At 40.1% G+C, this 118,308-nt stretch overlaps 1 protein-coding gene and 1 pseudogene across 2 annotated transcripts; one reads left to right on the top strand and one right to left on the bottom strand.

Annotated features, from left to right (window-relative positions):
• Positions 1-29,096: 29,096 nt before the first annotated feature.
• LOC111526493 lies at positions 29,097-29,954 on the top strand (annotated as a pseudogene). The gene has a single exon (XR_002726377.1). The product of XR_002726377.1 is annotated as a polypyrimidine tract-binding protein 1 pseudogene (transcript).
• Positions 29,955-50,345: 20,391 nt separating this feature from the next.
• Positions 50,346-98,451, bottom strand: KDR (kinase insert domain receptor). Its single transcript, XM_023192242.2, has 30 exons — positions 98,091-98,451; positions 93,923-94,016; positions 91,419-91,615; positions 88,109-88,239; positions 87,702-87,870; positions 86,588-86,727; positions 85,774-85,951; positions 82,821-82,935; positions 82,570-82,733; positions 79,899-80,055; positions 78,850-78,973; positions 78,008-78,116; positions 76,822-77,163; positions 74,503-74,649; positions 74,037-74,168; positions 70,564-70,670; positions 70,005-70,140; positions 69,530-69,634; positions 68,097-68,210; positions 67,421-67,509; positions 66,652-66,805; positions 64,462-64,559; positions 61,780-61,902; positions 61,515-61,626; positions 61,199-61,298; positions 60,692-60,797; positions 59,427-59,578; positions 54,368-54,467; positions 53,788-53,873; positions 50,346-52,043 (listed from the first exon to the last, which is right to left on the bottom strand). The coding sequence occupies exons 1-30, from the start codon at positions 98,155-98,157 to the stop codon at positions 51,821-51,823; spliced, it is 4,071 nt and encodes a 1,356-aa protein (XP_023048010.1). The 5' UTR covers positions 98,158-98,451; the 3' UTR covers positions 50,346-51,820.
• Between the last annotated feature and the right edge of the window lie 19,857 nt (positions 98,452-118,308).

Genomic DNA, 118,308 nt, shown 5'->3' with positions numbered 1-118,308 from the left:
TGGGTGCAGCACACCAACATGGCACATGTATACATATGTAACAAACCTGCACGTTACGCACATGTACCCTAGAACTTAAAGTATAATAAAAAAAAAAAGTCCACTGAATATTCATTATAATGAATGAATATATAAATGAAGACCCCACCACATTGCATTATTGCAAACATCAAAACACCAAGTTATGCTTAATGCTATATCCCCAATGACAATAACAAATACTGAGCTTTTTGTGAAGTGTATCATTTTAATATACAGGATCAGGAATTATAATGACATGGGATTTCTCGCAGAGACCCAGCTTCTGTTGATCCTTTCCTTGTAGTAAGATGGTTTAAAGAAACAAACAAAACAAGTAAGATGTAGCTATTTTAATCTCTGGTTGGAGAAAAGTATGTTCATTGCAGCACTATTCACAATAACAAAGGCATGGAATCAACCTAAATTCCCATCAATGATAGACTGGATAACCAAATGTGGTACATATATACCATGGAATACTATGCAGCCATAAACAGTATGAGATCATGTCCTTTGCAAGGACATGGATGGATTGGAAGGCTGTTATCCTCAGCAAACTAATGCAGGAGTAGAAGTCCAAATATCGCATTATCTCACTTACAAATGGGAAATGAATGACGAGTTCACATGGACACATGATGGGATACAGCACACAGTGGGGCCTGTGGGAGGGTGGTGAGGGAGGAGCATCAGGAGGGAGAGTATCAGGAAAAATAGCTAATGGACGCTGGGCTTAATATCGGGGTGATAGGATGATCTGTGCAGCAAACCATCATGGCACACATTTACCTATGCAACAAACTTACACATCTTGCACATGTACTCCCTGAACATGAAAAAAAAAATTTAAAAAAGGAAAAAGAAAATTATTGCTATGATCTATAAGGCTATATGTTACAGTAAATTTTTGAAATCATAAAAACCACATGCAATAAAAACATTAAAAATGTTAAAAAAAGATATGACATAAATGTTGAATTTATCTGACAAAGATTTTAAAGCAGCTATCATAAAAATATTTTAATGTGTAATTACAAGCATACTTAAATGAAAAAAACAGAAAGTCTGAGCAAAGAAATAAAAGATACAACAAAGAATCAAATTGAAATCTGAACTAAAAACCACAATAACTGAAATAAAATATTCATTGGATGGGTTCAACAACACAAGAAGAGGCCAGAGGGAAGAATCAATGAACATGAAAGTGTTCATTAGAAATTACCCAAATTTACCAAAGAACAATAGAAATTACCCAATCTGAAGAACAAAGAGAAAATAAACTGAAAACATAAAATCACATACTTAAGCCCTAACATTATTAATTACATTATCATAAATGATCTGAATGCACCAATTAAAAGGCAGAGGTTGGCAGAACAGTTTTTTTTTGTTTTTTTTTTTTTTTTTTTTTTAATGACTCAACTCAGTGCTCAAGGGCATTTTTGTCAGTGAAAAAAGCCAACCTCAAAAACTCATATACCAGCCAGGCACAATGTCTCATACCCATAATTCCAGTGCTTTGGGAGACTGAGGTAGGAAGATTACTTCAGGCCAGGAGTTCAAGAACAGCCTGAGCAACATAGTGAGATTCCTGTCTCTACAAATTAAAAAAAAAAAAAAAAAAAAAATAGCTGGGTGTGGTGGTGTGTGCATATATAGTCCCAGCTAGAGGCTGAGGTGAGAGGATCACTTAAGCCCAGAAGGTCAAGGCTGCAGTGAGCCATGATCATGCACTGGGTGCATGCTTGGGTGACAGAATGAGACCCTGTATCAAAAATAAAAAAGAAGTCATATACCATATAATTCCATTGGCATTACATTGTCAAAATGACAAAATTACGGAAGTGGAAAGCGGAGTAGTGGCTGCCAGGGGCTAGGGATGATGGGGGAGGGGGCTGGATATGATTACAAAGGGATAGCCTAAGGAAGATATTTGTGGTGATGGAACAGTTCTGTGTCTTGACTTCAGTGATGCTTATGTGAATCTACATACAGATAAAACAGTATGAACTATGCACAGGCATTGTACCAATGGTAGATTCCTGGTTTTAATATTGCTTTATAGTTGTATAACCTATAATCATTGAGAGAAACTGAGCGAAATGTAAATGGAACCTCTCTGTATTATTTTTACAACTTTCTGTGAATTTATAGTTATTTCAAAATGAAAAGATTTTTAAAAACTTATAAAGCACATCTTTTTTCCAAGTCTTAGGCATACAGAGATGAATAAAACAGAGTTACTGCCTTCAAAGTCCTGCCATCTGGTTAACTATAAAATCCTTTTGGGAGAATGGGTAAAACCCAAAGATACAGAAGATAGAAATAGCCATTTTAAAAGGAGTTGTAGCTATATGAGTGGTGCTTGGATTATAAAGTCTAAAGATGCCAAGACTCCAAGCACTGGGTCTTTTAATAACAATTTAAAATTCAAAGTGTTTGCTGGGCTTAGTTGCTCACGCCTGTATTCCCAGTACTTTGGAAGGCTGAGGCAGGAGGATTGCTTGAGGCCAGGAGTTCGAGAATAATTTATTATGAAACAGTCTGTGCCTACAACAGAATATGTACAAAAGTATGAACTCACTCTGACCCGCCAACCGACTAAAGAAGTCCCACATTAACCATACAATTGAAGCTCACCCAACTCCCATCCTCCTCCCCTCAGACATAACTGCCACCCTGAATTTTGTGTTCATCATACCCTTGCTTTTAAAAATTAGTTAACTACAATGTAGGTATTCCCTGACAGCATTTGTTTAGCTTTGCTTGCGTGTTTGTTAATACACTTTTTTTCTTTTTTCCTTTTTTTTTTTTTTTTGAGATAGAGTCTTGCTCTGTCACCCAGGCTCAAGTGCAGTGGTGCGATCTTGGCTCACTGCAACCTCTGCCTCCCAGGTTCAAGCAGTTCTCCTGCCTCAGGCTCCTGAGTAGCTGGGAGTAGAGGCAAGCGCCATGACCATGACGCCCGGCTAATTTTTGTAGCTAATACACTCCCATTAACAGTCTTATACATATCTCCTGGTGCACATGTGCAAGAGTTTCTCTAGGGTACATACCTAGGAGTGAAATTGCTGGGTCATAGGAATGTCATCTTTACCTGTGATTGATAATGCCAAACTGTTTTCCAAAGAAAATGTACTGATTTACAGTCTCAACAGCAGTACATAAGATTCTGTTTTTCCACATCCTCATTAATATTTAATATTGTCAGACTTCATAATTTTTTGTACATCTAGTGGGTATAAAATGATATCTTATTATAATTTTAATTTGCAAATCTGCATTTCTCTGCTTACTAATGAAGTTGAGGGACTTTAAATATGCTGAATAGTCATTTATATTTCTTTTGTGAATTACCTAATCATATTTTGGGCGCATCTTTCAATGGGTTATAGTCATTCTTTATATATTCCAGGTCCTAGTCCCTTCTTTGTCAGTTAGATGTAGTGTAAAGGTTTTCTTGCACTTTGAGGCTGACCATTTTACTCTCCTTGTGGTATTTTTGGTAAACAGAAGTTCTGTATTTTAATGACATGAAATTTATTAATCTCTTCCTCTTGGTTTGTGCTCTTTGTGTCTTTTAATTCCATAGAGAAGGAAGAATTTTACTTTAGAAAAAAATACAGGGGAATATCTTTATGACCTCTGGAGAGGGAAGGATTTCTCAAACAAGATCCCAAAAGTACTCATCATAAACCTTTGCTATTTAACAACCACTTCTAAGGATTGTGAGGATGAATCAGGAGCTCTGGCCACCTTTGTTTTCATTATTTCCTTGGAGAAGTAGGTTCCCCTGTGTGCTGTTGAATGGGGTGGGCTCACAACAAAAGACTGTTAGCACAGCCAAGGCAACTGCCCATGCCCTAGTTGCATCCATCCGGCCTGCGTGGCTACCACCTTTTCAGGAGAGAGGCAGAGGGACCCACCACAGTTCGTTCACCTTTAGTTCTTCTTTGTTACTAGCTTCGATGGGGGTCTGTTTCCGCTAATCTTAACTGTGGCAAAAATGCTCCAGGATGTCTATTCTTCTAGTTATATATGGAATTTCCTGGACTTCATTTGATTGCTTGGGATGGGGGCTGAGTAGATGCAGCTATTTCCAGGCATCCTTGCCTTTTCTTTCCTGAAAACTCATTGTGTTAGCAACATAGTTCTAGGTGGGGCAACACTATTCACATACATTTTGTTTTTTACTATATCATTTCAAACCAAGTTTTCTTTTTAGAAATATGCATATACACTTGCAGCTAATGCTAGTTTCAACAGTCCTCTTTGTAATACTATTTGTATGTTTCTTTTAGTTGTTTTTATCATTTTAAGGCTCATTTTTTTCCAGTGAAACTTCAGGAGGCTTCCTCCCCCTCCCCCATCACCCCCTTCCCCTTTCCCATATATCTGTTTATGGGTCATTATCCTCTTCTCCATCAACATCTTCTCAGCATAACTGAATGCCCTAGGGAGATTGGGTTGGTGAGGCTCTGCCATGATGAATGGATTTCTTTTCACTCTTCGGTAATTGGCTGGCTTCCAGTAAGGGCAGCTAATGTCTCTGTAGCTAGTTGGATTAAGTAGATTAGGTTACCAGTATTGCTGCTTATCTCATTCTAGAATCAATGATCCAACTCACACGTTCACCACCTATAAATCTGGGGAAACTATTACACAGAAGCCCTAGTAATTGATTAGTGGGTATTTCCTGAAATGAATCATTTATAAGGTGATGCCTTGGTTCTCAGCCTATTTCTGAGGCAATTAGGACCTACTGAGTTGCTTATTTGTTTACAGTTTGATGACGGCCATTTATTTCTGGTCTAATGTCTGAATCTCACACCCAGTTTCTTAATGTTCTGGCCACCAGCTCTTTCTCATTTCTTTGTTTGTGCTTCTTTCTGAAACCTTTTCAGCCAGTTGCCCAGTTTGTGACACAGCTGATCCCCAGTATCTATCTGTCTGTTGATTTTGATAGCGCTGAAATAGGGTCATTTTGATCCTTGGAGCAAACTGTAGCCAGGACCCACCTCCTTCTGCCTTTGACTTCCCAGGGCTCACTGGCCATGCCAGAGGAAAAGCCTGGAGGGGATGTGTAGGTAGAGGACACTTGCAGAGTTCTCTGACTCTCCTCCCAAGACCTTTATGTCAACGGAGCCTGCCAACAGAAAACAGCTGTTCTTCAACATGAGAGTCTGCCTCAGGCTGGAATCCTTTTTTACAATTTATTACTTCAAATACGCCAGGCACTAAATTACAGACTGTACCTTAAAATCCAGGTGGGGTGGGAAGTCAGGTAATAATTGCTGCCACACACTGAGCACTTCTATGAGCAAGGTGGTTTGTGCTAAGAGTTTTTCCTACAGCATTTCATTTAACCTTATAGCCATCATGTGTCCTGGGTGTTATCATCTCATGCAAGAAACCTAAAACTGATGGAGGTTATGTACATTTTCTGGGTCATTCAATTAATAAGTGAAGAAATTCAATCAAGCATTGACTTAGCTAACTCAAAATGGTGCTTTCGACCAGTACAGTGTCCTGCCTCCCTCTTGAAAACATAAATGATTGGTCAGAATTACATGGCATTAACTAAAAGGAGGTCACAGAAAGGAAAGTTCATGTAGGCTGGATAGCCCTGGGCTATAGAGTAGAAGGAAAGGAGTCCTAGAAAGCATATAATCCCGTAGTTCTCAAACTTTTTTTTCTTATTCTGGTTAAGAAAAACATAACATAAAACAAAAGATGGGATGCTTCACAAGTTTGTGAAGACACAGCAAGACAACTGGGCATCTTTGCACAGGGGCCATGGAATCTTCCCTATATTGTTGCAGTTTTAGGATATATGCTGCCAAAATGAGTGCTCCCAAACTTCTTAACTTGCAACTCACAACATGAAACAGATTTTACATCATGACTCCACAGACACATCCATCTATAACCGAAATGAAATTCTACTTTATAATCCTTGCACTTCTTCCATGCAGTACACTACATTTTTCTATTACATTTTCTATTAAAAAAAAAAAATCTGGCCATAGCCTATTAAGTGGACTTTACAACTTGCAAATACTGATCTCTAAACATCAGTGGATGGGGAAATGGAGGCTCCAGGATGTGTTGGATACCTGGAGCAGTGCCTGGCAAATAACAATCCTGAGTGTCTTTGCTTTATCTCCCTGTGTGACACAGCAAGCCTGTGTAGTACCTCACTGGCAGAGCTGGGATGGAATCCAGGTTTCCCAATTCCCAATTTAGGGTTTCTCAATCAAGGAAAGTTTGCCAAAGAGGAGGGATTCTCTCGTGGAAGAGTTTCTTTACAGGGGTGGGCAGAAGTGGGAAGAAACAGTGACGTTGTGGAAGACTCACAGTGCCCACCATGGGCCTTGCCCAAGGGCACAGGATACTACCACAGAACTGTCTAATTCCAAAGCCCACACTCTTTTTGTAGTTGTCTACCCTGGTTGCTCCATAAAACCACCTAGGAACTCATCAACAATACCAATGCCTGAGCTACATTCATCAATTTAATTGGATTATTTAGAGGTGGAGTGTTTTCTAAGGATCCCCAGCTGATTTTAAAGCAGAGCTACCATCTCAGTGCAGTGTAGAAGACACCTCATAAAACTGTTCTCACCAAACTTTCAAGCCTCAGTTGCAATGCTGCCCTCTGGACCCCAGGGAGTCCTGAGTTAAAGCAACAGACAAAAGTAACTGTCCTTCTCTTGTATTTCTCCAGCATTCACAGGTCCCTTTATCTGGTGCTTATCTCCCCTGCTACATGATGCCGGGCTTATGCCTTACTCACTGTTGTATCTAAGTGAGGAATAAATATTTACAGTATGCCCTTTGCTCAGGTGGCTCTTCTTTTCCAAGTCATTCAGGCTTTTCAACTCTCCTATGATTTAGCTGTAACTCCTAAAGAGGGTGATTCAATTCTCCCTATCGAAGTACTATCTCGGGTAGATTTTTTAAAAATTCTCCCCAGGATCAGTTCCACAGAGGACAAAAGGAGCTCTCACTTCACAGTTACAAAATCTTGACCAGTCAGGACCAGTCACTGAAGGCAGTGAGACTGCAGTGTACCTTCCCACGTGGCTGGGTTTTCTCTCCCAGTCTCTCCCCATCCAGTCATCTCCTCTAGGTTTTCAAATCCTCCAGGGTTTCTGACAAGGCAGTGTTCCCAGGGTGCAGCGCTCTGGACAGGAAGTAGGGAAGATGGACTTCCTGTCCAGGTCATGACCATCAGTGTGTCACACCTTGAGGCCTCATTTTCTGTTTTGTTAGCTGGGAGCGAAAACATTCCTAACTCAATTGTCACCCTCCGCTCTTTTCCCCTCGGGGATTATATAAGAACCCTTATACATGAAAACAAGCTTTGTTCAGGTCCTTGAGCTTTTCTGAGGACAGCTTTGTATAAATATAAGATACCTTTTGTTATTGTGTGTGGCCCAAGGGATTTCCAAAAAGAAGTCAGGAGCCAGCAATGCTCATTTTTGTAAGCAGAAAATAGCTGTTGGAAAAACAACCTGATGTGTGGAGCACAATGTTCTTATCGAGTAGACAGAATTATCTTTCCCAGGCAGCCATGAAGACGAAACACCTGGTGCACACGTTTCCTGCCCCTTCACATATTTTGAAAGAAAGAGACCTTTACCCTGCCCTGTCAAGCAATGATCTTCATGAACTTCTGTCCACAGACTCTGACTGTTATCTTGGCTTGCTTCTGTGGATTTAAATGGTAAACATAGCTGATCCTCACTAATAGGGCATCTTCTTCTCCAGATATCACACAGACCTTATCAGATCCACACATGCATTTCTTCTTCCTTAAAATGAAGCCACTGGACAGGGCTCACCTCACTGATGTCAGGGGCTAACAGCCAGGGGCTTCCTGCTTTCAGCCCAACACAGTATTGGGTGCTGGTAAGGAGATCAGGGCCTTGAAGACTTGACCCTGACCCGGCAATGACTGAAAAATCTTTTGGGAAAGAAACAAAATAAAGCCACTGAAAACATTTAGAGAACTATACAAACCTGTAATGAAATTTACTGTCTACCTCGAAGGCTTGAAAGTGTTTAAAGAGTGTAGAAATCAGTGTAGGAAATGTCCATACAAAAGCACCAATACACGTAGAACATTCTCAATAATATTAGTTAAGTCAATGAAGGAAACCTGAAGTGGATGAAAAGTATTTGAAATGGTGGAGGAAGGAGCCAGCAGCTGCAGAAGGCATGGAGCACAGTAGTTTAAGTGTTGATTGTGAAACAAGACAGATTGGCCTGAGTGTGCCACTCACCAACTGTGTGATTCTGAGCAAGCTGTGTTACCTCTCCAAGCTTCACTTTCCTCTTTCATAATAAATAACTAACAACAATAACTCCATCATAGGCTCGGGGGATAATTGAGTGAGATAAATACAGGCAAAGCTCTTAGCAGAATGCAAAGCATGGAGTAACTGTTCAAACAATGTTGAATATTATTGTTGTTTATATTATTATTAGGGAAAACATGAACAAAGGCAGGAATTACTTAGTCTGTGCATGGGAAAATCTATTTTCCTACAATAATAAAATAACCAAAATACTTGGTACTATTATTTAAAACCCCATCTCCTAGGCTAGATGAGATGCTATAAGCCATGATGCCACAGGTCATTAGGGCTCATAGGAACTGTTGCAGGGAACATGACATGGAATTTGAGCAGAAAGAGCCTGCCCACTGCAGTATTGTGAAGGAAAGGATGTGTATATTGATGACCTCCTTCCAGCTCTGATTTCTTGCCTCTTGCCTTCTTTCCACACTCTTCCCCATCCCCACTACTTCCGTTTCCCCATGGTGCCACAGTGACCTCACATTGTCTCTTCTCAGCTCTCCCCTCCCCACTCCCTTTCTACCCTTCCACCCAAAGTTAAAATCTCATCTCCCAGGCTGGATTGACAGCCTGGTGAGTCAGGGGAAACAGGACTGCCATGGAGGCCTCTCAGGCAATGGTGATAGCGTATGGGGTCAAGAGCAGAGATTCCCTTGGTTATTTCTTGATCTATGGGTAGTTGCTCACCTCTTACAGATGGAGCACTCAGCAGGAAAACTTCCAGTTCCCTTACAAATCAAATTTTCAAGTGAGAACTTAAGGAATTCTTCATTTTCCTGATAGAAGAAAACAAATGTCATAAGTAAGCCATGATATCACAGGCCATTAGGGCTGTTACATACTGTTGCATTGTTTGTGCACTGCACACAAAGGCCTGATGTAGACATCTGCTTGTCAAGCTGTGCACTGATGGGGCTATGGGCATCCACCTTGCTTGATTCCCAATTTGTTCTATGGGTGACAGTCATGGTCCCACTGAAATGATCTTGCCCACATTTTTAGTTTCATAAGGCTATCTTGGCTCCAAGTTACCTACAGGATAAAACCCCAATTTTCTAGCCTGGCAGAGAAAGCTCTTCATATCCATTCCTGCCTTCCTCTCCTCATCTCCTGCAGTGATAAACTCCTCCTCAGTTCCAGTCCCCCTGCCGAACACTATATCTTTTCAAAACATTGTCCTTCAATCTGAACACTATCTGTAACATTCTTCACTGATAAACTCCTCCTCCTCTACTAGAACCTCCTCTGGTATCATTTCCAAAGTAAAAGTTTTCATGTCTTCCCCAGCCTTTGGATTCTGCAGTTTATACCTCAAATGTTTAGCACATAATGGATGCTTAGAAATACTTCTTAAATGAGCAAGTTCTAACTTCAATAATAGCATTTATCAAGAGGTATGGGAATTGTCCTATTTTCTTACTGGTTTCCTCATCAGACTGTGAGGTTCTCAAAAGGGTGAGGGGAGGGGAGATTGTGTCTGTTCTTTTTGTTTCCTCAGAACTAGTACAGTGACTCATATCATAGACTTTAAAGCAAAATTTGACAAATGAATGAAATTCTAAGATATCTTTTGCAAAATGATTTTTTTCCCATTCTACATTCTTTCATGACTAGGCTTCTCTTGTCTCTCAATGCTGAGTTGGAGGAGAGGGAGGAGACTAGGGATTTTTTGTTATCTTACCTCTCCAGAATATAGGTGAAAATATAAAACACAGGGCAGGGACAGGAAGTCTCCTGTCTTAGGTTAAGATCCCTAACATCAGACGCTGCAATGGCAGAGTTGGGGGTCTTCTGCAAGCACAAGCAAGTGCTTGTAAGGCAGTGAGGGAAGCAAGAGAGGGCAGGGAAGAAGCAAAGTGAGGATATGTGTTGAGCTGCAGTTCAGTCTCTGTCTGGTGCCACATATAGCACTGGAACAAGGACGGCTTCACAGAATTGTCCCAACTTGAGGCAAGGGGGCTGGGGCTTTATACCCCTGTATTAGTGATTGACTGCAAGCCATATCCAGAGGTTAGGGAACAACCTCTCAGGTATTTCTGGGTGGATCAGCTCCTGTAGGCTAAGGGCAAGGCTTCAGTGAAAGGTGCAGCTGCAAGCCACTGATCACCAACACCCACAGAGTTGAGTGACAAGAGAGCTCATCTGGTAAACAGATATGAGCAGCACTGCAACAGCCCCTATCAACCCCTAAAACTAAGGAAGATGATAGAAAGTGTTTACTCCAGAAGGGTCATCCAGCCTTTATTTAAAACCTGTCTGCTCCTGCTTGATCAACAAGTCTAACCAACCTGAGTTGGTTATCTGAGCTGGTTCCTCACTTTTTAACAAATTCGAACCAACAAGATAGAAGAGGGAGCAGAAATTCTTAAAGGTAAATTCACCAATAGAAGCAACTAAGAAACAGGAACTCCAAAAAGCACAGCAGACTGGAACCTTGTAGTGTAGAGCTCCAGAGGGTTGTGAATTAAGAAAAGACTAAAAAAATTGAGATTTACAATGATGCACTAAGAAGAAAATGTTAAATAAGCTAGATTTGGCATTCTATGCTTAAGAATACAAGGTGATGTGCAACATAATTTTAAATGATGTCATTTAAAAGTCAGAAGCTTTAGCCAGGCTCAGTGACTCATGTTTGTAATTCCAGCACTGTGGGAGGCCAAGGCTGGAGGTTTGCTTGAGGACAGGAGTTCAAGACCAGCTTGAACAACATAGTGAGACTCTGTCTCCACAAAAAATAAAAAAATAAAAATAAAAACTTTGGAAGTTTTAGGTATATGAACAGTCACATAAACATGTTATTGTTGCAGTATATCGCCTTCTCTGCCAGGCTGGATAAGTGAGGCATTACTGATCTATATCTTTGAGAACTTCTGAAACCCAGGATCCCACTGAAGCCTTTTTTTTTTTTTTTTTTTTTTAGTACTTTTAAGTTCTAGGGTACATGTGCACAACATGCAGGTTTGTTACATATGTATACATGTGCCATGTTGGTGTGCTGCACCCATTAACTCGTCATTTACATTAGGTATATCTCCTAATGCCATCCCTCCCCCCTGCCACAATAGGACCTGGTGTGTGATGATCCCCTTCCTGTGTCCAAGTGAATTCATTGTTCAATACCCACCTATGAGTAAGAACATGTGGTATTTGGTTTTCTGTTCTTGCAATAGTTTGCTGAGAATGATGGTTTCCAGCTACATCCATGTCCCTACAAAGGACACAAACTCATCCTTTTTTATGGCCGCATAGTATTCCATGGTGTATATGTGCCACATTTTCTTCATCCAGTCTGTCATTGATGGCCATTTGGGTTGATTCCAAGTCTTTGCTATTGTGAATAGTGCCACAATAAATATACATGTGCATGTGTCTTTATAGCAGCATGACTTATAATCCTTTGGGTATATACCCTGTAATGGGATGGCTGGGTCAAATAGTATTTCTAGTTCTAGATCCTTGAGGAATCGCCACACTGTTTTCCACAATGGTTGAACTAGTTTACAGTCCCACCAACAGTGTAAAAGTGTTCCTATTTCTCTACATCCTCTCCAGCACCTGTTGTTTCCTGATTTTTTAATGATTGCCATGCTAACTGGTGTGAGATGGTATCTCATTGTGGTTTTGATTTTCATATCTCTGATGGCCAGTGATGATGAGCATTTTTTCATGTGTCTGTTGGCTGTATGAATGTCTTCTTTTGAGAAAAGTCTGTTCATATCTTTTGCCCACTTTTTGATGGGGTTGTTTGTTTTTTTCTTGTAAATTTGATTGAGTTCTTTGTAGGTTCTGGATATTAGCCCTTTGTCAGATGAGTAGATTGCAAAAATTTTCTCCCATTCTGTAGGTTGCCTGTTCACTCTGATGGTAGTTTCTTTTGCTGTGCAGAAGCTCTTTAGTTTAATTAGATCCCATTTGTCAATTTTGGCTTTTGTTGCTGTTGCTTTTGGTGTTTTAGACATGAAGTCCTTTCCCATGCCTATGTCCTGAATGGTACTACCTAGATTTTCTTCTAGGGTTTTTATGGTTTTAGGTCTAACATTAAAGTCTCTAATCTATCTTGAATTAATTTTCATATAAGGAGTAAGGAAAGGATCCAGTTTCAGCTTTCTACTTATGGCTAGCCAATTTTCCCAGCACCATTTATTAAATAGGGAATCCTTTCCCCATTTCTTGTTTTTGTCAGGTTTGTCAAAGATCAGATGGCTGTAGATGTGTGATATTATTTCTGAGGGCTCTGTTCTGTTTCATTGGTCTATATCTCTGTTTTGGTACAAGTACCATGCTGTTTTGGTTACTGTAGCCTTGTAGTATAGTCTGAAGTCAGGTAGCTTGATGCCTCCAGCTTTGTTCTTTTGGCTTAGGATTGTCTTGGCAATGTGGGCTCTTTTTTGGTTCCATATGAACTTTAAAGCAGTTTTTTCCAATTCTGTGCAGAAAGTCATTGGTAACTTAATGGGGATGGCATTGAATCTATAAATTACCTTGGGCAGTATGGCCATTTTCACAACATTGATTCTTTCTATCCATGAGCATGGTATGTTCTTCCATTTGTTTGTGTCCTCTTTTATTTCACTGAGCAGTGGTTTGTAGTTTTCCTTGAAGAGGTCCTTTACATCCCTTGTAAGGTGGATTCCTAGATATTTTATTCTCTTTGAAGCTATTGTGAATGGGAGTTCATTCATGATCTGGCTCTCTGTCTGTTACTGGTATATAAGAATGCTTGTGATTTTTGCACATTGATTTTGTATCCTGAGACTTTGCTGAAGTTACTTATCAGCTTAAGGAGATTTGGGGCTGAGACAATGGGGTTTTCTAAATATACAATCATGTCATCTGCAAACAGAGACAATTTGACTTCTTCTTTTCCTAACTGAATACCCCTTATTTCTTTCCCTTGCCTGACTGCCCCAGCCAGAACTTCCAACACTATGTTGAATAGGAGTGGTGAGAGAGGGCATCCCTGTCTTGTGCCAGTTTTCAAAGTGAATGCTTCCAGTTTTTGCCCATTCAGTATGATATTAGCTGTGGGTTTGTCATAAATAGCTCTTACTATTTTGAGATACGTTCCATCAATACCGAATTTATTGAGAGTTTTTAGCATGAAGGGCTGTTGAATTTTGTCAAAGGCCTTTCTATATCTATTGAGATAATCAAGTGGTTATTGTCTTTGGTTCTGTTTATATGCTGGATTACATTTATTGATTTGCATATGTTGAACCAGCTTTGCATCCCAGGGATGAAGCCCACTTGACACTTGATCATGGTGGATAAGTTTTTTGATGTGCTGCTAGATTTGGTTTGCCAGTATTTTATTGAGGATTTTTGTGTCGATGTTCATCAGGGATATTGGTCCAGGGAATTTTAGAAAATTCTCTTTTTTTGCTGTGTCTCTGTCAGGCTTAGGTATCAGGATGATGTTGGCCTCATAAAATGAGTTATGGAGGATTCCCTCTTTTTCTATTGATTGGAATAGTTTCAGAAGGAATGGTACCAACTCCTCCTTGTACCTGTGGTAGAATTCAGCTGTGAATCTGTCTGGTCCTGGACTTTTTTTGGTTGGTAAGCTATTAATTATTGCCTCAATTTCAGAGCCTGCTATTGGTCTATTCAGGGATTCAACTTCTTCCTGGTTTAGTCTTGGGAGAGTGTAAGTGTCCAGGAAATTATCCACGTCTTCTAAGTTTTCTAGTTTATTTGCATAAAGGTGTTTATAGTATTCTCTGATGGTAGTTTGTATTTCTGTGGGGTTGGTGGTGATATCCCCTTTATCAATTTTTATTGTGTCTATTTTATTCTTCTTTCTTTCATTCTTTGTTAGTCTTGCTAGCAGTCTATCAGTTTTGTTGCTCTTTTCAGAAACCACGCTCCTGGGTTCATTGATTTTTTGGAGGGTTTTTTATGCCCCTATCTCCTTCAGTTCTAATCTGATCTTAGTTATTTCTTGCCTTCTGCTAGCTTTTGAATGTGTTTACTCTTGCTTCTCTAGTTCTTTTAATTGTGATGTTAGGGTGTCAATTTGAGATCTTTCCTGCTTTCTCTTGTGGACATTTAGTGCTATAAATTTCCCTCTACAAACTGCATTAAGTGTGTCCCAGAGATTCTGATATGTTGTGTCTTTGTTCTCATTGGTTTCAAAGAACATCTTTCTTTCTGCCTTCATTTCATTACGTACCCAGTAGTCATTCAGGAGCAGATTGTTCAGTTTCCATGTATTTGAGCCGTTTTGATTGAGTTTCTTCATCCTGAGTTCTAGTTTTATTGCACTGCGCTCTGAGAGATAGTTTGTTATAATTTCTGTTCTTTTACATTTGCTGAGGTGTGCTTTACTTTCAACTATGTGGTCAATTTTGGAATAAGTGCGATGTGGTGCTGAGAAGAATGTATATTCTGTTGATTTGGGGTGGAGAGTTCCGTAGATGTCTATTAGACATCTGGAAGAAGAAGATCTGGAAGTCTATGTTTCGATAATCTTTGTATCTCTTACAACCCGAAGCACATATGCCTTGCAAAGGAGAGGAACTCTTAAATAAAGAAAGCAATCCAAGTATTATTTTGGACGTATCAGGCTGTTTTATATTCCACACATTGCTAACATGTAAGTATCTCTGTTTCTGGAACAAAATAGAGTTATCAGACACAAAGCAAAACACAATTTCAAAATCAAGATAAAATTATTTACTTGAAAGTGAATTTAGGTGGGTTAATGTGCTGTAACAACAGTGTATAGGTAATGTCTTTTGTTCTCTATTAACTTAAAAGAAGTCTGAATGTCCTAAGCACCTTACAGCATCAGGGACAGCTATTCAAGTAACACACAATGAAGTGAAGATCTAGCAATCAGTAGGCTGATTTCACAAGTGAGGATTATGAGAGATTATAATTCAAGCTAGGACAATTCTTCAAAAATCATCAATGAAGACACTTTTGGTTATGCTGAGTCATGTGTTGATTCTTCAACTGACAACAACAAGAAATGATGGATAAACTTAAAAAATATGTCTTTGAAGGTATCTGTGAGTTATCAAAGCAGGGAGTGGTTGTGGGGCTGAAATCCTGGAGAAATGAGAAGCACAAAAATGAACCGAATTGTTTTTGCCATTTTCTCTCTAGAGGCATTGGGTGATTGACAAATGGAGAATAAAATATGAAAAAGTTGAATAGAAAGTGGTGTCTGAGAGGTTTAAAATCTAAGTTTACTTTTTACTAATATTCTATAGCTGAAGGAACATATTGGAATTTAGGGTCTACCAAGAAGGAGGGATTCTGGAAAACATCTTGGGCTTTCATTTGGGATCTGCAAAATACTGCATTTTAGGAGCAAAGATGAAACACATGTAGATAGCCCTTACCATAAAATAGTCTTTTTTTCATGCCAGCTCCACCGTTGATTGGATTAAGGTGATCTGTTTACTCAATACTTGCCAGAAGCAAAAGTAAATCATCTCGGAAGGACTACAGCATTATGCAGAGCCTCAAGTAATTTCCATAGCTTTTTATCCTCAGTTTATGGTATGTGATAAAAATGTACTGGACATACCAGCAAACAAAACCAGTGATCAAAACTCAAGAAAAAACAAATAGATACAGACTAATGTTCAAGAGATTACATGGCAAGGCGGATAATTTGAGCAGAGAACTGAACACTATGAAAGAAAGCTAAATAGTAATTTTAAAATTTCTGTTCTTTTACATTTCCTGAGGAGTGCTTTACTTCCAACTATGTGGTCAATTTTGGAATAAGTGCGAAGTGGTGCTGACAAGAATGTGTATTCTGTTGATTTGGGGTGGAGAGTTCTGTAGATGTCTATTAGGTCTGCTTGGTGCAGAGTTGAGTTCAATTCCTGGATATCCTTGTTAACTTTCTGTCTCGTTGATCTGTCTAATGTTGACAGTGGGGGTGTTAAAGTCTACCATTATTATTATGTGGGAGTCTAAGTCTCTTTGTAAGTCTCTAAGGACTTGCTTTATGAATCTGGGTACTCCTGTCTTGGGTGCATATATATTTAGGATAGTTAGCTCTTCCTGATGAATTGATCCCTTTACCATGATGTAATGGCCTTCTTTGTCTCTTTTGATCTTTGTTGGTTTAAAGTCTGTTTTATCAGAGACTAGGATTGCAGTGCCTGCTTTTTTTTTGCTTTCCATTTGCTTGGTAGCTCTTTCTTCCTCACTTTATTTTGAGCCTATGTGTGTCTGTGCATGTGAGATGGGTCTCCTGAATACAGCAAACTGATGGGTCTTGACTCTTTATCCAATTTGCCAGTCTGTGTCTTTTAATTGGACCATTTAGTCCATTTACATTTAAGGTTAATCTTGTTATGTGTGAACTTGATCCTGTCATTATGATATTAGCTGGTTATTTTGCTCACTAATTGATACAGTTTCTTCCTAGCATCGATGGACTTTACATTTTGACATGGTTGTGCAATGGCTGATACCTGTTGTTCCTTTCCATGTTTAGTGCTTCCTTCAGGATCTCTTGTAGGGAAGGCCTGGTGGTGACAAAATCTCTAAGCATTTGCTTGTCTGTAAAGGATTTTATTTCTCCTTCACTTATGAAGCTTGGTTTGGCTGCATCTGAAATTCTGGGTTGAAAATTCTTTTCTTTAAGAATGTTGAATATTGGCCCCCACTCTCTTCTGGCTTGGAGAGTTTCTGCCAAGAGATCTGCTGTTAGTCTGATGGGCTTCCCTTTGTGTGTAACCCGACCTTTCTCTCTGGCTGCCCTTAACATTTTTTCCTTCATTTCAACTTTGGTGAATCTGACAATTACGTGTCTTGGAGTTGCTCTTCTCAAGGAGTACCTTTGTGGCGTTCTCTGTATTTCCTGAACTTGAATGTTGACCTGCCTTACTAGGTTGAGGAAGTTCTCCTGGATGGTATCCTGCAGAGTGTTTTCCAACTTGGTTCCATTTTCCCTGTCACTTTCAGGCACACCAATCAGACGTAGATTTGGTCTTTTCACATAATCCCATATTTCTTGGAGGCTTTGTTCATTTCTTTTCACTCTTTTTTCTCTACACTTCTCTTCTCACTTCATTTCATTCATTTGATCTTCAATCGCTGATACTCTTTCTTCCAGTTGATCGAGTTGATTACTGAAGCTTGTGCATTTGTCACATAGTTCTCGTGTTATGGTTTTCATCTCTATCAGTTCTTTTAAGGTCTTCTCTGCATTGATTATTCTAGTTATCCATTCATCCATTCTTTTTTCAAGGTTTTTAGTTTCTTTGAGCTGGGTACGTAATTCCTCCTTTGGCTCTGAGAAGTTTGATCGACTGATGCCTTCTTCTCTCAACTCTTCAAAGTCATTCTCTGTCCAGCTTTGTTCCATTGCTGGCCTTGAGCTGCATTCCTTTGGAGGGGGAGATGCGCCCTGATTTTTTGAATTTCCAGCTTTTTGCACTGCTTTTCCCCCATCTTTGTGGTTTTATCTACTTTTGATCTTTGATGATGGTGACGTACTGGTGCAGTTTTGGTGTGGGTGTCCTTTCTGTTTGTTAGTTTTCCTTCTAAGAGCCAGGACCCTTAGCTGTAGGTCTGTTGGAGTTTGCTTGAGCTCCACTCCAGACCCTATTTGCCTGGGTATCAGCAGCGGAGGCTGCAGAAGATAGAATATTGCTGCACAGCGAGTGTTGCTGTCTGATTCTTGCTCTGGAAGCTTCATCTCAGGGGTATACCCTGCCATGTGAGGTGTGAGGTGTTGGTCTACACCTAGTGGGGGATATCTCCCAGTTAGGCTACTCAGGGGTCAGGGACCCACTGAGCAGGCAGTCTGTCCGTTGTCAGATCTCAACCTCTGTGCTGGGAGATCCACTGCTCTCTTCAAAGCTGTCAGACAGGGGCATTTACCTCTGCTGATGTTTCTGCTGCTTTTTGTTTAGCTATGCCCTGTCCCCAGAGGAGCAGTCTACAGAGGCAGGCCAGCCTCCTTGAGCTGTGGTGGGATCCACCCAATTCAAGTTTCCGGGCAGCTTTCTTTACCTACTTAAGCCTCAGCAATGGTGGGTGCCCCTCCCCAAGCCTCGCTGCCGCCTTGCAGTTAGATCTCAGACTGCTGTGCTAGCAATGAGGGAGGCTCCATGGGTGTGGGACCCTCTGGGTCAGGTGTGGGATATGTGCTGTTTGCTAAGACCCTTGGTAAAGCACAGTATTAGGGTGGGAGTTACCTTATTTTCCAGGTGTTGTGTGTCTCAATTTCCTTTGGCTAGGAAAAGGAATTCCCTTCCCCTTTGCGCTTCCCAGGTGAGGCAATGCCTCGCTCTGCTTCAACTCTCACTGGTCAGGCTGCACCTGCGGACCAGCGTCAACTGTCCGACATGCCCCAGTGAGATGAACCCAGTACCTCAGTTGAAAATGCAGAAAGCACCCATCTTCTGTGTCACTCACGCTGGGAGCTGGAGGCTGGCGCTCTTCCTATTCGGCCAATTTGGGCATGACCCCCTGAAGCTTCTTAAGAGTAGCATAATTTCCACCTTGTTTGAAAGTTTTGGTAATTTGTAATCCACCTAATGTGATTAAATAATCAGGACTGATAGAAACCCTCTTGAATCACCACATACACCCACACATGCATCAGTCTGATATGGAGAGAGCTTTAGACTAGAATCAGATAGACTTCAAGTTCCTCTCCTGTCATTAACACATGTGTTACCCTAACCAAATCACTTATTTTCCCCAAGTTTCAGTGTCTTCATCTGTAGACAGAAAATAAATATTAATATTTATTATATTATTAACATTTATTGTGTTATCTTACATATACTATATATCACATATATTTACATATATGTAGTCACATGTATAATTACATATTAATATATTATTTTATATAATATATTAAATACTTACAATTCTTAATACACAATAATCATATGTTACATTATTGATTTATTATATTCACAATATTAGTGTGTCTCATCAGTCTCTTGTGATGAGCAAATGAGATAATGTTTATGAAGTTGCTTTGTAAGGGGCAAAATATAATCTAAATGAAAGTGAAGTATTTTGTCCCTTTCTTCCTTCCAATGAACTCTTTGACAGTTATTCTACATCCATAAAACTGGTGAGACACACATGGATGCCATTTCCTATAGATTTGGTCTGACCCAGTCCACTACCACTTGGCCTCTTATTCTGCCATCCCAGGGGGTGGCCTGGACCCCCATTTCTAGCTCTTGTTTCAGAATGACTGCCTTTGGAGAATGGGGTTTCTCAGGAAGGACATTGCACAATCAGAAAAAGGCTGATCTGCCAAGTCTGTAACATTTTTTTCCTGGAGCACTTTCAGGAATGTGTCACAGGAGGTGGGGGAGATGGGCAATGGAACAGAGAGTACTAGACACCAGCAACCAGGTAATAAAATGTTCAAGCATTCCTTTTCAAAATCTAATGAAGACATCAGTCTTCATTAAGTCAAAGGGTCTGGGGTCCACAGTGGTGAGATGTACTGAGCTGCTTCAAAAAGCTGGAGAAACAATGACCAAAATGAAGGCCATAGAGCAACAGGCAGGGGATTCTAGAACTCGATGATGTCTATTTTCAACAAGTGTTGAATTTGCCAATAGCTATTGGCCCTAAACACAATCCTGCAGCTCGGCGTGCTGGAGTCAGCTTGCACTGGCTCAAGAGAACTGACTCTTCATGGCTGTTTCCAGCCATGCTCAGTGATGTCATGGTGGAGCTTGTAATTGGCCATGGTGGCACTATTTGCATCATGAAACTCAGCAAGTGCCACAAATTTTCCCCCAAAGGACCCTCTTACCAGCACACTACTGCTTAACTGTGTATCCAAATGCCAATAAGATGCATGGAACCCTGAAATCACTTTCAGGAGAACAATGTCGTTCTTGAATTTTCGTGTGACCCACTGAAAAAAATGTATATGTGTGTGTGTATATATATATATATAACTTATGTGTGTGTGTGTGTATATATATATAACTTATGTGTGTGTATGTGTATATATATAACTTCTTTGCATTTATATTCCAAATTCACCTTCCTCACATAGCCTCTCTTTTAGGCTGAATATGGAAAGTGACTGCTACTGACCTGAGAAAATATCTGAGGCACTGTTACGTCCTTGACATTGTCAACTTCTTTGCTTTTTCCATGTTTCCCAGGCTCTACTCTCCACCAGTATAGAGGACACCTCCAGAAAGCAGTTTTCTTTCACAAGGAGTATACTTTGAAGTGTCCTATAGATTAGTGTGAGCAAGATGCTGTTCTTGCTTGCAGGAATTTTGCAAAGCATATTGGATCCAGCTGAAAGAAACCAACCTTACTACAACATAGTTTTCTTCTTTCTTTTAATATCAAGTTTGTTACATACATGTAATTACAGTCTTAGAAGGGAAAGAGAGAGGGAGAATCAGGCAAAAACAATGCTTCAAGAAATAATGACTAGAACTTTACGAATTGGATGAAAACATGAACACATGGCTCTAAGAAGTTCAACAAGTCTCATGCAAGATAAATAACAGAGAAAGCCACTCCTAGACAAATGACAGCCAAACTGATTAAACATAAACAGAAAGAGAACATCTTAAAAGCAGCCAAAAAAATAAAAACATATATAGCAGGAACAATGATATGAATGATGGCTAATTTCCTTCTTTCTTTCTTTCTCTCTTTCTTTCTTTCTTTCTTTCTTTCTTTCTTTCTTTCTTTCTTTCTTTCTTTCTTTCATGAGGTGGAGTCCCACTCTGTCACCCAGGCTGGAGTGCAATGGTGCAATCACAGGTTCAAGTCATTCTCTTGCTAAACCTCCACAGTAGCTGAGATTACAGTCCTGCACCACCACACCCCACTAATTTTTTGTATTTTTAGTAGAGATGGGGTTTCACCATGTTGGTCAGGCTGGTCTCAAGCTCCTGACTTCAAATGACCCACCCGCCTCGGCCTCCCGAAGTGCTGAGATTATAGGCATGAGCCACTACTCCCAGTCCAGTGATGGCTAATTTCTTATTAGAATCTATGCAAGACAGAAAGCATATCAGAAGACAATGGAATAGTATTTAAAGGAAATAAAACTGTTGCCATAAAATTCTATATCCACCTAAGAAAAATTCTTCAAAAATCGAGGTAAAATAAAAACATTTTCAAATGAAAGGCTGAGAGAATTTACTACGAACCAACCTACACTGCCACAAATGTTTAAGAAAAATGTTTAGACTAAAGATAAATAATACCAGATAGAAACTTGGGCATGCAGAAAGAAAAAAAAAAAAGAGAGAAAAATGACTAATGAACTTCCAGTTTCCTGTGAATTATGTGAGGAACTTTGAAGTCACCATTCTGTCCTAACAGGTAAAAAGCTGGACAAACTGTTAAGTAAACAACCTTTCTTAGATCCATCAGAGAAGTGAGGTCACAAGGCAACACAATGCCCTCAAAATTGAAGAGACAGGCAAATACAGAGAACCACAGCTACTAAAGCAAAAATTCATGAGCAGAAACTACCTTGGGTACAAGTACTGAAGTAGAAAAACCTAAACTGTTATTGATCAATTGCTGGAAACTCAGTGCAAAAAAACTGTGAGAGTTAAAAGTTCTGGGGGAAACAAGTCACAGGAAGGCTCCCACACTTTTATGAGTTTGATCTCCAGCAGATCTACCTGAATAGAGAGGGGATCTACTCCTCCTGAGTAGATCTCCTGGAAGTCAAACTCATACAAGTGAATACTGAATATTGGGGAAAAACAATGAATATTGGGGAAAAAAATCCCCTATGCTCTGGCAGCATGGAGGGGGAAAGGAGTTATTTTGTAATATGTCAGAACATTCTATTCTTCGTAACAAGGCTTGCCCTCAGGAGAAATTATTTTACCAGAGACTAACTTGCTGAGGTTTTATCATTACCGTAATACCAAAACCAGACAAAGACATTACAAGAAAAAAAAACCCTGCAGACCAGTATTACTCATGAACATAAATGCAAAAATCCTCAACAAAATATTAGCAAGTCAAATCCAATCAGGTATAAAAAGAAGTATACATCACGATCAAGTGGGATTTGTCCCAGGAATGCAAGGCTGGCTCAACATTTGAAAGTTAATTAATGTAATCCATCACATCAACCAGCCAAAGAAGAAAAGTTGCACGATTGATCATATAAATAGATACAGAAAAAAAGCATTTGAAAAATCCAATTTCCATTCATGATAAAGCATTCTCAGCAAACCAATAACGGAGGAAAATTTTCTTTTCTTAACTTGATAAAGAACATCTAAAAAAACCTACAGCTAACATTATACTTAATGGTAAGAAACTTGTAGCTTTCTTGCTAAGATCAAGAACAAGCCAAGGATGTCCTCTCCCCTCCATCTCTGCTTTTCAACATTGTGCTAGAACTCCTAGCTAATGCAATAAAACAAGAAAAGAAAAGAAAACTTATATAGCATGGGAAGGAAGAAATAAAATTGTCTTTACTCACAAATGACATGATTGTATATATAGAAAATCCAGAAGAATCAGCAAAATCTTAGAATTAGTAGGCAATTAGAAGAAGTTGTAGGATACAAAGCTAATATACAAAAATTCAATATATATCAGCAATAAACATGTGGAATTTGAAATTAAGAACATATCACCATTTACATTATCATTAAAAAATATACAAAAGAATATATTATAAAATGTGTTCAACATTTATATAAGGAAAACTCTAATGAAATATATCAAAAAACTAAATAAATGAAGAGCTATTCCATGCAAATGAATAGGAATACTCAATATTACCACGATGTCAGTTATTTCCAACTTGATCTGTAAATCAAATATAGTCACAATCAAAATCTCAGCAAGTTATTTTGTAGATATTGACAAAGTGATTGTAATGTGTATGTGGAGGAGCAGAAGACCCAGAAAAACCAAGTCAATATTACAGGAGAAAACTATGTTGGAGGACTGACATTACCTGACATCAAGATTTACTATAAAGCTACAATAGTCAAGGTGGTGTGCTATCGGTGAAAGAATAGACAAGTAGAGCAATGGAACAGAATAGAAAGCTCATGAAGAGATCCACATAAATATAGTCAACTGATCTTTGACAAAAGAGCAAAGGCAAATGGAGCAAAGATAACCTTTATCATAAAAAAATTCAAAATGGATCACAGACTTAAATATAAAATGCAAAACTATAAAACTCCTAGAAGATTACACAAGAGAAAATCTGTATGTCCTTGGGTACAGTGATGACTTTTTAAATTCAACACCAAAGACATTATCTATGAAAGAAATAATTGATAAGTTGGACTTCTATAAAATGTAAAGCTTTTGTTCTACAAAAGATACTGTTAAGAAAGTGAACAGACAATCCATAAAATGGAAGAAAATCTTTGCAAAAGACACATTGGATAAAGGATTGTTATCCAAAATACACAAAGAACTCTTAAGACTTAACAAAAAGAAAAAGAAACCTATTTTAAAATGGGCAAAAGGCCCGAACAAACACCTCACCAAAGAAGATATACAGATGGCAAGAAGGCAAAGAAAAAGATGTTCAACATCATATGTCACTAGGGACACCAATGAGATATTATTACATACCTATGAGTCTGGCCAAAATCTACTAACACCACCAAATACTAATGAGAATGTAGAGCAACAGGAACTCTCATTTATTGCTGGTGGAAATGTAAAATGGTACAGACACTTTGGAAGACAGTTTGGCACTTTCTTACATAGGTAAACATACTCTAACCATATGATCCAGCAATTGTATTTCTTTGTATTTATCCAAATGCATTGAAATTTTATATCCACACAAAAGTCTGCACACAGATATTTACCTAATTTTTTTCAGAATGCCAAAACTTGGAAGCAACCATGTAGCAAAGAGCAGCCATTGCCACTGTGCCCTGTCTGAATTCCTGATCTATTCCTGATACACCATTAGCCTTTGGAATAATTTTTTATGAAGAAATAGATAACCAGAACACTAACCATATCAATAATTATATTAAACATAAATTAAATAACCCTTCAAATAAAGGCAGAGACTATCAGATGGATTTAAATTAGGCCCAACTATATACTCTTTACAAGAGAAACTCTTTGAATAAAATAATATTCATAAGTTAATGAAAAAGAAAAATGTATAAACATTAATCATAAAGATAGTGTGAACATATTAATATGAGGCAAAGTACACTTCAAGATAAGGAGTATTATTAGATGTAAAGAAAGATACTTCATAACAGTAAAATGGTCACTCCATCAAGAAGACAAGAGAAATTTTAAATGCCTATGTGTCTAGTAATAGTTTTACAGTTATACACCAAAAATTGGTAAAATTAAAGGAAGAAATAAAATCACAATTGTAAGTGGAAATTTTAACAGTTATTCCTTAGTACTTGATAGAACAAGTCAATATAAGTAAAGTTACAGGATATTTGACTAACATTATCAACCAAGAAGAAAACGGAGAAACAAACTGTGGCATATTTGTAAGGTAGAATACTACTCAGTAATAAAAACAAATAAATTATTGACATACAGTACAGATGAATCTTAAAAACATTATGCTGAGTTTTTTAAAGCCTCACATACAAACAGTATATGCTATATGGTTTCATTTATACACAGTTCAAAAACTGGGAAAGCTAATATAAGGTAGAAAAAAATCAGAACTGTGGTTGCTTTGGTGAGGGAGGGAGTTGGCAGTGACTGATTGTGAAGGGCATAAAATAACTTGCTGGTCTTGCTGGTACTATCTTATATTCTTAAAGTGGATTGAGTTATAAGGCTGAATGAGTTGTCAAAATCAGCAAATATCCACTTAAGATTTATGCATTTTCTTGTTACTAAATTTTACATTAAAAGAAGAAATTACAGTAAATACAAAACTCTACTTAATGTTATGCATGCTGAAATATTTAAAGGAAAGCATATTGATGTCTGCAATTTACTTTGCAATACAATAAAGAAAAGATGAATTAATAGAGGGATAAATAGATGGATAGATTAATGATAAAGCAAATATAGTTCAATGTTAGTAGACTTGAGGGGGAGGGTATACAGATGTTTACAATTCTTTCACCTATGCTGTAGCTTCATCTTTTTCATAGTAAAATGCTAAAAAGTTAAAAAAAAAAAAAAAAAAGCCAAAAGGTATTTAGGAAAGGAGTAGAGGACAGACAGGGGGTGAGTAGCTAGGGAGTTGCTCCTTTTTCTTGGCTGTGACTCTTGCTTTATAGATAGAAGAACATGCTTCTATAAAAACTGAGTAAACAAAGAACCCAGTAGAGTGGAATTTTACAGGATATCTATATTAAGTGGTTTTCAAATCCTTCCAGAACATGTCGGAAATGCCCAGGTTCCTGAAGTTGTAGGAGATTTCCTTGCCTGAATTTGCCATGGTGTGTTCATGGCCTGTGGTCTGTTTGGGATTAACTAGAATTCCCAAATGCAACAAGCATTTACTTCCAAAAACACTCAGATAGAGAGACCTGTTTGGAGTATAAGGTCTATAAATGGACATCTCAAAGGATATTGTTGTTCTAATATAATCCAAAGAATGTTTCCTATATAGCCCTAAAAAGGATACAAGATGTGGGGTGAGGGAAGTCTCCTGTAATATAAACTCCATGAAGGCAGAAACATATCTACCTTGCTCACCATTTTATCCCCATACTTAGTACAGTGTCTAGCACAAAGAAAACTATTAAATATTTGCCAAAAAAATAAATGAATGATGATCCCTCCTGTTGGAAATCGTGTGGAAACTTTTAAAATAAGTGATCACATTTCAACTGTTCTCTACTCTGAACCAGTAGAAACAACTTCCCAGCCAGCAGGGTCTTGATCAAATACAGAATTTTATATCTTTATCTAAATGGTTAGTATGTCTTCCCAATGAGAGAACAACCAAAACAACAATTCTTACTGCTATTACCATTTATTGAGCAAGTACTCTAAAACTAGTAACTGTGTTAAGCCGCTTACCTTGTTGCCAGTTCTTACAATAATGCTGAAAGGTATATATGAGATGAGAAAAGCAGCACTTAGCCAAGATACTAATTCGCCGAAGGATATACTGCTAGTAATACTCAAAGCATTCAAATATAAGCTGCCTATCTCAAAATCTTATTTGCTACAAACATCTAGCATAGCATATGGTATGCATGTTCTGTACAATATAATACATAAATAAATGTAGAAAGGCTACTATATCTACATTGCTTTTCCCCATGTGCATATGTGGACAGTTCACTCTTGGCAAACACCTACTGTAGACCATGGTGTGTGTGTGTGTGTGGTAACTGCCTAAACAATTAGAAGGAGGAAGGAAGCACATCCTCCCTGGCCTTTAGCCTCTCTCTTCCTCACTCCCTGGTCAACACAAGCCCATCTAAACCAGAAAGCTCTTTCTGCCTGTAGTAGAATTAGTGGCTCCAGAGTTATTATTCTCCACCCAGCACAGTTGTGTATTTTTTGGATACTTGTTCTCAGAAGAGGACTCCTCCTGGGGTTTGTTGTTTCTCCGTGCCCTTAGTGGACACCCCAGAACACAGTTCCCCTTCTCACAGAAACTCTTTCTAAGCACTGAATGTGTATGAATGCTCCTGTCCTGATCATGACCATTCCTAAACAAGAGCACAAGAATAGCACCCATGCGGGGACAAGAGACCATAGACCTGGGGAAGAAGCTCATCCTGCACAGAATTGAGAAGTACTTAAAATATGTCTTCAGTGCAATCTACCACTCTTTCATTAGTGCCCCTTTTCTCCATCTTGAAAACTTTCCTATCCAGCTAGAGTCCATTAATACATGGGCCTGAATTAGGACAAGCATTACGAGGCCACTGTCAAAATGCCAAGCTATTACAAGTAGACACTCTTGGTTCATTTTATTTTATTTTATTTTTATCTTATCCAGCCTGGGTGACAAAGCAAGACTCTATCTCAAAAAAAAGAACTATATATTAAAGCCTTAACCTCCAGTGTGGCTGTACTTGGAGTAAGGAAGCAATTGAGGTTAAATGAGGTCATAAGAATGGGATTCTGGGCCGGGCGCGGTGGCTCAAGCCTGTAATCCCAGCACTTTGGGAGGCCGAGACGGGCGGATCATGAGGTCAGGAGATCGAGACCATCCTGGCTAACACGGTGAAACCCCGTCTCTACTAAAAATACAAAAAACTAGCCAGGCGAGGTGGCGGGCGCCTGTAGTCCCAGCTACTCCGGAGGCTGAGGCAGGAGAATGGCGTAAACCCGGGAGGCAGAGCTTGCAGTGAGCTGAGATCCGGCCACTGTACTCCAGCCCCGGTGACAGAGCAAGACTCCATCTCAAAAAAAAAAAAAAAAAGAATGGGATTCTGATTCAATGGGACTAGTGTCCTTGTAAGAAGAGACATCAGAGAGCTCTCTCTCTCTCTCTCTCTCCATCTTTGCTCATGAATGCAATGAGGAAATTCTGTGTGAAGATACAAGAAGACAGACATCTACAAGCTAAGAAGAGAGCCCTCACAAGCAATTGAAGTGTCCAGAACCTTAATCTTGGACTTCTATCCTCCAGAGTAGTGAAAATAATAAATTTCTGTTATGGTGGCCCAAGCAGACTATACAATGCCTAAGTTTGCCTCCCTGAACCTATCAAACCACATGTGTCAGTTCCTTAACACATTTTGCTCAGGATGATAACTTCTTCCTTTGATGCTTTGCCACTGGTAAAAGAGAAATAATACCTTTACTTAATCTTCTCTTAGTATGAAGGTGTTTGAATTCACTGTTGTGATCATGCATAGAAACAATCAAAGTTGTACATCTCACAGACAAGGCCATGCATTCTCATCTCTGTTGACTGCATTAATTTAATGCCAATAGACTTATCAATAGTTATTTCATTTCCACTCTCAGGAAGCCATCAAGAGGTTTGGAGATTGACTGGATACACCTCACCTGAAACCTGTCACAGGTATTTCAGTTTCAGTCTTTTCCATAGTGAAAAATATGTAATCTTAAAACAATCCTTTCTATTCAACATTCAAGTTTCCCTCAAAGATGGAAACATTTTTCTGCAATAAGACACAGTTGTAGGTCAATGTAATATGCCACACAGATATAGGTAGCCTCCTCCACCTCTCAAACACATGGAAATGATGAGTTAGAAAATATGGGATCCACAGAAGATATCTCAAAGAAAGCAAGAAAACCTTTAGGTGCCAGTACCCTGACAAGTAACTAAAGCTTAATAGATAACAAGTATTTCTAACCTGAAGGTCTTTAGAGCCTGGAATGTGAATGCCTAACAAGGATAGGAGATAAAGTACTCACATGTCAAGGAGGAAGACCTGGGCTCCCTCATGAAGTCAGGGGACAGGAAAGGTTATCTTGGTGCTTGGGAACACCAATAGAGTAAGCTGGTCATCTGGTTATGAGTGAAAAGGAATGAAAAGAAAGAAATCACTTGTGAGAAATTAGAACCTAAATCTGCTATGAGTACTAGAGGAATTTCAAGCTAAGAAACTGATAAAAAATGGTCCTGGTCTAGAATATCTATAAAAAGCTGTCAGAGGCATATGTGAAACCATCATATTAGACTCCTCTACAGCAATCTTAGACTTGAACAAAAACCACAAGACAAACAAACCACTAGCGAAGATAAGTTTACAGAAAATAAAATTACTTATACAAGAATAATTCAGCAAATGGAGCAAATGGGAGAAATCACACCTAAATCAGACCTGCCCTCTGGGGACAGCCAGCCCTCGCTGGACCTGACCATGGCCGCGGCCTTGGGTGCACCTGGTATAATCTCAGCGTCTCCGTATGCAGGAGCTGGTTTCCCTCCCACCTTTGCCATTCCTCAAGCTGCAGGCCTTTCCATTCCCAACGTCCACGGAGCCCTGGCCCCCCGGCTATCCCCTGGGCGGCGGCAGCAGCTGCAGCGGCAGGCCGGATCGCCATCCCGGGCCTGGCGGGGGCAGGAAATTCTGTATTGCTGGTCAGCAACCTCAACCCAGAGAGAGTCACACCCCAAAGCCTCTTTATTCTTTTCGGCCTCTACGGCGACGTACAGCGCGTGAAGATCCTGTTCAATAAGAAGGAGAACGCCCTGGTGCAGATGGCTGACGGCAACCAGGCCCAGCTGGCCATGAGCCACCTGAATGAGCACAAACTGCACGGGAAGCCCATCCGCATCACACTCTCGAAGCACCAGAACCTGCAGCTGCCCCGCGAGGGCCAGGAGGACCAGGGCCTGACCAAGGACTATGGCAACTCACCCCTGCACCTCTTCAACAAGCCGGGCTCCAAGAACTTCCGGAACATATTCCCGCCCTCAGCCGCGCTGCACTTCTTCCAACATCCCACCCTCCGTCTCCGAGGAGGATCTCAAGGTTCTGTTCTCCAGCAATGGGGGCGTGGTCAAAGGATTCAAATTTTTCCAGAAGGATCGCAAGATGGCGCTGATCCAGATGGGCTCTGTGGAGGAGGCGGTCCAGGCCCTCATTGACCTGCACAACCATGACCTCGGGGAGAACCACCACCTGCGGGTCTCCTTTTCCAAGTCCACCATCTAGGGGCACAGGCCCTCATGGCCGGGCCCGCTGGCCATAAATTCCATCATTCCAGAAAAAAGCCACTTTAAAAAGCAGCTGAAGTGACCTTAACAGACCAGAGATTTTATTTTTTTAAAGATAAATCAGTTTACCTGTTTTTTAAAAAATTAAATCTAGTTCACCTTGCTAACCCTGCGGTGACGGGGATAGCTCAGGCTCTTGGTGACTGTGGCAGCGGGAGTTCCCAGCCCTCCATACCCGGGGCCAGACCCTGGGGGCCGTGCCTTGGTGGGGCCTGCAGGTGGGTGCCCCGACCACAACTCGGCTTCCTTGTGCCTTAAAAACCCTGCCTTCCTGCAGCCACACACACCCCCGGGGTGTCCTGGGGACCCAAGGGGCAGGGGTCACACCAGAGAAAGGCAGGGGGCCTGGTCGGCTCCTGCAGGATCATGTACCTGGGGCTCGCCGGCCGTGGCTTCGACTCCCCAACCCCAGCGCTCTAATCAAGTCATGTGATTACCCCACCCTGGCCCCTGGGCCTTCCCTGCTGCCCCTGGGCGGGCTCCCCACTGCTCCAGCTGCGGAGCTGGTCGTCATAATCTCTGTATTGTATACTTGCAGTTGCAGACGTCTGTGCCTAGCAATATTTCCAGTTGACCAAATATTCTAATCTTTTTTTCATTTATATGCAAAAGAAATCGTTTTAAGTAACTTTTTATAGCAAGATGATACAATGGTATGAGTGTAATCAAAACTTCCTTGTGGTATTACCTTGTATGCTGTTACTTTTATTTTATTCCTTGTAATTAAGTCACAGGCAGGACCCAGTTTCCAGAGAGCAGGCAGGTCAGGCACAGGGAGCCCGGGTCCGATCTTAGAGCCGCCGAGCTTCAGGGAAGGGGCGGGCACGTCGCCGCCTCTGGCATCGCCTCCGGTTGCCTTACACCACACCTTCACCTGCAATCGCCTAGAAAACTTGCTCTCAAACTTCTTCAGGGTTTTTTCCTTCAAATTTTGGACCACAGTCTCATTTCTGTGTTTTGCTTGCCTCTGATGCTGGGACCCGGAAGGCCAGCCGCTCCTGTCTTCGCTGTGCTTTCTCCCGCCCCGGCGTCCTGTCCGGGGGGTCTCCTAGGATCCCCTTTCCATGAAGAGTGTAACAAGGGAGTAAATATTTATAATTTTTTATACCTGTTGTGAGACCCGAGGGGCGGCGGCGTGGTTTTTTATGGTGACACAGATGTATATTTTGCTAACAGCAATTCCAGGCTCAGTATTGACCACGGAGCCACAGGGACCCCATGCACATTCCGTTGCCTTACCCGATGGCTTGTGAGGCAGAGAGAACCGATTAAAACCGTTTGATAAACTCCTCCCTTGTCTAGCCCTGTGTTCGCTGTAGACGCTGTAGAGGCAGGTTGGCCAGTCTGTACCTGGACTTTGAATAAATCTTCTGTATCCTCAAAAAAAAAAAAAAAAAAAAAAGAGACTGCCACAGTCTGATGTGATCCCCCCAAATTCATATGTTGAAATCCTAACCCCTAAGGTGATGACATTAGGAAGTGGGGCCTTTGGAAGGTAATTCGGTCATGGGGTGGAGACCTCATGAATAGTTTTAGTGCCCTTATAAAAGAGGCCAATGAGAAAGTGCCATCTCTGAATCAAGAAGAGAGCCCTTGCCAGACACTGAATCTGCTCATCTCGATCTTGAACTTCCCAGCCGCTGTAACTGTAAGAAATAAAGTTTTGTTGTTTGTAAGCCACACAGTCTATAGTAGTTATAGCAGCCCAAACAGACTAAGACAGCGACCCCTTCCAAAATAAATACATTGATATCTACTTATCTATATTATACAACAAGATAAGTATAAGGAGACTGCTAAGGAAAAATAACAGGGATTTGAATAGGAATGAGATAGGAATTCTAGAAACAGTCAAAAGCTTAATGATTGGGTTAGGTAGCAATCAGCTGAAGACAGAATTTATGATTTAGAAGACATATCAAAGTAGAATGTAATAGCATTAGAATTACTACTAATAAGAATATTAATAACTAGCTTTTTGGAAGATTCAGTCATTATTCTAAGTGATTTATGTACAACCATTCATGTATTAGTTACCTATTGCTGCATAAAAAAATCACCTCATAACTTAAATACTTAAAGCAACAACTATTATTATCCCACAGTTTCTTTGAGTCAGAAATTCAGTGTGGCTTACCTGGGTGCCTCTGCTTCAAGTCTCTCACAAGTCTACAATTAAGATGTTGGCTGGGGCTGCAGTCTCATCTAAAGGCTCAATTGGGAAAGAATACATTTCCAGGCTCACTCATGGTTATTGGCAGATTCAGTCTCTTGTGGGCTATTGGACTGAGAGCCTCAGTATCTTGCTAGATATTGGCCAGAGGATTTTCTCAGTTCCTTAACACATTTTGGGCCCATCCATAGGGCAGCTCACAACATAACAGCAGGCCTCCCTCAGAGCAAGTAAGCAAGAGAATTAAGGACAGCAAGCAAAATGGAAATCACAGTCAATTTGTAACCTAATTTAGGAAGTGACATCCCATCCCTCCTATCATATTCTATTTATTAGAAGCAAGTCACTAGGTCCAGACCACACTCAAGGGAAGGGGATTACACAAGGGTATGAACACCAAGAGGTAGGTTACTGGAGGCCATCTTACAGGCTGCCTACCACAACCCATTTAACTTTTCCATAAACCCTTGGTATGTGAGAACTATTTGATCTACAAGTCACAGATGAAGAAATTAAATCAAGAAAACCTCAAAAATAGAATGAAAATCTCCAGCATCCCATACATCTAATAGAAATTCCAGAGAGAATAGAAGAGAGGCAATATTCAAAGAGATTACAGGCAAAATTATTTCTGAAAATAAAGAAATAAGACCTCAGGTTGAAGGAGGAGAACACTATGTCCTAAATAACATAAATAAAAACAAATTTACAACTAGGTTCATTGCAGTAGAATTATAAGTATTCAACTCAAAAAGAAAAATCATGAAGTTGCAGTTAACAGTTAAAGGAAAATCAACTACCTCCAAAGAAATAGCAATTAGATAGGCAGCAAACTCTTCGTTAGCAATAATAGGTACCAGAAGACAATGGAATGATAGTTTACATTATGGAAGAAAATTTTTAACAAAGAATTGTGTAACAGGCTAAACTATCACTTAAGAGTAAAGGTGAAATAAAAACATTGTAGATTAACAAAAGTTAAGGAATTTTTTTAATGTGTAAATCCTCATAGAAAAGAATGTATCCAAAAAGAAATTGAAACCAGAAGAAATGGAATGTATAAGTAATGGGGAACAAAGAAAATATGGTAAATGTTATTAAGTTTAAATAAAAATTAATTTTTCAAAAAAAAACTAATTTTAGATTTTTTTTTTTTTTTTTTTTTTTTTTTTGAGACAGAATCTCACTCTGTTGCCCAGTCTGGAGGGCACTGGCTTGATCTTGGCTCACTGAAACCTCTGCCTTTCAGGTTCAAGTAATTCTCCTGCCACAACCTTCTGAGTAGCTGGGACTGCAGGCACATGCCACCACACCCAGCTAATTTTTGTATTTTTAGTAGACCTGGGGTTTCACAATGTTGGCCTGGCTGATCTCAAACTCCTGACCTCAAGTGATCCACCCACCTTTGCCTCCCAAAGTGCTGTGATTACAAGCATGAGCCACCATGCCCAGCCTAGATAATTTAAATTCTATTTAACAGGGGGATATGGTTTGGCTGTGTTTTGTAGTTCCCGTAATTCTCACATGTCATGGGAGGGACCTGGTGGGGAATAATTGAATCATGGGGTTGGTTACCCTCATGCTGTTCTCGTGATAATAGTAAGTTCTCATGACATCTGATGGTTTTATAAAGGGCTTTTCCCCGTTTTGCTTGGCATTTCTCCTTCCTGCCCCCATGTGAAGAAAGACAGGTTTGCTTCCCCTTCCGCTATGATCATAAGTTTCCTGAGGCCTCCTCAGCCATGCTGAGCTGTGAGTCAATTAAACCTTTTTCCTTTATAAATTACCCAGTCTTGGGTATGTCTTTACTGGCAGTGTGAGAATGGACTAACATGGAAAATGGATAAGGAGATAGTTCAGTGTTAACTTATTCTGGGGCCAGGCACAGTGGCTCATATCTGTAACCCCCGTACTTTGGGAGGCCAAGGAGGGAGAATTGCTTGAGGCCAGGAGTTCAAGGCCAGCCTGGGCAACACAGCAAGACCCCATGTCTACAAAATGTAATTTAAAAATCAGCCAAGCATGGTGGCATGCACCTGTGGTCCCAGTTACTTAGAAGCCTGAGGCAGGAGGGCAGGAGGGTTGCTTGATCCCAGGAGTTTGAGGCTACAGGCAGCTATGATAATGCCACTGTACTCCAGCCTGGGTGACAGAGCAGGACCCTGCCTCAAAAAAAAAAAAAAGAAAGAAAGAAAAGAGAGAGAGAAATACATTTAGATTATTTCCAAAAGTTTACTATTTTAATAATGCTACTAATAAAATTTTCATACAGATAGCCTTCTCCCTACTTTTGTTTAATTCAGTTTAATTCCTCAGTATAAATTCCTAGGAATAGGAATTCGTACACATAAATATTTTTAAGGTTTTCAATACAGCTGGACAAATCCATGCTCTACCTAAGGGGCTTTCCTAAGGTATTGTACCACTTGTTGATAAATTAGCAATAGTTGTTAAGGATTTAGAAATGTTCTTAACCTTAATTCTGCCTCCAGGAATAGATCTCCAAAAGAAAATAAATTGACACAGTGAATGTTTATCAAATCACTATTTATAATAAAGAAAATATAGACAAGAAATAAATGTCAAGCAACAAAAGACAGGTTATTACTGCACATTTCACAATGGAATACTGTGTGACCATTGCACAGTGGCATGTGCCTGTAGTCCCAGCTACTGGTGAGGCAGAGTTGAGCTGGGAGGGTTACTTGAGCCCAGGAGCTCTGGGCTGTAATACACTGTATGATCATCTATCTGCACCAAATTCAGCATTAATATGGAGCAGGGACCACCAGGTTGCCTAAGAAGGAGTGAACCAACCCAGGTCAAAAACCAAGCAGGTCAAAATTCTCATGCTGATCAGTAGTAGGATCACACCTGTGAATAGCCACTGCACTCCAGCCTGGGCAGCATAGTGAGACCCCCATCTCTTTAAAAAAAATCAGAATTTAGAAGAGTATTTAATGTTTACATTGTATCTTTAGTGAGAAAGTAGATTTATAAAACATCATATATATTATTATCTCATAATATTTATACATATGTGTGTATATATGTATGTATGTATATATATGTATATCTGTGTGTATTTAAAGATATATAATCATATGTAAACATATAAATATTAAATAGCTATATGTATAGTATAATAATATATATGGTTAGATGCCAAATATTAATCATGTTATCTCAAGGTAAAAAGTAGTAAGCGATTAGGCCGGGCGTGGTGGCTCAAGCCTGTAATCCCAGCACTTTGGGAGGCCGAGACGGGCGGATCACGAGGTCAGGAGATCGAGACCATCCTGGCTAACACGGTGAAACCTCGTCTCTACTTAAAATACAAAAACTAGCCGGGCGACTTGGCGGGCGTCTGTAGTCTCAGCTACTCGGGAGGCTGAGGCAGGAGAATGGCGTAAATCCGGGAGGCGGAGCTTGCAGTGAGCTGAGATCCGGCCACTGCATTCCAGCCCGGGCGACAGAGCGAGACTCCGTCTCAAAAAAAAAAAAAAAAAAAAAAAAAGGAGGTCAGCAAAATAATATCTCGAATTTTTTTTTTTTCACAAAGAACATATAGTACTTTTGTGGTCCGAAAACAAAGCAGTGAAAAGAAAAATGAAGCCAAACATTTCACTCTAGTTTAACTCATCCTCATAGAAATGATATCCTGGTGAGCATTGGGCTACCTAGTCTCATCTGTACTTCCTTTTCCTTCACAAGGAACCCCAATTTGTTTAGGCACACAGTCAAGGGCTTCATGGTGAAGCTTTAGGCTTTGGCCATCCCACCCCAAGTTCCAAGAGAAACCCTGATTGGTCTAAGGATAATCCCATTCTCCTTGCTAGTAGCAGAGTTAGCAATGGACCACCTCTGACCAGTGAACTGTGAGGTGAGGTCTGAGGTAGGGGTGAGAGCTGCTGGGGATCATTTGCTTGCTTCTGAGAGAAAGCACAGGATGAGATGGTATCTCTACTTCCTCCAAATGTATGTGTTTTGACCAAATGCAGCCATTTTGCTCCCTGTGTGATGCTGAAACTGCCACTGAAGGCAGAAAAACAAGAGATCAGAAAGCCTGGGTCCTTGAAAGTTTCACTGAGCTGCTGATTTCACTAAGACTGAAGCCCGCTCTACCTCCAGACTTCCTGCTTTGTGAGGTGATAAGTTTTCTTATTGTTAAAACCAGTGTTTCCCAACTTTTGCTATGACTCAGAATCCCTACGGGGATTTAAATAACACTGATCCCCAAGTTTTCCTAATGTAAAGTCAGGGTCTTCAGAGGCCAAGCACTCTGAATCAGGGTTTTCTGTTAGTGACATCAGAAAGCATCTTGACTGATATAGACACCTTTGAGGATATCTCCACCATTTTTGTTGTTGTTATTATTGTTGTTTTGGGTTTTTTTTTTTTTTTTTTTTAAACCTTCAAAGCAGAGATTTGCTTTGAGATTTTCACACCTAGGTTCCTCCTGGAACTGAGACTTTGGCTTCTAAAGTGCAGCATTATTGATTTCTTCTGTTTCCCGCGCCTTTATAACAAAACCCATCCAAAGCCAATTCCAGGTGACTTTGGATATTTGTAACACATTAAGAATTAAAGATGTGAAAGAACCTGCTCAGTCATTTAATAAAAGTATATATTTTATGTTTTCCAGAAATACTTTGTAAAGAGTTACCTTTTTACTGTATTTTTAGCAAATACTGAGTTTGGGTAGGACTGTCAAATGAATACAGTATTTAAATATCTCATGGTTTTGGTTGGTACATTGTGGAAAGTACAGGCCTTTACAATCTTCATACCTTGGGTTTCTATAAATTTTCCAACAGGCTTCAAAAAGTTTTTTTTATGCAAGTACATCCTTAAAATCATGTTTAGCAGAAGGCTATTATAAATAGTACCTGTTTAAAAGAGGGTTCAACAAGCTCTCGGATATCTACTGCAGCATCAGTTCTTATTACACACCATTGAAAGTACCATATCTAAACAGTTGGTAGGTGCAACGGCGTAACAAAGCTGTCTCTTGAGATAAATAGTGAAAAAAAGCAGAGAATCCCAAATGAGAATGACAACTCCAAACTGGCCCACCACTCTATCTGCCCTGGCCCTGGGAGTACACTTGCCTGAGGAGACAACCATGTACCTTTCAGGCACTAACACTTCCCAGTCACGGCTGTACCATCAGCACAAGCTGTGTGCTACCAATAAAACATAATAAGCCAGATCCAAAAACCTCACGATTACTGTGGGAACCCGGTCAAGCCCACCACACTACGGATGGTTTTTGTGCCATTAAACAGCAAGTAAGTTAATAATTGCAGCAATTTATCTCAATGCTCCCTGTTGCTTTTAGTGCTTAACTCAAATGTAACGTTCACCAGCTTCTACCAGTAGGCAAGAGGGAGAGCTTTATCAGAAAAAGTAAAGATTGCTTTGTGATTATTATTTTGCCTTAGGGCAAAGTTCTCCTTAAGTGTCCCCACACAGCTCCTGGTGGGACGTTATCTCGTGAAGGCTCTGGAAATGAGCACCATGGCATTTAGAAGATTTCCATCCATGCCTGCCCCACCCCACCCCCAACACACTTTTAAAAAATTGAATACAGTGCTGTCTTAAATCACAGAAAATGGCAATTGATAAGATATAGAGTAAGCTATATTTTCTTCCCAGCATAGCCTGGCTGACCTGGGCACTCCCTGCTCCAGACCTACCTGGTCCTTGCTTAGCTGCAAAGGCCACTTACTGTCTTGCCATCCTATGTCTATGCTCACCTGGTGTGTAAAATGTTCAGGACTGTCATACTGTCTCCACGTATGGACTCAGTGTTTTACAATACAGAGCTTAGTTCTTGCAGACTAAGAACCCAGCAGGTTGTAGAGGCCAGGAGTAGCCTGGGACTAACTTTTAATTGAGTGTCTGGTGGGAGAATCTTTTGTTGTTTAAGAGATATCACTTAAACTTCCACTTAAAGTGGTTCTGCCCCTAGGCATTTTTTTTTTCATCACATGTCAGTGGATTGAAAATTCAGATAGCATCTTAAAGAAAGCTGTGACATCACAGTTTGCCTCTCGTGAATGTAAATTGTATTTGCAAAGCAGATATTTTCAGTAGTCAAATATTTCTGAATGAAAGATGCATGGAGAAGACCAGAAGAGAAAGAGAATGTCAACTTGCGAAAAGGTCGTATCTGTGTAACAACCATCTCCCCCGAAGCAACTGCTGCTGCCCAGGCTCCCACACTCTCCAGAGAGCCTTCTACTGGAGGGCTAACTGGCCAATTCAAAGGAAAGAACCTTTCTCAAGATTTTACTTCTTTTTTCTTTTTCTTTCTGTCTTTTCTTTTTTCTGAGATGGAATTTCACTCTTGTCGCCCAGGCTGGAGTACAATATCATGATCTTGGCTCACTGCAACCTCTGCCTCCCAGCTGCAAGTGATTCCCCTGCCTCAGCCTCCTGAGCAGCTGGGATTACAGGCGCCCACCACCATAACTGGCTAATATTTGTATCAGTAGAGATGGGGTTTCATGATGTTGGCCAGGCTGGTCTCAAACTACTGACCTCACGTGATCTGCCCACCTCAGCCTCCCAAAGTGCTGGGATTACAGGTGTGAGCCACTGTTCCCAGCCAGATTTTACTTTAAAATCCTAAATTTTAATTTGTGATAATCTCCCCAGCATCCCATCCCAACTGTTGGTTATTTGTTTGAGAAGTCTCATTTCTATAAAATATTGAAGAAATCCAAAGATATGATAGCAAGTGCTTTTCACGACTGCTCTGTGCTTTCACCATCTCAAAGTTTCCCAAACAATGTAAAGTTAATTATGACATAAAAGCCCCAGTGAATTTCCAAAGACCAGGCTAGACCAGGCAAAGAGAGAATATATAAAAGAACATATTGTTATAAGCTCTGTCAATACATCTTTGTCACTTATTTTTGGTTAGTCTTGATATCAATTGGAATCTGAAGAATGGCAGATTTTTCCACAAGGCACTGAGAAATGTTACTAATGAGCCCCAAATTATTTGTTACCATCATAAATTCTGAAATCAGTTTCTAGAGTTAAAACCCAGATCTACTACTTACTAACTATATAACTTCGGACACATTAAGTTAACGTGTCTAAACCTCAGTTTCTTCATCTGAAAAGTGGTAATAACATCAGTGACTAGCTCATAGGGTTGTTGTGAGAAATATATTAGATAACAGATATGTAACTGTGTATTACTCTGCCTAGTGGAATTAGCTCTTAATAATCTTAGGTTATTATCATTTTTGTTATTATTATTAATATTAAATCAGTGGAAAGGACATTGGCTCATGAAGTGAAAGCCATTTAGTAACTGCTTGGCTAGAAATGAGACGTAGAGCCTCCAGACTGTTAACCCCATGCAAAGCTACAGCTTTAATGGGCTTGCCTGGCATCCATTGGCTGTTCTGCAGGGGAAGCAACCTTCACCAGGATCCCCTAGCACTTCCATGCAACCTAACATCACAGTGCCAAACACTGGAATAGCAGAAAACACTGAGTGGCTGCCATACCATGACCTCTTCAAAGCTGACTTTATTATGGAAATAAAAGGCCCAAGGGCCCTTGGTCATTCATGTCTGTGGCTCCTCCATGTCCTGTTTCCTTAGGACCCCGTAAGTTCACCCTCCTGATCCATCACTAGTTGTCATTCTAACGATCTATCAGGAAAAGATACCTGCCATTGATTCGGGTTTCCCTGGGGTGTTCTCACAGTAATTTATGAACCAGCCAGAGTGCCCTCTCCTGACGGACTTAATATGCTTAACAGCTAATTACATCTGTGTAGGGATTACACTTTACATTGTCCAGCTTTATGAAAACAAACCCTGGGCTTCCTCAGATTCCCTTAAATAGTTCCTTATCTCTAAGGCTATGATCCTTATCAGTGCCATATGTTTGAGGGCCTGTGCAGTTTCCAAATGACCCCAGGAACGTCTTCTGGGGTCTAATTAGTCTACAGGCCGAAGGACAGGCCTGAACAGGGTCCTATCCTGAACTAGAAACCAGCAGGCCAAAGTCAAGGGGGAAGATTCCTTCCTGCCTTCTATCCTCCATAAACCAGTCAAAGGTCGAGGGTCCAGGCCCAGATGACCACACGTCAGTTCTACTCACAAGGTGACCAGCACGTCCGACGTCAACCTTCATGCAATGTGGAGCTTGGGTGCTCAAGTCCAAGGGGATCATGGGATATCTTTAGCCAAAGTCAAAGTGAAGTATTTGTCTTTCCCAAAAATGCTGTGGGAGGACTATTATAATAGTAACACGTGTGTTTAAAGGATAAAAGTCTTTGGCTTTTTAACACAAGCTAGCTAAACCCTTCCAACCCCCAAGGAAACAAGTCAATCCTGCTGGCTTCCTTTTGCCATCATGGCAAGGGAGGTCTCCACAGGGAAGCCAATTTGCCTCCCATACTATTTTCTCAAGGCTTGGGAGATTCCCAGGCTTGGCAGACACTAAAAACACTCCTTCCCTTGGCTTATAACAATTCAGCTAAAGACCTTGTCTTAAGAAACTCATGCAGGGAGTTGATGCGGAGTGCAAAGGGCAGGAAATGTCTCCCTGTGTGAAGAGCCTGGAGCAGAGAGGCAGGCTGTAGCTTTCCAGCCTGTGACTCACAGAGTCACTTCCCTGCTTCCCCCATCCTGGACTCGGCTCCTCGGCCACTGTGTCTCAGCTCCTCTTCCTGTCTCCATTCCGCCCAGACCCCTGAACAAAGCAGAAGTCTGGAGTCCACAGCAAAGACTGAAGTGTTGTGTATATATTTGGGCGTCATCTGTGGAAGCAGCTATTTTGAAAACAAAAAATAACTTTCCTGCCCTCAGAAGAATTTGGTGAGCTCTTAGAATTGTTTCATTTAACCATTTGAGACAGAAATGTTGGTTATTACTCATTGGAAAAAGAGAGGTAGACACACTGCATTCATTTTCATTGATCTGTAATAATAGGGAAGGCGGCCTCTCGAGTTGGCCTGGTAGATAATTGCTCCACTCTAGAGCCAAATGGCCCTGGATTTGATTCCCCAGTTGTGTGCCCTATTTCTCTCATCAGCAAAGTGGAGAAAACACATTTTCCTCATAGAATTATAGCGGAATTGACATCTTCACCACAGTGATTTTGGCTGGGCACTGTGGCTCACACCTATAATCCCAGCACTTTGAGAGGCCAAGGAGGATCACTTGAGGCCTGGGCAACATAGCAAGATCCCATCTCCACAAAAAAAAAAAAAAAAAGGTAAGGCATTTATTGCTTGTTGTGTGCCAGACACTGTCCTAAGTGCTTTACATATAGTATTTTATTGAATCCTCACAACAACCTTATAAGGTGTGTACTATTATTATCTCCACTTTATTAATGAGGAAACTGACGCTCTGAGAGGTTGAGTAAGTTGCACCTGACCACACAGCCACTAAATGGTGGATTCAAACACAGGTCTGTCTCACTTGAGAGCCCAGTTGCTTGGTGTCCAATATGCTAATGTAAAAGGGAACTTGAACTTGGAGGCCCCCTGGTCCAAATGCCTCCCTGACTCCTTAACTCCTGGCAACTTCTTAACTCCTTTCCAGCAGCCTTACAGAGCAACCTCCTCTTATTCCAGGAGGGGAAGAACCTGAGAGACATAAAGTAAAGGGCATGTGATTAGGAATCACATGATCCAGGGCCTACCATTCTCATGGTTTCTATCCATTGTCTAACTTTGCCCTTTGGGAAGACAAAAAAAGCCAGAATGCTTTCCTTGAAAACCTCTTCATATATTGAAAGAGAGCCCTTGCCCTCAAATCTTCTCCTTTCTACTTCCAGCTTCCCAACCATTCTTTCTGTAAGACCACTCCGGTCAACCTCTACCAGGTATGCTGCAGCTTGTCAAGTTAACTTCTTAAATGTGAGCACAAGCATTGAGTGTCAGAATCCAAGGGGGTCTGACCAGCTTGTAGACAATAGGATAATTCACTTTCTTGTCTCTACTTGTTTATTTAGTTATACAGTTGAAAATTTCCTTTGCTTCTTTGGAAACCCAATCATATTCTGAAAACACATTCACCAAAAGTCCATAAGTATTTTTGTTCTTGCTGGTGTCAAGGAGAGCAGCTTAAAGGTACTAAAAATCAATTTGCTAAGAGTCAACTAGCTAAAATTCAATTCACCAAATGACCAATTTTATCATTGCATTCCACAGCTATTTATTGAGGGCCTACTATTGTTAGGAACTGTTCTAGGTCCTGGGCATAAAGCAGTCAACACAATAGACAAAAACTTTCTAGAATTTCTCTAGCCACTTTGGAGTTTTTCTGACTTCTTTGGAATATCATTTTAAATTTGTTCAATATTTGCACATTTTTACCATTCTTTCAATGATGCCTCAGTTGGTAAATAAGACTTAATTTTGCATCTCTACCTATTGGTGAGAAAAAGTCAGCATTCAATTGATGTGATCAGTTTGAGTCCTTCTATGGAATTTTCATATTAATGGAAAATATGTAACGTAATTTTATATGAAAATTGATAAATTTGAATAAGTTATTGAAAATGATAAAATATATTTATGAAAGGTTTAAGCCTGCATTCCTCAACTTTTGGAAAATTGAAACTTCCATAAATCCTGCTATGAAGGCAGAGTGAAAATCAGTCCATAAAAACTTCATAGAAATCTTCAAGTTGCTATAAACTTTATAAATAATTCTGAAGAATTTTGGCTTATTGATCAGTTTAATTTGTTGAGTTAGTCATTAGGCAAATTGTTCATTTGACAACCTGATCTTCAGTAAATTGATCACTGGCTAATTGATTTTTGGCAAACTGACATAACTAATTAGCAAACTAACCAACTTAAATCTGTTTCTAACCCTTGTGTCCCAGTCCAAAATTGGTGCAGAAATATCAAATAAATTTATCTGATGCAGCCTTTGAATCCTGACTAGTGAGCTCTTTCTGAGTCTTGACTATTATACTTCGGCCTCCCCTGGCACCTGTCACCCAGAAATTTGTTCTTCATGCTATGAAAGTCTTTGTGCAAGTCTTTTAACCAAAGGAAGCAAGAAGAGCAGTATATTTCTTTGAAGGCCTCCACGCAGTTTGTTGAGGGCAGGTTAACTGACAATCTTTGAAAACTGTTGTTCAACAGGATATGTCTACCACACTTCGCTACTGCTAGCATCATCACAAGAATATAAAAGTAGCTAAGCTTTCTTGAATGCTTGCCACATATGAAGTAGTGTGCTACCTGCTTTACACGCATCTCATTTAATCTTCATCCAGATGAGGAACATAAGGCACACATAGGTTAAGTAACTTGCCCAAGACCACACAGCTAGTGAGTAACACACTTTTTCCTCTAGAAGTTAGATGTTTATTACAACGCTGAGCTTTTGTGTTCAGTCACTGTTTAGTGGAATTATCTCATAGGTAAAGCTACCCTAAAGATGGGAGTGTTGAAGCCAAGACATATTGACTAAGACAATTGAAGGTCCAGGTCACCTTAATATGTACCTGTCATTTGGCTGCTTGATTTATTACAGGATGTGTCTGCTCACTGCATGCCATCAAGAGAGATCTCATCCCGGCTTTTATCTCAAGTAAGAACATGTGCCCCATGTCTTCAGTAGACTGGATTCAATCCTGGTATGTGTGACCTTTCATACTGAGGCTTCAAGCCTTAACTGCCCATCTTCACTTGTAACATGGTGATAACGGCACCTAATGCAAGGGCCTTTGCAAGGATTTAATGAGATAATATATGAGGCTCAATGCTTAGCATGTGGCAAATCATCAATAGCAGTTCTCCACCCTTCCAGCTGCTCACGCCTGAGTGACTGCAGAGCTACTTAGATGCCTATCACCATGAAATAGAGAAAAATAATGCAAATTAAGTTCATTATATATATTTGTTTTTAAATTCTATTATGCTGTGATTAAACTTGCTCCAGCATATCTGTTGTCCAAAATTAATGCTCACTGGTATTTTTTTAAGTGAGCATTATTAACTAATTAACTAATTTTGTAAGAGCCAACTTAGGAATGGATTCTGGCATAACATCTTGCTCCTCTGTCAAAGAAGCAATAAGCCTTCCTCCAGTACAAAAGGTCACAGGAAAAAAAGCTGGACCAAACTCTGAAATTCACTGATGAATAAGATGATAAGAGAAGAATGAGGATGCTTTTTTCTCTCTTCATGACAGATCCTCAAGGTAATTTGCCAACCATATTAGACAGAGGAACAGGGGAATGGCACAGCAATACATCATGATCTATCCACAATGATTGAATTGAGGGAACATTCATTTCTGTTGACCCAAGTACAGGCTGTTGAAAAGATTCTGAAGGTGATTTATACAGGAGTACAATTTGCTTGGTGAAACAGGTGTATTTGTGAAGTGTTGTGTGTTACTTGATAATGTTTTTGAAATCCGCAGGAAAAAAATCATTATATGAAACAATCCCTACTGAATAATTCCTAGTAAAACTAATGAGATGATAGAATGTATTCTTTCTGTACTCTGTATGTTCATCCATTAGAAAAGTAAAATGCAGGCACGGTGGCTTAAGTCAGTAATCCCAGCACTTTGGAGGGCAAGGCGGACAGATCACTAGAGGTCAGGAGTTCAAGACCAGCCTGGCCAAATTGGCGAAACCCTGCTTCTACTAAAAATACAAAAATTAGCTGAGTGTAGTGGCACACACCTATAATCCCAACTACTTAGGAGGCTGAGGCAGGAGAATTGCTTGAACCTGGGGGGCGGAGGTTGCAGTGAGCTGAGATCACACCGCTGCACTCCAGCCCAGGTAACACAGTGAGACCCTGTCTCAGAGAAAAATAGAAGTAAATTAAAATGCAGAACAGTTGTATAAAGGACAATACAGCACTACTTAACGATTACACCAAAGATTCCTTCCATGTTGCCATTCAGTCCCTGCTAACACGGAGTTCTTCCAGAGCAACAACACAATCTCATCTTGCTTTACAAGTGAAATGCAAATTTTGCAACATGAGGTGAACCAGGCAATAAACTTAATTTCCTCAGCCTTCTGTAAGAGGGTTCTTACCTGGGTTTTTCCCATGAGCTCCCCGACTCTAAAGTCAGCTTAGGTGCCTCCATGGTAAATCCATACATTCCAATACCTAAAGAGATTCCTGAACTCAGATCTTTACATAAGAATGACTAAATAAAGAATAACTGAGCCAATAGTGAGAACTATGCTCAATTCATCAAAGTAAGACCATAAAGATATATAGACTGTTCTGGAATAAGAGTGGCCTTCCTCCTCTCTGTGGTTTTGCTGATAACCCTTAACCCATGAACCTAAGGAAATAAGTTTGACCACTGCCTAATAGGTTGTCTGGCATATAGTAAATCCTTAACAAACACTTGTGGAAACCATTGAGACTCTTTTTGTGCATCCTACTCTGGCCTACCCACCTGGTCTGCACTGTGATACCTACATCTTGCTTAGGGTCTCAATTACTTAAATGAGTTCATATTAACCAGTTTTGTAAAAGAATGTCTGGCACATTTAAACCAGTTATAGATGCAATAAATATAAGCAAATAAATATATATACATTAAATATTACTCACTTAAAGTTTAGTATTAAGGGCTGAATCTGGACGTGACACTTGGTTTCTATGGAAGGCCTTGCTTTTCCCCACTATGCATTTTGGGATGTCTGCCAGTTTTCTTGTTAACCTGGGGAGTGACCGTGAGATATTGCTGTTCACTTCTGTCTAGCTTGAGTTCTCTGCCTCCTTTCTGGGTTTTCATTCCAGTTATGTTCTCTCTGTGGCAATGAATGGAATGTTTTCAATCCCCTTTGTCAGGATAAGTTATTTCAGCTTAAAGAGATCTCCCATGCAAAGCACCAGAATCTTGTTAAACTTCTCCTGGTAACGTTTGTTCGGAGGGCTCCTGGTGAGTCATTACATGTCTGGATCCTGTGAGCTGCACATAGACCCAGAGTCAGACATTGTGAAAGTATCTTTAACTGGAAGAACTCAACCCACAAAATGATCTTTCTACAAATACATGTGTTTTCTAACTAAAATCTGAAATCATGAAAAATGTAGGAAACAAGCTAGTTTGGCATTATTGCAAGTGTTGGTCTTACATCATGTGATTAAGAAAGGATAATTTTATGAGTCAGTGAGGCTTGATGGCAAACATTTCTTTGTTCTTTTTGTGCTAAAGGAAAATAATGGGTTGATTTCCAGAGATATAGCTAAAAGGAAATGTGGCCACAAGTGTCTAGCTGTTCATGTCCCTGCCCATTAATTTTCCTTAGAGATAATCAAAGCTCTTGTATACGTTTACACTGAAAAGTAAATATATAATGAAATTTTTTTTGAATCGCTGTCTTTCCTGAATTTATTCCCTCAAAATATTATTTTGTGAAGAAAGGAAAAGATAAACAGAGCAAAAAAGGAAATAAAGTTAGAGCAAAAATCATTTTCTTATTGTTTTTCTACTGCAATGTCTAAAAGTTGAGGGCTTCAAACAATTAAGGTATGAGGGTCCGCCATCACCAGTTTTTGGTAAGTACACTGATTATATGTTCTAAAGTGCTTGGCATGAACAACAGGTGAGTATAAAGTAAAGAATCAAACTACATATTTTCTTTTCATTTTTTTTATTTTTAAACAAAAAAATTCAATAAAGTGCTGAATTTAACATCTTGGAGGCATTAAGTAATTACAGGAAAGTCATATGTTGTGTTAGAAAGCAAATAAAATCTACGGTGCAATTTGATGTCTTCTCTGTAACATTCACTTGATATCAACCAGTTTACTGTAAACCTTGTCTTATCAGTAGTCTTCATTAGAATACTTTTTCCTAACTCAGATAATTCCCTCCTTATCTCTGAGTTAGACCTCTCCTGGGGCCAGTGTGTTCTACTACCAGAACTTCAGGTCAACTTGACTGTTAATTTCTCTCTGGGTTACTCCTCCCAGATTCTGCCACTTTTCTCCATTTTAATCAAAAGACAGAGTAAACTGTATTTTACCATTTTAATTTCTTTAACACCTAAGAGCAGTCTGTAACTTTTCCAAGAGTTAAACTTAAATTTGCTTTGACAAAAACACTACAGATTTTTACTTATGCCTAAACCCTTAAATGGAAGAGATTCATTTAGGAAATGCAATCTTATAAAAATGTGCTAGAACCCCCTCTGAGCTGTGTTCACTGAATACCCAAGAATACATGGACTTGCCCAGTGCCCTTAAGGGAAAGGCTCATGCAAATGAGGAAAGATGTTATGAACAACTATTTTTTTCAAAGATTTCAGCTTTCTGGGTTTGCCTGCATTTTATCATCTGCTGATAAATAGCTGAGTCAAAGGTAGAAAGAAAGACATGCTGGGGGTACAGGAAAATTGGGTTAAGTCAGCAACTAGAAAGTTGTGGGTTGTGGTTTTTTGCTTTTCTTCCTTCCTTTTACTGAAGAGGGCAAAGGAATGTTCATTGATAGGAAAACCTAATCTGGGGTAATGAACTGAAACCCTCCCATAGCTCTCACCTCTCCTGCTGGGGCTGGGAGTGCAGAGAAGAAGGTGAGTGGAGAGAGAAATGGAAGGTGAGGAGACAAGAGGGTTTGAAGGGAGGGAGAAGGACAGAAGTGGATCAAGAGAGCGAAGGAGAGAGGGCAGGAGCCAGAGGGAGAAACAGTAGCCTCACCTAAAACACATCAAAAGCCTCCAAGGAAAGCTTTGAAAATAAGAACCTGCAGGAAGCACTTTTAGAAACCACAGATTTTTTCAATACAGGGGTAAATGAGGAGAAAAAAATGCTAAGAACAAGAGGCGTGGAAGACAGAAAAGAGAGGAAGAAGGCCAAACCTCACCTCCTAATCATTCTGCCTGAGGTGCTGAAAGCATTTCTTAATAAAGTGTGAAGTTTCAGCTGAATCCAAATTTCTGGCATTGGAAGCAATGCCAGGAGCCACTTATGAAGAAGAAAATCTTCTCTTTTTCTTAAAGTGAAGAAAATCCTGTGTTTTCGTACAAGATCTTCTCCATCCCAAATAACCTAGACTCTTCCACTCATTTACTGAAAGAGACTGTAACAACAGTAACAGATGAGGAACTCTCTGCAAGGACAGCCTGACCCACAGTTTACCGATGTCCTTCAGGAGACCCTAATGTTCTCATCCTCGATCTGGAAGTGCCATCCCCAAGAACACACAACAGCAACAGCCCCACCCTTCATAACACAGCTGTGCATCTCAGTAACATGATAGTTTTGAACCATAATACAATAGGGTTGTTGCCAACCACGGGGAAAACAGGGATATTTAATAAACGGTGCTGCCATGATTGATAATCTGCTTGAAAAAAAGAATAAAGTTAGACTGCTATTTCCCTTTGCTACATATATGAAAATAATCCCAAATGGATTTAAATGCAATAAAGGAAGAAAATTTAGAATTGGAGGTTATTTTAGAATTGGGAAGACCTTCCTTAATAAAATTTTTTAAAACCTAGGAGCCATTTTTTAAAAAGAGAGAGAGAGGCATATTTGATTAGACACACATTTCAAAATCTTGTATTAAAAAAATCACAGAAATTCGGCCAGGCACGGTGGCTCACACCTGTAATCCCAGCACTTTGAGAGGCCAAGGCGGACGGATCACGAGGTCAGGAGATCGAGACCATCCTGGCCAATATGGGGAAACCCCGTCTCTACTAAAAATACAAAAAATTAGCCGGGCACGGTGGCAAACGCCTGTAGTCCCAGCTACTCCAGAGGCTGAGGCAGGAGAATGGCGTGAATCGGGAGGTGGAGCTTGCAATGAGCCGCGATAGCGCCACTGCACTCCAGCCTGGGTGACAGAGTGAGACTCCATCTAAAAAAAAAAAAAAAAATCACAAAAATAAGATCACGTATTTGGGCCAATAATTTATTAAATAACTCCCCCTACTGAATTCGGGTAATAGTCATCATTCAAAATGGCAATAATGGATCTTATGTGCTAACTCTGTAAGTGTAGCATAGAATATTGTTAGAGACTGTAAATCTGGTCCATGCCTCCCTGCACTGCCATGGGTCTGATCACCTGTCGCTGGGTCTTTCACCCTGAGTTTCATGACTGGCTATTCTAACAGATGTGGAGTTCACTGGAGGGCCAAGGAATCACATATCTCTGTTTTAACAATCTCAAAAGTGCTGAGAATATAAAATGAAAAAGTGTGGGAGTGTGTGTGTGTAGGGGTGTGTGTGGGAGTGTGGGTGTGCGGGTCTGTGGGGATGGTGTGTGTGTGGGGGGGTGGAGTGTGGTGGATGTGTGTGGGAATGTCTGTGGGGTGTATGTGTGGGAATACGTATGGGGGCGTGTGACTGTGGGAGGGTGGATTGCGTGTGGGTGTGTGTGTGGGGTGTGGGGTGTGGGTGTGAGTGTGGGGGGGTGGATGTGTGGGTGTATGTATGCAGGGTGTGGGTGGGTGGGTATGTGGGGGGGTATGTAGGGGGTGAGCATATGTGGGTGGGTGTGGGTGTGTGTTGGGTGTGTGTGGGTATGTGTGTGGAGGGTGTATGTGGGTGGGTGTGTGGGGGTGGTGTGTGTGTTGGTGTGTGTGGGTGGGTCTGTGTGTGGGTATGTGTGTGTTGGGTGTATAGGTGTGTGGGGGTGGGGGTGAGTGTGAGGGGGGTGTGGGTGTGAGTATGGGGGGTTAGATGTGTGGGTGTGTGGGGGTCCTGGGGAGAGGTGTGGGTGTTGGGGGGTGTATGCTTGGGCGGTGGGTGTGTCTGTGTGTGTGTGCATGTGTGTGTGAATTATTTGTGATGAAGACGCGGGAAGGAGCAGTTAAACTTTAAACCAGACATACTTATCCTCAAAATAGTTGTGGTGATATTATACCCTCAAACTTTGTACTACAGATACATTTACTGGTTTGTAAAATATATAACCAGGTTATGAAAATATCCCTTATAAGAAGAGTAAGAAAACCAGTAAAAATGTAAAACCACCACATGGAAAATATGTCTGATTGCTTCTTCTCCATTTTATTTTATTTTTACCTTTTTTCTTTAAAATGGAATCTGACCATGTTGACCAGACTGGTCTTGAACTCCTGGGCTCAAGCGATCCTCCCATCTTGGCCTCCCAAAGTGCTGGGTTTTTAGGTGTGAGCCGCTGTGCCCGGCCACCCCTCCTCCAGTTGAGAAATGATGGGCAATGCAATCTTACAAAGGGATTCCTTCAAGTTCTTCAATGTTTTTTAATAAAATGACATCGATTGCTGAAAGCATTACGACCTTTGTTATGCTACATAATACTGATACAAAATGTGAATAGTACAAAGTTCATTATATATAATATAAGGCTTTAATATATTACATTTGTTTCTACATAAACAGACTATAAATATATGTGCCATAGCATGTCTTATAGTCATTGTTCCCAGCATTTCACACTATGGTACCAAACAAAAAACACATTTTCTTTTTTGAAAAAAAGGACAGAAGAAGGGCAAAAATCAGTAGAAATAGCTCTATATGTTAAAAGTCTAAACAATACAATAGATGTTATAATTTGGGCTATAAAGTAATTTTGAAGTCTGGCTAATAATCATTCAGAGAGTGAACAAACTCTCTGGAGTTTGTTTACTGGAGTGTAGAGGTTTACTGGAGTGTAGAGGCCAAAAAACTAAAATACTGATGGGCTGTGGGGTGAGAGTGGGTTGGGGACAGGGGGAAGAACAAAAGGGTAAAATCCTTCCTGAAGCTTTGACACTACACACAGCTTGACATTGAACCTCCCGCATTTGGTCTCAGACATATCACATCAGGACACATATGAGGGTATTCATCCAGAAGAAACCAGAAGCTGGTTTGTGCAGTCAGAACTCTTCAACACGGCAGGGAGCCTTGAGCTGAATGTCCTTACTTTGTGGTGTTCTGAATAAAGGATCAGCCTGAGAGACAAGGAGCCAGAGCTGCATAATTTCCTTCCTGGGGCTTGGCCAGGAGACACGTAAGGGTCTGGAAGGAACTCTCATTAGGAGTCGGAAACAGCACAAGGAACTCTCCTTCAGCCCAACTGCGAAGAACACGCAATCTTCTAAAACCAGAAACCCCATCTGAAGCCTTTACATTTCAGAACCTCCACCGGAGCCCACACAATGCATTTGCAGGCTCCAGTACTCTCTCAAAGCAAGCTAATGTTAGTCTTCCTTTCTGTCAATCTGAATTCCACACTTAAGGCTTGGCTTGGGACCGACGTCCTAAACAAAGCCTCTTGGATAGACTGAGCCCTGCGAATCCTTCCCATCTGCAACACCCCAAACACTTACATTGCCTGGTTTATCTTCTAGTTTTACAGAAGTGTCAACTCCCCAGGTATTGCTACTTCTTTGAGGATGGGGCCATTTCTTGAACGTCTTTGTTCTAACCCATGGTGAGACCCGCAGTAGGCAGCATGATAAATGCTTTTTAAATGAATGAAAAAGAGGATCAGGTTAACACTGGGAGAATACACAGACACATTCTTGGGTCACAAGCCTCTTCCAGGATATGCCTAGAAGACTAGCTCCCTGCAGTCCGAGGTCTTTTTTTTTGTTGTTGAAATGAAAATCAAATGCGGCTACTTCCTGCTGGTGGAAAGAACAACACTTGAAAATCTGAGCAGCACCTCTTATGTGATGTCCAGGAGTTGGGGGCGTGGGTGCTTCCTTTTAAACAGGAGGAGAGCTCAATGTGGTCCCCGAGTCAGGCTGGAGAATCTGGGCTGTGCTGCCGGTTTGCACTCCGATCTCTATCAGCTTTAAAAGTTCTGCTTCCTCACTGGAGTACACAGTGGTGTCTGTGTCGTCGGAGTGATATCCGGACTGGTAGCCACTTGTCTGGTTTGAGCCCTCAGATGCCACAGACTCCCTGCTTTTGCTGGGCACCATTCCACTGTGGAAAAAATGGCAAACAAATGAGTTGGCGGAGAGAAGACAGTTCTTTTGCTGACCCCAGCCCCCATCTCTCCCAGTTGTTAATCAGCATATCAGGTTTACAGGGACAAGGTCTATTTTCAGGTACTCGCATGAATTAGTAGTTGCAGATAAGTCCTCTTATTCAGGTCCAAGTCTTTCAAGCCTCAAATGAGATGAAAGGCAGTTCTCCCGAGTTATGCAAAGGCCCCAACCAATGGAACATGTTTATGGCCTTGCAGATTGACAAGTTTGTATAGAGTGACAGGCGCAAAGGGCCACTTGCATGATATTCAAGGAAACTGGGATGTTCTGAAATTTCACTTGTGCTTTTCCCATTGTGGCAATTTGGGAACTACGGGGCATGTGTATGGTGGTAATAAAGTTCCGGAGCAACTTTAAACTTTAATAACTTGAAGCGTGTGTGCAGTCAAGCCAGATATGTCAAATGCTGCTTTTTACTCATCAAAACCACATTCCTTGGAAGGACTGAGGACCCCAGTCACTCAGCAGCAACTAGAAAATGTTTTCCATGGCATGGAATCCTGACAGATGGTAATCATGTCAAAGCCTAGAAATGTAGGCTGTGTTGATCTAAAATTTCAGGATTTACATTTTCACAAACGATTCTAAGGTGTTTTTTCCCGGTAATAGGTGTTTTACCCAATTTCTTCATGTTAAAGCTGCAAAAAGGAATTTTAGTAACTCGTGTTCATACATAGTTTAAAAGTTACTTCAAATAATGAGAAATACAATTTTTTCTTTCAATTCAACCCCAACAAAACTAATGTAGGTGTCTTAAGCAATGGCATGGCGCACTGCACATGATAACTTGCCGAATAAACATTTTTTGAATTAATGAATGAAACATACCATTGACTTTCACAACTTTTTACCTTGGGCCTTAAAGAAAACAGTAAAATAGCACAATGGCACCTTTTAATGTGGTGGGGGTTTTTTTGTTTGTTTTCTTTTTGGTATGAGCATTATTCAAAAACCCATGAGTATTCCCATTTTATACAAAAGTTAGATTATAAGCAGATCAAAACCTCCTCTATTCTTACCTTTAGGTAAGAATACTCTAGCAAATAAACCCCAGCAAATACATAACTACACTTATCCTATTATTCTCATAAATATAGATTTTCATTTATTTGTTATGTTAAGAGAATATACACGTATTCAAGACAACTACAAATTCCTACTGAAGCACAGAGTGGAGATTACATTTAAAACTAATTTTAATACTTTTCTCACAATGAAATACTTACGAATTCAGACAATAATATTCAAATGTCTCAAATAAATAGACATTGGCTTATTTATATACCATACTTCTTAAGCACAGAGGCACCCATTTGCATACAGACTTAAAAATTCTTCAGAGTCCACAAAGATTGCAATCATATTGACAGCTTTAGGGATCACATCCAATCACTTTTCATTTAGCCATTACTGACTACAGTAACTATACTCAGAAATTCCCTAGTATTCATGAATTCTCATAAAAATTGACCAAATTCTCTAATTTATTTCAGATTATTTTTAGATTTGTCACTTAATTTTATCATGTGGTTTGTTTCCTTCTTTATTTGTTAAATTGATGTTAATTTCTCCAAACAACAAAGACCCCATACGGAAAATTCTGCACTTGCATTGAAAGTCCTAAATTGCTTCCAAAAATTCCTATTGAAATTTGTCTTTTTAATGTGGCTGAGTCTTACCTAAAAGATGGAGCTAATTTGGTTCTGTCTTCCAAAGTTTTCAGCTCTTCTGAGGCAAGAACCATACCACTGTCCGTCTGGTTGTCCTTTTTCAGAGACAATGAGATGGCACAGTTAATTGAGTGTATAAAGTGACCAACTATTTAATTGAGCTGATTTCTCAACCCATCTATCATGACTATCAAATAAGGTCCTGTGGAAGAACATAAAGGTATAATATCCACAAATTGTCCAAGCTACAAAAGGAAGCAACTGCTTCCTATGAGTAGACACAGGCCAGGGAGAAGAGAAAATTTTCACATCAGCAGCTGAGAATGCCTGTTACCATCGCTTTCTTCACCATGACACTACTTGCACTTTAGTGAAATTGGTCAGAAAGCTACATTATCTTGAACCTTGGACCAAGGACTTGACTTATGTAAAAAACAGAGTTCCATCTCCATAATGACCCCATGGTACACACACTCGAGGGCAGCCTTCTAATGAGGCTCCAAGACTTTAATGCTTAGGCTAATATTTATCTAACTAGTGTTTCATCCTTTGTATTATTTCTAAGACTATTTTTAAAAGATGTACTTACATCTGGGATTACTTTTACTTCTGGTTCTTCTAATGGGATGTCTTCAAATGTTTTTACACTCACAGGCCGGCTCTTTCGCTTACTGTTCTGCAGATACTGACTGCAAAAGAACAAATATTTATATTTTAGTGGTGGTATATTTGACTGCAGATACCACAAGTGATACCTAAGTTCATTATCTTCCAACCACAAACTTAATAGCAACCTTCAAAACATCCTTTAGAAAAACAAAACAAAATAAAAATCTTTCTCTGCTAGCACACATGGAAGGCTTAATTTCCTGAGAAAGTCCATTTAAAAGTATAATATAACTGAGGAGTCTCGATGAGCCTGTTCTTTTGAACCCTACTTCTGAGGTCCAGTCCTGGACTAAAGACAACAATAGCAGAGGGAGTTATCAAGTGCCTTCTACTTGGCTTTCTGATTGCATAGGATTCCTCCATCGAGCTCTGGATATACTACCAAGTGTTTCACACCTGTCTGGCCATCTCCTGGGAAAATTTTTCTGGATAATGCTCACAGAGCAACCATTCAATGAAAGATAGGCAGAGAAAACATCTGAAAGTCTCCTTAAAGGATACTGAACCCAGCAGTGGTTTGAAGACAACCTCTCCCTCTTCTGTGTAACAGAGGCTTAGTGTGCAAAGGGAAGGTGGGCTGAGTCTCACTGTCCCCTCACTTTTGCCCCCAGAGTTGCTGTCTCAGGAAAGAGCAGTGGTTTGAGAGTAACAAGATATTTTGCCTATTTCAGAATCTACCACTGACTGCAGAAACTTGAGAAAGTCATGAATAATTCTGTGACCCTCTTGTCCCATCTATAAGATGTGTTGGCAGTAGCACTCCCTCCCTAGCTCACGGAGATGTTGGAAAAATGAATGATATGGAGAATGTTGGGCTTACTGTTCTTAGGAAGAATAATGCTCTCTCAAACAAAGCTCATTTTTCTCCTTTGACTTCCAAAGCTTCCTTCAGGAGTCCAAATAATAAGACTTTTTGAACAACAGATCCTCTCCTTCTTGGGAAGGCTCCTTCCCGGCCATATGGCTTTGGGTGAGTCTAGTTGATGCTATCAAAATCACTTACAGCCCAAGTGAGGGAAGGGAAGTCCTACTCACTGGGAGGACCCAACGAGACAGAAAATACACTCTTCATTCCTATACCAGCCTACTTCCCACTACAAGCAGCCTTCTGGAACATGCTGCATAGACCTTGGGCCACAGGAGAAGAATGGAAATTAAATCTCTCTCCCCTACCCTAAGAGGCTGGTTCCTCCCTGTACAGAGAGGAGAGAATGAGATTTACAGGTGATACCCTCACTCAGGAAACTCCACAAGTTAGAGGATATGATACACAGGGTGCGATCGAAGTCTACTTTCTCGTAAGTCCAACCCCTAAAAGTAATGGTTGTCAAAAACTACTGGTACCATAGTCAATCATTCCTGCATTCGCTTGTTCAGGAAGCCCTCACTGATAATCTGCCACATGCCTGACACTATGCCAGATGCTGTCTAAGCAGCATCTCATGATGTGTTCACCACGGTACCTCTCTAGGGGTGAGTATTACTATTCCCGCTTTTCAGATGAGGAAACCAAGGCATAGAAAGGTTGAGGAACTTATCCAAAATCACATAACTGGAATGTCTGGATTATTATTTTGAGGGCAATGAGAAGCCACTGAAGGATTTTAAGCATGGGATTGACAAGATCAGATATGCCCTTTAGAGAATTGACTGTGGATTGAAAAGAATAAGACTAGAGGCATAAGACCCATGAGAAAAATACTGCACTTCTTCAGGAGAAAGAAAGGCAGCTTGGCTAGAAAAATGGAATGCCCATGAGATTTGGAGACATGGGTTCATTCTAGAGATATCTAGGGAATAGAATCAACTAGGGTTGGCAAGTTTGGAAAATAATTTAGCTGTTTTAGAAAGGACAGCTCCTTAAATTCTTAATCCAGTAATTTTTTAAATGGCGTGATCCTTTCATGATTGACAAAGCATTTCCACAGACCATGGTGCATATGTTCCTCCTAAAATGGAGAAATAGGTCTTTTAACTATTTCCCCTTTAGAGATGAGGGAGCCAAGGATTAGGGAGAAAATGGCTAATAAAGGGTAGAACTGGGACTCAAACTTAGGCCTTCAGACACCAAAGCCCATGTGAAGTTTTTGTTTTTGTTTTACTCTACTCCATACAGACTCCCTTGGAAGCGTATCAGGAGGGAAAAGAAAGAAGAAAACAGCAGACACAATTGTTCAAGCCGTTATTAAGCACCCAGTATGTGAACAGTGCTGTTCTCTTGTCATGCATGCACTGATCACGCAGTAGCAGGGTCAGGGGTGTAAGTATGGGATGTGAAACAGACAAAAAGTGCAGAAAGGACAGTCCCACTTCAAGCAGTCTAATGGTAGAGCCAAATTCAGGAATACCTAGCTAGCAGGCTATCCCAAGCATCAATCTACAAGGGCCATTTAATCATCACTAACAATTAACCAAAATGAAGAAAATGGTATGCACCAAAACCTTTCTCTAAGAAAGTACTACAAAGAAATTTTTGATAAGCTGCTTGATGTGGGAGGTGAAACTCCCAGAGAAAATGACAGCAATTGCAGATGGTCCCCAAACTGCCCTCAAAGAAAGATGAGCCCAGTGAGTATGTGCTTTCTTGCAGGAAGCATGCAAACTTGAGGCCAGAACTGATCCACAGGGGAAATTAGAGGCAAAGCTAAGTCTAGACATGAGTGGTCCCTATCTAAATAAATGCTAAGTAAATATTTTTCAAATGCTTTAAAGGGGCCACAAATCATGAGGCTAGCTCCCACAGTGATGTCTCTGTCCAGCTCTATTTATAATGCAATAGAATTGAAAATTAGAAGGAGAAAGACTGCTCAGCTTTTGTACTTGGCCAGAAACCCATAAGAGGATGCAACAAGCCCCCTGAGAAGTACCCCAGCCTCAACTCATTCTCCCCAGAGAAACAGAACCCCAGGAGAGCAACAGAATGAAGCATACCATGTGCAAATGCCTCTATCTGCTTTTCTTCAAAACCAGATGACTAAAATGTGACCACGAGTTTTATTTTATAAAAAGGAAAAAAGGTGGAGGAGGTTGAGAAGAGATGCAGACAAAAGACTCCAATTTTCATTTTATTTTTTAAATTATGGCAGGATAAAAGAGAAACTGGACTGGAAAAAACAATTCAAAAATCACAGACAGAAAATAGGAGCCAGGCCTGTGCTGGGAGAGTGGTGTCACATTTGTCCACGCTTCTGGGGATAAATGTTAGCAGCCCTTTTATATATCCAACATCGTATTTGGTGCTTCCATTACACAAACATGATTTCTTCTCCTTCTCAGCACCACATGCAAAGCACCCGGCGAGCCAGGAGGCTGCTAACTCGGATCATCACTCTACTTGGTCACAGAAAACACATGGAATATCGTTCATGATCAAATGGCTTTCCGATAAAGGGGGAGGCAATAATGGTGTGTGGGGAACCATTGTCACACTAAAAGGCCGGCTGAACTTGAACTGGAAATGTGTAAACACAGGAGTGGAACTGTAGTCTCATTTCATGACTGTTTCTCTCTGAGGGCCCTCCTTGGCATGGGAGGAAACAACATGGACTCAGGTGTCAGAGGAACTGGATTCATCTCAAGGATGTGATTTTAAGCAGCTCACTTAATAGGTATCTTTTACTGAGTGCTTTCAAGGGTCAGGTGCTTGGAAATAGATTATATCTTACAACTCTCAAAACAGCCATTTTCCAACAGCACCACTGACCTTATCTCATTTCACAGATAAAGAAACTGAGGCAGAAGGTAGATGATTTGCCCCAAGTTTCACAGTTGCTACAAGGCAGACTTGGGGGTCCTACTCAGTTTTATCTGACTCTAATACCTGATCTTTAACCACAAGTTTGTACTGCCCTCGGGTAATAGAACTGAGCCTTGCATTCAATAATACATCAAAAAAAAGATCATTGTTTCTACTTTGCCTGACTCTGAGTGTTATGATGTTGGCAACATCTGATAATACATGGCAAAGTTCTTTAAAAATATGCCTAACACTTTTGACTTCGGTGGAATGGTCAGCTCACTCGCTGGCTTCTAAGCTTTCTTCCTTCCAATCAGTGTTTCTGCTGCCCTGCATGACTCTAAGAGGCAAACTGTCCACAAGTTTCTCCTTAGCATCCCTGCCATGTGGCAACCTGGCCATGCTCTGGACATGAGAGAGCTCCCTGGCCCTCCCTGCAGCCCGGGCACACTCTGGCTGGCAGGCTGGACCCATGCTGTCAGGGATTCCATTAAAGCAGGAAAACATCCAAAGGGGTTGGGAAGGAAACAAAGCAAAGTGAAATAGTCCCAGCCTTAGTAAAGGGCAATTTTAATATCATATTGTAGAAAACCACACCAACTCTTTCCTTATGCACAGGTGCTGGGAGAGAGAAAAAAGAAAGCTGCCTTCAGAACCCCTCTACAAACCAGGAAAGGACTGCAGTGCATGTGTTTTAAATATGCACTTCCAGACTTCCCACTATGCAAATAAAATACTGAAAATCAGACGTGGGAGGGGCTCCTGAGATGCAGCATGCAGTCTAATTCAGGACACAGACCCATGGCATTCTGTATCCTTGCCAGAGAGCCATAAGTGTGTTCTCATGCATGCACAGAACTCTTCCTTTCTGAATCTCTCCTAAGCCATTTAATTCACATTAATAAAAGCATACATGGGGATAATTTAAATGCAGATGTCTTTGTAAAACTGGTCTCTTTATTCCGGAGATTAGCAAACTGTGGCATTCCAGCTATTGCAGCTGCAGGGCTTGGAATTCTTAAAGGCAATGCTGTGGCAGCAGCGTGGGCTACAGATGGGAGGAAGCACACCTACCCAGGCCCTCTTCCAGGAGCATTCCCCATGATGTTAACCTCAGGGCTAAGGTTATGTGGAAGTAGGATGCAGCAGCCTTAGACATGGACTTCCTTCCACTTCCAATCCCCCTCCCTGAGATGGCCTTGAAGTTACCCTCCCCCAGGGGATGTCAGGCCATATACTGTACCTGATTCCTGCTGTGTTGTCATAATGGAATTTGGGGTCACATACTTCCTCCTCCTCCATACAGGAAACAGGTGAGGTAGGCAGAGAGAGTCCAGAATCCTCTTCCATGCTCAAAGTCTCTGATATCGGAAGAACAATATAGTCTTTGCCATCCTGAAACAATAAACACAGAAGACTGTTGTTATGGCTTCAGTTCTTCAAGTGCCTTTTCATTAAAAACAAAGGGCACAGGGGCTTCTTGGCTACATAGGGCATGTGGCTTTCATATGTGAACACAGAACTTTAAGACAACATTACAAATCATGTATCAGAAACAGAAAGCTGTTGAAATGGAAGGTATATTAAAGGAGAGAACTAAAAATGAGATGGGTGAGGAGCCCACAGGGAAGTGCAGTTACAAAGAAGAGAAAGCAGGCTGTGGTCAGAGAGGTAACAACAGAACACACGGAGCTACACAGAACAAAACATCACTCCTTCACAAAGCCCTAACCACACGAGCCAAGCCCTTCAAAGGGCATGGTATCCAGTTTTAGCTACCACATTTCAAGGCAATGGAAAAACGGATGACAGTCTAAAGAAAAGCAATAAATGGATACGAAAATGGGTCTTTTGAGAAAAGGTTGCACAACTTAATATTATTGCATCAAGAAAAAGAAATAAATGACTATTTGATATCTGTAAATGTTTGGAAGGTTTATTGATAAAAATAGAGCTGACCTATTGTCCCCCAGCTGTTCAAAAGAAAAGAAAGAGGAAATTCGCTTCCATTATAGTAAGAGGCATTGACTGGAGATTAAATAACATTCCAATAGTAAAGACTACAACTTTAAAATCTTCCAGTGGAAGTTATAAGAACCTGGGATGATACCAAGACAGAAACCATCTCTTTTGCATAGCTTAGATGTATTTTTGCCTGCAGAATTTATTAAAAATTTCTTGAAATTTCTTCCATTGTTGATCTTCTGTGGATCAACCAGATTTTTTGTTTGTTTGTTTTAGCTTTAGAAGAGCATTTGAAGATATAACAAAAAGATAAGTAGGTAGAAATCAGAGTGGTCTGCTCCCAGGTCATAAATTAGAATCCTATCTGCCTAAAAGGGTAATTGCAGCTTTTAGAAAAGCAATACTGCTCAGATGTAGAAGAATACAGTAGATTATTCAATGGCTGAGAGGATGGCATGGTAGCCATGAGACAGTTCAGGCAGTAGGGACGTCCTTGACATCTAAGTACTCTTTGTAGGCGCTTCTTGGATGGAGGTGACAAACCTGCTGAGCATTAGCTTGCAACAGATTTCCCAAATGTTCCACCAACTCTGAAAACGTGGGTCTCTGACTGGGCTCCCCGTGCCAGCAGTCCAGCATGGTCTGGTACCTAGAGAAGCAAAACACTGATTTCATTAAATGCCTCTTTCTTCCTGAATGATGAAAATAAGCACTAAAATGAGTACACATTTATAAAGAGCCCACGAGTCGAGATGCTAAATAGGGATACAAAACTGTGTAAGACACAGAGTCCCATACTCCAGAGGCTCAATGTGTATAAAAAACAAAACATCTAAAGCAACATCTAATAAAAACTAACTGGTTGCTTTGAATAATAAAGCACTATATTTTCAAAAAGTGGTAACTCCATGCTTGAAATTATCAAGAAAGGCCCCAAAGTAAAAGCAGGACACTGGGCAATGAAGAAAGTCTATATAATGGAAAGTCTTCCAGGCAAGGAGAATTTGCGAGCAAAGAAAGAGAACAGAGGAACACTTCTTAAAGTCTTACATTTCTGGTGTAGTATAATCAGGGGCCCTCATTCTAGTTCCTTCTTTCAATCGCCTACAAAATTCTTCATCAATCTTTACCCCAGGATATGGAGAAGCACCTAGAATAAAACAGGGAGGAGACATTCTTTGATTTGATTTTCTCTTATAGAAAACCCCGCGCCTGAATCTTACAAATCCTCATCACGTACATGTCTTTTTTTTTTTCAAAGCTTCCTAGAAGTTTCGTCTGATAGACATGAAGTACAAGAGAGGAAAAGACAACTTTTGTCTTCCTCTTTGGAGTCTGGATGGAAGCACAAAGAGAAATGACTTACCCAAGGAAAATATTTCCCACAGCAACACACCAAAAGACCAGACGTCACTCTGGATTGTGTACACTCTGTCAAAAATTGTTTCTGGGGCCATCCATTTCAAAGGGAGGCGAGCCTACATGTGTAGAAGACAAGGATTCAGAACCCAAATTAGCAAATATCTGAAGAAAAAAACTTCCTTTGTTCCTGAACACAGGTCCTGAAGCTCTCTATGAGGAGTTTTAATTCTGTTACTTAACCAAGCACTGGATTCATGTTTGAAACTTACATCTCCTTTTCTGACATAATCTGGATCTTTATAAATATCCCGGGCCAAGCCAAAGTCACAGATTTTAACCACGTTCTTCTCCGATAAGAGGATATTTCGTGCCGCCAGGTCCCTGTGGATACACTGCAAAGAGAATCGTGTGTGCATTAGGTCTCGGCACAGCTGATCTCTTTCACATCTGTTGTGACCTCATGCATCAAAAAAAATCCCACATCAGAAAGCCAACTGATTAACAAGGACTGGGTTAGTATCTTTTAACAACACTTCAGGAAAAATATCTGTGAGCTTTGCTGAGACACACATCTGCTCATTCCATAAACAGCCCCAGCCTTTAGAGTTAAATAATTAAGTTATAATATGATGACGGAATCATAAATAGGCTCCTCTAGGACACAATTAAAACTGTGTTTCTGGTCACATCCACACATCCCTTTTGCCTGGCCCCATATTTGGTTAAAAACGTGTTATTCTAAGGAGGTCCCAGAATGGGATTTGTTTTTTGAATGAATGCACGGAAGTCAGAAACAAGGGGCTCTCATTGGTTTAGTGCTCTTTGTTGGTTCCCCCTTCCGTATGAGGCTGAAGTCAGACTGGCTCTGATAAACAATTCCCAGTGGGGCTTCCCCTGATTTCAAAGTGCTGAGCTATCATAAATGTCTATTAAGGCAATTTCAGCCTATCACAAGTCAGGTTAGTTCTCTAGTGCATTAATAATATAATGAGATTAATCTTGACTTTCTTTCTCTTCCTTGTAGCTTCTCAGTTTCTCCTTTCTCTGTATCCTCCAAACTTCACCTAACCTCCTACTACTTGGCAGCTTTAGCTCCATGTGATATTTTGTGAGAAAATGAGTCTTGGGGAGCACAAGAAATGAATCAATGGCTTAGAAGAAAACTTTTTTTCTTTTTTTTTTTTTTTTTGAGAAGGAATCTCGCTCTGTCACCTAGACTGGAGTGCGGTGGTGCAATCTCAGCTCACAGCAACCTCCACCTCCCAGGTTCAAGTGATTCTCCTGCCTCTGCCTTCCAAGTAGCTGGGACCACAGGTGTGCCACCACACCCAGCTAATTTTTGTTTTTTTAGTAGAGAAAGGGTTTCACCATGGTGTCCAGGCTGGTCTCAAACTTCTGACCTCAGGTGATTCACCCTCCTTGGCCTCCCAAAGTGCTGGAATTACAGGCATGAGCCAACATTCCCGGCCAAGGGGAGAATTCTTAACTCACTGGAGGGGTGATCGTGTAAGCCAGGCATTGCTGACCTTCCCACACCTCAAATCTGTATGGCACTCTCCTCTGAACAAGGCATATTCAGAAGCACATTGTCAACACAATTGAGCAACACTGGGAATTCCGAAAAACAGACAGTATTTTTGACTTTTCCCCCCAAACAAAAAGTTTCCTTTTTTAACCCAACAACCAAGTGGATTCAAGAAATCATCTGGTAGATATAAAACAACTTAAAGGATTCCCACATTCAAGTCCGTTCTCTTCCTAGTCCCCAAAAGGAACCCTGAGTAAGTGGCAAATTCCAGCCATAAAAAAATAGTAATAATGAATCATAATCTCCAAGCAGTGTAAAGGGCCTTTCTCTTTGGGAAAACCCTGTAAGGCCCCAGTTCTCCTCCTTCCCCTTGAGAGAGAGAACACAAGAGCTACCGAGCAGAAACATCAAAGAGCCTGAGGCCTTGAGTGCTATGAGAAGCTTTAAACCTCAGGGGAAAGCATGGGTGGAAGATTTCATTCTAATTTAGGAAGTACAAAATATATATATACACAACTTAAGTCTTTCTTTCTTCATTAGGCTGCACGAATATATTCTGTCAACCGATAGTTCTTCCTGATCTTTAATTTGAAGTACTGCTACTTAATAAAAAATTGCACATTTTACCCTTTCCAGGAGAGTCACTGTCACCAGCCTTGCTCCCCACTTGGTGTTTACAACCTTTGGAATAGTTGTAACTTGTCACGTCCCCACCTCAGCCTTTGTTTGGCCTACTTTTCTAATTTTAGCTCTTTAATCGCTCTCATCTGAAGCCTGTCCTTCCTCGTTTCTAATTATACTCCTAACAAATACTTTTTGATGGATGTTGATGAATGTAAAATAAATTAAAAATGATTCTCATGCCAAGATATCTGTAGGGCTCAGCCCCTCCCCTTTCCAGGTCATTGCTCAAATGTCAAGTTCTTAGTAAAGCCTTCCTCGTCTACCTTGTTTAAAATGGATGTACACACACAGAGAGAAGCATAAACATACGTAAGTGCATTGCTCCTGTATATTCTATAACCCTTTCTTGCTTTATTTCCCCATAACATTTACTCCCATCTAACCTACAACATGTTTTACTTGTTTATATTGCTTATTGTTTGCTCTACCCACTAGAACTATAAACTTCATGAAGGTGAAGAGCTTTGCCTGATTGTTCACCCCAGTATCCTCAGTGCTCAGAAGACTACCTCACACTTAGTAGATGCTTGACAAGCCTTTATTATACAGCTTAATTTCATGAACTCCTTAACCACTCTTACTTAGCAGAAATAGAGCCTCCCCAGTAGAGGTCTTCTAAAAGACGCAGAAGTGGTGAATGAATTACAATCCCAAATAAGCACCAATGACTGACACTGGACATCTTATTTCCAAATCTGTGATCTGAAAAGATAACTGATTTCCCCTCAACCTGTCTTACCTTTCGTGATGCCAAGAACTCCATGCCCTTAGCCACTTGGAAGCTGTAACAGATGAGATGCTCCAAGGTCAGGAAGTCCTTATACAGGTCTTCAGGAGCTGTCCGAAGAGGCAGGAGGATGGAGATCAGTATTTTCATGAATTGGTGTGATTTGTTTCTAAGTTTGCTAGAGTAATAATCTTTTTAAGACTTGGGAGTTAAATTTTCAGGAAATAGAAACAGAGAGTCAATGTAAATGAGTCAATGTATCTTCTGTAAATCTCCTGAATCCCAATATCATTAGCCTCCATCACATCCCTTAGGAACAATACTGGTTTTTCCATTTTAGCCAAATTGAACCAGTAAATCCAGGAGGTAGAATAAGGTAATATTGACCTAGATAATCTGGGAAAGAAAGAGGACATTTCCAAATTTGCCACTTACACTGTTTTTTGTCATGTACCCAGAGGGATAAACAATAGTTTCATATCAAGAACTCTAAAAATAAGACAACAATATTCGGGGTCATTGAATCTCTTCTCTCCAGGATTTGTCCTGGGACAAAAGCCAAAAGTCAAACTATAATCTGCAATAGATAACTAAAAATACTAGAAATATATTTAATTCATTTTCAAACTTTAAAAGTGCTGTAAATACATTAAATCTGGCCTGGGAGGATGTTTTTTCCTGAGAGATAACAGAAACATGGAAAGACACATTTACGTAAATTGGTGTATTTACTTCAGTGCAACTGGTACAAATAAACACTAAGATATTAAATGGGTGTTTCAAAATCATCTCTTTGGTCAGATAAGACTTATGGCTTCTTTCCTGGAGACAAAGACCAGAGTAAACAAAAACTCAGTTGTAGTAATAACCTCATAAGTATTTAAAAGGCTGTGAGCCTTTTTCTCAACAACTCAACCTCTTAGGTTTCTGGCTCACTGGCCACTGTTTCTTGAAAGAGAAAGAGCAGGGTAGAGGCAGCACCACTCAGTGGGGGCCCAGCTAAATGAAGCCTAGACCGCCTCCACATGTGCTTCTAGACCAAGTCCCAGCCTCACACTACCTTCTCAGCTACTAAGGACAAGGAGTTAAATGCAAATTCTCTCTGTAGCCTCATGTCAAGGGAAACAGAGTGGGCTTCTTTCACTATTCCTCTAGACTTATGCCTCTAGGGGAGCCAGCCTGTCACCCATCTCTACATCCACAACGCTATCTCTGCTCCTTCTGAAGGAGGTAGAAATACAGTGTGTCCTGGAGCCGGCTGGAGTCCTGGAAGTTAGGCTTAGGACCACAGCTCCACCCATAAAGAGCACTAAAATATCACTGAGGCCGGGCGCGGTGGCTCACACCTATAATCCCAGCACTTTGGTGGGCTGAGGCAGGCAGATCATCTGAGGTCAGGAGTTCGAGACTAGCCTGGCCAACAAGGTAAAGCTCCATCTCTACTAAAAATATTTTTTAAAAAAATTAGCTGGGTGTGGTGGCAGGCACCTGTAATCCCAGCTACTCAGAAGGCTGGGGCACAAGAATCACTTGAACCCAAAAGGCGAAGGTTGCAGTAAGCCAAGATCGCACCATTGCACTCCAGCCTGGGCAACAGCATGATACTCCACCTCAAAAATATAAAAATAAAAGCAAATAAATAAAATATCACTGGAAACATAACTGAAAGGCCAGGATATTTATCAAGACTCCCCTGAGGAATAATGGTTGGAAGGAAGACTTGATAAGCCACTTGGCGTAGGGTAGAAACAACAGATGGCTCCTAAACTGCCTTTGGGATGGTTAGGTATAATGAAGAGAAAGACTTTTGCACAGGTAAAGCATGCAACATGGGGCTGAACCACTCTGGGGCTCTCCAGTGCAATGGAGAGGCTACTCAACTACCAGAAAACTTGTAGCCTCTCCCACTAATAAATGCCGAACCAGTATTTTAGGAACACTGCTGTGGTTGTAACTGACTGCTTATCCCACTTGGACCACGTAGATTTCTCAGGCTAGCTCTGCTTCACCTCCTGGTCTAGGGCTTCCACACTTCACTTTTGGGGAGGCAGAATGGAGGCAGTCTGTTATAGAAATTCAGGTCTCTTTCAAATTATGAGGTAGTATTGGACTTTTCCCATGATCAAATTCCTTGTGACACCCTATCACCCTGTCTGCTCCGACAAGAGTATGCCATAGCCTGCAGGAAGCACTGGCTAGTACCTTCCTCTTCTTCTACATCACTGAGGGACTTCTCCTCCACAAATCCAGAGCTGGCTGAGCTCTGGCTACTGGTGATGCTGTCCAAGCGCCGTTTCAGATCCACGGGGATTGCTCCAACATAGTCTTTCCCTTGACGGAATCGTGCCCCTTTGGTCTATAAAAAAGCAAAGGAAAAAACAAACTCCTTGAACACAAAATGAGTCTTTAAAAGTTTACAACCTTTAAAATGTGATAAATGGTGGAGATAACAGAAACTACTAAAAAGCAGGCGAGGACATAAATTTCAGGATTATGCCATCTCTGAGCTGAAATTTGGGGCAAGTTTTGTGCATGATAGCATTTCTTCCACAAAGCCTAGCTCCTTCTTTAGCTTAAAGACACAAATGCCACTTCGAGTTGCATTCAGACACACTCTCAGCATTAGGGTGCTCTTCACAGAGGGATTTACACTCCAGGGGCCAAATATGGCTAGGGGAGAGACAGAATAACCCAGAATTGTCCTACCCTCCGCCCTCCCCTTTCCCCGATCATACCTGCCTTCTCTCCCATGTCCACACTCTATAATGGGTCAGCAGATTAAAATCACAAAAATAGAACAGAAACATATGGCCCCCAGAAGGTAAAAGAGGAAGTTATAACAGCCAATAGGTAATATGAGAAGACTCCTCACAAGTTCTTCACAAAATTTCAACTAAAAAATTAACTTGTACCATTTTTAGTTTCCCTTCATTTTATAATGTGGCCAGAGCAGGATTAGGAAATGACATACCTTGTAGGGGACAAATTCATTTCTCTTGCTCCTCAGGTAAGTGGATAGGTTTCCAAACTTGCAGAATTCCACAATCACCATGAGTGGCCCTGCAGGCAGCATGTCCAGGAAGGAAAATGGGTATTCACTCGTGTTCCTCACTAAGTGTTTAATATAGTGATGAACCCAAAAACACCTTAGAAGAAGGCTACAACCTTTCATTGGGACAGGAGTGTAGAAATCAGCTGGTCCCAATCCCCTTATATAAACTTTTTTATATTATATATAGCTTTTCTTTTTTCCAGAAGACATTTTCACAAGATTAACCAAAATTTCAAAAGAAAACCCACCCATCTACTTGCTTTTCAATGCAATTACTTGATATGATTCCATTTTGGGGGTAACTACCCTTAAGCTTTCCAGTTTTAGGGAAGTTTACTCTTCTCACCTGGACATCTGTTACACAAGTAGCAAATTGAATCATAGTGGCATGACATTTCTTAATTCAGAGAAAGTTTTATAATAATTTAATTCTAGTACCAATTAAACCACCATGAAATATATTTATTCCTAGGAATCCACAAAGTATTCTAAGCTAAGAAAATCAAGTCCATGGGAGTTGATTGCTTTCCCTCTCCCTTAACTATCAGAGAGGCATGTTAAAATTGGGTGACCAAAACCATCCACAGTTACTCACCTCCTGGCTTGGTACAGGCACCTAGAAGGTTGACCACATTGAGATGGTGACCAATATGAATGAGGATCTTGAGTTCAGACATGAGGGCTCGATGCTCACTGTGTGTTGCTCCTTCTACAAATACAGTACAAGGAGGGAAATCTTAGGTGTGGACATTTCCTTCGGATAATTGGGGTCCCTCCTTCCCTGCATGCCACTATACAACTTACCCTCCAGGGGTAACACAGCTGTGACCTAGTTTACAGACCACATGCATTTCCCCAAAAGTCAAGTGTAAATTCTATTTTCTAATTTGAAATAAAATTCATATTTTAATTGAGCCAGAATGTTTGATATTTAAAGGAATCCATTGTGAAATCTTTTGCAAAGTGGAGAATACATCTGCAATGGAATAATGCCCAGATTCTCTTCTTTTACAAAACTATATTTTTGCATTTCAGGTTCACTACGATTCTGAGGGTCTGAAAGCATTTCAGTGCTTCCTCATAAGGAAGCGACACCATGTATTAAATATCTTCATGTGTTAGGGGCTATACCGAATGTTCCAGCCAATCTGTGCCGATCTGTGCAGGCAAATTAAGGCCAGCTGGAAAGACCAGTTGACACATGAGGCTGATGGCACTAAGACCATGTGTTTGATCCCGTTTGGACTGCTACACTTCCCTCTAACTCACAGGCATAGTCCACATCTAAGGCCCTGATGAGCCACCTCAAAATTACATACTCCCTTGGCCACAAGAGAAAAAAGGCAAATGGAGAAAGATAGCTTTGAAACGCACAAAACCTATTGGCAAAGGGTCAATGGCACTGCCTTCATCAATGAAAGAACATCACAATTGGAGAAAGAAGCTTTATTGTCGAACCTCTTGAAATGAAAATGGCCAGACCAGAATTCCATTACTATTAGAATTAACAATTATTTATAAAGCTTTTCATTTAAAAAATATAACCCATTCTATGTTATTCTAACACAACCATTCTTGTTTTGCAAATTATCTTTTACATATGAACATCTTTTACATATTCCAATTCTAGAGAACATGCTATTTTTGCATTCCACTATTTTCCTTTCGATGTCTGTAGATGGTCTATAATTATCTGATTCCACAATATATTAAGAAACAATTTTAATATAACCACAGTCCTTTTTTCCTGTAACCAGAACCACTAAGTACAACTGTGTTGGCTGAGCCCTGCACAAGGATAACCAGGCAAGAAGGTGAAACCCATCCCCAACTTTGCTTGCCAGACCGTGCACCCTGGCATAAAGCTACAAAGGAGGATCCTTTTTCCAGATTGCACAAGGGCATTATTTAGGCTGGCTGCATGTGTGGCTAGTAGGCCCACCTAAGCATAAACCTACTGATACAAGCCTTGCAACATGTTTAAAAACTAGATAAAACAGAAAGATCACCACATAATTTTGCTTTTACCTTTCAACATTTTGACTGCCACGGTCCTGCAAGTTGCTGTCTTGTCAATTCCAAAGGCATCTGCTTCAATCACTTGGCCAAAGGCACCACGGCCAAGGGGCTTACCTAGAGTCAACAACAATAGCAACAAGAAAACGGACTTGGATTACTATACAACCAACGTGATATGCAGAGATGTCAACTAGATAGGGTGACCACACATCCCAATTTAACATGGATAGTCCAGTTTACTCCTTTGTCCTGGCTTACTTATTTAATAAGTCCCCCTTCACTCTCCAAATGTCCTGCTTTGGATGACTACATAGGGACCCTACCTCTAAGTGGCTAAATGAATGACTATCCAAATTCAAGAGATGGAATTAATATTTCTAAACCAGAATCCAACATCTGAATACACCACATTTGTCATCGTTCTAATGGAGGAAGAGACGGCCTGGTAAACACAATATCAAATTAATAGCAATTGAAAATGCACCTAGCTTCAGCCGGTCTCTGGGGAATTCCCATTTGCTGGCATCATAAGGCAGTCGTTCACAGTGTTCGTCCAATGGGAGTTCATCAGGATCCATGACAATGGACAAGTAGCCTGTCTTCAGTTCCCCTCCATTGGCCTAGAAAGCATCAATCCTTCCAGTCACATACACACTGTCGTTTGGCTGTTGTTTCGTGTGCTTGTTATTGCTGTTTATTGGAACCTCTTTCCTGTCTCATTTTCCAACAAAACTCATGGAGTTTGAGAGTAGTCCTATTATAACCCTGCTTCTAGTTTCCCTTGTCCCCCAAAGGAGCTCAGAATTAAGATTTTAAAGCTTAATTACACTAGACAGTTCAAGCCCCTTTCCTCTCTAGTGGCTTCTATCAATTAAATCCCTGAGATCCAGCCAAAAGAAAGTGGGCAAGAATGTTATTGTATTGAAATAAAATGTGCCCATTGAGCCAATAACAATGGGAAGAAACAACTCAAAGAACCCCAATCAGTTTTCATTAATCATGAAAACCAATGTGCATGGGCAGAAGGGAAATTATTTTGTTACCCGCTTAACGGTCCGTAGGATGATGACAAGAAGTAGCCAGAAGAACATGGCAATCACTGCCGTGCCTACTAGAATAATGATTTCCAAGTTTGTCTTTTCCTGAGCACCTGGAAAGACACAATTAAATGGTATCAACAGTTGGAAACTTATATTTTTGTAAGATGACAAATTTTAGCACTAAAGCGAGATCCCAAGCTTACCAACTTGGAAAAATCCTACAGGACAGTAGTCACACACCCCTAACTTGAATGGAGTCTACAGAATTCTTTTTTTTAACTTAATTTTTATTTATTTATTTATTTTTAGAGACAGGGTTTCTTTCTGTGCTCCAGGCTGGAGTCCCATGACACAATCATAGCTCCTTGCAGCCTCCAACTCCTAGGCTCAAGCAATTCTCCCACCTCAGCCTCCCAAGTAGCTGGGACTACAGGTGCATACCACCAAGCCCAGCTAATGTTTCTTTTATTTTCTGTAGAGACAGGGTCTCATTATATTGCCCAGGCTAGTCTCGAACTCCTGGCCTCAAGCCATCCCCCGGCCTTGGCCTCCCACAGTGCAGGGATTACAGGCATAAGCCACCATACCTGGCCTACAGAATTGTTAATGGAAAATGTAAAGCTTGCAAAACACTGCTCATGTAAACTTCCAACAATAAAATTCTAAAGTAATTAAGCATAGAAATAGTAATGCCTTAAAAGTCAAACATAAAAAGTGTTTAAAGGAAGAGCAGTCTTCAGTGGAAAGAAAACAGATCATTCTCTACAGAGAAAAAAAAATTTCTATTTGAGGAAAACAAAAGTCTTCTTTTAAACTGATAGTCAATATATTTATCTGTGCAGAGTTTGCAAAAGGATCATATAAGAAACCAAGTAGGGAAATAAAGTTTTTTGACCTGAGAGCTACTAATGACCACGTATCTACTATGCAGTTATCACTTTAAACATGCCATTCCACTTAATCTCCTCAACAACTCTCAGTTTTCAAATGAAGAAACAGATGATCAGAGAGCTTAAGCTACTTGACTGAGGGCACATAGCTAGTCAGTGGTTCAGTCAAGAGATAAAGAGGCCTGTCCAACATGAACTAACCATTACATACACTACCCCGTCCCTTGTGGCAGGAGCCTGAGTGAGGAGAAAAGGAAGAATCAAGATGAGCACATCATGCATGGTCTGGTAATGGGAGTTTCAAACCACTCAGGAGAGGAAAGAGAAGCGGAAACTAGAGGTCCACAAGCAAAGCTGCAGATGACCAGGGCTTCAGAGGACAGCTCTGAGTGGAAGAAACAAAATGCAGAAGCAGGCTTTCCACTAAGAGTGATTAGCAAAGAGATGATAAGGAAGTAGTCATCACTTGGGGCCTCCCATCAGAAGAGTGCAAGGAGAATCAAACGGGCCACAAGCTGTGCGGATGGCCCATTACAGCCTCAAGAGAGCAGAAGACAAGTAATAAACTGGTTTGCAAACTAAGTAATACATTGGTTTGCAAACTAGAAGTTAAGTTAACCATTGAGAGACAAGCACAATTATGCTTGGAGTAAATTTTGTTTCTCTGGTGGTCCTAGGGAAGTAATTCTCTATTTATACACACAGATTTAAAAGTCCAGTTGTACATAGAAGATAAAAAGTTCAAAGAGTCTATTTTCTATGTGTTTTTATATTAATATTCTCACATAACATTTGGGAACCTAGCAGGAGTATTAAATATCTAGCTCTGCCTTTCTTAGCATTCACTCCAGGTAAGAACTATAATCTCTATGCCAGTGTTACCTAGTTAGGCATCTGTAACCAGCTGCGGGCCACCAACAAGAGGTAATGCAGAGCACCGGAGACAATCTAGAAGTCATTCTGTGGATTTGCCCTAAAACATGAATCACTTTGGAAATGACAAAACTGCCATGGTCTTTGAAGTCTTTATTTGCAAGTGTAGCTTATGAAACACTAATAAGCTTATACATTTGAAAACATGTCAACCTATCTCGATGCAACACTTGGCATCATAGATTTGACAGAGTAAAGGGACGAAAATCTAGACTTTGAGAGACAAGTTAGGATGAGTTCATAGAAATCCATCGATCCCGGCCGGGCGCGGTGGCTCAAGCCTGTAGTCCCAGCACTTTGGGAGGCCGAGACGGGCGGATCACAAGGTCAGGAGATCGAGACCATCCTGGCTAACACGGTGAAACCCCGTCTCTACAAAAAAAAATACAAAAAACTAGCCGGGCGAGGTGGCGGGTGCCTGTAGTCCCAGCTACTCAGGAGGCTGAGGCAGGAGAATGGCGTAAACCCGGGAGGCGGAGCTTGCAGTGAGCTGAGATCCGGCCACTGCACTCCAGCCTGGGCGACAGAGCGAGACTCTGTCTCAAAAAAAAAAAAAAGAAATCCATCGATCCCTTCTATCACCATACTTCTTTCTTACCCTTGCATACCGTACTTTTACCCACACAACACAGTTTTATTCTTCCCCTGTGGGCTACAAAAAAAGTCATAGGGATGTACTTCTTAAGATAAAATATTCTGCCACAAATTACTTTTCCTAGCTAAGAAAATGACAGATTTCACATCACTCCTGCATACACACATATTGAGATAAAAACCAAAAATTTTCCATTTCAGAACAGTAATGGTCTATTGTTCAGAAGGGAATCTTAATTATTTCTAGTCCAATTAAAACTCGGAATCCTTGTGACTATCTGGATAGCATTGACTGCCATGATTAGGCAGCAATTCTAAAGTTTTTCCAAATAAATATAAAGGCATCATTTCTATAAGTTAATCAAGCCATTCAAACAAAGACAGAATCAGGGAAAGGAGGCTATTCATCCTGCCTGGTTAAGAATTTTTCCACAATAAGAACTTCAGGAACAGGAAATGTGATGCAAGCAGAATTATAACAACATTAATTATGTTCGCTGTTTAAAAGAATACATACTTACTGAGAAAATTTACAAAGTTCAAAGAATATTAAAAATCATCTGTAGTTGCCCTACTCAAAGTGAATGTGTGTCTCTAAGATACAATCTAATCTTTTAAAAAACCACAGAATGTATCTATGACATCCCACTGACCTTCTTTTTCTCTTTTAAGTTCCGGGATATATGTGCAAAATGCTCAGGTTTGTTACACAGGTAAACATGTGCCATGGTGATTTGCTGCACCTATTAATCCATCTCCTAGGTATTAAGCCCAGCATGCATTAGCTATTTTTCCTGATGCTCTCCCTCTCCCCACCCTACAATAGGCCCCAGTGTGTGTTATTCCCTTTCCTGTGTCTATGTGTTCACACTGTTCAGCTCCCACTTATAAGTGAGAATGTGTGGTGTTTGGTTTTCTGTTCCTGTGTTAGTTTGCTGAGGATAATGGCTTCCAGCTCCATCCATGCAGCTGCAAAGGACATGATCAGATTCCTTTTTACAGCTGCATAGCATTCCATGGTGTATATGCACCACATTTTTTTTTTTTTATCCCACTGACCTTCTATTATGAAAAATGCCTCCACTTTTGCACAGCCAAGAACACTGCATGCCTGGCAGGTGTAGAGGCCTTCGTCCTCCTTCCTCACTCTGCGGATAGTGAGGTTCCGGTTCCCATCCTTCAATACAATGCCTAAGAAAGGAAGAAAATGATCATTCTCATTTATGATGACGTGGTCTGTGAAGCTTTTTAGGGAAATTTAGAAACTATAAATGCTGCCCTTCATCTTGTTCTATTGTCTAACTTCGTAGGGTCACATGGGATCTACTGCTGACTAATCTCCTATATGGCTTTCATGAAAATTCAGCAGGGCCCCATACTCCAATTCCAAGTCTATGAAATGAGCCAGGCCATGGAAACCAATACTGCTTTTTTTCTACATTATATCAAGAAATAACATAGCTTTTTTATGTCATATCCCTGGGTAAGTTCTGCAACCGAAGAGTAATAGCCAAGTTCTATTTACCTGAGTCTTCTACAAGGGTCTCATTATCTTTAAACCACATGATCTGTGGAGGGGGATTCCCAGATGCCGTGCATGAGACTTCAATGGTTTCCCCAATACTCGTGGTCTGATTCTCTAGGTTTCCTGTGATCATGGGTGCCACGCGCTCTAGACACACAAAAAGAAAATCACAGAACATGGAATTGTAACTTTTGAAGTGGCTCTAGTATCACCAAACTTTTAAACAGTTTAAATTTAGTGAAAAGGAACTTGTTGATTTATTAGGTTGAACATACACAGAAGTTAATAACAGCACCATTGGTCACCAGGTAAAGTTAAATGAAACAAGTCAGTCAGGACACTGAAAACAAATTAACGGCTTTTAACATTCATATTAGTGGCACTAGCTGGTAATCCCATCGCAAAAGAAAGGTTCAGGGTCACCTTTATGGATTTTTCCTGTAATCAGGCACAGCCTCCCCAGCTGAAAACTTCCCTCCTGTGAAGGTTCTAGTCAATGACACCCTAGAATCCCTTCAAATTTCTCTTGGAAGTGCCAAATTTTAGTATCATTCAACACATAATGCCTTACATTTATTTGGCAATTCTTATAAACTTTGTTTATACAATTTGCGTTCCTCACTATTGATCTTACGTAATGAGCAGAATAGGACTGCTAGCGTTATCTCACAGATGAAATAAATGATGTTCAGTGACATTAAACTACTTGTCCATGTCCCTACAACTAAGTAAACAGTTGAACTGTTTACTGAATCTGGTGAGGCTAAAAAATCAGTTCAGTGCTATTTCCACTAAAACACAAGCAAAACAACAACACCCTAAGGGAAGTCATGGATTTAAAGAAAATGAAGCCCATGAGTATTTATTTAAATGTATAAGAAAACTTTAGATTTATTCTTTCTTCAGATCATCAAAGTGCTGCGGAAATATCTTGTCCCAACGAACTGAACAGCAAAAGGAATCATGCTGAAAAAAATCCACTTCAACGCTTAGCAAAATGAGATTACCTCAACAGCGTACTACATTGAAGTCTAAGCAAATGTACTGGATTCTAGCCTATTTCTAAGACTAGATTTTAGGAAAACAAGTTAGGAGTCCTTAAGGAAGCAAACCAGCTAACTGTGAGCACATATTTTTCTGGGCAAAGCTAGGCCAGGAGCCTACTTCACATCTCTTTCTCAATTCTTCCATAACCTTGAAGCCAGACCAGCCAACAGAAAATCCATGGTGAACTATGTGGTGTGACTTGAAGGGTCCTGGCTTGACCCCAAAGTATCTCTTCTTATGACACCTGAGTCTTAAAACTAGCGAACTTTATGCTAGTGTCTGTCAGAAGCTGCCTCTTCAAATACACCAAGGCCTCTGATGAAGACATTACCCTCAAACTGTGGTATAGATGAATTTACTTGGGCAATTTCCTTTCTAACAGTAAAAAAAAAAAAAAAAAAAAAAACAGAGGGCACATATATCCTAGGAATTGAAAGGGACACCAAAAGAAGAGAAAATGGAGAGAAGTGGTGCAAAGAGATGCTCCCCAAATTTGCCTAATTTTCCCACAGACAGAGCCATGGCTGCCCAGTTTTTGCACAAGGCATGAGGTTAGACAAGGGGTAGAGAGTGCCCCTATGGAGGAATTTACAGAGCTATCTGCTCACTGAAGTGATCGTCCCATTGACCTTGGACTATGCTGGACCATGTGGGTTGCCCCAGAGGTACAGACTGACCCAGAGGTACAGACAGAATGTAGCTTTCTTCCCATGGAATCTTCTAGGTCTTAAACTCAGCCCATCATCCCACTCTTCATGAAGCAGGTGCCTTTTTGAGCACTTAGTGTATGCTGCTATGCTGTATGACTAGAGCTACAGCAGGGAGCAAAACAGAGAACAATTTCTGTCCTCATGGACACAGAGACCTCACTGTGCTGTGACTTCCCAGTGGTTCCCTATGTTCCCCTCCTTTCTTTCATGTTTACCACTGTGAATTTCTGACACTCTCCTAGCTCATAGCAGGCATTCCACAAATATGCGTCTGTTTAAATAAATGGATACCCAAGATAAGGCAGAAGTTTCCCTGGTTCAAGCTAATCCCTTGCATATACTAGCGAATTACTCCATCATCAGGTTTTGTTATTTTCTCTTTTCAATACATCATTTCATTATTAGTAGCTTCTTTCTGCCTCAGGGACTTTCGGTGAAGAAGTGTGCACCAGTTTACAACATAATCTCCTAGAGGACAGTACTCTTTGCATAGCACCTGAATTGCACTACATTTAAGGCATTCCAACTGCCCCTGCACAATGATCCAGAATTGTCTCCCTACCGAGGACTGTGAGCTGCCTGACCACACAATGTCTTTTCTTGGTCTTCCTGTCTTGAGCAAGGCAGACATAGTCTCCTTGGTCCTGCAAGGATGCATTCTTAAGCTCCATGATCAAAATGTCATTTGTGCTATTAGAGAATATAGTGGCATTCAATTTCCAAAGAGTATCCAAGTTCTTGCAAACAGGTGTGGGCAACTCTCCCACGTGGACTGGCAGAGGCTGTGGACCAAGCTTGTACCATGTGAGGTTCTCAAACGTAGATTTGTCTGCAGTACACCACAAAGACACGCTCTCCTGCTCAGTGGGCTGCAAGTCAGGTTGCAAAGTAATTTCAGGACCCCCTAAAATGTAAAGACCACAGTTACTGAATGGTGATTTAACTTGGTACAGCTCACTATCATCTTGCTGCTTTCAGACTACTACAAAGTACCAAAAGAAGTGAAGCTCTATCAGTTCCAGGTGATGTACTACAACTTGACAAACAAACTAGACAATTCAGGTTCCTAAATATCTTATTTGGCTAAAACATATTACTTGAAAATGTAAATGAATTCCTCAGATATTTACCACATCTCCACTGTGAACTCTACGCAATGTTTAATATTTTAAAAATCCAAAGCAAAATCTCTAATCCTAACAGAATTTTAAAAATTAGGTCTTCATTAACACTAACACTCAATGATATGAAAGCTACATTTATGCCAATGAATTAGCCCTGACTATAATATTCCATTCAGCACAATCAGCTGAAGCTTATCCATCAAACTAAGATGCACAGGCAGAATCAGCAGCATTGGGAAGGCACTGCTCCTATGTCATTCTGATTGCCTCCAGAAAGCCCACCCTTATCAACTGCTCCACAGCAAGCCCACCAATATGTACTGAAGCTCAATAAGCCATGCACTGTGCCAGACTCTGAAGACGGAGATGTAAATAACGACACAGAGCTTGCGGTTTAAAGCATCTGTGAAACCATTCTCTCTGCAGTGAAGTTAGAAGCACTGACTTAAGCCCAGGAGATATCTGAGGAGTTTTAATTTATGAATGAAAGCATCAATGATCAATCCAAATCCTCTTTCCTAAATGCCATGCCACTCACATGAATGGCAAAAACAACAGGAATTACACAGCTTAGTACCCACTGTGTGAGTGATCCAACCCAACCCTCCAGAGAAGAGTACTTACTGGTCACGTGGAAGGAGATCACCCTCTCTCCTCTCCCGACTTTGTTGACCGCTTCACATTTGTACAAAGCTGACACATTTGCCGCTTGGATAACAAGGGTACTTACAGTCTGTGGGGGAAAAACAACTCTCAGGCCATAAACAATGCAGCTTTTTTGTGCACAAGTACTCAGTCCAGCAGTCTCCACAATCACTCCAACCTGCCTATGCCATTCCCACTTCCGCAGTGATTGGACACTTTCGAATTTATGCAATTACAGGTTGAGTATCCCTTATTCAAAATGCTTGGGACCAAAAGTATTTTGGATTTTGGATTTTTCTGGATTTTGGAATATTTGCATTGTATACTTACCAGTTGAGCATCTCTAATCTGAAAATCCAAAATGCTCCAACAAGCATTTCCTTTGAGCATCAGGTCGGCACTCAAAAAGTTCAGAATTTGAAGCATTTTGGATTTGGGGTTTTCAGGTTTGGGATACTTACTCAATTTGTATAATTATGCTGCTGTGGAGCTTACACATTATACAAAAAGGGCTTTGGAAACCATGAAACTATTGATGTGTTTCAATATATGATACACATTTTTTCATTCTCATGTTTATAAAATCAAAATCACCCTACACAGATGCATAGATTTAATGTCATAGACCTTTGATTTTTCTCTAATAAGCTATTAATAAGTTAATGGTATGGCTAAAAGTCTAAAGTATTTTCAAAGTGACTTAATATGCTATTATTTTATCACCTAGACTATTTGATTATTAATCTCCAATATGCCTCACATATTATTGTAGCATCCTTCCGTTAAAGACAGATTTTCAAATTTTAAAACTTCAAACTCACTTTGTTTTTTCCTTCAATTAGAGCAAATTGATTTTTATTGACTTCCATTTTATTTCCTCCCTGGAAGTCCTCCACACTTCTCCATTCTTCACAAGGGTATGGGTTTGTCACTGAGACAGCTTGGCTATAAGAAAGAGATAACAGAGCATATTATGATTTAATTTTTCTTTAATTCTAGTCAAGAGTAAGGAAAAGATTCAGACTTTGGTTATTCTGTTCTTAGAAATAACTTCCAATGCAGCCTACCATGGTACAAGACTTGGCGCCAATTAAAAATAGGCATTGACTATGAAGGAAAAGGTTCTAGGTAGATTCATTCAGGATACGGGAGGGAAGCAGCTATTCTGGGAACAAACCTTCATTCATAAATTGCATCGACAAGACAATTCAAGTTAATTTAGTTCAAAGGAAGGCAAGGAAACTTAGAAACCACTGGGCTCCTTAAAGTAATTTCTCTGGGACCATGGTCTCTGTGAAGGAAATGATCAGCAGCTGAGGAAGAAGCTCGTAGTGGCCATTTCAAAAACAACAACAGGAAGTGGACTGCTTAGGGTGGTAGTGGGTTGGCTGCTGCTGTTATGTTTTTCCCTAAGGATGTCTGGACTTGTGTCAGAGCATGATAAGCTGGGCCTGAGACCCTGAGGACTGGGGCTGGGTCTATCACTGCCTCTCATCTATCAGCATTTCCTCTGAGAGATGGATCTTCACACAGACAAGAAGGAGCGATGTGATATTCACCAGTTGATTGGTATTGGGAAAAAAAACAAAGACTGGCAATTAGCAAACTGAGCAAATAGCCTGTGTTTGGAGAAGTGTACCTCAGGGATAACCTAACAAGGCTGAGCTTAGCTAATCCCAAAGTAGATACTCCAAGCAAAGACATCCCTTAAAATGTAAGACACAGAGAAAGATGGATGGAGATTCAGGCTACCTCTTGAGAGAAAACTTTCTTCTGTTTAGGCTTCTCCATTTAGGATGGAGTCATATCATAGCTCAGCTGTAAGAAATGCAAGACGGCAGGAAAGCAAAGAGCGTGTGGCCTTCCTCACCTGGGCTCGTTGGGGCACTCTTCCTCCAACTGCCAATACCAGTGGATGTGACGCGGGGGAGGAATGGCATAGACCGTACACGTCAGCGTTTGAGTGGTGCCGTACTGGTAGGAATCCACAGGAGAGATCAGAGATTTCTCACCAATCTGAGGTGGGACTGAAGATAGGAGAAACCACTTTTGAATTGTCAGTCAGCTTTGAAGAATGGGAAATAGAGGATTTCAGCAACTAAAGCTGACTTTCTTTAAGCATATGATTTTGCTTCCACTTTCTTTTTTGAAGAACACTTAGATGTGGAAACAAGAGACCTGAGTTCTAGTGATACTCATAAAAATAACAACTAGCCAGGCATGGGGGCTCATGCCTGTAATCTCAGTATTTTGGGAGGCCAAGGTATGTGGATCACTTAAGCCCAGGAGATCAAGACCAGCCTAGGCCACATGGTGAGACCCCATCTCTACCAAAAAAAAAAAAAAAAAAAGAAATTGAATAAAATAACAAAATAAAATAAAAATGGCAATAAGCTAATAAACTAACAAGTTGAATGACTTTATGCAAGTGTTGAAATCCTGTGCCTCTCATCTGCATTACAGAGATAGTTCTCTCTGTCATCTCAGGTTCACGAGATCAAGGAAAGGCTACAGAAAATAGCTGAAATAGCACAGTAAATACATTTATTATGTGCCAAGCATTGTTTGAAGTGCTTTGCATGAATTCATTCACTTAATCCTCACAACCACTATTACTATCCTCAGCTTTATACACGAGAAAAAATGAAACACAGAAGAAAATGACTTGCCCAAGGTCACTCAGTTAACGAACGGCAAAACCTGGAACAAACCTAGACGCTCTGACTTCTGAACCCAAACACGTAAACCGCCTCATGTTAAAGGAAGGCGTAAATCTTTAGAGAATGCATTACTGCCACCACCATCTGAGTCTGTCATTCCCTCTCCCTCTTCCTTCCTCCCTCCCTCTCCACTCCCTTTCCCTCTTCCCCTTTCTTCCTTCTCCCTTCTCCCACTTCCTTCTTTCTTCTCTCCCTTTTTCCTTTCTTTCTTTTTTGACTCCAAAGTCAAAACTATTTCCTTATTACTGTCAACTTAAAGCCTCAGGTTATGCTTTCAATACTTGACTTCTTTTTTATGTTTATTTCACATAGCAGAGTATATGCTAAAGTGAATAAAATATTTAGTGGCTTCATGAACTGATGAAACGGGCTATTTGCCGTCCATGTTTTGTTTTTATTTCCCATTCATTTTCTCCTCCCATCCTACTTATACACTTTCCAGTTTCTCCTCTCCCCAGTCTCCTACACCTATGCTGCTTCTGAACAACCTCTGTGGAACCTGTTATCTTGTTTGTTTGTTTTTTTTGAAACGGAGTTTTGCTCTTGTCGCCCAGGCTGGAGTATAATCTCGGCTCACTGCAACCTCCACCTCCTGGGTTCAAGTGATTCTCCTGCCTCAGCCTCCCAAGTAGCTGGGATTACAGGCGCCCACCATCACGCCTGGCTAATTTTTGCATTTTTAGTAGAGATGGGATTTCATCATGTTGGCCAGGCTGATCTTGAACTTCTGACCTCAGGTGATCCATCCACCGTGGCCTCCCAAAGTGCTGGGATTACGAATGTGAACCACCGCGCCCAACCTATCTTTAAAATATTCCCTGAAAAAAAAAAATAATGTCAAGTTCAGCAGCTTACAGAAGAGTATCAGGACACATAGGGAAGCACCTTAATGTTATGGGAAAATATCCTGAAGTTTTAATATGCCATATCAGAAGGGGGAACAAAGAATTACAACAGAGAAGCATTTCTCAAACTGTTTGGAGTGAGAGATTAATGAATTTGTTCAGGGGAAAAACAATGCTCCGGTCAAATAGGTTTGTTAAACCTTAAATACTCGATGTCTCTCCCCCTGGAGAATACCAATATACATTAGTATATAAAAGGTTCTGAGAAGTCCCTGCAATAAAGAAACCTGTTACACATCTACACATCACCTTAGCACCTCTCACACTCACTTGACCATGGCACCCTTCTCACCACTCCATTCCAAATACTTATTTGTACCTTTCAGTTTCAGAAAACAAAGTTCAAATCATCTTTAAATCAAAAACGTACTATTTTTCCTTTACAGACTCAAAATCAGATCCTGAACTCCTGTCAAAAAGGAAAAATAAAGCTCCCAATCAAGCCAACAATGTCAACTTCAAAAGCCTTCAGAGTTGGAATCTGCCTGTACCTCACTGATACATCAACTGCAATATCAAACTAGAAGCTTTGCACAAAATCTAAGGAGAAGGGTCTTACACATCTGTGTGCCAGGTGGGCAATTCCATGAGAGGGGAACATTGTAGTATAACTTAACTTGACAACGGTCCCTGTGGGCATTATTTTTTCACAACATTTAAACTATCGAGGGTATCACTACTTTAATCTTGCATTTGACCACCACGAAGCTCATTTACATGGCCTCTTAAACAAACATGGCCAGAGCACACAGTCCTACATTTCACTTCAGCTTCACCACCCCAGATGACTTTTGCACATAGGCCCAGTCATGATGTGAGTGAAGCAGCTGGAGGCAGAAGAATGGTGGCTTGGCTGATTAGGAAGACAACGTATCATAATAAATCTTGGGCAGAGAGGAAAATTGAATGGACTCACCATACACAACCAGAGAGACCACGTGACTCTGCTTCTCCTTTGAAATGGGATTGGTAAGGATGACAGTGTAATTTCCTGTGTCTCTTTCGCTCACTTCCATAATCGTCAGTACATGCCCCACTTTAACTGTGTGATTGGACTCAAGGGGTATTCCATTTTTATACCTATGAAAAAGAATTCTCAGGAATTAGTACAGTCGAAGGATTTGCTCTCACATGAAATGATGCTTTGTGTTTATTTCCAGTAGTTACCATTTTATTTCTGGGGGTGGGTAACCAAGGTACTTCACAGGGATTCTGACGCGCTCCCCCACCGTGGCTTCCACCAGAGAGTCCATGCCACTTCCAAAAGCAACAAAAGGTTTTTCTGCAAGAATTTTTTTTTAAATGTTAGCTTATTGTAAATGGTCATTTGGTTTAGTTTTTCATTTCAAGTGAAACATCAAAAACATTGAGGGTCTGAGTAGCTGCAGTTCCAAGATTCCATGTACTACCTTTCAGTGGGTCACATTTCAGCTTCTCCCACCCCTCCCGTGTTTCTCCCACACCTCCTATGCTTGCATTTGCTTTTCTCTCCCCACTAGTGCACTCCCACAAACCTAGTGATTGTTCAAGTCTCAACTCAAACACTTATTCCTCTGTGCAGCTTTCTCTAAGTCCCCCAGGGATGCTTGGGTGCTCCTTCTCCTCTGCTCCCAAGACACACTCCACACACCTCTTCCACCATGTGTTAATAGGCCCCAGGACTCAGTCCTCAGACCTCCTCTTCATTTACACCTTCCTCTAGCCTCAAGTTTACAGTATCATTCACATACCTCCTAAATATGTGTCTTCTGCCCTGACTCCTCTGGGTTCCAGGTTGATATATTAAACATTTCCACTTGGATGTTTAATAGGCATCTCCAGAGAAACATATCTAACACTGTTTCCCTAAATTTCACTGCCTCCTCGATCTTTGCCATCTCAGTAAATACCACCACCATTTACTCAGTTGCTCATGCTAACATTCGGGTCATCTTCCACTCTTTTTCCCTTATACTCCACAACCAATGAATTGATCAGCAGACCCGGTTGACTCTACCTTTGAAATATATCCAGAAGCAGATCACTTCTCACTATCTCTACCTCAACTACCCTTGTCCAAGCCACTCCTCAACTCTCACCTGGATAAATGTAATTAGCCTCTCAACTGACCTCCTTGTTTCTCCCCCTATTTCCCTGAAGTATCCTGGAGAACAAGAGTACTTCTATAAAAACATAAGCCAGAGCACGTCTCTCTCTGTGTATTTTGGCAAGTGCATCTTGGCAAGTGAAATAATTTAAATAAATTTAGGACACTTAGTGATTTCTATTTTGTTCATTCAGAAGAAACTTTCAAGTTCTTGCTAGGGATGCCATATGACCTAGAGGTCAAGAGCATAACTTTGTAGTCAGGAACTTGAGTTCCAATCTCAACTACTAAGATGAGATGAGCTAATAAAGTAAAGGCTCACTAAATCATACTTGTTGTAGTTGTTGCCACTTTTATGATTACAACTCAAATAAATAGTATTATCTAAGGTATTTTTAAAATTTCACTTTATTGATGCATTCTCATGATATAAAATCCAAAATCCTTTCCAAGGCTTATAAGTAGGATGCCACGCAAATTACCATGTAAACTCAGACATTTATGTAAATGAAAGAGAATAAACACAAAATTAAGGTGATTTACTCAAAGCCAGTTCAATTTAATTCCAGTTCAATTACAGTTGACCCTTAAACAACACAAATTTGAACTACATGAGTCCACTTATAAGCAGATTTTCTTCCACCTCTGCCACCCGAGACAGCAAAACCACCCCCTTCTCTTCCCACTTTTCCTCAGCCTGCTCAATGTGAAGACAAGGATGGAGACGTTTATGATGATCCACTTACACTTAATGGCAGTAAATATATTTTCTCTTCCTTATGATCTTCTTAATAACATTTTCTTTTCTCTAGCTTTATTATAAGAATATGGTATATAATACATATAACATATGAAATATGTGTTAATTGACTGTTTATGTAGCAGTAAGGCTTCCAGTCAACAGTAGGTCATTATTTACATTTTGTGGAAGTCAAAAGTTATACCTTGTTTTTTCTTTTTTTTGAGAAGGTGTTTTGCTCTTGTTGCCTAAGCTGGGGTGCAATGGCATGATCTCGGCTCACTGCAACCTCCGCCTCCTCGGTTCAAGCAATTCTTCTGCCTCAGCCTCCTGAGTAGCTGGGATTATAAGCTCCCACCACCATGCCAGGCTAATTGTTTGGATTTTTAGTAGAGATAGGGTTTCACCATTTTGACCAGGCTGGTTTCGAACTCCTGACCTCAGGTGATCCACCCACGTTCACCTCCTAGAGTGCTGGGATTACAGGCATGAGCCACCACACCAGGCCTATACATGGAATTTTGACTGCAGAGGGAGGGTCAGTTCCCCTAACCCCGAGTTGCTCGCAGGTCCAACTATATATTGCTAAATGTTTCCCTAGTTTGCAAAGCTCATGCTTATTCAGGTAGGCCTCTCAGCCTTACAATAAAACAAAAATTTAAAAACTACCCTAGCTAATACTATTTATCATAGTAACAATCTTAACAGCAGCAACAACTATAATAAGTAATACTAAGTGAGCTCTTACTATATATCAGCACATCTCATCTTTAAAGTTGAGGTTTGAACCCAAGTTCCTGACTACAAAGCTATGCTCTTGACCTCTAGGTCATGTGGCCTCCCTAACAAGAAGAACTAGGAAGTATCTTCTGTTTTTTTTTTTTTTTTTTTTTTTTTTTTTTTTTTAGGCAGAGTCTTGCTCTGTCGCCCGGACTGGAGTGCAGTGGCCTGATCTCAGCTCACTGCAAGCTCCGCCTCCCGGGTTTATGCCATTCTCCTGCCTCAGCCTCCCGAGTAGCTGAGACTACAGGCGCCTACCACCTCGCGCAGCTAGTTTTTGTATTTTTAGTAAAGACGGGGTTTCACTGTGTTAGCCAGGATGGTCTCCATCTCCTGACCTAGTGATCCGCCCGTCTCGGCCTCCCAAAGTGCTGGGATTACAGGCTTGAGCCACCGTGCCCGGCCAGGAAGTATCTTCTGAATGAACAAACTAGGAATCACTAAGTGATCTAAATTTATTTAAACTATCTCACTTGTCAAGGCACAGAATAATTTCCAAGGAGACCACAACTTACCATGGACCCTGACAAATGTGCTGTTCTTCTTGGTCATCAGCCCACTGGACGCTGCACAGGTGTACAATCCTTGGTCACCCCGAGTTACACCATCTATAGTTAAGGTGCTCAAAAATTTCTTCATCTCACTCCCAGACTGGGTTTTTAGATCTCGGATTACAAGTTTCTTATGCTGATGCTGAAAAAAGAGATGACTGAACGTCCAAAGCACAGCATATAACATTACCCAATAACTTCTAGTAACACAGAGAATTAAATCTTGGCCTTTGGTAAACACTATTTAATGCTAATAACAGGGACACCAGAACTTTTAACCTCATGCAGCCAACGATGTATTTGGTTTCAGGAGAAATAAATGGAACCAACTGAATTAGGATTTTTCAAACCTCACATGGCGAAAATGAGACGGATATAAACTGCAGAAACACAAGTAAATGTGACCACTGTTTAAGGAGCAATGTATCTCATGCCACCTCTTAAAGAGAAATTCCCTTAAAAGGAATGTAGATCAAAAACTCTGGAGAAAAGAGAAATGACATAATGTAGAAAGATGTAATCATCTAGAGAAAACTAATATTCATAGACTGACTGTTGCAGAACAGGACAAAATTCCTGATATTTCACCTTTTTGTGGGTGCTATCTGTTCTGCAATTCCCTTAACTTGTGTGTATGTGTGTGTGTGTGTATGTGTGTGTGTGTGTGTTAAGGTTTTTAAATTTTATCTGGCCAAAGAGGCCTCTATCTCTCAAGTAAACTTCATTGGGGCTTATTATCTAAGTATTTGGAGGTCTGGCTTTGAATCATTAGTGTTACCTTTGAAGAAGGGTATTCCCAGTTGAAGTCAATCCCCACATTTAGTTCAGTTCTTGCTGTACAATTTAAGACAAGCTTCTCTCCAACAGATAGTTCAACTCCATGAGACGGATTCAGAACCACATCATAAATCCTATACCCTAGAGCAAGTAAATTGAAAAAACAGAACATGAGAGAGAAAATAAGCCTGTAACTTTGCACAAATTTATTTATTTATTTATTTATTATTTATTTATTTATTTATTTATTTATTTATTTATTTATTTATTTATAGACAGAGTCTCACTCTGTCGCCAGGCTGGAGTGCAGTGGCCGGATCTTAGCTCACTGCAAGCTCTGCCTCCCGGGTTTACGCTATTCTCCTGCCTCAGCCTCCCGCGTAGCTGGGACTACAGGCGCCCGCCACCTCGCCCGGCTAGTTTTTTGTATTTTTTAGTAGAGACGGGGTTTCACCGTGTTAGCCAGGATGGTCTCGATCTCCTGACCTCGTGATCCGCCCATCTCGGCCTCCCAAAGTGCTGAGATTACAGGCTTCAGCCACCGCGCCCGGCCGACAAATTTATTTTTTAAAGTAATGCGACTTTAAAATGCGCCACACTGTTTTTCCCTGCAGGCCTCGCCAATACTTGGTAGCTCCAAGGAAAATGGCCAACGGAGATTTACAAAGCACTACCTTCACAGATCTCAAAGATGTTGTAACCCAGTGGATAGAAAAGTAGTAAACTTTCAGAGGTCAGTAGCCCTAAGCCAGTAGGGCCAGCTTTAGCAAACTGCTGAAGTTTCCATAAAATAGGTATAATTGAAATAATTGATAGCAAGCAATGCTCTGAACATTGAATTTTTCATAAAATGAGTTCCAGTAATACCATTCATCTTCATCCTTTTTAAAAAAAATTCTTTTTCATCCTTGATCTTGGCAAGAAAAGAGACAACCTCAATTGCACATGGGTTTATTTGGTAGAGAAGAGCAGATGAATTGCCCAACACCATATCCTGAGTTCCTATACTTTTCAATATCCTTCTTCACTGTACATCGTTATCTCCAAGATCTTAATACAAGGAGTTACTCTTTACTATCTGTAATTAATGATATGGAAAGGAATTTTCCTCTTACCTACAACCACAACTATGTACATAATAGACTGGTAACTTTCATCATTAATTTTTGCTTCACAGAAGACCATGCCAGCATAGCTGATCATATAGCTGGGAATAGTAAAGCCCTTCTTGCTGTCCCAGGAAATTCTGTTACCATCAGGAACAAATCTCTTTTCTGGGTACCTCTGGGTAATAAAAAGAAATACCAAATATTTAATCCAGTACCAAAAATGAGAGCCATGTACAATGATCACTGAAGAATTCATCTTATTTTTAAGAATACTAATTAGTTTTATTCAGTGTATTTCACCCTTCGTAAAGGATCCTGAAAACTCATTGTGAATATTATAAACAGGCTACCCATCTTACTATTAGCTTAAAAATATAAAAACTTAAGAGACGATTGGAGGAGATGCAACTTACTGCACAAAGTGACACGTTGAGATTTGAAATGGACCCGAGACATGGAATCACCACAGTTTTGTTTTTGTTCTCAGTAATGTACACGACTCCATGTTGGTCACTAACAGAAGCAATAAATGGAGATCTGTAATCTAGAAGAAAATTTAGTTTTATTAAAGAGTTAATGGTATTTACTAGAAAAGTTGGTTATTTTTCAGGTTCCTAAACTCTAACCAGACAAGTGAATGACTGGAAGTGACACCTCACACAAGCAAAGGCATCCATAGCTTATTCTACTGATAGACATCTGGCTCCAAGACATCTGGCTCCACACTCGGATGGGTGTGTGTGTGTGTGCACGTGCACAGGCATGTGTATGTATTTGTGTGTATAAAAATTTTGGAAAAAACTCCCAGTTAAGATTGACTCCTTTCACAAGGTTTATTGACAAGTAGAATATATTTTTATAGATTTCACATTTTAAAAGATTAATCATATTTTTTTCAAAAAGAAGGATAATATTTACTTTAAAATTTAAAGTTAAATCTATACACTTTACCAACAAGTTTTACTGATGTTTAAAATACTCATGTGCTCTCTCTTTAGGTAAATAATGTAAATTCCATGAAAATAAATGAATGGATCCCAAAGGATCTTTAGATTAACAGGAAACAACTAACATTTTTGAATTTGGTTATTCAAGAGGACCTTTTATGGGAGCATTTTAAGATTCTGAAGACTAGGGATATGATTCTTTCTAAAATCATGTTTAATTGTTTTTGCATTTAGTTTAACATTTAGCAGTCATTGATATCTTCAGTGACAAACATTTGAAAAGCTACCATTCCAAAGACTGAGAAGAAAATTGAAGAGATTCTGACCGGATTCAGTGGCTCACGCCTGTAATCCCAGCACTTTGGGAGGCTGAGGCGGGCAGATCACTTGAGGTCAGGAGTTTGAGACCAGCCTGGCCAGCATGGCAAAACCCCATCTCTACTAAAAATACAAAAAACTAGCAGGGCATGGTGGCATGCGCCTGTAGTCCCAGCTATTTTGGAGTCTGAGGCAGGAGATTCGTTTGAAGCTGGGGAGCAGAAGTTGCAGTGAGCTGAGATAGCACCACTGCACTTCAGCCTGGGCAACAAGAGCAAAATCCTTCTCAAAAAAAAAAAGATTTCACGGCCGTTCTTTACTCATACAATGTTAATATGCTGTTGGAAACCTAGTCCATTCCCCAGAGATAGAGATGATATGGTGTGGAGTCATGCTTGAAGTCTCAGAGAGATAACATTTCACGTTGCTATGCCCAACACATCTGATCAAGCATTTTCAGAGCGCTTCATAATAGTCAAAGTGAAGAAAGAGTTAATTAAACCACAGGGGACAAAGGCAACTAATTCCCTGCAACAGCAGAAGTTTGATTTCCTTCCCAGCTGGAAAGCACAGAAAAGCAGCCAATCTAGCCCACCACATGCCATAGTCATTATCTTATGAGGCCAGGGCTCACTTCCTGGCTCCATCCATTGCTGAAGAGAATGGGGTCAGAAGATTAGGGAAGTAAGGTGGGGACCACAGGGGACATTAAACACCTATCCATAGAGAATACTTCAGTGTTTCCTTTCCCATTGTTTAACTTCGTGGCCAAAATCTTAGACAGCCCAACTCCTAGAACTTTAGGCTTAGACAGGAAGCAGGGTTTAATGGTATACCCAAAGACAGGCAGTATACCAATAAACAGTGCTAGGGATTGCCACGTCTTAATGTTGCCTACCTTTCATCCACATGCTAGGAAATATTACATAACTTGCTTACAGAGCAAGCCTTTGGAAGCTAAATTAACCCTTTGACGTCAGACTAGACCTGTTTAGTAAATCAATTCTATTTTGGTACCTCAAAAAAAAGGAAATAAACAAAAGAAACCCAAACAACCACTCAGCCTCTCAAAATAAAATATTTACTCAAACTCATGAAATGAATTTTCACATGTCTCCAAGTTTCCTGACTTAGGAAGAAGTAAATAATGAGACATTATGGGGAAGGTTCATCTTGTAGTATTTCTAGACAGGCTGAAAGCAGGAAATCCTTGCAATCTTCTGACCGAGCTGCATCACTCAAGACTGCCAGGTCAAAAGGAGCCAGAAATTCTCCAAGATGTGAGACTCGTCTCTTTCAAATCCTGTGGAGGGAAGGAGGAGGGCACAGAATTCTATCTTGGACAATGCTTACTCTGGGCAAAGATATTTCTCAAACGTCGTGAATCCAGTGGCACAGTTTATTTTGATATGGTCTCCACTTTTTCATTGCACTGACCATATTACACTACTGAAATGTAAGCAGAGATATGCAAGTGTGTTTCCCAAAGCTGATGAAATTCTTGCCTTGTAAAAGCTGCTTCTGAGAAAAAAAGTCTAAGTCATCTTCACCTGTCTCAAATACTCTGGGATGTAAAGAGGCATATACATAAATACATAAAATGCCTGTTTATCTTCACTGAAAAGAAAAATATTTGGTACATACAAGCAAACTATGATGCAACCCTTACATTCCTCAAATTTATATCATAGGGATCTCATTAGTTAAGTCAGGTTTTCACAGAAAAAATAAGGTAGTGTAAGATTTTTGAAACACAAAAGAATGCATAACTCATTATAAATGCTGAATATATGTGATTTATTTTATACTATATGGACGTTAAGTCAGCCTTCATAATATCAATCCCAAATTGCACATCCTAGAAAGATACAGCATATCATGCAAGATCTCAGACCAAACAAGCAAAGGAAAGAAACATTGTCCTGAAAAGAGTCTGAAGCAATGTCTTTATTTGCACATGAGTATGGGAATTATTTTCTATGAAGTATTAGTAAGAAAAAAGTTCCTGTGTGCAAAAAACTCCAGAGCCCTTGGCAAAAATGCTTTCCTATGCATTCTTGGGAAAATCTCCTACTCTGCTGTAGATAACTTATCTCTCCACAGAAATTTCTCCATAATTCACCCCCAAATCTTCCTCGATTTCAAGAATTTTCAGTTTTCTTCTAAAACATAAGAAGACTTTTTATAAGTCTCAGTGGCCAATAGTGAACACAGATTTACCTTAGAAACAAAGATCAGACCCAATCTAATTGGGCAAAAGTGAGATAACACAGCCCAAGCTCCAGAATCAATCAGTCTTATTTCTCAGAGGAAGCCTCAGGAGAGAAGAATTTTGTGTATTCCTCTTGGCAAACAGCCTTTAGAGCAAGCCCTTTGTTGTACTCAATTCTTCTTTGAGCCTATTGTCTTTTACAACTGGTAAAGAGACGTGGGAAATGAATTTTATTTCACCACTTACCTTGAACATAGACATAAATGACTGAGGCCAAGTCAGTTTCCCGGTAGAAGCACTTGTAGGCTCCAGTGTCATTTCCGATCACTTTTGGAATTGTGAGTGTCTCACAGAAGAGGCCATCGCTGCACTCAGTCACCTCCACCCTTTGCTCACTACCACTCTGATTATTGGGCCAAAGCCAGTCCAATTCCCTCTGTCCCCTGAAAAATTAATTTCAGGGAGGTATTAATATGAAGTGCCAGACTATGAGGCTATTTCTAAGAAAAGAGAAAATTTGGTTTTGAAACTTAAATAAACTCTTCAACAGACACAGTCAAAGTCTTCTACCAGCCAGGCATGGTGGCTCATGCCTGTAATCCCAGCACTTTGGGGGGCTGAGGCAGGCGGATCACCTGAGGCCAGGAGTTCGAGACCAGGCTGGGCAACATGATAAAACCCTGCCTCTACTAAAAATACAAAAATGAGCCAGGTGTGATGTAGCATGCCTGTAATCCCAGCTACTCAGGAGGCTGAAGCATGAGAATTGCTTGAACCTGGGAGGTGGAGGTTGCAGTGAGCCAAAATCACGCCACTGCATTTCAGCCTGGGCAACAGGGCAACCCTGTCTCAAAAAAAAAAAAAAAAAAAAAAAAGAAGTCTTCTACCAACAAGTCGGATTGACATATGATAAAAAGTTATAAAGTCAGCTTCAGAAGTCACTTTTGGCATTCCTGAGTTTTCCACTAATTCATGCATTCTTTCATTCAACAAAGATTTGTTAAGCATCTACTACGTGCCAAACTTGTTAAGGACTAGAGAAAGAACAGTGAACAAATCAGACAAAACTCAATGCCTTTATGGAACCTCAGTCTAACTGGAGAAAACAGGCAATTAAAAAGTAAGTAAAATTTATTGTATAAAAGATGGTGTTTAGTACTATGAAGAAAAATATAGAAGATGCAAAGAAAAGGGGAAAGAATTTTGCAGGAGGTGGTCTTGATAAAGCCAGCCATAGGAACATCACGAAGAGCAGTATTACAGGAGCAAACATAGCACATGGAAAGGCCCTGGAGCAGGTGCATATCTGGAGTATTAAGGGAACAGCCAGGAAGCCAGGCCAGCCAGGTAAGAGTGGGCAAAGTGGAGTAAGAAGTGAGGTTAGGAAGGAAGGCGGTGGAAGTAACAGTCCCTCAGGACCTTGTCAGGGCCTCGCATTAAAACACAGATGGCTTGTACTGCAGCATTTCTCTACAAGGCCCCAAGGAAGATAAGAAGATAGTCAACATCAAGAAGAATGTATTATTGGCCCTTCATTCAAAGAATTTAAACTTTCCAGGAAGTTGCAGCTAAATCAATGAAGTTACTTTTAACACACTCCATGGTTTTTTTCAGAACGTAAGAAATGTTTATGCAGAGTTTTAAAAAGAGAGCATGGGATCCTTGGGGATTTCAAATAGCCTTTGTTATCAAGGGTTGGTAAAAGGAAAATCTAACGGGAAATGTGTCTTGAGTGAATAAAGCTAGAGAAACAGCACCTGCTACTATATTTTTTCCCAAGCGCTGGGTATTAGTAAGGGACTAGGGTATTCTTTATGCTGCAGTCTAAAATAGATGTATGTCATTCGGTTTAATGCTTAGTATTCAACAAGCATGAAGCAATGGCAATAAGCTACCCAAGGTCCTTTGTGGATCCCCAGCACTCTTCCAGGAGGGAAACATCACCTCCTCTTTTCACAGTCTCTACCAAAAACACACAGATCCCAAGAAACCTCCATGCCTTTCATGTGTCACCACTATGTTAAACCCAAGGGTCTTCTGTCTTTCATCCTGGGGTAAGGGCTGAAAGGCAAAATGTAAAGGCCTCTTCCTCTTGACAAAGAAGTCTATTCCTCCAGTTATCAAAAATCAATAGCATGACTTCTTGCGAGCAAATGGGGAAAGATGTATTCCAGAATATCAAGGCAGAGCCCGAACTCCATTATTTATGCAGATCATGCACTCAGTAATATTACCCACTAGATATTAAATTGCTATTAAATATTACTGCCTAAATATTAAAATTAGTTTAATAAATTTATTATAAAGCAAAGTTTTTGGAAAGGGATAATAAGACGTTCAAGAGTCATACTGAGCATAATAAATATAGTCCCCAATTTTTTCAACTCTGTTCCTTAAATGTATGCCCTCAACTTCATTTATTCATTCACAGTTATTGAGTGTATGTCCAGTATATGCCAGGTGGCTGTACTGGTTATTGGAATGTGGGCGTGTGTGTGGATTCATGTGCATGTGTGTCTGTGTGTATGCATGTTAGCAGAGAATAGTGTAAAAACACCAGCAAAATGGTACAGAATTTTTCAGAGAAAATTCTTCTCATTTTTCAGTATTACATCAGTTCTTAGAAACCTCACCACTTATGAACAATTACTACAAGCTCTATTACAATTCTACTCTACTGGAAATTATTTCCACTCAATAAACAATCAGTTACTTAACACAAGAAATCTAGATCTAGAATGAATCCTTACCTGCAAGTAATTTGAAGAGTTGTATTAGCCTTAATTGTAAGTATGTCTTTTTGTATGCTGAGCCTGGGCAGATCAAGAGAAACACTAGGCAAACCTAGAAACAAATTAAATAAATGAAAGTAGTTGCCACTCAGTTAGACCTAATAGGAAACACCTTCCATAAACAATGCATACTCTATACTTTAAAAGGCCTCTTCAGCAATTCATTGTATAAAACTGGGAATTTACTTTTCACCATTCTCAGTAAAAGTTCACAAGCTGTGTCATAACAGGAAGAATGGGCAGATGGTCATAAACCAACACAACAGTTCTGCAATTCATGGAGCTAGGGTGGAGTTCCTGTTTTCCTGCATTGCCAACTTCAAGGTCTTACAAAAGGATATGGGACATTGAAACCAAATGAACCTTCATCTGATGATCTCACTCCCTTGGGAAAGGACCCACTGACATTTCTTATAAAACATAGGATATACACATTTGACTAAATTGCTGATTAAGGAATCCCACTTAGAGGGATTTCTATATAGTTCATCTATGTACCCTGAAGGGAGTGAGAGAAGCTATGACCTTGTCTCATTTTCCTTTATCGATTTTCTAGTGTGCTTCCTCTGGTAACCAAACTGCCACAGCTGAAATAATGGCTCAATAAAGACTGTACATTAAAAGCATGGGAGAGAAATTGAGGAAGAGAAAACATTCCCCAATTCCACACATACATGCATATTAATATACTTTTATGTATGTGTGGAATTTTCCCAATTTCACACATACATGGAAATTAATATACTTTTCTCTCTACTGTAATTCATTAGCATTACCCTTTTTTAAAAAAGCATATGAATTTTTTGGTGAAAATTTTCCCAATTTCACACATACATGCAAACTAATGTACTTTTCTCTCTATTGTAATTCATTAGCATTACCCTTTTTAAAAAAAGCATATAAATTTTTTTAAGTGTAATGCTAATGAATTGCAATTGGGAGATCTGAACTTATTCATCAAAGCCCTGAACTCATCCTGACATCAAGCTTCAGACATAAGAAACTTGTCTTTACCTAAAAGGGATAAGAACCAGAAAAGTACCACAGCATAGATTCCTCACCACGGGTCACTCTACAGCAAGATAATTGAATTCTCTGTCAACTAAATGTGAAGAGCTATGACGTATTGAAAAAGCATGAGAGAAAGAAAAATTGTCCACTATGCTAGAGTCTTAACAAATATCAAGACTTAGAAAATACCAGCTTTAAAAAGGTAATTGATGCTGGGCAGGCACCCAAGCTTTCTAAGTCATATCAACTAAGAAAAAATGACTCCCTAGGCCTAAACTGGCATTGACCTTGCTGGGCAAATAAGAGAGTATGAACAAATAGGAGGAAGTATGAGACGGTATAAATAGAGAGAGTATAAGTAAATATCCAGTGCAAACATCCAATGCATTGAATCTGAGAACCCCAATGTGAACAAATGCAGGCAAAATGAATAAGTGACTGCACATGTTCTCACACACTGCACAGATGTGCAAAATAAGTTACTCACATAACTGGTCCATATCATGGTCTTTAAATCAATAATGTGGTTTTAAAATAACTGGAAACTAAGTTATATCAATATCTCAGAAATTAACTGGCATTGGTACTGACTTATGTTTAGGGCAGTTTTGTTCTTAAGACTTTAGACTGTGTCAGAATATCCCTTGGTCTACAAATCTGCATTTTAACAAGCATTTCAAGTTACCCTAGCACAGATGGTCTATGGGCCACTCTTGGACTGCTGCTGGTCTTGGTGGTCATGTTTAATTAATTTGCACAGTACTTTGTGTATGGAAAGGGGGTTATATTTATGTTTTAAATAGAGAACGGGATCTCGCTATGTTGCCGAAGCACTCCTTGAACTCCTGGGCTCAAGCCATCCTCCTGCTTCTGCCTCCCTAAGCACTGGGATTACAGGAATGAGCCACTGCACCCAGCCTGCACAGTACTTTTTAATATGAAAGAAATGACTGCCCCCAAAACAGGCAAACAAAAAACCAAAGTGTTTAAAAGCAAAATGAAACCATCCCATTTTGTCTAAGAAAAGGAAAACGAAAACAATTCATTTGGATAACACAGATTTCAAACTTGACTGGGAAACACTAGGCTGAGAAAGATGCTGAAAACGTGATGTACAATTCACACTACAATCCAAATGAGAAAGAATCCATTATTTGGGCACATTCTTGTGAGAAAAAAAATGGCAGTAAAAATAACTCAATAAGCTGTGCCTACTCGGCTACCAAAATGAGAAACTCTTGAAGATCCCTCATCATTTATTGCCACAGATCACATTCTAGACACACTTTCCTATGTAACAAATATTTTAAAAAAGAAAAAGTATGTCCTTCATTCATAGGAAGCTGAGACAATGCCATACTACTCTAGAGACAAGTCTACGACAAAAATCTATTCAACAAGGCTCTCGATAACTTCACATTCATATTTGTAGACCAACAGTTTTTTTTGTTTTGTTTTGTTTTGGTTTTGTTTTTTGGTTTGGGGGATTTTTTGCTCCATTTAACTTCATTCATTTCATTGGCAAGCTTGAGCTGGACTCTTCAGAAAGTTCTAAAGAAATAACTGTAAGAGGTACATATGCTACTACTCAATAAAAAGCCCTTCTATGTTCAAATCCCATAACCAATATTAATTAATTTGTGCACTGTTACTCTTCCAGCTCAAAGACGGGAAGGAAAAACAACAGTGCCTCTGTCTCTAGAATTTGATGGCACCAATTACAGCCCAATCCAATTAAGCAAGTAATGCACTCCAAAAGGGCAAGTTCACCATTATATTCAGGGCGACCCGACTGCCGACTGCCGTTACTACTGTGCTAGGAAACACCCCAGGCTTAAAAGCAACTAACTTATTTGTGGAATACAGAGCAACCACGTGTTCCAGACCTTCATTCTCTTTCCATAAAGGGGGAGAGAGAGGGCTTGTCAGGGACAAATGAATGTCCATGGTGGACTGGCCCCGTTGAACCAAGTCATTATAAAGAAAATTCAATAACCATGGACAGATGATCTTGGTACTGTATGTGGGTGTGAGTGTCTTTTAAGACATGTGATTCTTGTCTTAGGAAGTAAGAAATTTTTTTCCCTGAATTATTAGACTTCTTTTTTTCTTTTTCTGATCCTTTCCCCTTTCTCACCCTGGAAAGGGTGGAAATCTGGACATCAGCAAACTGGCTGCGGGAAAGAAATATTATCTAAGAGGTGGGGAGAGAAAGGGAAGTGAGGAAGAAAAGACAGACAGCTATTGACTCAAGAACGTGTGTGTTCCTAATTGAAGGAGACGGAAATTTTAGGTGGCAGGGAGAGGAAGGAATGGCACTAAAGCTAGGTACCAAGTACCACAGGAAAGGTTTTCGGAGCCTGAACTTCTGACTATGCGCTTACTCCAAGGACCACAGCGCTTTGGAAGATGTGCAATGCTTTACGCAGGACAGTTGGCTGTTACTTGGAGATCCTTAGGGAAGCTGTCACAGCCCCCAGGACAAGTCCCTATTCCCCTCCTTCTTCTCTCTGCAAGGAGAGCGGCGTCCTGCACCAAAGAAGGAAAAAAGGTTTCCCTCCTCTCCAGACCCCACTTCACACAGTGGGTGTGCAAATGTGTTCGAGCATAAAGACAACAACTGGCCGGGTCGCGATTCTACTCGCAAAGAGGCAGAACCGAGTGTATGGTGCGATCCGGGAGACCTGGCTTGAGATTCCTGCAAGATTTCCTTCCCTAGGCCCGGACTAGGATGTTGCGCGCAGCCAGACAACTTTTCACCGGCTATTCTCGCCTGCGGAGGCACCTCCTGCCCGCCAGCCCCGGGCACCTTCCCACCCCTGCCTGCCAAGAGCCTGAGGGTGTGTCGGCATCTCAGGACACGCTCCAGCCGAGGTCCCTGTCGCAGACCAGAGTCCCGGAAAAGGAACCAGGCTAGAGCACAGGAGACCACAGACTTGCTGGGTAATCGGGCCAGTCTCTGAGCCTCAGTTTCCCTACTGGTCAATGAAAGATCGCAAAGTGTCAAGTCCCCTCCAACTCTCCAGCTCTACGATTCTGAGTTAGATCGGGCTTTCAGGTTCTCTCCGCCCTCACCCGACCTGTCCGCCTTTCTCCTCGGGAGTGGGCTCCTTACCCACAGAGGCGGCCCGGGTCTCCACGCAGAGCCACAGGGCGACGGCCAGCAGCACCTTGCTCGCCATCCTGCACCTCGAGCCGGGCAAAATGCCCAGAACTCTGGAGCCGGTTCTTTCTCCCAGCGCCTGTCTAGAGAAGGAGGTGCGGAGGGAACCCGCGCCACCGCGCAGCGCAGGACCGTTGAGCGCACACAGCTTGGGAGCCCGGGTGCCGACCGCGGCTGCAGGGGCGTCTGCGGATGCCAGTAGGAGAGGATATCCCGGCTGCCAGACTGGCTTTCTGCGGCGCGCAAGCGATGCCCGGCGCAGGCAGAGGAAACGCAGTGACCACACACCGCCTGCTCTCCCGGGGTCCCGGGACTCAGTGCGGAGTGGGAGCTGCGGCCGAAACTCTAGAGCGCGGGGGCGGGGCCGTGCTGGGCGGGACCGGGGCGGAGGAGGGGCTCTGCCATGCGGCCAGCCCCTCCCCTCACCCGGGTGCGCAGCGGCGATCTAGAGCTCCCCAAGCTTGTTTACGTCTCCCCATTTCCCCACACGCACGGACTGCGTCAGGCCTCAAGTCGCCCAGGAGAGAACATCCCGGAGCAACAATTTTGTTTCTGGTGTAAATAAAAAGTAGTCGGTAACGGGCGCTGAGCCACTCCAAGGCTTAATCGCTTGCGGGTCCCCGAAATTTGGGAAGCATCACCAGGAGCGCAGCGAGAGGCACCGCGCCCTCACCAGGCGCGTCAAAGTGCAGGACCCTCTTCGCCATCGCGCGCGTCTAAAGTGGCCGAGAACCTGCAGCAGTTTGGAGCCACAAGGGAGAAGCGGATACTGAGCCAAATATGCCGGGTCGCAAGCTGGCAGCGACTCCAGTCAGTAGTTTTGGTTTTTGTATTAGGGTATTTTATTTGGCCTGCATAATTGTGGTTTAAAAAGCTGAATCTGGTTGCTCTTAATCAGAAAACGCACTCGCCCTGTTCGCCAACATTCCCGCTATTTCCCAAAATGTTTGGCGGCTCCAAGTTTGAAGTGACCTGCCTAGCCCCAGGAAGGCATTTTGGTTTGGGACCCCTGCCTGGCTCTCGCCAGAAAACCTATAGCAGGGCTCCAGGGAACTGGAGGTATACTGGGCCTGTCCCTGGCATGAGGCTTTCCGTAAGAGAGAGCTTTTGTCCATCGTGTTCCCCAACGAAGAGCCCTAGTGAAACTGGCCAGGCCCCTTTTCAGAACAGAGCTTCCAACCAAGACATCCTTAGGCCCAGGGGAAGGAGGCCAGCTGCCAGCGGGCTTCAGTGGAGGAGCAATGAAGCAAAAGCACCTAGGACACTCTGTGACCAAATTGCACAACTGTCTCCACGTGTGTGGACTTCTTGCAGCAGCTGTTCTGAGGGGAGCTCCAATTCCTTCCTGACCACATTCGTTCCTTCTTGTTTTCTGTCCATATCTCCCCACACCTGGGGAGTGACATCAACTGTCCCTTTACTTCATTAAATATGAATCTTGCAAATGCCTATGTCTCTTATCTCCCAGAGGAGCTTTTCAATGACAACCTAAAGGACCATTCTTCACCAAGATAAACACACAGCATTACTATATTTACACCTAATTCAAACTGGATTGACTGTATACAATTAATGTAACCCGTTACTTATCTTCATCTGTTTTTAAATAGTTACTGTATTCATCCTTCTACCTTTCCAAGTTGACGGATGAAGTATTTTAACACTGAACTATAATGAATGTATATGGCAAAAAAAAATTTTTTTGAAAAAACACAAAAAGTTTTAGAGCGAAAAGACTTTCTTTTGGCAGAGGCATTTTTACGTTTCCTTGTTTTCCCAAACAGATTCTTAAACACAAGTATGTAGATATGTCACCCCCCTCTTTCCACAATTGCTTGGTATAAATGCTGTTTGAGCCTTGGCTTTTTTCCCTTTAAATTTTATTTATTTATTTGAGACAAGGTCTCATTATGTTGCCCAGGCTGGTCTCCAACGCCTGGACTCAGTCCATCCTCATGCCTCAGTCTCCCAAAATCCTGGGATTACAGGCATGAGCCACCCTGCCCAGCCTTCACTTTATAATATACATTGGAGATTCATTCTACATCAACCTTAAAAGCTCCATCTTTTATTTATTTATTTATTTATTTATTTGTTTGTTTGTTTATTTATTTATTTATTTTTAAAGAGGCAGAGTCTCACTATGTTGCCCAAGCTGGCTACGAACAAAGCTCATCTTTCCATCTTTTCAATGTTGGCATGGTGCTCTACTGTATAGATGTACTCATATTTATCTGGGAGGTATATATTTGGGGAGGGGAGAGAATCTTTAAAGAAACTCCTCTCTTCCTGCTAGTAAACTTAGCAAATAAAATAGGATGGACTCTGGCAGAGTTGGATAAAGTGGTGGGAGATGGAACCTGGTAAGGAGAGGGCAGTTTTTCTCCATCTCCATCACCAAACAATTCCCTATCAGCCTTATTTACAATTCATGACACTTCCTCTTCCATGTCTCATTTAAGAAGATAGCGTCTCCTCTGAATGCAAACCAGAACCTGCAGGCCGGTGGTAATAGCCCCCTTTAGAAGCCTTGGAGGAAATGATGCGTCTTTGATGGCCGCAAGACCAGAATTTGGCAGAGTCTCAACGAAATCAGTCTACCACTTTCCCTCCCACACAGCACTTAGAAGTGCCTTAGGTTCACACACACACAAAAAAAGGCAAAGTCTGTTAAAAAAAAGAAAAGAAAAGGAAAAAGAAAGAAAAGTCTGTTCCATGTGCAGCACCCTCTCATTAGTCAGCATTGCAAAGGAGTGACTTTTGTGAGTTAACCCAACAGTACGGTAACCACCTAGCAAAGTGCCCCAAATGTGTTGAGTGTTCCACAGATGCTATTCAGATGCTACAGCAGAGTAGTAGCTAACTGTACAAGACTCTGGGGCCACTGCCTGGATTTTATTCCCAGATCTACCACTTACTATCTGTGTGGTCTTTACCGATTTACTAGTAACTTATCTATGAAACACACAAAAAAATTATAATAGTACCTTTTTCACAGGGTTCTTATAAGAATTAAAGGAGTTACTGCATGTAAGGCATTTGGAATAGGCCCCAACACAGCTAGTAACCACAAGATCTTGGACATAGTAAGTGCCAGATAAATATTAAGAAACATTCTGCAAAGGTCAGTTATACTACAATGCATGGGCTTCTTCATGCTGCTGAGATCTAAACTGCAAAGAAGGCTCATTCATTCAACAGTTTTTGAGCACCTACTATATGTTAGGCTCTGAACCAGGAACTGGGGTTATGATGGTGAAAATAATGGCAAGATGAGCTTAAATGAGGAATCATTGTAACAGCCTCATCCAAGACAAATTTAATTTAATCTTTAAGCACTTATTGTCTCCAGCTACTTTTCTGGGCTTGTACATACAGAATATACATTGTTCATATTCAAAGCACACTGCATAAATTACTCTCCATGATCTCCAAATTTGTTTACATTACCAACAGTATTTTGGACTCCATGTCTTAACATGTTATATGAAGATTGGTCAAAAGTTAATAACTGTGGAAGTTGAACAGTGGGTATTTAAAGATTCATTTGACTGTTTTCTCTTCTTTTGTGTGTTTGAAAGTTTCCATGATTTAAAAAAAAAAAAAAAAAATCAATTTTAAATGACTGTAATCAAAGCGATGCCCAGGCCAATATAACACTAATTTTCCATTGTCTTTTCCTTGATATGGTGAAAATAAGGATTTGGAATGTCCTTGAGCATTATCTTTTAATCATTTCAGTCAGAGGCTTCATCATTTGTCAATGAAAATAATAATTCTTACCTACCAGGACTGTTATGAGACTCAAATGAGATCATCTCATGAAAGTGCTCCATAAACTGTAAAATGCTGATGGTGGTAATAAGGATTCAATAGACGTTTAATTTTTTTCCTTAAAGTACTTGTTACCAAAGCCTTTAATTAGGTGTCTTCCACATATACCTTCATCGCCTAAGAATATCAACGGTTCAAAAATATTTCTGGCCAGGTGTGGTGGCTCATGCCTGTAATCCCAGCACTTTAGGAGGCTGAGGCAGGAGGACTGCTTGATGCCAGGAGACTGAGGCTGCAGTGAGCTATGATTGCACCACTGCACTCCACCCTGGGTGACAGAGTGAGACCCTGACTAAAAAAAAAAAAAAAAAAAAAAAAAAATAGTATTTCCCATATTTCTTTGAGATAAAGATATAAATATAGAGAAGAGATACATGGAGACCTACATGATTAATAGAAAATATCTAGAAGGGTACACACCAAAAAAATACCTACCTTGGGGAAATGGTTGAGGCACAGAGGCAGAGGGATGAGAATTTGTACTTTTTGCTTCATATATTTCTATAATTTTTTTCAAACCAAGAAGGTATTACTTTTACAAATAAAAAATACTATAAAAGAAATCAGCTCTCTTTTCTAGGGTTTTTATATTTTTAAATATGACCATTTATTGATTACATGTTTGCATAGACACTTTCTCATGTTTACTATATTTTTCTTTCCATGTTCATTTATTTTCAACTTACCAGAGCCTATAACTACCTCACCAGATATTGGCTCAGTTTCATAGCCCATCCATACTTACAACTATTGTGCCTTGGGAGATCATAAGCATACCCTTTTTTTCTCATTATCTGCCTTCTTTAAAAATCTAACTTTATTTTACTTCCTGTGTGATTTATACATTTAATTTAACATGTATTTGTATGTTCAAGAAAAGAAAAGCTATGTCACCACAAATCCAAGCCTGCCTCGAATGTGTCCAACAGTGTTCGATTTTATTTATAAAGCCTTATATTCTAGTAAATATAAAGCAAACTCTCCATCTTCTTTGTGAAAGAGATTAAAGAGAACTTGATTACTTGCTCCCTGCAAAGGAAAAAAATCTCAGTTACTATAAATATGTATAACTATGTTCCAGTCCCAAACTCTCCCTTATAGTTTCTTGGAATATCTCACATAAGAATAGATATAGTAATTGTTAAATGTGTAAAAGATGCAAAGAATTTAAATAATCAACTGAAAGTCCACATAACACCAGAGAAGGGTACTAAAAACTAATAAGAGCTAACACTTTTTGAGCACATCATTTCAGCAGGCTCTGTTCTGAATACTTTATTTCTCATTTCATCCTCGTAACATCCCATGAGGTGGCAAGCACTATTAGTATTCCTTAGAAAGAAAAGAAGTAAAGAGAAAAAATATTTATTCTCAATTAAGTAAATGTCCCTTTGCCTTCCTAAAAGTCTTGCCAAAAAAAAAAGTTGTTGTATTTCTTTGTAAATAATCAATGAAGTTTTTCATTATTAAGTAGGAATATGATAAAAGGAGGGCATTCTTTGCTTTTTTCAATAACAATAAAAAGAAGGGGTAGATTTTTGGAGCACTTACTATGTGTCAGGTATTTTCCTTGGATTATCTTATTTAATGCACATAATAACTCAGTAGAAAAGATACTAAAATTATTCCCATTTAAGGGAGATGGGAAAATGAGGTTTAGAAAGTTTAAGTAACTTTTGCAATGTCCCATAACTGTAAGTGGTGGAATCAGGACTTAAAAGCAGAGAGGTATTAAGCACCCAAAATAGACCCCTCCAAGCACATACAAATAGCTTTTTGTTTTTGGTTTTTTGTTTTTTCCGAGGACTAATCTCATTCAAGGCATGAGGCTGAGTGAATTGATGCCACTGACTTCCTCTGGTTCTCCATAACAATAGCTTCCATTTTCCTAGATGCATGAAAAGCTAAGTGACTTAGAAGAGGCACTCTGAGATGGCTGACCAAGGAAGAATGCAAAGCAGGTAATTAGATCTTGCCCTCCCCACCTGCAGAATTCCAGCCACATTGAATATTTACCTTCCACCCAACCCCCAAACCACAGATCTTCTCTTCCAAAAAAAAAAAAGTAGTTGCTTGTATACAAATAATCACTTGCGCATTTGGGGCATTTCTTTTCTACCATAAATTTTTGCCATTTGTTCTCCCGGACATACCTTCCATACCCAGTGCAAAATACCAATCCGAAGTGATATGTTTTGTTTTTTTATTCAGCTGTCTGCTTCAATTCAGACACTTCTAGGAGAAATAGGCAAAGACAAATCTTACCTGAGCAAGTAGTTAAGTTTGGAAGGATAGTTGGTAAGATCTAATAAAAATGGTTAAGGACATGATGATGGTGCCTATTAATAAAATCTATTTTGTATACTATAGACTTATTGTGTTATGTCTAATTAAGTAAAGCTATTGTAAAGATACTTTGGGGTTAACATTATATGTGCTAGCTATGTAAAATGTACTTTATATGATTATTCTTAAATTCACATTTAGATAATAGTCATCCATTTAATAAATATATCCAGAGTTATACTGAATTTATACTTTATCATTGACAAATTAATGTGGACTATTTTGTTATTCACAGAACTAGGAAATTATTTTCCTTTTCCTGTACACACATAGCACTTATGCAACATCTGATAACATAATCACATGTTTATGCAAATATTTCTCCCTCAAATCAGGAATTAGGTCACATTGATTTTGTATTCCCAGCGCCTAACACAGTCCCTGTGCATACTCACCTCTCAACACATTAATGATGTCCAAGTTATTTTGGTCATTTCCATTTCTGCTGCTCTTTGTTCCTCCTTTGCTTTTTATTTTTTCAGAATCACATGCCTCTGGAGTATCCATTTCAAATGTATTTACAGAGAGCAATTTGTGGGAATAAAGGGAACTGTGCAATGTCAACATAGACACAACGGAGTGAAAGAGTTAGTTCTTAATTTTTTAAGCAGTAGGGATTGAAGACTTTTGTTTCTGATTTTGAGTACAATGAAGAAAAAGAAATAAAGCATTTATAAGAGTTGCATGTATTATACAAGAAACGTGTGATTGAAATGTTGCATCTGTGTCATTTGCAGACTTGTAACCATTTTCCAGTGAATTAATACCATCTTCCTCCTTAAAGCCTATCAAGTTTTCAAAGAACTGAATAGTGCAAAAAAACACTTTTAGTTCCCAGAGAAGTGCTACAGATTACCATTCCCTTACAAGAAGAATGTATACACTTCCAGGTTAATTGTATTAGTTTGCAATACTGTTCACGTTTTTATAGACTAAAGATAATGTTTCCCGGTAATGCCACTTCACCAGTGTTGAGAGCAAGACAATGACAGCAGAAAAGTTTTATGTTCTTTGTGTATAAATTTAGTCTCCAGAGTTTCCAAAACATTGGTGAATAGCCCCTGGAGGCACAAATAAAAATTTTTTCTTTGAGCAGTGTTTCTGAATGTTCGTTTGTAATATATCACTGCCTTGCTTCACTTAATTAAAAAAAAAAAGAAAAGAAAACTCACCAAGGAATGCCTCACAAAGAGAGAAATTTTTAAATAAACTGAAAAATACAACTTAAAATCTAATTGATAATCATCCAATAATTGGTCAGGCTGGTTATAGGCAGATGAAAGGCTGTGAGGGAGTCATTTCATGCATCTCATCACACAATATAAATAAAAGATCCAGCTGTGGAGAAAATGATTCTAGTAACAAAGCACCGCATCAAAAATATTCCACATTAAAATGGTCTTTGGATAGATACAAAAACACTATATTTCCTTATCCTAAGAAAACTTGACCTTGCTGCTCCCTAAAGCTACTTAGTAGTCTAGTACTTTGACCTTTCCCTCAAACGAGTTCTTGAAAGATAAAAGGACATCCCTCACCTTCTCTCCTCATGTGCAATAACTTCTTACTCTTGACTCTGCCCAGCATCTCCACAACAGCCATCCCATTGTCCACCCTCTTCTTGAACCTCTGTCGTTGCTGAAGCTTGAAACACTCATAAGTATACTCCTACCTACCAGCCAATGCCCTTCACTAGCTGACATTCCTTTGCTCAACCCTAAACATAGGGATCACCAAATCCATTCTTGGTCACCATCCCTTGTACTCTTCCATGACTTTCTCAGGAATTTTATTTCCTCTTGTGCCTTTGACTGTCTTCCTTATGGAGAAAACTTGAAAAATTGTGCTCTTCAACTCTGATTTTCTACCCTAGCTCCAGCTTCTAATCTCTAATTCTTCCTGGACATCTCTGTGTACTTTGCACCAATTTCTTAAATTCAAAGTGCCCAAAACCGAATTCTGCCTCCTTCAGCCTTCTCAAGCTCGAAGTCCCTCTAGATGCTTATATACTACATTCCATGCTGTCCCCTGCCTTTTCTTTTCCTCTCAAATCCAATTTTGTCTACATTCTTTACTTCCCTTGTATCCATCTCCTATTTTCATTCATCAGACTGCCCTGACTTATGACCAGTTTGCCTTTTTCTTGGACTATTCCAGTCCACTCATCACTCTGCTGCCAAAGTTATCTTCCTAAAACACAAAGTTCATCTGTCCTTCACCTTGGACAGTTGACCACTGTACACAGCATAAAGCCCCACATCCCAAGCCTTGTGTTTAAAGGTTTTGTTCTTTGCTGCTTCCTATTTATACAACTTACCTCCCAGTATACCATGGACATACTATCAGTCCGACTTTCTAGATTTCACTGGCCACCTCCAGAAAATGTGTTACATTTCGTCTTTTGCTTACTGTGTTCTCTATGCCTTGAATGTGCTTTATTCCAATATCTGCCCATACACAGTTGGTCCTTCTTTAAAAAGAGGCCCCAAGAAATCTCTACAATCCCTGCTCATCCTCATCTCCCCATCTGACTTACTCTTTCCATGCCTGCAAGAGTAAGGATTCCTTAAGTTGTAAGAAACAAGAAAACCAACTCAATTTGGCTTGAATGTATAGGATCATGTTGTTGTAAGTTATGGCCTGGCTTCAGACAGTTTTGTCCAGAGTCTCATTGTGTCATCCTACTATTTTTCTCTGTGATTTTCTCAATTCTGCCTTCAGGCTGTCTTCATAATAGAAAAAGAAATGGCTACACATTCTCACTCCACATTGTCCACAGAAAGACAGTGTCTCTTAAGAAATAAAGGGGAAGATCCTTTGATCCTTTGACCTAAGCACATCTTAAGTCTCATTGCCTTATCCCTAAACTAATTACCAGAGGCAGGAAGGATCTAACAGGCTATGTCAATCAAAGTCCACCTTTGCAATTAAGAATAGGCTCAATAACACCAAAACTATGTAATTGAAATAGAAAAGGGACTGTTCCTCGAAAAAAATCTAAATATTTTTCTAGGAAGCAGGAGGAAATGCATGTTAAAGAGACAACTAACCAATGACCATTATATTCCCCATGCTCCAAGAATACCTGTTGTAGCATATAGGATATCATGCCTTATAACAGGTTTATTTGAATATGTGTGTCTGTCTTTCTCATTATATTATAAGATGAAGGACAAGTTTAGTGTGGTTTACATAATCGTTTTCTCTAAACTTCCAAATAATTGATGACAAGCTTTTCATTCTTCTTCTGAAATAGTTTTTTCTGCATCCAACAGTATCATCATAATAATGACTAACATGTATTGAGTTACCATGTGTCAGGTCCCGTTGTAAGCATTTTACGTGTGTTGACTCCCTTAATTCTCACCATCAGGTTACACATTTCATAGATGCAGAAATTACGGCTAAGGGAGGTTAAGTAACTTGCCCAATCCTAAGCAGCTTATGTATGGGGGAGCCAGGACTTAAGTCAAAGCAATGAGAATACAAAGTCTACTCTCTGAAGCTGACTCTTATGCTGGTTATATTTATTAACCTCAATAAAATGTACCTGTTGGCAAAACAGTCACTAAAAAGCTATTTATCTTTCAGTCCACCCATTTAGACTACCACTCAATCTTGCCAATTCTTTTTTAATGTATCTGTCCTTTATGGTTTGTTCTTACATTAAATTGACCATTCAAATTCTGACCATCTCTTGGCTAGAATTCTAGACTAATATATTTAAGAATCAATCCATCTCATATTTCCACCCAAACTATACGCTTAGCCTCAATACTTTTCTTCCTGACCTGATCCCCAATATAAAAGTGGAACGTCTTTCATCTCATAATCAGAAGAGAATAAGACCATCAGAAGTTAAATATCTAGAGTGGCTTGTGACAACAAGTCTTATGGGACAGCATGGTAATTGATTCTTTGATGTTGTCCTGACTCTGAGATGGAACCCATATAACTGTGAGAGCCCTTCAGAGATTATACAATGCAGTGCCTTCTCTTCAGTGAGGAATCCATTAACCATTAAAGATTAATCTTGATTATTAGCATCTTGAAGAGGCATTGGAAAGTATGGTTGTGGAGACAAAACCATACTTGGAAATACAGAACTGCTCCCCCTAGCATGTGCCTGTGACAGGGGCATGACATGAGGTTTCACCCAGCGCTATGTACCCAGTAGCCTGCGACAGTGCCAGAGGCCTGCTCCTTGAGCACAGATCACAGATTGCTAAGCAATCTCTACTAATTCATTACCTTGCTTTCTAATAGCAAGGTAATTATGACGTATCTATGCAAACACCAGCATTTTAGATGTTTTAAAAGTATTACCCATGCACTAGATATATTGTTCCTTTTCTTAGAGAATTTATGGATATGTATAATTTTATTTTTAAGTTTTAACTTTATTATTTATTTATTTATTTATTTATTTATTTATTTATTTATTGGAGATTTATTAGTGTTAAATCAGTGGTTCTCAACCCTGGCTACACATTAGAATCTGCAGGGTCTGGGGAGCTTTGAAAACCTGGTACCTGGCACCTTCCTACATCATAAATCAAAATCTTTAGGAGGAAAGATTTGATCAACAGATTTTCTTGTTGTTGTTTATTTGTTTTCTACTGTGATTCCATTGTGCAGCCAAAGTAGAGAGACATCATGTTAAACTCTTGTTCATGAGAACAGAAATATCTTTCCAAATTTAGAAATAAAAACTTTATAGCTTCAGGATGATTCCGTCCATTGGGTACAAATGCCACAGTGAGCTTTCCAAAGAGCACCAAAAATACACGAGATTTGAAAACCATAACACATAAGAGCAAAATAATTTATTCCTAACAAAGTCAAACTTATGAAGAATACTTTTAAATACACTTTACCCCCCAATATCTGTTCCATGTGAATGAATGTTAAGGTGTTTGGCATGATTCAGGGTGAGTCGTCTACATGTAAGGGCACTTGTAACAAGTTCTTAAAGCATTCTTGAGTATTTCAAATTGTTATTTAACATTTGACTAGATGAAATGTTTCCATCTACCACTGGGAAAAAAAAGTAGAAGTAAAAAAGTCTGAAGTCAACAGTCTGGTAGTAATAATTCACTTTGATAGGAAGAATTACAGCTTTCCACGTCTTAGCTTCAAACAGAAGATAAGCTTTTTATGTTTGTTGAGGCAGCTCTCTCCTTTTTTTCTGAGTTATGCTTTTTGTTAAATGCTACTATGAATGAAAGAAGAACTGCTTGAGGGGGATTGAGTGGGAGGAAAACACCAAAATTGAGTTTCAGGAAATGTAGATCATCTAAATCAGTTAATCTGATCTCTACAAACACTGCTGAACATAATGGAGTACGTGGTGTCATCTTTTGCCCTTCCTGACTCCTAAAATCAAAAGTTAAATTCTAATAAACTAGTGTAATATATAGAGCTAACTCATATCCAGTTAAAATAATTCTTTAGGGTCTAGAATAAGGACCCCAGAATATAGCCACCTTTAAAATTCTTGGCCAGGCGCATGGCTCATGCCTGTAATCCCAGCATTTTGGGAGGCCAAGGTCGGTGGATCACAAGGTCAGGAGTTCAAGTCCAGCCTGGTCAAGATGGTGAAACCCCGTCTCTACTAAAAATACAAAAAAATTAGCCAGGCATGGTGGCAGGCACCTGTAATCCCAGTCACTCGGGAGGTTGAGGCAGAGAATTGCTTGAACCCGGGAGGTGGAGGTTGCAGTGAGCCGAGATCGCGCCACTGCACTCCAGCCTGGGCAACAGAGCGAGACTTGTCTCAAAAAAAAAAAATAAAAAAAAAAAAAAAAAAAAAAAAAAAAATTCTTTATAAGCTTATGTTTCAAAAAGTTTTAAAACATCTGTATATGTGTGCTTGTGTACAGAATACACACTAAAACCATACCCATCAGAATTTAACAGCCGTTATTCATCAGTGAGAAAAATATGAATGACTCAAATTTTCTTCAACAATCACATAATACTTTTTATATGTATATGCATAGAAGAAGAGTCTTGAAGGGCTCATATGAAACTTAATTACTCCTGAGGAACAGAATGGGGTAGTAATGATGGAAGGGATCATTTATTACTCTATATTCTTTCATATTATTGAATATTTTTATTAATAATTTATAATTGAAAATGATAGTTTAATAATAAACATATGATAAAAATTTGAATTTTAAAAGAACCATTAAAGACCATACTCATTCTTTCCAATTGGGAAGTGTCTTTATTAATATCTCATCTGCCCAGGTGGGTAAGAGAACGTGAACAGAAGTGCTCTCACATTTTTAATATTTACTATGGCAACATCTCACTTCCAGGTACCAAAACCTGTGTTCGTTTTCCATTACTGCATAACAAATGACTCCAAAACCTAGTGGCTTCAAATAAAGAGAATTTATTATCTCCGTTTTTGTAGGTCAGTGAGGGCAGTCAAACTGGGTTATTCTGATTCTGGGTCTCTCATGAGCTTGCGGTCAAGATGTCAGCAAGGGATGTGGTCATATGAAAGCTTGACTGGGGCTGAAGAATACATTTCTGGTGCAACTCACTCCCATGACTATTGGCAAGAGGACTCAGGTCTTCACTGAATATTGGGACTCTCTATAGGGCTGCTTGAGTGTCCTTATGTCATGGAAGCTGCCTTCCACAGAGCAAGTGACCCAAGGTAGCAAGGTGGAAGCCACACATCTTCTATGACCCAGACCTGGAAGTCATACATATACTGTCATGTCCACAGTAACCTACTAGTTCACAGTTCAGCCCTCTTCAGTGTGGGAGAACAGTAATTCCAGGACTTTCATACCAGGGGCACGGGTCACTGGGGGCCCTCTTGGAGTTTATTACAATTTCTGTCATTAGTGTTTTATAGTTTTCAATCTCCAAATCCCGACCATACTTTTATAGATGTATTCCAAAGTATTTCATATTCTTTGATGTCATTGTAAATACCATTTTTAAGTTTTAATCTCCAATTGTTTTTTGCTATTATATAGAAATACAATTCATTTTTATATTCTCCTTGTAACCTGTGCCCTTGCTAATCTCACATATTAGTTCTAGTAGGTTTTGATAGATTTGGAGATTTTCTATGTAGATAATAATGTTACCATTAATAAAGACAGTCTTAGTTCTTCCTTTCCAATCTGTATGCCTTTTATTTATTTGTTGGCTTGTCGCATAGACTAGGATCTCTAATATAATGTTGAATAGAGGTAATGAGAATGTGCATCCTTGTCTCATATCCAAGCTTGAGAAGAAAGTATATAGTTTTTCATCATTAAGTATGATGTTATAGGTTTTTCATAGATACTTTTTCTCAGGCTGAGGAAGTTCCCTTCTATTTCTAATTTATTGGAATTTGTGATGAATAGATGTTGAATTTAGTTAAATGCTTTTTCTGACTCTATTGAAATAATAATATGGTTGCACTTTTTTAGCCTGCTGCTATGTCAAATTGCATTGATTGATTTTGGAATGTTGAGCCAAACTTGCATTCCTGGAAAAATAACCACTTAGATATAATGTGCTTTCTTTTTTTTAATATATGGCTAAATTCAATTTACTAATGTTTTGTTAAAATTTTTTGAACCTATATTAATGAGGGATATTAGTCTTCAGTTTTTTTTTTTCTATTTCTGTTTTGTTATCTTGGCAATGATAGCATCGTAAAATTAGTTAAGAAGTATTCTCTTCTATTTGCTGAACCATATATATTCGCAGGTAAAATGATATTCCCTCGGACTGGCTTCAAATTATTTTGGATGGAGAGAGGGATGGATGTGAATATACATGATACAGGATAGACCAGGAGTTTATAATTATTGAAGATCAGCAATGATTATGTAAGGATGTATGACACTTTTCTCTGTGCCTCTGTATATATGTGACATTTTCGATAATAAAATGTTTTCTTTCTTTTTTTGAAACACAATATTGTCCCATCGCTCAGGCTGGAGTACAGTGGGCATGATCTCAGTTAATTTTTATGTTTTTAGTAGAGATGGGGTTTCACCGTGTTGTCCAGGCTCATCTCAAACTCCTGACCTCAAGTGATCCACCCTCCTCGGCCTCCCAAAGTATTTGGAGCACAGGCATGCGCCACCATGGCTGGCCAAATATTTTCTTTTAAAAATAAACCAGTGTCCTTTCGACAGCTCTATCCTACTTTCCAATTAGTATGCTAGTAGAGGAGGGCATCTCAAAAGTTCAGCAAAGGGAGAAGTAGAGATTTAGACAGAGTTCATAATCCTTTTAATGACTGTACTTGTCATTAGCATCCAAATGTGTATCAAAAGGAGGGTAGGATACACGGAGTACAGCTTCAATTCAGAAGTAGGATTTAAGACCATCTTAATTTCTTGGCTATTTCTTCAAATTAGTTTTGAAAAACTGTATCCTATAATGCAATGGTTGTCAAACTTTAATGTGCATGAGAGAGCTTTTTAAATTACATATTGCTGGCTGGGTGCGGTAGCTCACATCTGTAATCCCAGCACATTGGGAGGCCGAGGCGGGCAGATCACCTGAGGTCAGGAGTTCAAGACCAGCCTGGTCAACATGGTGAAACACTGTCTCTATTAAAAATACAAAAATTACCTGGATGTGGTGGTGGGTACCTGCAATCCCAGCTACTTAGGAAGCTGAGGCAGAAGAATCACTTGAATACAGGAGAAAGAGGTTGCAGTGAGCTGAGATAGCGCCACTACACTTCAGCCTGGGTGACAGAGCAAGACTGTCTCAAAAAACAAAATAAAATAAAATACACATTGCTTAGGACAGTAAAATTCTTTTGTATGACATTACAATAATGGATTCACGTTATACACTTATCAAAACTTATAGCATATACAACACCAGCAGTGAACCCTAGTGTAAATTTTGGAATTTGGATAATAATGATGTGTCAATGTAGGTTTATCAACTGTAGCAAATGCACCATTTTGGTGCAGGATATTGACAGTGGGGAAGCCATGCTTGTGTGGAACAAGGAGAGTATGCCAACTCTGTACTTTTCACTCAATTTTGCTGTGAACCTGAAACAGCTCTAAACTATAAAGTCTACTTAAAACAGCAGAACAAAAACAAAAAACACATTGTTGGACTCCATCTTCAGAGTTTCTGATTCAGTAAGCTTGAGGTGGAATGTACGATTCTGCCTTTCTAATGAGTTCCCAGGTAATAATTATGATGTTGGTCCATCAACCACTGAGAACTTCTATTCTAGTATAATGCTTCTGATCTCAGAAATTTGAAGGCTTCTCACAACTTAAACTCTGGCTTCAATCCAAATAGAATAGTATTTAGTTCACAAGCTGCATTGACTCTGAATTCTGTTAGATTCATTTTAGCAAACTTTGCTTGGACATCGACTATGTACCAAGGCTCTTGCTAACCTCTATAGATATAAGGCCACATATTAATGCACTGTCCCTGCCATTAAAGATTTTATAGTCTTATGTTCTAATCTTCAGTCTTGTTTAGTAATTTTAGAAAATATTTATGTTCAATTCTAATCTGTTTTCACTTCTAATGGATTATTTTTAACTTTGCTTCTTTAAAACAAATTAACCGTTGATTTCAGCTTATAGTATAAAACATTACGATTTTTTTCTACATCTTGCTCTATAACATAATTCAGGTCTTCCTAAGTGTCCCCCAGAAGGGACCTGAGAAATCATCCCATTCATTCACTTATTCCCATTTTACAGTTGAGGAAAGAGAGGCTCAGAAAAGGCAACTTTTCCAGGTCACTGAGCTACTAAGTAAGAGAACTAGAACAAAATTCAAGTTGTAGGATCACTAATGCTGTGCTCTTTCCATGACATCAGGCCTCATGACTCAAATTCCAACATCAAAGAAAATTATGGATCCCCATATCTAGAAAATATTACAAATTTCAGTAGAATTTCACATTTAAATTAAATTATTGAAGATCTTTGTGAATTAAAGAAGAAAAGGTGGGGGAAAAGATGAAGGGATGGGGTGGGGGTGGTAGAAGTCATAATAGTAGTAGTATAGTAGTCATAAATAACTTTCCATGTATTACATAGTGTGACTTTCTTAGAATATTCATTCTTCTCAATAACTCTTTGAAGTATGTACAATTATTATATCCATTTTACAGATGAGGAAACTGAAGCACAAGAAGTTTAGTAATTTGCCCAAAGAGACATGGCTTTTCAATTCAATTTCATTTAGTTTTCTTGGGTATAGTTAATCTCCCAAATGTAACCAAATTCTGCTAGGAGGGAGGTGTAAGTAATATCGAATCATTGTGTAGAGTTTTGTGCAGGTCTTCAAAGCACCAAATCTCTTTTGGGTAGCTTAGCAAATCTCAGTGAGGTAGCTGAAACACAAGGAAATTTAAAACTCTTTCTTCTGCACTTACTAAAAATTTATTTAACAGTTCTATTTTTCTTAACAGGTCAAATATTAAACAAAAATTGTTCTTTCTGCAATTGGATTTATGAATAGGTCAAAAGGCTTTGTTGGAGTGGATGATGCAGAAGGTATACACACATTCACACACGTAGACACACACACCCTCATTCAGTCTCATGCATAAACAAACATTACCTTATACCCTGGGGGGATATTTTTAGCTATCTTTAGCCAAACTGGTTTCACTTGGCAGACTGCAACCCCCTACACATGGCACCGATTTTCTGTGTAGTGTTTCCTTTTCCCAGAACTGAGACATTGGCACCACGTACCTCCTTGCTCTTCTCAACATCTGTTTCTACTTGTGTGCCAGATAGTGCCACCTGAACTGTGAAGGGAAACAAAACAAATGTTCATGGCTATTGTCTATCAAAATGTCATGTTTTGGTCCACCCAGATTGTGAAACTCAGTTGGAATGCCCAGCACTGGTCTACCGTAAGAAGGGGCTATGGGAAAAAAAAAATATATTTTCCTTATTCAACTGTTCGTGTTCATTAGAAAATAAGGTAGGGCTCTAGACCTTGAAGTCTAGGGAAACCAATTCATAGAGAGATTAATCATTCACTATCATTTCTAAGGCATTGCATATTGCTGCACAGAGGGTACAAAGAATATAGAAAGACATAAAACTTGCCTTGAAGAGGTTTATAAGATTAGGAACTCAGAATTGGTACATTAGAAAATAAGTGTGTAAAGCTAGATAGTGTATCCAATATACAGGACAAACAGTAAGTATCATAGGCATTCCTTGGAAGGAGTAATAACTAAGGACTGGGGTGATAGAAGAACCTCAGTGGTGATGAAACTTGAAAAAAGTAACTGATTTCATTGTCATGACAAATGAAATCATTTTCTTTTAAAAGATTACCAGGATGAAAATGACCAAGTCATAACTCTCCGAAGACCCCAATCCCATAACACTCAAGAAAATCTGTGTCCATGTTTCCTAAATATGTTTATTTTCTGCTTCTCTTGTTTTCCTATAGTCAACATTCAATTTATCTGCAGTTGAGGATAGAGACTGGCAAGAATAAATCTAGGGATATACCATACCCTCTATTTTTGCCTTCAGGTTTCATTTCCAGTTTTCAAAACTTTTACTAGAGTTGAGTAATATGCACCCAAATGTAATTACTTGAATATGTACATGCACAAGTCTACAGGTTGCCTGTAATGAGGATATTCATTGCAAAATTAGATGATTAAAAGGTTAAAGAAATGGAAACAATCTTAATACCTACCAGTAGGGAGGAGTTACATATATCGCTCATGGAAAAAATGCAAACTGCCAAGCAGCAATGTCTATGATTCCATTTCGTTAAAACAACAACCAAAAAGAATACCTGTACCCCGTGCATGTACCTCATACACAAACCAATTCTGGGAGGCAATATGAGAAATTGTTAATAATGCTAATATCTGTGGGATTGGCGTTTGGCATTTAGTTTTTTACTTCATTTTTTCTTTGCTGGTCAAGATTTTTAAATATATATTACATTTATAATTTTAAAAAATACTTTAATATACATGTATATATATGTAATATTTAAATTTTTGATATTCAGATCTTCTGTTTAACCAACAAATGACCTGGAGACTCAAAGTGAAGCAAACTCAACAAAGGGTTCAGAAAAGTCAAACATTAAGCAGAGGACTGGCCACTAGGCACAGGTTTTTTACATTTAAAGGTATTGGTCATTGCCTCACAGAAAACCAAATTTTCTTCAGCAATAGATGATAAATATTTTGGGCTTTTGATATTAATAAGCAGTTCAAAGCCTCAGTAGCTTGAATTTCAAAACTGAACAGGGCTCATGGAACTACTCATAAATTGTGAGAGGCTAATGGTTTAAGAAGTGGGAAAGACATTGCTAAGATGATCTATTTGCTGATGGCATTCTGTGACAGCTGCCAGCCTCAAGCAAGATTGAAGAATGCTAGATGCTGAAATGGCCTTTCTTCTCCTTTGCTTGAAGAACTCTGAGCAAGGCAGCCAGATGACCATGAACTCTGTGTTTGGGATCTGGAGATAAGTGGGAGAGGCTCAGAGCATCCTGCTGATGCACCAGTTCAGGGAAAGTTAGTTGACGCAGCCCTTTGCCTTCCGCTTGGCTTGAATAAAATCAGGAAAAGTGGCTTAGACTCAGTACTTTCTCTGCCCTCCTCAGGGTCCACATGTTTCCTGACCCTTAACCTTTTTTTCTGTGCAGGGGCAGTCACCTGCACATGAGCTTAGCTGACAATGACATCCTGCCCATCTCTATGTCCTGTACCCATCCTTGTGGTTCATTGGGCTGCCTATGTCTTCTGCAGACAACTCACTTCACGTCTAGCCATTGTCTGACCTAAACATCACCTAACCATACAGCCAAGACGATTTTCTTTTTTTTTTTTTTTTTTTTTTTGGGACGGAGCCCCGCTCTGTCGCCGGGGCTGGAGTGCAGTGGCCGGATCTGGGCTCACTGCAAGCTCCGCCTCCCGGGTTTACGCCATTCTCCTGCCTCAGCCTCCCGAGTAGCTGGGACTACAGGCACCCGCCACCTCGCCCGGCTAGCTTTTTGTATTTTTTAGTAGAGACGGGGTTTCACCGTGTTAGCCAGGATGGTCTCGATCTCCTGACCTCGTGATCCACCCGTCTCGGCCTCCCAAAGTGCTGGGATTACAGGCTTGAGCCACCGCGCCCGGCCGACGATTTTCTTATTTAACAGGATTGGAGACCTTTGAAATGGGCAAGTTGGAGGGAGTCCCTGTAAAAACCAACTAGCTAATTTACAAAAACATAACTCTTAAGAAATAAATTGAACTGCCTTTTTTTTTTTCTTTTTTTTCTGATTCCTGTTAAGGAGGGTATAATGGCCAAATCTTTTAGACTGATGATAAAACATCTGCTCAACACTAACTGTTCTGTCTTTCTTTCCTTTTAGAAAAATATATACAAATTTTAGAGCTCTAGTGACAGAAATGGGTCAACTCTGTGTGTCCACTTTTCTGATTACACCCTACAAGACGTAAATGCATATCATAAATGACACAACTCCAAATTATGATATAGTGGAGAAAGCACTGAGCTGAGGGTTAGAAAACCTGATTTTTATATCAGTTCTGCCACTAAATACTCTGGACCCTGTTTCTTCATTAGCAAAATAATGGAGAGGATTGCTGTCTTCTTGTTATGAAATGCTTTGCTTCCGTGGATCAGCAGCAAGTTGGAGGCAGGAATCATACTCAGTTGCATTTTCTGCTCCATCTGGAGATCTACAGTCAGTTTGTCACCTGTCACAGGTGTCCTGGAATGAGGCAAACTCCCTCACTCTAGTAAATAATCAGAACCAATTATATCACTTGTCATGTTTGCTACTCTCTGAGAAACTTAGCTTTTTTTCAGAAATTATATTGTACGGTTAATTTTCCCCATGGTAGCCTGAGAATTTTAGTGTGGCAGAAGAGAAAGGAAAAGAAAGAAGGAAGGAAGGAAGGAAGGAAGGAAGGAAGGAAGGAAGGAAGGAAGGAAGGAAGGAAGGAAGGAAGGAAGGAAGGAAG

Source organism: Piliocolobus tephrosceles, chromosome 3 (genome assembly GCF_002776525.5).
Source record: "Piliocolobus tephrosceles isolate RC106 chromosome 3, ASM277652v3, whole genome shotgun sequence".
In the NCBI taxonomy this organism is placed as follows: domain Eukaryota; kingdom Metazoa; phylum Chordata; class Mammalia; order Primates; family Cercopithecidae; genus Piliocolobus; species Piliocolobus tephrosceles.
Note: the sequence above shows the minus strand (reverse complement) of the source record. Positions and strands in the feature narration are given on the sequence as shown.

Excerpts from the sequence above, each read along its gene's own strand:
- KDR (XM_023192242.2), bottom strand. The coding sequence starts at position 98,157 with ATGGCGAGCAAGGTGCTGCTGGCCGTCGCCCTGTGGCTCTGCGTGGAG. Across the intron at positions 70,141-70,563 it reads TCCTACGGACCGTTAAGCGG|GCCAATGGAGGGGAACTGAA; the intron begins GTAACAAAATAA and ends GATGCTTTCTAG. Across the intron at positions 59,579-60,691 it reads TGCAAGCTAATGCTCAGCAG|GATGGCAAAGACTATATTGT; the intron begins GTTTGTCACCTC and ends TTATTGTTTCAG.